The sequence below is a fragment of the Scyliorhinus torazame genome, chromosome 25 (assembly GCF_047496885.1).
Source record: "Scyliorhinus torazame isolate Kashiwa2021f chromosome 25, sScyTor2.1, whole genome shotgun sequence".
Classification (NCBI taxonomy): domain Eukaryota; kingdom Metazoa; phylum Chordata; class Chondrichthyes; order Carcharhiniformes; family Scyliorhinidae; genus Scyliorhinus; species Scyliorhinus torazame.
This window is the reverse complement of record NC_092731.1, coordinates 39744104-39882435: the sequence shown is the minus strand read 5'-3', so window position 1 is coordinate 39882435 and position 138332 is coordinate 39744104. Positions and strand designations below refer to the sequence as shown.

Sequence of the window (138332 nt, the reverse complement as noted above, 5' to 3'; positions counted from 1 at the left end):
GGTGTGGTGAGCGGGCCCTGGGTGTGGTAAGCGGGCCCTGGGTGTGCTAAGCGGGCCCTGGGTGTGGTGAGTGGGCCCTGGGTGTGGCGAGCGTGCCCTGGGTGTGGTGAGCGGGCCCGGGGTGTGGTCAGCGGGCCCTGGGTGTGGTCAGCGGGCCCTGGGTGTGGTCAGCGGGCCCTGGCTGTAGTGAGTGGCCCCTGGGTGTGGTCAGCAGGCCTCGGGTGTGGTGAGTGGGCCCTGGGTGAGGTCAGCAGGCCGTTGTGTGGCCAGCGGGCCCTGGGTGTGGCGAGAGAGCCCTGGGTGTTGTCAGATGGCCCTGGCTGTGGTGAGTGGGCCCTGGGTGTGTAGAGCGGGCCCTGAGTGTGGCAAGAAGGCCCTGGGTGTGGTTAGAGGGGCCCGAGGAAAGGGCAGTTACCGGAGCGGACATCGGCATTGGGTTAGTAAGTGAGATCCCGCTGAGTTGAGGTTTCAGTTACGCGTGATTCCCCCCCGCCCCAACACTCCCCATCACCTTGACCCCACACACACCACCCCGCACCCCACACCACCCTCACCCCCATACCACCTTCACCCTCACACCACCCTCACACCACCCTCCCCCTCCCCCCCTCACCCTTACACCACCCTCACCCCCCTCACCCTCACACCACCCTCACCCTCACACCACCCTCACCCTCACACCCACCCTCCCCCTCCCCCCTCACCCGAACACCACCCCTCACCCCCCTCACCCTCACACCACCCTCACCCCCTCACCACTCTCACCCCCGCACCACCCTCACTCTCACCCCCACCCTCACCCCCCTCACCCTCACCCCCCACCCTCACCCCACACCACCCTCACCCCCTCACCCACACCCCACACCACCCTCACCCCCTCACCCTCACCCCACACCACCCTCACCCCCCCACCCTCACACCACCCCTCACCCCCACACCCCCCTCACCACCCTCACCCCCCACACCACCCTCACCCCCACACCCCCTCACCCACCCTCACCCCCACACCACCCTCACCCCCACACCACCCTCACCCCCTCACCACCCTCACCCCCTCACCACCCTCACCCCCACACCACCCTCACCCCCACACCCCCCTCACCACCCTCACCCCCACACCACCCTCACCCCCCCACCACCCTCACCCTCACACCCACACCACAGGGTGCTGACTAGCCCCAAACCTCCGAACACAGGGTGCTGACTAGCACTAAACCTCCAAACACAGGGTGCTGACTAGCACTAAACCTCCGAACACAGGGTGCTGACTATCACCAAACCTCCGGACACAGAGTGCTGACTAGCACCAAACCTCCGAACACAGGGTGCTGACTAGCACTAAACCTCCAAACACAGGGTGCTGACTAGCACTAAACCTCCGAACACAGGGTGCTGACTAGCACCAAACCTCCGAACACAAGGTGCTGACTAGCACCAAACCTCCGAACAGAGGGTGTTGACTAGCACCAAACCTCTGAACACAGGGTGCTGACTAGCACTAAACCTCCAAACACAGGGTGCTGACTAGCACCAAACCTCCGATCACGGGGTGCAGACTAGCACCAAACCTCCGAACACAGAGTGCTGACTAGCACCAAACCTCCGAACACAGGTGCTGACTAGCACTAAACCTCCAAACACAGGGCGCTGAACTAGCACTAAACCTCCAAACACAGGGTGCTGACTAGCACCAAACCTCCGATCACGGGGTGCTGACTAGCACCAAACCTCCGAACCACAGAGTGCTGACAAGCACCAAACCTCCGAACACAAGGTGCTGACTAGCACCAAACCTCCGAACAGAGGGTGTTTGACTAGCACCAAACCTCTGAACACAGGGTGCTGACTAGCACTAAACCTCCGAACACAAAGTGCTGACTAGCACTAAAACCTCCGAACACAGAGTGCTGACTAGCACCAAACCTCCGTACACAGGGTGCTGACTAGCACCAAACCTCCGAACACAGGGTGCTGACTATCACCAAACCTCCGGACACAGAATGCTGACTAGCACCAAACCTCCGAACACAGGGTGCTGACTAGCACCAAACCTCCGAACAGAGGGTGTTGACTAGCACTAAACCTCCGAACACAGGGTGCTGACTAGCACCAAACCTCCGAAACACAGAGCGCTGACTAGCACTAAACCTCTGAACACAGGGTGCTGACTAGCACTAACCTCCGAACACAGGGCGTTGACTAGCACTAAACCTCCGAACACAGAGCGCTGACTAGCACTAAAACCTCTGAACACAGGGTGCTGACTAGCACCAAACCTCTGAACACAAGGTGCTGACTAGCACTAAACCTCCGAACACAGGGTGCTAACTAGCACCAAACCTCCGAACGCAGGGTGCTGACTAGCACCAAACCGCCGAACACAGGGCGCTGACTCGCACCAAACCTCCGAACACAGGGTGCTGACTAGCACCAAACCGCCGAACACAGGGCGCTGACTAGCACCAAACCGCCGAACACAGGGTGCTGACTAGCACCAAACCTCCGAACGCTGGGTGCTGACTAGCGCCAAACCTCCGAACACAGGGTGCTGACTAGCACCAAACCTCCGATCACGGGGTGCTGACTAGCACCAAACCTCCGATCACGGGGTGCTGACTAGCACCAAACCTCCGAACACAGAGTGCTGACTAGCACCAAACCTCCGAACACAAGGTGCTGACTAGCACCAAACCTCCGAACAGAGGGTGTTGACTAGCACCAAACCTCCGAACAGAGGGTGTTGACTAGCACCAAACCTCCGAACAGAGGGTGTTGACTAGCACCAAACCTCTGAACACAGGGTGCTGACTAGCACTAAACCTCCGAACACAGAGTGCTGACTAGCACCAAACCTCCGAACACAGAGTGCTGACTAGCACCAAACCTCCGTACACAGGGTGCTGACTATCACCAAACCTCCGGACCCAGAATGCTGACTAGCACCAAACCTCCGAACAGAGGGTGTTGACTAGCACCAAACCTCCGAACACAGGGTGCTGACTAGCACCAAACCTCCGAACACAGAGCGCTGACTAGCACTAAACCTCTGAACACAGGGTGCTGACTAGCACCAAACCTCTGAACACAAGGTGCTGACTAGCACTAAACCTCCGAACACAGGGTGCTGACTAGCACAAAACCTCCGAACACAGGGCGTTGACTAGCACTAAACCTCCGAACACAGGGTGCTAACTAGCACCAAACCTCCGAACGCAGGGTGCTGACTAGCACTAAACCTCCGAACACAGGGTGCCAACTAGCACCAAACCGCCGAACACAGGGTGCTGACTAGCACTAAACTTCCGAATACAGGGCGCTGACTAGCACCAAACCTCCGAACACAGGGTGCTGACTAGCACCAAACCTCCGAACACAGGGTGCTGACTAGCACCAAACCTCCGAACACAGGGCGCTGACTAGCACCAAACCTCCGAACACAGGGCGCTGACTAGCACCAAACCTCCGAACACAGCGTGCTGACTAGCACCAAACCTCCGAACACAGCGTGCTGACTAGCACTAAACCTCCGGACACAGAATGCTGACTAGCACCAAACCTCCGAACAGAGGGTGTTGACTAGCACCAAACCTCCGAACACAGGGTGCTGACTAGCACCAAACCTCCGAACACAGAGCGCTGACTAGCACTAAACCTCTGTACACAGGGTGCTGACTAGCACCAAACCTCTGAACACAAGGTGCTGACTAGCACTAAACCTCCGAACACAGGGTGCTGACTAGCACAAAACCTCCGAACACAGGGCGTTGACTAGCACTAAACCTCCGAACACAGGGTGCTAACTAGCACCAAACCTCCGAACGCAGGGTGCTGACTAGCACTAAACCTCCGAACACAGGGTGCTGACTAGCACTAAACCTCCGAATACAGGGCGCTGACTAGCACCAAACCGCCGAACACAGGGTGCTGACTAGCACCAAACTACCGAACACAGGGTGCTGACTAGCACCAAACCTCCGATCACAGGGCGCTGACTAGCACCAAACCTCCGAACACAGGGCGCTGACTAGCACTAAACCTCCGAACACAGGGCGTTGACTAGCACCAAACCTCCGAACACAGGGCGCTGACTAGCACCAAACATCTGAACACAGGGTGCTGACTAGCACCAAACCTCTGAACACAGGGCGCTGACTAGCACCAAACATCTGAACACAGGGTGCTGACTAGCGCCAAACCTCCGAACACAGTGTGCTGACTAGCGCCAAACCTCCGAACACAGGGTGCTGACTAGCACCAAACCTCTGAACACAGGGTGCTGACTAGCACCAAACCTCTGAACACAGGGTGCTGACTAGCGCCAAACCTCCGAACACAGTGTGCTGACTAGCACCAAACCGCCGAACACAGGGTGCTGACTAGCACTAAACCTCCGAACACAGAGTGCTGACTAGCACCAAACCTCCGAACACAGGGTGCTGACTAGCACTAAACCTCCGAACACAGGGTACTGACTAGCGCCAAACCTCCGAACACAGAGTGCTGACTAGCACCAAACCTCCGAACGCTGGGTGCTGACTAGCACCAAACATCCGAACACAGGGTGCTGACTAGCACCAAACCTCTGAACACAGGGCGTTGACTAGCGCCAAACCGCCGAACACAGGGTGCTGACTAGCACTAAACCTCCGAACAAAGGGTGCTGACTAGCACCAAACATCCGAACACAGGGTGCTGACTAGCACCAAACCTCCGAACACAGGGTGCTGACTAGCACCAAACCTCCGAACGCTGGGTGCTGACTAGCACTAAACCTCCGAATGCTGGGTGCTGACTAGCACCAAACCTCTGAACACAGGGCGTTGACTAGCACCAAAACTCCGAACACAGGGTGCTGACTAGCACTAAACCTCCGAACACAGGGTGCTGACTAGCACTAAACCTCCGAATGCTGGGTGCTGACTAGCACCAAACCTCTGAACACAGGGCGTTGACTAGCACCAAACCTCTGAACACAGTGTGCTGACTAGCGCCAAACCGCCGAACACAGGGTGCTGACTAGCACTAAACCTCCGAACAAAGGGTGCTGACTAGCACCAAACCTCCGAACACAGGGTGCTGACTAGCACTAAACATCCGAACACAGGTTGCTGACTAGCACTAAACCTCCAAACACAGGGTGCTGACTAGCACCAAACCTCCGAACACAGGGTGCTGACTAGCACCAAACCTCCGAACACAGGGTGCTGACTAGCACTAAACATCCGAACACAGGGTGCTGACTAGCACCAAACCACCGAACACAGGGTGCTGACTAGAACTAAACCTCCGAATGCAGGGTGCTGACTAGCGCCAAACCTCCGAACACAGGGTGCTGACTAGCACTAAACCTCTGAACACAGGGCGTTGACTAGCACAAAACCTCCGAACACAGGGCGCTGACTAGCACTAAACCTCCGAACACAGGGTGCTGACTAGCACTAAACCTCCAAACACAGGGTGCTGACTAGCACCAAACCTCCAAACACAGGGTGCTGACTAGCACCAAACCTCTGAACACAAGGTGCTGACTAGCGCCAAACCTCCGAACACAGGGTGCTGACTAGCACTAAACCTGCGAACACAGGGTGCTGACTAGCGCCAAACCTCCGAACACAGTGTGCTGACTAGCGCCAAACCTCCGAACACAGGGTGCTGACTAGCACTAAACCTCCGAACACAGGGTGCTGACTAGCACCAAACCTCCGAACGCTGGGTGCTGACTAGCACCAAACATCCGAACACAGGGTGCTGACTAGCACTAAACCTCCGAACACAGGGTGCTGACTAGCACCAAACCTCTGAACACAGGGCATTGACTAGCGCCAAACCGCCGAACACAGGGTGCTGACTAGCACTAAACCTCCGAACACAGGGTGCTGACTAGCACTAAACATCCGAACACAGGGTGCTGACTAGCGCCAAACCGCCGAACACAGGGTGCTGACTAGCACTAAACCTCCGAACGCTGGGTGCTGACTAGCACTAAACCTCCGAATGCTGGGTGCTGACTGGCACCAAACCTCTGAACACAGGGCGTTGACTAGCACCAAAACTCCGAACACAGGGTGCTGACTAGCACTAAACCTCCGAACACAGGGTGCTGACTAGCACTAAACCTCCGAATGCTGGGTGCTGACTAGCACCAAACCTCTGAACACAGGGCGTTGACTAGCACCAAACCTCTGAACACAGGGTGCTGACTAGCGCCAAACCGCCGAACACAGGGTGCTGACTAGCACTAAACTTCCGAACAAAGGGTGCTGACTAGCACCAAACCTCCGAACACAGGGTGCTGACTAGCACTAAACATCCGAACACAGGTTGCTGACTAGCACTAAACCTCCAAACACAGGGTGCTGACTAGCACCAAACCTCCGAACACAGGGTGCTGACTAGCACCAAACCTCCGAACACAGGGTGCTGACTAGCACTAAACATCCGAACACAGGGTGCTGACTAGCACCAAACCACCGAACACAGGGTGCTGACTAGCACTAAACCTCCGAACGCAGGGTGCTGACTAGCGCCAAACCTCCGAACACAGGGTGCTGACTAGCACTAAACCTCTGAACACAGGGCGTTGACTAGCACAAAACCTCCGAACACAGGGCGCTGACTAGCACTAAACCTCCGAACACAGGGTGCTGACTAGCACTAAACCTCCAAACACAGGGTGCTGACTAGCACCAAACCTCCAAACACAGGGTGCTGACTAGCACCAAACCTCTGAACACAAGGTGCTGACTAGCGCCAATCCTCCGAACACAGGGTGCTGACTAGCACTAAACCTGCGAACACAGGGTGCTGACTAGCGCCAAACCTCCGAACACAGTGTGCTGACTAGCGCCAAACCTCCGAACACAGGGTGCTGACTAACACTAAACCTCCGAACACAGGGTGCTGACTAGCACCAAACCTCCGAACGCTGGGTGCTGACTAGCACCAAACATCCGAACACAGGGTGCTGACTAGCACTAAACCTCCGAACACAGGGTGCTGACTAGCACCAAACCTCTGAACACAGGGCATTGACTAGCGCCAAACCGCCGAACACAGGGTGCTGACTAGCACTAAACCTCCGAACACAGGGTGCTGACTAGCACTAAACATCCGAACACAGGGTGCTGACTAGCACTAAACCTCCGAACACAGGGCGCTGACTAGCACCAAACCTCCGAACACAGGGTGCTGACTAGCACCAAACCTCCGAACACAGGGTGCTGACTAGCACTAAACCTCCGAACACAGTGTGCCGACTAGCACCAAACATCCGAACACAGGGTGCTGACTAGCACCAATCCTCCGAACACAGGGTGCTGACTTGCGCCAAACCTCCGAACACAGGGCGCTGACTAGCACCAAACCTCCGAACACAGGGTGCTGACTAGCACCAAACATCTGAACACAGGGTGCTGACTCGCAGCAAACCTCCGAACACAGCGTGCTGACTAGCACCAAACCTCTGAACACAAGGTGCTGACTAGCACTAAACCTGCGAACACAGGGTGCTGACTAGCGCCAAACCTCCGAACACAGTGTGCTGACTAGCGCCAAACCTCCGAACACAGGGTGCTGACTAGCACCAAACCTCCGATCACGGGGTGCTGACTAGCACCAAACCTCCGAACACAGAGTGCTGACTAGCACCAAACCTCCGAACACAAGGTGCTGACTAGCACCAAACCTCCGAACAGAGGGTGTTGACTAGCACCAAACCTCCGAACAGAGGGTGTTGACTAGCACCAAACCTCCGAACAGAGGGTGTTGACTAGCACCAAACCTCTGAACACAGGGTGCTGACTAGCACTAAACCTCCGAACACAGAGTGCTGACTAGCACCAAACCTCCGAACACAGAGTGCTGACTAGCACCAAACCTCCGTACACAGGGTGCTGACTATCACCAAACCTCCGGACACAGAATGCTGACTAGCACCAAACCTCCGAACAGAGGGTGTTGACTAGCACCAAACCTCCGAACACAGGGTGCTGACTAGCACCAAACCTCCGAACACAGAGCGCTGACTAGCACTAAACCTCTGAACACAGGGTGCTGACTAGCACCAAACCTCTGAACACAAGGTGCTGACTAGCACTAAACCTCCGAACACAGGGTGCTGACTAGCACAAAACCTCCGAACACAGGGCGTTGACTAGCACTAAACCTCCGAACACAGGGTGCTAACTAGCACCAAACCTCCAAACGCAGGGTGCTGACTAGCACTAAACCTCCGAACACAGGGTGCTAACTAGCACCAAACCGCCGAACACAGGGTGCTGACTAGCACTAAACCTCCGAATACAGGGCGCTGACTAGCACCAAACCTCCGAACACAGGGTGCTGACTAGCACCAAACCTCTGAACACAGGGTGCTGACTAGCACCAAACCTCCGAACACAGGGCGCTGACTAGCACCAAACCTCCGAACACAGGGCGCTGACTAGCACCAAACCTCCGAACACAGCGTGCTGACTAGCACCAAACCTCCGAACACAGCGTGCTGACTAGCACTAAACCTCCTGACACAGAATGCTGACTAGCACCAAACCTCCGAACAGAGGGTGTTGACTAGCACCAAACCTCCGAACACAGGGTGCTGACTAGCACCAAACCTCCGAACACAGAGCGCTGACTAGCACTAAACCTCTGTACACAGGGTGCTGACTAGCACCAAACCTCTGATCACAAGGTGCTGACTAGCACTAAACCTCCGAACACAGGGTGCTGACTAGCACAAAACCTCCGAACACAGGGCGTTGACTAGCACTAAACCTCCGAACACAGGGTGCTAACTAGCACCAAACCTCCGAACGCAGGGTGCTGACTAGCACTCAACCTCCGAACACAGGGTGCTGACTAGCACTAAACCTCCGAATACAGGGCGCTGACTAGCACCAAACCGCCGAACACAGGGTGCTGACTAGCACCAAACTTCCGAACACAGGGTGCTGACTAGCACCAAACCTCCGAACACAGGGCGCTGACTAGCACCAAACCTCCGAACACAGGGCGCTGACTAGCACTAAACCTCCGAACACAGGGCGTTGACTAGCACCAAACCTCCGAACACAGGGCGCTGACTAGCACCAAACATCTGAACACAGGGTGCTGACTAGCACCAAACCTCTGAACACAGGGCGTTGACTAGCACCAAACATCTGAACACAGGGTGCTGACTAGCGCCAAACCTCCGAACACAGTGTGCTGACTAGCGCCAAACCTCCGAACACAGGGTGCTGACTAGCACAAAACCTCTGAACACAGGGTGCTGACTAGCACCAAACCTCTGAACACAGGGTGCTGACTAGCGCCAAACCTCCGAACACAGTGTGCTGACTAGCGCCAAACCTCCGAACACAGGGTGCTGACTAGCACTAAACCTCCGAACACAGAGTGCTGACTAGCACCAAACCTCCGAACACAGGGTGCTGACTAGCACTAAACCTCCGAACACAGGGTACTGACTAGCGCCAAACCTCCGAACACAGAGTGCTGACTAGCACCAAACCTCCGAACGCTGGGTGCTGACTAGCACCAAACATCCGAACACAGGGTGCTGACTAGCACCAAACCTCTGAACACAGGGCGTTGACTAGCGCCAAACCGCCGAACACAGGGTGCTGACTAGCACTAAACCTCCGAACAAAGGGTGCTGACCTGACTAGCACCAAACCTCCGAACACAGGGTGCTGACTAGCACCAAACCTCCGAACGCTGGGTGCTGACTAGCACTAAACCTCCGAATGCTGGGTGCTGACTAGCACCAAACCTCTGAACACAGGGCGTTGACTAGCACCAAAACTCCGAACACAGGGTGCTGACTAGCACTAAACCTCCGAACACAGGGTGCTGACTAGCACTAAACCTCCGAATGCTGGGTGCTGACTAGCACCAAACCTCTGAACACAGGGCGTTGACTAGCACCAAACCTCTGAACACAGGGTGCTGACTAGCGCCAAACCGCCGAACACAGGGTGCTGACTAGCACTAAACCTCCGAACAAAGGGTGCTGACTAGCACCAAACCTCCGAACACAGGGTGCTGACTAGCACTAAACATCCGAACACAGGTTGCTGACTAGCACTAAACCTCCAAACACAGGGTGCTGACTTGCACCAAACCTCCGAACACAGGGTGCTGACTAGCACCAAACCTCCGAACACAGGGTGCTGACTAGCACTAAACATCCGAACACAGGGTGCTGACTAGCACCAAACCACCGAACACAGGGTGCTGATTAGCACTAAACCTCCGAATGCAGGGTGCTGACTAGCGCCAAACCTCCGAACAAAGGGTGCTGACTAGCACTAAACCTCTGAACACAGGGCGTTGACTAGCACAAAACCTCCGAACACAGGGCGCTGACTAGCACTAAACCTCCGAACACAGGGTGCTGACTAGCACTAAACCTCCAAACACAGGGTGCTGACTAGCACCAAACCTCCAAACACAGGGTGCTGACTAGCACCAAACCTCTGAACACAAGGTGCTGACTAGCGCCAAACCTCCGAACACAGGGTGCTGACTAGCACTAAACCTGCGAACACAGGGTGCTGACTAGCGCCAAACCTCCGAACACAGTGTGCTGACTAGCGCCAAACCTCCGAACACAGGGTGCTGACTAGCACTAAACCTCCGAACACAGGGTGCTGACTAGCACCAAACCTCCGAACGCTGGGTGCTGACTAGCACCAAACATCCGAACACAGGGTGCTGACTAGCACTAAACCTCCGAACACAGGGTGCTGACTAGCACCAAACCTCTGAACACAGGGCATTGACTAGCGCCAAACCGCCGAACACAGGGTGCTGACTAGCACTAAACCTCCGAACACAGGGTGCTGACTAGCACTAAACATCCGAACACAGGGTGCTGACTAGCGCCAAACCGCCGAACACAGGGTGCTGACTAGCACTAAACCTCCGAACGCTGGGTGCTGACTAGCACTAAACCTCCGAATGCTGGGTGCTGACTAGCACCAAACCTCTGAACACAGGGCGTTGACTAGCACCAAAACTCCGAACACAGGGTGCTGACTAGCACTAAACCTCCGAACATAGGGTGCTGACTAGCACTAAACCTCCGAATGCTGGGTGCTGACTAGCACCAAACCTCTGAACACAGGGCGTTGACTAGCACCAAACCTCTGAACACAGGGTGCTGACTAGCGCCAAACCGCCGAACACAGGGTGCTGACTAGCACTAAACCTCCGAACAAAGGGTGCTGACTAGCACCAAACCTCCGAACACAGGGTGCTGACTAGCACTAAACATCCGAACACAGGTTGCTGACTAGCACTAAACCTCCAAACACAGGGTGCTGACTAGCACCAAACCTCCGAACACAGGGTGCTGACTAGCACCAAACCTCCGAACACAGGGTGCTGACTAGCACTAAACATCCGAACACAGGGTGCTGACTAGCACCAAACCACCGAACACAGGGTGCTGACTAGCACTAAACCTCCGAACGCAGGGTGCTGACTAGCGCCAAACCTCCGAACACAGGGTGCTGACTAGCACTAAACCTCTGAACACAGGGCGTTGACTAGCACAAAACCTCCGAACACAGGGCGCTGACTAGCACTAAACCTCCGAACACAGGGTGCTGACTAGCACTAAACCTCCAAACACAGGGTGCTGACTAGCACCAAACCTCCAAACACAGGGTGCTGACTAGCACCAAACCTCTGAACACAAGGTGCTGACTAGCGCCAATCCTCCGAACACAGGGTGCTGACTAGCACTAAACCTGCGAACACAGGGTGCTGACTAGCGCCAAACCTCCGAACACAGTGTGCTGACTAGCGCCAAACCTCCGAACACAGGGTGCTGACTAGCACTAAACCTCCGAACACAGGGTGCTGACTAGCACCAAACCTCCGAACGCTGGGTGCTGACTAGCACCAAACATCCGAACACAGGGTGCTGACTAGCACTAAACCTCCGAACACAGGGTGCTGACTAGCACCAAACCTCTGAACACAGGGCATTGACTAGCGCCAAACCGCCGAACACAGGGTGCTGACTAGCACTAAACCTCCGAACACAGGGTGCTGACTAGCACTAAACATCCGAACACAGGGTGCTGACTAGCACTAAACCTCCGAACACAGGGCGCTGACTAGCACCAAACCTCCGAACACAGGGTGCTGACTAGCACCAAACCTCCGAACACAGGGTGCTGACTAGCACTAAACCTCCGAACACAGTGTGCCGACTAGCACCAAACATCCGAACACAGGGTGCTGACTAGCACCAATCCTCCGAACACAGGGTGCTGACTTGCGCCAAACCTCCGAACACAGGGCGCTGACTAGCACCAAACCTCCGAACACAGGGTGCTGACTAGCACCAAACATCTGAACACAGGGTGCTGACTCGCAGCAAACCTCCGAACACAGCGTGCTGACTAGCACCAAACCTCTGAACACAAGGTGCTGACTAGCGCCAAACCTCCGAACACAGGGTGCTGACTAGCACTAAACCTGCGAACACAGGGTGCTGACTAGCGCCAAACCTCCGAACACAGTGTGCTGACTAGCACCAAACATCCGAACACAGGGTGCTGACTAGCACTAAACCTCCGAACACAGGGTGCTGACTAGCACCAAACCTCTGAACACAGGGCATTGACTAGCGCCAAACCGCCGAACACAGGGTGCTGACTAGCACTAAACCTCCGAACACAGGGTGCTGACTAGCACTAAACATCCGAACACAGGGTGCTGACTAGCGCCAAACCGCCGAACACAGGGTGCTGACTAGCACTAAACCTCCGAACAAAGGGTGCTGACTAGCACCAAACATCCGAACACAGGGTGCTGACTAGCACCAAACCTCCGAACACAGGGTGCTGACTAGCACCAAACCTCCGAACGCTGGGTGCTGACTAGCACTAAACCTCCGAATGCTGGGTGCTGACTAGCACCAAACCTCTGAACACAGGGCGTTGACTAGCACCAAAACTCCGAACACAGGGTGCTGACTAGCACTAAACCTCCGAACACAGGGTGCTGACTAGCACTAAACCTCCGAATGCTGGGTGCTGACTAGCACCAAACCTCTGAACACAGGGCGTTGACTAGCACCAAACCTCTGAACACAGGGTGCTGACTAGCGCCAAACCGCCGAACACAGGGTGCTGACTAGCACTAAACCTCCGAACAAAGGGTGCTGACTAGCACCAAACCTCCGAACACAGGGTGCTGACTAGCACTAAACATCCGAACACAGGTTGCTGACTAGCACTAAACCTCCAAACACAGGGTGCTGACTAGCACCAAACCTCCGAACACAGGGTGCTGACTAGCACCAAACCTCCGAACACAGGGTGCTGACTAGCACTAAACATCCGAACACAGGGTGCTGACTAGCACCAAACCACCGAACACAGGGTGCTGACTAGCACTAAACCTCCGAACGCAGGGTGCTGACTAGCGCCAAACCTCCGAACACAGGGTGCTGACTAGCACTAAACCTCTGAACACAGGGCGTTGACTAGCACAAAACCTCCGAACACAGGGCGCTGACTAGCACTAAACCTCCGAACACAGGGTGCTGACTAGCACTAAACATCCGAACACAGGGTGCTGACTAGCACTAAACCTCCGAACACAGGGCGCTGACTAGCACCAAACCTCCGAACACAGGGTGATGACTAGCACCAAACCTCCGAACACAGGGTGCTGACTAGCACTAAACATCCGAACACAGGGTGCTGACTAGCACTAAACCTCCGAACACAGTGTGCCGACTAGCACCAAACATCCGAACACAGGGTGCTGACTAGCACCAATCCTCCGAACACAGGGTGCTGACTTGCGCCAAACCTCCGAACACAGGGCGCTGACTAGCACCAAACCTCCGAACACAGGGTGCTGACTAGCACCAAACATCTGAACACAGGGTGCTGACTCGCAGCAAACCTCCGAACACAGCGTGCTGACTAGCACCAAACCTCCGAACACAGGGTGCTGACTAGCACCAAACATCTGAACACAGCGTGCTGACCAACACTAAACCAGAGGCTGCCAAACCTCATCTCAAACACACTTTATATACCCATTGGCAGCACAAGAAGAGGAATGAGGAGAAGTCTGGGAGAGCTAACTCATCCCACCACCAAACCAGAGACTAAAGAAACAGCGAGAAGCAGGGGGGGGCGGGGTCACAAGAAGGGAAAACGTTTGCGGGTGACACTAAAAGAGATGGTATTGTAGACAGTGAGGAAGGTTATCAAAAATTGCACAGGATCTTGATCAGCTGGGGAAGTGGGCCGAGAAGTGGCGAATGGAGTGCAATGCAGATAAGGGTGAGGTGTTGCATTCTGGAAAGTCAAATCAAGGTAGGACTTTCATGGTGAATGGTAGGACCGTAGGGAGTATCGTGGAACGGAGGGCCTTAGTTAGGCCTCATCTCATTTGGAATATTGTGGACAATTCTGGTCGCCACACTACCAGAAGGATGTGGATGCTGTGGAGAGGGTACAGAAGCGGTTTAGTAGGATGTTGCCTGAGATAAACTCGGCCTGTTCTCACTGCAAAGACGGAGGTTGTGAGGCCACCTGATAGAGGTCGACAAGATTGAGTGGCATGGACAGAGTGGACAGTCAGACGCTCTTTCCTCGGGTAGGAGACTCAATGGGGACATAGGTTTGAAGCGCGTGGGGGAAAGTTTAGAACAGATGTGTGAGGCAAGTTTTTTACACAGAGGGTGATAGAGGGAACGTGCTGCCTGGGGAGGGGGTGGGAGCAGGTACGAGAGCGGCATTTAAGGGACAACTAGACAATACATGAATAGGGTGGGGATGGAAGGATACGGACTCCATCAGTGCGTACGGTTTTAGTTTAGGCAGGTACCATGGTCAGCGTAGGCATGGAGGACTGAAGGGCCTGTTCCTGTGCTGCATTGTTCTTTGTTCTTCATGCATAGTTCTCTGAAGGTGGAGTCACAGGTCGATGGGGCAGTGAAGAAGGCTTTTGGCCTGCTGGCCTTCATCAGTCAGGGCATTGAGTCTCGAAGTTGGAAAGTTATGTTGCAGTTGTACAGGATGTGGGTGAGGTCGCACCGGAGTATCGTGTTCAGTTTTGGTCGCTTTGCTGTCGGAAAGATGTTATTAAACTGGAGAGAGGGCAGAAGAGATTCACAAGAATTTTGCCAGGACTCAAAGGACTGAGTTACAGGGAGAGATTGGACAGGCTGTAGGAGAATGAGGGCTGATCTTATAGAGGTGGGTAAGATCATGCAAGGCATGGAGAGGGTGGATGCACTCAGCTTTTTTCCCAGGGTTGGGAAATCGAGAACTAGAGGGCAGAGGTTTAAGTTAAGAGGGGAAAGAATTAATGGGAGCCTGAGCACAACGTTTTTACACAGGGGATGGTACGTATGCAGAATGAGCTGCCGGAGGAGGTGGTTGAGGCAGGGACACTGACAACATTAATAAGGCAGCTGGACAGATACATGGATAGGAATGTACTCGGGGACATAGGTTTAAAGTGTGTGGGGAAAAGTTTGGAACAGATGTGCGAGGCAAGTTTTTTACACAGAGGGTGATAGAGGGAACTGCTGCCTGGGGAGGGGGTGGGAGCCGGTACGAGAGCGGCATTTAAGGGACAACTAGACACTATATGAATCGGGTGGGAATGGAAGGATACGGACTCCATATACAGAGGGATATGGGCCAAATGCAGGTAAATGGGGTTGGCTTCGATGGAATGGATCAGTATGGAGCCAAGGGTCTATCTCCGTGCCTGTCTCCATTACTGCCTAAAAGGAAGGAGCTGATGAAGAAGCTCTGAGATACGGACAGGTCCCCACTCGGCCCCCGGAAGGACCCCGTAGCGTAGATGGTCAGTGAAACCGTCACCTTGCCGTCCACCAGAAGCAGGTATCCTCCCCCATATCCCCAAGGTGCCAGGTTTCCCTTCATCTGGCAGATATGCCGTACGGTCCGGTCCCGCTGCTCCGCCGGAGTCTCCAGTGGCACGCCCAGTCCGGCAGGGCCTTGAATGACAGGCGCTGCCGGTACACACAAGCCCTCATGCGGCTCCTCCTTTGCACCTTCTCCTCCTCCACCTCGTCCTCAGCCTGTTGGGCGGCCGACTCTCCATCCTCACTGGCTGCCTGCTCTTTCTCTGGGGCAGGATCCGCTGCTGCAGGCTCCTCCTCCACGAGCAGCTCCAGCTCGTACCACGGGGCACCCGCCACTGCTCGGAGGAAGGCCACCATTGCTGGTTAATTCCATATCCATTGTCTGCAGGGGGTGAAAGGCCGACATGTCAGCACGGTGTGAACCCCCTTGCTCAACCAGGTCCAACAGGCGAGACAATGCCCCGGTTGGCACTGTGGACTCTGCCTCTGCAATGTGCCCCCCCCCCCCCCCCCGGGGCCCCGTTGGAGCCAGTCCCTGCTGCCAGGCATACAGTCACCTGGATCTACCTTTGCCAACGGTGCACTCCACAGCGCATATCCAACGCCCATTGTGGGGCCGCTGTGGGTGTTGCCCTTGGGTGGGCTGTGTTGCTCTGCAAGTGTGTGCCAGCCAGTTCGGTGTTTGATATGGTGGTGGGTGGGGGTTGGGGTGCTGGGGTGGTGGGTGGGGGATGGGGTGCTGGGTAGGGGCACAAACATAGTCGGTGTCACTCTGAAAAGTCAGGGCCCAAGGTGGGTGGTCAGTGGGGTGCGTAGCAAGGTGGCTGCGTTACAGCCGTGGCAATGGCGGTCCGTGATTGGGCACCGCCCCTGTGCCATGGGGGTCAGCCCGGCCCCACGGCCTGTCACCTCCCCGGCCCTTGCATGGCCCCCCCTACCCCAGCCAGCCCGGCCAGTGTGGGTACCGCCAGGCCGCAGTCGCACCTCTCCGTGTCCGACCTCCTCGCTCTCCCTCAGCAGTCACAGCGCCTGTTTCCCGTGTGGAGTGGACCACATTCACGCCACTGTCAAGGTGGCAGAGAATTGCGATTTGGCGTGAACCCAGCGCCCACAACGATTCTCCGGCCAATCATGTTTCCCGACCCCGGTGTTGGCTAACGGAAAATCCCACCAATAATTTCCGATCTTGGCAGCGTGATTGGCAGCAACAGACACCCCAAGATCATTGAACAGATTGACCCCCAAATACTGCCGAATGTTGGAGACACGGCCAGATGTTGGCAAGTTCATTCATCTCACATCACTTTTGAAGAGGAAGTGTTTCTTTCTCTGATTCCTCTAATGTTTACTTTAATTGTGTCTTACCAATTAAAGCTTGAAGGTTAGAGCTGGGGGGGGGGGGGGGGGGGGGGGGGGTGAATTTTCCCGCTGTTCCCATCGGTGGGATTTCTGGTCCCACTGACAGTGGCCTCCCCACCGTGGGGGGGTGGGAGGGTGTGAACAAGGGGAAACCCCATTGGCTGCGATTGGACTGGGAGATCCTGCCTCTGGCCAATGGCCTTTGCCGCCACAAAACAGGCTGCAGGGTGGTGAGGAACGTCCTGCCCCGTGTTTGTCAGCTCGTCACAGTTACACAGATCACCGTGCGGACCGACAAGACCTTTATCAGGACTGAGTTATCCCCCAATCCACATCAACTCATAAACAACAACAGCTGGCAATTGGAAACTGGTCTCCATCAGCTTTCGATTTGTGGTTGCCATCTGCTCGGTCGGGCTGATTAAACCGGGTGTGAATATTGTTGTGAAACTGGGAATCTCCACGCTGTCAGAAACCGGGATTGGGAGTGACTGAGATTAGATCGAATTACACAATGCAGAACACACCATACAGGGGGCACCATCACGTCTGCACCATCTGCCTCACTGTTGGGTGAACTTTGTCCGGGTCCAATCCATTTGCCTTATAAACAGACAGAGGCTGTCACGGACTGTTCAACACTGAGGAACAAGCAATCTGAGTGAACCTGCTCCAGCTCACACGGCAACACCTCCTGAGGCTCCGGTAAGCAATCAGGTATGAATTAGATGCTGAGAAGGTTGTCACTGTTTTTAAACATTTGCACAGGTTTTTGTAACTCCGGTCCAGAGCTCATTAAGAGCTGTGCCTGTGAGGAGACTGGAGATGGATCTGGAGGATTTACTCAGCAAGTCACAAACCAAACATGGTTTAATCATTGGTGTGGGGGAGGGAAGGAGCGGGCTTGTGGATTGAACCAAGAAACATGAACATGTTGGGGTCAAAGGATAATAAGAACTAGGAGCAGGAGTAGGCCATCTGGCCCCTCGAGCCTGCTCCGCCATTCAATGAGATCATGGCTGATCTTTTGTGGACTCAGCTCCACTTTCCTGCCCGAACACCAGGACCCTTAATCCCTTTTTTCTTCAAAAAACTATCTATTGTTATCTTAAAACATTTAATGAAGGAGCCCCTACTGCTTCACTGGGCAAGGAATTCCATAGATTCATAAGCCTTTGGGTGAAGAAGTTCCTCCTAAACTCAGTCCTAAATCTACACAATGCAGAACATACCATACAGGGGGCACCATCACGTCTGCACCATCTGCCTCACTGTTGGGTGAACTTTGTCCGGGTCCAATCCATTTGCCTTATAAACAGACAGAGGCTGTCACGGACTGTTCAACACTGAGGAACAAGTATGTGGATGAAGGTAAAGCAGTGGATGTAGTGTACATGGATTTTAGTAAGGCATTTGATAAAGTTCCCCATGGTAGGCTTCTGCACAAAGTAAGGAGGCATGGGATAGTGGGAAATTTGGCCAGTTGGATAACGAACTGGCTAACCGATAGAAGTCAGAGAGTGGTGGTGGATGGCAAACATTCAGCCTGGATCCCAGTTACCAGTGGTGTACCGCAGGGATCAGTTCTGGGTCCTCTGCTGTTTGTGATTTTCATTAATGACTTGGATGAGGGGGTTGAAGGGTGGGTCAGTAAATTTGCAGACGATAAGAAGATTGGTGGAGTTGTGGATAGTAAGGAGGGCTGTTGTCGGCTGCAAAGAGACATAGATAGGATGCAGAGCTGGGCTGAGAAGTGGCAGATGGAGTTTAACCCTGAAAAGTGTGAGGTTGTCCATTTTGGAAGGACAAATATGAATGCGGAATACAGGGTTAACGGTAGAGTTCTTGGCATTGTGGAGGAGCAGAGAGACCTTGGGGTCTATGTTCATACATCTTTGAAAGTTGCCACTCAAGTGGATAGAGCTGTGAAGAAGGCCTATGGTGTGCTCGCGTTCATTAACAGAGGGATTGAATTTAAGAGCCGTGAGGTGATGATGCAGCTGTACAAAACTTTGGTAAGGCCACATTTGGAGTACTGTGTACAGTTCTGGTCGCCTCATTTTAGGAAGGATGTGGAAGCTCTGGAAAAGGTGCAAAGAAGATTTACCAGGATGTTGCCTGGAATGGAGAGTAGGTCTTACGAGGAAAGGTTGAGAGTGCTAGGCCTTTTCTCATTAGAGCGGAGAAGGATGAGGGGCGACTTGATAGGGGTTTATAAGATGATCAGGGGAATAGATAGAGTAGACAGTCAGAGACTTTTTCCCCAGGTGGAACACACCATTACAAGGGGACATAAATTTAAGGTGAAAGGTGGAAGATATAGGAGGGATATCAGAGGTAGGTTCTTTACCCAGAGAGTAGTGTGGGCATGGAATGCACTGCCTGTGGAAGTAGTTGAGTCGGAAACATTAGGGACCTTCAAGCAGCTGTTGGATAGGTACATGGATTATGGGAAAATGATATAGTGTAGATTTATTTGTTCTTAAGGGCAGCACGGTAGCATTGTGGATAGCACAATTGCTTCACAGATCCATGGTCCCAGGTTCGATTCCGGCTTGGGTCATTGTCTGTGCGGAGTCTGCACGTCCTCCCCGTGTCTACGTGGGTTTCCTCCGGGTGCTCCGGTTTCCTCCCACAGTCCAAAGATGTGCGGGTTAGGTGAATTGGCTAATGATAAATTGCCCTTAATGTCCAAATTGCCCTTGGTGTTGGGTGGAGGTGTTGAGTTTGGGTAGGGTGCTCTTTCCAAGAGCTGGTGCAGACTCAAAGGGCCGAATGGCCTCCTTCTGCACTGTAAATTCAATGATAATCTATGATTAATCTAGGACAAAGGTTCGGCACAACATCGTGGGCCGAAGGGCCTGTTCTGTGCTGTATTTTCTATGTTCTATGTTCTATGTACTTCCCCGTATTTGGAGGCTATGCCCCCTAGTTTTGCTTTCACCCGCCAGTGGAAACAACCTGCCCACATCTATCCTATCTATTCCCTTCATAATTTTATATGTTTCTATACGATCCCCCCTCATCCTTCTAAATTCCAATGAGTACAGTCCCAGTCTACTCAGCCTCTCCTCGTAATCCAACCCCTTCAGCTCTGGGATTAACCTAGTGAATCTCCTCTGCACACCCTCCAGTGCCAGTACGTCCTTTCTCAAGTAAGGAGACCAAAACTGAACACAATACTCCAGGTGTGGCCTCATTAACACCTTTTCCAATTGGAGCATAACCTCCCTAGTCTGAAACTCCATCCCTCTAACAATGAAGGACAAAATTCCATTCGCCTTCTTAATCACCTGTTGCACCTGTAAAACAACTTTTTGCGACTCATGCACTAGTACACCCAGGTCTCTCTGCACAGCAGCATGTTCTAATATTTTATCATTTAAATAATAATCCCTTTTGCTGTTATTGCTACAAAAATGGATAACCTCACATTGGTCAACATTGTATTCCATCTGCCAGACCCTAGCCCATTCACTTAACCTATCCAAATCCCTCTGCAGACTTCCGGTATCCTCTGCACTTTTTGCTTTACCACTTATCTTAGTGTCATCTGCAAACTTGGACACATTGCCCTTGGTCCCCAACTCCAAATCATTTATGGAAATTGTGAACAATTGTGGGCCCAACACTGATCCCTGAGGGACACCACTAGCTACTGATTGCCAACCAGAGAAACACCCATTAATCTCCCCTCTTTGCTTTCTATTCATTAACCAATCCTCTATCCATGCTACTACTTTCCCCTTAATGCCATGCATCTTTATCTTATGCAGCAATCTTTTATGTGGCACCTTGTCAAAGGTTTTCTGGAAATCCAGATATACCACATCCATTGGGTCGCCGTTATAGAACATAGAACAGTACAGCACAGAACAGGCCCTTCGGCCCTCGATGTTGTGCCGAGCATTGTCCGAATCCAAGATCAAGCTATCCCACTCCCTGTCATTCTGGTGTGCTCCATGTGCCTACCCAATAACCGCTTGAAAGTTCCTAAAGTTCCTACTTCACGGCTCTATCCACTTGAGTGGCAACCTTCAGAGATCTGTGGACATGAACCCCAAGATCTCTCTGTTCCTCCACATTGCTCAGAACCCTGCCATTGACCCTGTAATCCGCATTCAAATGTTTTCTACTTTGAATGAATCACCTCGCACTTATCAGGGTTAAATGCGATCTGCCATTTTCGGCCCAGATCTGCATCCTATCAATATCTCTTTGCAGCCTACAACAGCCCTCCACCTCATCCACTACTCCACAAATTTTGGTGTCATCAGCAAATTTACTGACCCACCCTTCAGCTCCCTCCTCCAAGTCATTGATAAAAATCACAAATGGTGAGGACCCAGCACTGATCCCCGTGGTACACCGCTGGTAACTGGTCTCCAGTCTGAAAATTTTCCATCCACCATCACCCTCTGTCTTCTATGTGATAGCCAGTTACTTATCCAATTGGCCAAATTTCCCTCTATCCCACACCTCCTTACTTTCTTCATGAGCCGACCATGGGGAACCTTATCAAACACCTTACTAAAATCCATGTATACAACATCAACTGCTCTACCTTCATCTATGTACTTAGTTACCTCCTCAAAGAATTCATCGACCGCACTGGTCATGTCCTCAAAAAATTCCACTAAATTCGCTAGGTACGACCTGCCCTTTATGAACCCATGCTGCGTCTGCCCAATGGGACAATTTCCATCCAGCTGTCTCGCTATTCCCGTGCCCGTTTCACGCCGTCGGGTTTCACAAGGCGTGAACACTTTGTCTCCATTTTGGAGAACAGCCCCAAATGTCTACTTTCCCACTCCCAGAGAGAGACCTCACTCACTATAGATAGATAAACTCAATGTTTAGTATCCCACTCCCAGAGAGAGACTTCACTCACTATAGATAGATAAACTCAATGTTTACTATCCCACTCCCAGAGAGAGACTTCACTCACTATACACAGATAAACTCAATGTTTAGTATCCCACTCCCAGAGAGAGACTTCACTCACTATAGATAGATAAACTCAATGTCTACTATCCCACTCCCAGAGAGAGATTTCACTGACTATAGATAGATAAACTCAATGTTTAGTATCCCACTCCCAGAGAGAGAGACTTCACTCACTATAGAGAGATAAACTCAATGTCTACTATCCCACTCCCAGAGAGAGACTTCACTCACTATAGATAGATAAACTCAATGTCTACTGACTATGATTTAGTGGCCATTACTGAAATATGGTTGAATGATGGTCACGACTGGGTGTTAAATATCCGAGGGTATCAAACCTTTTGGAAGGACAGAGTGGATGGTGAGGTAGCTCTGTTATTTAAGGATGACATCCGGGCAACAGTAAGGGATGACATCGGTGCTATGGAGGATAAGGTTGAATCCATTTGGGTGGAAATCAGGAATAGTAAGGCGAAAAAGTCACTGATAGAAGTAAACTATAGGCCACCAAATAGTAACATTATGGTGGGGCAGGCAATAAACAAAGAAATAACTGATGCATGTAGAAATGGTACAGCAGTTATCAGGGGGGATTTTAATCTACATGTTGATTGGTTTAACCAGGTCGGTCAAGGCAGCCTTGAGGAGGAGTTTATAGAATGTATCCGCGATAGTTTCCTAGAACAGTATGTAATGGAACATACGAGGAAACAAGCGGTCCTAGATCTGGTCCTGTGTAATGAGACAGGATTGATTCAGGATCTCATAGTTAGGGATCCTCTCGGAAGGAGCGATCACAATATGGTGGAATTTAAAATACAGATGGAGGATGAGAAGGTAAAATCAAGCACTAGTGTTTTGTGCTGAAACAAAGGAGATTACAATGGGATGAGAGAAGAACTAGCTAAGGTAGACTGGGAGCAAAGACTTTATGGTGAAACAGTTGAGGAACAGTGGAGAACATTCCAAGTGATTTTTCACAGTGCTCAGCAAAGGTTTATACCAACAAAAAGGAAGGACGGTAAAAAGAGGGAAAATCGACCGTGGATATCTAAGGAAATAAGGGAGAGTATCAAATTGAAGGAAAAAAACATACACAGTAGCAAAGATTAGTGGGACGCTAGAGGACTGGGAAATCTATAGGGGCAACAGAAAGCTACTAAAAAAGCTATAAAGAAGAGTAAGATAGATTATGAGAGTAAACTTGCTCAGAATATAAAAACAGATAGTAAATGTTTCTACAAATACATAAAACAAAAAAGAGCGGCTAAGGTAAATATTGGTCCTTTAGAGGATGAGAGGGGAGATTTAATAATGGGAGATGAGGAAATGGCTGAGGAACTGAACAGGCTTTTTGGGTCGGTCTTCACAGTGGAAGACACAAATAACATGCCAGTGACTGATGGAAATGAGGCTATGACAGGTGAGGACCTTGAGAGGATTGTTATCACCAAGGAGGTAGTGATGGGCAAACTAATGGGGCTAAAGGTCGACAAGTCTCCTGGACCTGATGGAGTGTATCCCAGAGTGCTAAAAGAGATGGCTAGGGAAATTGCAAATGCACGAGTGATAATTTACCAAAATTCACTCGACTCTGGGGTGGTCCCGGCAGATTGGAAAATAGCAAACGTGACACCACTGTTTAAAAAAGGAGGAAGACAGAAAGCGGGTAATAATAGGCCAGTGAGCTTAACTTCAGTAGTAGGGAAGATGCTGGAATCTATCATCAAGGAAGAAATAGCGAGGCATCTGGATGGAAATTGTCCCATTGGACAGACGCAGCATGGGTTCATAAAGGGCAGGTCGTGCCTAACTAATTTAGTGGAATTTTTTGAGGACATTAACAGTGCGGTAGATAATGGGGAGCCAATGGATGTGGTATATCTGGATTTCCAGAAAGCCTTTGACAAGGTGCCACACAAAAGGTTGTTGCATAAGATAAAGATGCATGGCATTAAGGGGAAAGTAGGAGCATGGATAGAGGAATGGTTAATTAATAGAAAGCAAAGAGTGGGGATTAATGGGTGTTTCTCTGGTTGGCAATCAGTAGCTAGTGGTGTCCCTCGGGGATCAGTGTTGGGCCCACAACTGTTCACAATTTACATCGATGATTTGGAGTTGGGGACCAAGGGCAATGTGTCCAAGTTTGCAGACGACACTAAGATGAGTGGGAAAGCAAAACGTGCAGAGGATACTGGAAGTCTGCAGAGGGATTTGGATAGGCTAAGTGAATGGGCTAGGGTCTGGCAGATGAAATACAATGTTGACAAATGTGAGGTTATCCATTTTGTTAGGAATAACAGCAAAAGGGATTATTATTTAAATGATAAAATATTAAAACATGCTGCTGTGCAGAGAGACCTGGGTGTGCTAGTGCATGAGTCGCAAAAAGTTGCTTTTCAGGTGCAACAGGTGATTAAGAAGGCAAATGGAATTTTGTCCTTCATTGCTAGAGGGATGGAGTTTAAGACTAGGGAGGTTCTGCTGAAATTGTATAAGGTGTTAGTGAGGCCACACCTGGGGTATTGTGTTCAGTTTTGGTCTCCTTACGTGAGAAAGGACGTACTGGCACTGGAGGGTGTGCAGACGAAATTCACTAGGTTAATCCCAGAGCTAAAGGGGTTGGATTACGAGGAGAAGTTGAGTAGACTGGGACTGTATTCGTTGGAATTTAGAAGGATGAGGGGGGATCTTATAGAAACATATAAGATTATGAAGGGAATAGATAGGATAGATGCGGGCAGGTTGTTCCCACTGGCGGGTGAAAGCAGAACTAGGGGGCATAGCCTCAAAATAAGGGGAAGTAGACTTAGGACTGAGTTTAGGAGGAACTTCTTCACCCAAAGGGTTGTGAATCTATGGAATTCCTTGCCCAGTGAAGCAGTAGAGGCTCCTTCATTAAATGTTTTTAAGATAAAGATAGATAGTTTTTTGAAGAATAAAGGGATTAAGGGTTATGGTGTTCGGGCCGGAAAGTGGAGCTGAGTCCACAACAGATCAGCCATGATCTCATTGAATGGTGGAGCAGGCTCGAGGGGCCAGATGGCCTACTCCTGCTCCTAGTTCTTATATTCTTTTGTCTTATCCCACTCCCAGAGAGAAACTTCACTCACTATAGAGAGATAAACTCAATGTCTACTATCCCACTCCCAGAGAGAGACTTCACTCACTATAGATAGATAAACTCAATGTTGACTATCCCACTCCCAGAGAGAGACTTCACTGACTATAGATAGATAAACTCAATGTCTACTATCCCATTCCCAGAGAGAGACATCACTCACTATAGATAATAAACTTAATGTCTACTATCCCACTCCCAGAGAGAGACCTCACTCACTATAGATAGATAAACTCAATGTCTACTATCCCACTCCCAGAGCAAGAGACTTCATTCACTCTAGATAGATAAACTCAATGTCTACTATCCCACTCCCAGAGAGAGACCTCACTCACTATAGATAGATAAACTCAATGTCTACTATCCCACTCCCAGAGAGACTTCACTCACTATAGATAGATAAACTCAATGTCTACTATCCCACTCCCAGTGAGAGAGACTTCACTCACTATAGACAGATAAACTCAATGTTTCCTATCCCACTCCCAGAGAGAGACTTCACTCACTATAGATAGATAAACTCAATGTCTACTATCCCACTCCCAGAGAGAGACTTCACTCACTATAGATAGATAAACTCAATGTCTACTATCCCACTCCCAGAGAGAGACTTCACTCACTATAGATAGATAAACTCAATGTCTACTATCCCACTCCCAGTGAGAGAGACTTCACTCACTATAGACAGATAAACTCAATGTTTCCTATCCCACTCCCAGAGAGAGACTTCACTCACTATAGATAGATAAACTCAATGTCTACTATCCCACTCCCAGAGAGAGACTTCACTCACTATAGATAGATAAACTCAATGTCTACTATCCCACTCCCAGAGAGAGACTTCACTGACTATAGATAGATAAACTCAATGTCTACTATCCCACTCCCAGTGAGAGAGACTTCACTCATTATAGACAGATAAACTCAATGTTTCCTATCCCACTCCCAGAGAGAGACTTCACTCACTATAGATAGATAAACTCAATGTCTACTATCCCACTCCCAGAGAGAGACTTCACTCTCTATCGGTAAACAAACTCAATGTCTACTATCCCACTCCCAGAGAGAGACTTCACTCTCTATCGGTAAACAAACTCAATGTCTACTATCCCACTCCCAGAGAGAGACTTCACTCTCTATCGGTAAACAAACTCAATGTCCACTATCTCACTCACATTCTCTATCATTTTCCCATCTCCGGAATTTTCTCTAATGTGGATTGTCCATTTTCAATTACAGAATATCACTGAGAGAGATGAAGACGTTATTGTTGATTCTGGGCTATCTGAGTAAGTAACCTTCATTCAGGACACCGAATACAATTGTGATCATTCAGCATCATCCCCGGAAAATAGATGGAGTAGAGAGGAAGAGACTTTTCCCCTTGGTGGAGGGATCAATGACCATGGGGCAGAGAATTCAGGTGAGGGGCAGGAGGTTCAGAGGGGATGAGAGTGAAACCTTTTCACCCAGAGTGCGGTGGGAGTTTGGACCCCGCTGCCTGAAAGGGAGGTGGAGGCAGAGACCCTCATAACATTTAAGAAGTGTTTTGATGTGCGCTTGTGATCCCCGGGCAGACACGGCTAGGGGCCAAGTGCCGGGAAATGGGATTAGAATAGTCAGCTGGTTGTTTTTGACCGGCCCAGACCTGATGGGCTGAAGGGCCCTTTCTGTGCAATGTGAATCTCTCACTCCAACAGCTCCTGATATTCGGATCAAAGATCTGATCAAAGAACTGCAGTTTTATCCGAGAAAGAGTTTTTTGGAGAGGTTTTATTGAAGGGTGTGTATTTAGGAAGGAGTTCGGGAACGAGAGGAAGATGAAGTTACTGAGAGCTTTCAGGAAGACATTCCCCAGCTTCGAATGTTGGGATGAGGTTGTGGCCTCCACTGATTGGGTGGAGGGAATGGGTGTTGTGATGGGGGCGGAGGGATGGAGTTTGAGGATGAGGGACATTAATTGTGGGTGGAGGGATGGAGTTTGAGGATGAGGGACACGGATTGTGGGCGGAGGGATGGAGTTTGAGGATCAGTGACATGGATTGTGGGCGGAGGGATGGAGTTTGAGGATGAGGGACATGGATTGTGGGCGGAGGGACAGAGTTTGAGGATCAGGAACATGGATTGGGGGCGGAGGGAAGGTGTTTGAGGATCGGGCACATGGATTGTGGGCGGAGGGATGGAGTTTGAGGATGAGGGACATGGATTGGGGGCGGGGGGGATGGAGTTTGAGGATGAGGGACATGGCTTGTGGGCAGAGGGATGGAGTTTGAGGATCAGGGACATGGATTGTGGGCGGAGGGATGGAGTTTGAGGATGAGGGACATGGATTGTGGGTGGAGGGATGGAGTTTGAGAATGAGGGACATGGATTGTGGGCGGAAGGATGGAGTTTGAGGATGAGGGACATGGATTGTGGGCAGAGGGATGGAGTTTGAGGATGAGGGACATGGATTGTGGGTGGAGGGATGGAGTTTGAGGATGAGGGACATGGATTGTGGGCGGAAGGATGGAGTTTGAGGATCAGGGACATGGATTGTGGGTGGAGGGATGGAGTTTGAGGATGAGGGACATGGATTGTGGGCGCAGGGATGGAGTTTGAGGATGAGGGACATGGATTGGGGACGGGGGGATGGAGTTTGAGGATGAGGGACATGGATTGTGGGTGGAGGGATGGAGTTTGAGGATGAGGGACATGGATTGTGGGTGGAGGGATGGAGTTTGAGGATCAGGGACATGGATTGTGGGCGGAGGGATGGAGTTTGAGGATCAGGGTCATGGATTGGGGACGGAGGGATGGAGTTTGAGGAACAGGGACATCGATTGTGGGCGGACGGATGGAGTTTGAGGATGAGGGACATGGACTATGGGCGGAGGGATGGAGTTTGAGGAAGAGGGACATGGATTGTGGGCGGAGGGATGGAGTTTGAGGATGAGGGACATGGATTGGGGCGGAGGGATGGAGTTTGTGGAAGAGGGACATGGATTGTGGGCTGAGGGATGGAGTTTAAGGATGAGGGACATGGATTGTGGGTGGAGGGATGGAGTTTGTGGATGAGGGACATGGATTGTGGGTGGAGGGATGGAGTTTGAGGATGAGGGACATGGATTGTGGGTGGAGGGATGGAGTGTGAGGATGAGGGACATGGATTGTGGGCGGAGGGATGGAGTTTGAGGATGAGGGACATGGATTGTGGGCGGGTGGATGGAGTTTGAGGATCAGGGACATGGATTGAGGCGGTGGGATGGACTTTGAAGATCAGGGACATGGATTGTGGGCGGAGGGATGGAGTTTGAGGATGAGGGACATGGATTGTGGACGGAGGGATGGAGTTTGAGGATCAGGGACATGGATTGTGGACGGAGGGATGGAATTTGAGGATCAGGGACATGGATTGTGGGCGGTGGGATGGAATTTGAGGATCAGGGACATGGATTGTGGGTGGAGGGATGGAGTTTGAGGATGAGGGACATGGATTGGGAGTGGAGGGATGGAGATTGAGGAGCAGGGACATGGATTGTAGGGCCAGTGGAGATTGGGATATAACGGGTGGTCTGAGAGGATTTGAGTTTGAGGATGGCCGGGGGAGTTTACACAATGACCTCAGTCGGAGAGTTTGCCGGGGGGGAGCTGACAGCTTTGTTTACCTGAGGGACAACGTTGAAAAAACTGCTGCTCTTTATTCGTCTCTCTTCAGGCTATCTTCTTCTGCGGGGACAAAGAGAGGGAATTATGATCTGCTCACCTGATTGGTCGGGGGGGGGGGGGGGGGGGGAGGGGCGTGGCTGGTCTTTAACTGGTGGCATTTGTGGGCAACACTGTGAGACATAAAGGGGTTGTGCTGCTCGGTGCCAGGGGGTTCTGAGGAACATGCTTGAAGGTGCGATGTGGGGATTTGGGGAGGGTCTGAGGTGTCAGCCAGTGGATTGGGGAGGAGGGGTTTCAGAACTGGTGCCAGGAGAGAGGTGGTCACTTACCCTTGCAGCTCGTTAGAGGCTGTTCATCTTCATTCGACATTGGATGGTGGTCCTCCTGCTCATGTGCCCACACTGACAGCCTCTGCCACCGCCTCTCAGGCTGACCCTGCTGCTGGTCCTCCCACCCCCTCTGGGGACCAGCGTGCCCTCCTCTCCTCCGCAGCGAGAGAACCCTTGTCAGGTCAGCATCGCCAGAGCGAGGAGTAGGTCTGTGCGCTGCCCTGCTTGTGTGTTGACTGGGAGTGAGTGGTGAGGGAGCGTCTAAAAATAGCGTCCCCTTGTTGGCAGCGAGACACTGCGGCGCGGGGCGGGGGAATCAGACGGCGAGACAGCCAGTGATGTTGAGATTCTCACCGTGATCTCACCAACCTGGCCGCCACGAAACGCACACCAAACTCACCCAAAAGCGGAATTTAACTTTTGTCCTCTGAATGGGCCGCCAAACTCTGGTTCTCTCCCCACAGATGCTGCCAGACCCGCTGAGTTTTCCCAGCATTCTCTGTTTTTAATTCAAAATTCTCCCTAACTTTGAGTAAATGCAATGAGCCAATTTCAGCACTTCCTGCGGAAATAATCTCACAGACTAACCACACTGTGAGAAAAACAATGTCTCCTCCTCCCCATCTTCAAATGAACATGGCTCAGTTTCAAATTGTGCTCCTTGTTCGAGTCTCCCTCACCAGTGGAAACATCCTCCTGGTGCTCACCCAATCCAACCCCCTCAGAATCTGATTGGTTTCAATGAGATCCGCTCTGACTGAGGAGAATCCGAGTGGATTTCTCAATGATGTGTTCAATCCGGAACATTAGTCAGAACAATGGGGCAGGGATTGAATACAGGGAAAGGGAGGATGTGGACTTTACTGAGTATAACATGGGGAATATCGGGAGAATCCCAGGAGAATGGAGGTCAGGATCCTGGAAAGGATTGGAGAACCTTGGGTGAGATATTCAGTGGAACAAGGATTGTGTTGTTGCAATTTTCAGGCTGACAGAATGAGTGTTTAAAAATACAAAGTGCGACGTGTCAAAGAACCCAACTCACCTCAATCTTTAGCACGGAGATCGGGAACGCCAAGTCTCACCAAACCTTGAAATATCCGCAAGGACACAGGATGTGAGCAGTTCATTCTCCGGTTTGAGGAGAAGACCAATGGTGTAAAATGTCATCAGGTGACAAACTACTGGGCGCCACAGACAGCAAGTGACCCAGGGAGAGATCAAGGAAGGGGGGCAGGGAGAAGTCCGAAGAAGAGGAACAGAAATTCAAGCTCCAAGTTGGAGAAAGGATACGGGGAAGAGACTTAAATACAATATGTTTCCGTGAGACTGATTTACTGTCAGTGTGACTAATGTCTAAGTGGGTTGTTGAGAAATCCGTGGAATCTGCTTTGGTCACACCAGTCATTTATTGAGTATGAAGGCTTGTCTGATAACATTTGCATGAATATTGATTCACAGGTACCTCTTACTTAGCATGAATGCTCGAGTGTGAGAAATATTTGGAAATTGTTTTAACTTTCTGACTTTCTATAATGGTATTGTTCCCTCTCTGGATTCAACCAGCAGTGTGGGCTATTGCCAATGATTGCAAAATACCTTAGTAGCATTTGCATTACTTGACTCTTGTACAGTAAAACTTTGGTTTTCAATGTGATTCTTTTAGTGAATTACTGGGAGTTCCAATTTATCTTTAAAAGCTAACAGCTTCCCTTTTGATGCTAACATTCTGTTGGTGGGAAACTTTGCCCTCTGTGTGATGAATGTAGAAATTGTTATATATTATATGTTATATCCTGTTTCAGTAATGTTATTAAAAACTCTGCAAATATACATACAGGCAACATGTCTATTAAGTCTGTAATTAAAGCGACGTAAAAGGTGAGGTATTCATTAATTCCAATCACTTACTTGGATACAGTTGAAGGGCTAATGGAATAATATTGTGATTCATGGAGATTCCCTGGATTGTAGATAATTTATGAGGGAGTGCATTTTTTCTTGGCTAAGCAGGTCATGGAACTGAGTGGGATAGAAGTGATGGAATGAATAGGAGGAGCCAGGTATGCCTGTAGTTTTGTAGTCTGTTGTAGGATTTTAAGTTGAACTGCAGTTTTGCCAAATGCTGTTAGGTTGAGCAGACGTTTACTGGATCTGTCCTTGAAAGCATCTCTCTCAATGTCTCCACACAGATAAGCAAGTAAACCTGTTTCATTAACTTAATTCATAAGTGGCATTTGATCTGTATTGGGTTGTTGAATTGGAGTTAGTAGCAGGTATAGATAGTAAGTTAAAGTTTTTTCTTTTGTTTAAGAACAGTTTAACTGATGGATGTAAAGTTATATCTTTGATGTTAATGTGGTAAATTCTGTGTTTTAATTAAACTTTTTTTAACATAAAAGATACCTATTGACTTAATTGAGGCATACAAGATGATCAGAGGATTGGATCGGGTGGACAGTGAGAGCCTTTTTCCTCGGATGGTGATGTCTAGCACGAGGGGACATAGCTTTAAATTGAGGGGAGATAGATATAAGACAGATGTCAGAGGTAGGTTCTTTACTCAGAGAGTAGTAAGGGTGTGGAATGCCCTGCCTGCAACAGTAGTGGACTCGCCAACACTAAGTACATTCAAATGGTCATTGGATAGACATATGGACGATAAGGGAATAGTGTAGATGGGCTTTAGAGTGGTTTCACAGGTCGGCGCAACATCGAGGTCCGAAGGGCCTGTACTGCGCTGTAATGTTCTATGTTCTATGTATTGGTCAGAGTGACCACTCCTGGGGTGAAGTGTCCTTTCCTCACAGTTTTACACATTGAAAATTGTTTGGGTGTCTTGTCTGGTATCTCAACACCTGCGATGTCCACAGTTTGTGTTGAGCTGCAGATACAGTGTTGGGTTCTACATGCTCCATCCCCAGGGTCACAGATCCCCAGAGACGGAGCTGGGAGATGAGGAGTAAACTGGTTTGGAGAAGGAGCAGAGATTCCAGCTTCCAGTTCAGGGATTGATAGCAGACAGTGGTTGAAACTAAGGTTGTTGCAATGCAGATGAGCCAGTGTGTAATATTTCCTCATCTTTATTTTAACAATAAACATCTTACTGTCATTCAGCTGCCGTCTCCATATCTGTTGACCCGTGCGTGAATCATGAACTTCTGGACCAGCCATGGAGGAGCGTAAAGTGTCTGAATCAAAACTGTTCCGCTGATTGGCAATGTGATAACGGTCTTGTCGCTGGATGGTACAGATTCAATGGGTAAGATCCAGGGGAAAACAAGATTAAACTCATCAGAGGAACTGCAGAGAAAGTGGGACCGTTATTCAGAGCAATGGGGAAGGGAGGGAATACTGGGAAAGGGAAGATGTGGCTTCTACAGAGTGAAACATGGGGAATAATGGGAGATTCCCAGGGAAACAGAACAGAGATAGAGGGCGGATCTTTCCCAGATGCAGTGGAGTTGTAGCGTGAGGGCCTGTACCCACTCCCAGGGAGCAGACCATCGAGTTGGGGCACTGACCCACCAGAGGAAGCGGTGACAGCTCTGCTCAGTGCCAATAGCCTGCAGAGGAGGACAGGCACCTAGTGTCGGAAAAGGGTGAGTGACCATTTGCGTTCTGCCAGTATACGTCACTCCTCCCATCACTCGCACACTCACAGGGAGCTCACTCACTGCCAGCACCACTCCCTCTCCCACACACATCTGCATCTCAAAGAACAATACAGCACAGGAACAGGCCCTTCTGCCTTCCAAGCCTGCCTCGACTATGGTACCTGGCAAAAATTAAACCATATGCACTTACGGAGTCCGTATCCTTCCATTACCACCCTCTTTATATAATTGTGTAGATGCTCCTTAAATGCCGCTATCGTACCTGCTCCCACCACCTCCCCAGGCCGCGCGTTTCATATAATTACCACCCTCCATGTGAAAAACTTACCTCGCACATCTGTTCTAAACTTTTCCCCATAACTTTAAACCCATGTCCCCTAGTATTTGACTCACCTACCCTGGGAAAGAGCATCTGACTATCCACTCATAATCTTGTAGACCTCTATCAGGTCGCCTCTCAACCTCCATTGTTCCAGTAAAGAAAAACTAAGTTTATCTAACCTCTCCTCAGAGCTAATGCCCTCCACACCAGGCAACATCCTAGCAAACCACTTCTGCACCCTCTCCAAAGCATCCACATCCTTCTGGTAGTGTGGCGACCAGAATTGTACACAATATCCCAAATGAGGCCTTACTAAGGTCCTGCACAGTTGGAACATGACTTGCTAATTTTCATATTAGCAGAGCTAGCTGGAAGAAGACAAAGGGTGGTGGTTGATGGGAAATGTTCAGTCTGGAGTCCAGTTACTCGAGGCGTACCACAAGGATCTGTTTTGGGGCCACTGCTGTTTGTCATTTTTATAAATGACCTGGAGGAGGGCGTAGAAGGATGGGTGAGTAAATTTGCAGATGACACTAAAGTCGGTGGAGTTGTGGACAGTGCGGAAGGATGTTACAAGTTACATAGGGACATAGATAAGCTGCAGAGCTGGGCTGAGAGGTGGAAAATGGAGTTTAATGCAGAAAAGTGTAAGGTGATTCATTTTGGAAGGAATAACAGGAAGACAGAGGCTAATGGTAAGATTCTTGGTTGTGTGGATGAGCAGAGAGATCTCGGTGTCCATGCACATAGATTCCTGAAAGTTGCCACCCAGGTTGAGAGGGTTGTAAAGAAGGCGTACGGTGTGTTAGCTTTTATTGGTAGGGCGATTGAGTTTTGAAGCCATGAGGTCATGTTGCAGCTGTACATAACTCTGGTGTGGCCGCATTTGGAGTATTGCGTGCAATTCTGGTCGCCGCATTATAGGAAGGATGTGGAAGCATTGGAAAGGGTGCAGAGGAGATTTACCAGAATGTTGCCTGGTATGGAGGGAAGATCTTATGAGGGAAGGCTGAGGGACTTGAGACTGTTTTCGTTAGAGAGAAGAAGGTTAAGAGATGACTTAACTGAGGCATACAAGATGATCAGAGGATTGGATAGGATGGACAGTGAGAGCCTTTTTCCTCGGATGGTGATGGCTAGCACGAGGGGACATAGCTTTAAATTGAGGGGAGATAGATATAGGACAGATGTCAGAGGTAGGTTCTTTACTCAGAGAGTAGTAAGGGTGTGGAATGCCCTGCCTGCAACAGGAGTGGACTCGCCAACACTAAGGACATTCAAATGGTCATTGGATAGACATGTGGACGATACGGGAATAGTGTAGATGGGCTTTAGAGTGGGTTCACAGCTCGGCGCAACATCGAGGGCCGAAGGGCCTGTACTGCGCTGTAATGTTCTATGTTCTATATTCAATGTCCGGACCGATGATGGCCAGCATGCCGTAAGCCTTCTTGACCACCCTAACCACATGTGTTGCCACTTTCAGTGATCGGTGGACATGGGCGCCCAGATCTCTCTGCCTGTCAATACAGGAGCACACACTCCGTGGTGAGGGACGCACACTCCGTGGTGAGGGACACACACTCCGTGGTGAGGGACACACACTCCGTGGTGAAGGACACATACTCCGTGGTGAAGGACACTCACTCCGTGGTGAGGGACACAAACTCCGTGGTGAGGGACACTCACTCCGTGGTGAGGGACACACACTTGGTGTTGAAGGACACACACTCCGTGGTGAGGGACACACTCTCCGTGGTGAGGGACACTCACTCCGTGGTGAGGGACGCACACACTGTGGTGAAGGACGAACATTCGGTGGCGAAGGACGCACACTCGGTGGCGAAGGACACACACTCCGTGGTGAGGGAAACACACTCCGTGGTGAAGGACACACACTCCGTGGTGAGGGACACACTCTCCGTGGTGAGGGACACACACTCCGTGGTGAGGGACACTCACTCCGTGGTGAGGGACACACACTCCGTGGTGAAAGACACACACTCCGTGGTGAGGGACGCACACTCCGTGGTGAGTGACACACACTCCGTGGTGAGGGACGCACACTCCGTGGTGAGGGACACACACACCGTGGTGAAGGACACACACACCGTGGTGAGGGACACACACTCCGTGTTGAGGGACACACACTCCGTGGTGAGGGACGCACACTCCGTGGTGAGGGACACACATTCCGTGGTGAAGGTCACACACTCCGTGGTGAAGGACACACACACATTGGTGAGGGACACACACTCCGTGGTGAAGGACACACACACAGTGGTGTGGGACACACTCTCCGTGGTGAGGGACACACACACCGTGGTGAGGGACACAAACTCCATGGTGAGGGACACACACTCCGTGGTGAAGGACACACACTCCGTGTTGAGGGACACACACTCCATGGTGAAGGACACTCACTCCGTGGTGAGGGACACTCACTCCGTGGTGAAGGACGCACACTCCGTGGTGAGGGACACAAATTCCGTGGTGAGGGACACACACTCCATGGTGAGGGACGCACACTCCATGGTGAGGGACACACACTCCATGGTGAAGGACACACACTCCGTGGTAAGGGACACACTCTCCGTGGTGAGGGACACACACTCCGTGGTGAGGGACACACACTCCGTGGTGAAGGACACACACACCGTGGTGAGGGACACACACTCCGTGGTGAGGGACACACACTCCGTGGTGAAGGACACAAACACCGTGGTGAGGGACACACACACCGTGATGAAGGACACACACTCCGTGGTGCAGGACACACACTCCGTGGTGAAGGGCACACACACCGCGGTGAGGGACACACACTCCGTGGTGAAGGACGCACACTCCGTGGTGAGGGACACACACTCCGTGGTGAGGGACACACACACCGTGGTGAGGGACACACACACCGTGGTGAGGGACACACACTCCGTGGTGAAGGACGCACAATCCGTGGTGAGGGACGCACACTCTGTGGTGAGTGACACACACTCCGTGTTGAGGGACACACACTCCGTGGTGAGTGACACACACTCCGTGTTGAGGGACACACACTCCGTGGTGAAGGACACACACTCCGTGTTGAGGGACACACACTCCGTGGTGAGTGACACACACTCCGTGTTGAGGGACACACACTCCGTGGTGAAGGACACACACTCCGTGGTGAGGGACACACACTCCGTGGTGAGGGACACACTCTCCGTGGTGAAGGACGCACACTCTGTGGTGAAGGACACGCACATTGTAGTGAAGGACACACACTCCGTGTTGAGGGACACACCCTCCGTGGTGAGTGACACACAATCCGTGTTGAGGGACACACACACCGTGGTGAAGGACACACACTCCGTGGTGAGGGACACACACTCCGTGGTGAGGGACACACACTCCGTGGTGAAGGACGCACTCTCCGTGGTGAGGGACACACACTCCGTGGTGAGGGACACTCACCCCGTGGTGAAGGACGCACACTCCGTGGTGAAGGACGCACACTCCGTGGTGAGGGACACACACTCCGTGGTGAAGGACGCACACTCCATGGTGAGGGACACACACTCCGTGGTGAGGTACACACACTCCGTGGTGAGGGACACACACTCCGTGGTGAGGTACACACACTCCGTGGTGAGGGACACACACTGCGTGGTGAGGGACACACACTCCGTGGTGAAGGACACACACTCCGTGGTGAGGGACACACTCTCCGTGGTGAGGGACACACACTCCGTGGTGAGGGACACACACTCCATGGTGAGGGACACACACTCCGTGGTGAGTGACACACACTCGGGGTGAGTGACACACATTCCATGGTGAGGGACACTCACTCTGTGGTGAGGGACACACACTCCGTGGTGAAAGACACACACTCCGTGGTGAAGGACGCACACTCCGTGGTGAAGGACGCACACTCCATGGTGAGGGACACACACTCCGTGGTGAGGGACACACACTCCGTGGTGAGGGACACACACTCCGTGGTGAAGGACACACACTCCGTGGTGAGGGACACACTCTCCGTGGTGAGGGACACACACTCCGTGGTGAGGGACACACACTCCATGGTGAGGGACACACACTCCGTGGTGAGGGACACACACTCCATGGTGAGGGACACACTCTCCGTGGTGAGGGACACACACTCCGTGGTGAGGGACACACACTCCGTTGTGAGGGACACACACTCCATGGTGAAGGACGCACACTCCGTGGTGAGGGACACACTCTCAGTGGTGAGGGACACACACTCCGTGGTGAGGGACACGCATTCTGTGGTGAGGGACACGCAGTCCGTGTTGAGGAACACACTCCGTGGTGAGGGACACACATTCCGTGGTGAGGGATACATACTCCATGGTGAGGGACACACACTCTGGGGTGAAGGACACACACTCTGTGGTGAGGGACACACACTCCGTGGTGAGGGACACATACTCCGTGGTGAGGGACACACACTCCGTGGTGAGGGACACACACACCGTGGTGAGGGACACACACACCGTGGTGAAGGACGCACACTCCGTGGTGAGGGACACACTCTCAGTGGTGAGGGACACACACTCCGTGGTGAGGGACACACACTCCGTGGTGAGGGACACACACTCCGTGGTGAGGGACACACACTCCGTGGTGAGGGACACACACTCTGTGGTGAAGGACACACACTCTGTGGTGAGGGACACACACTCCGTGGTGAGGGACACACACTCCGTGGTGAAGGACACACACTCCGTGGTGAGGGACACACACTTGGTGGTGAAGGACACACTCTCCGTGGTGAGGGACACACACTCTGTGGTGAAGGACACACACTCCGTGGTGAGGGACACACACTCCGTGTTGAGGAACACACTCCGTGGAGAGGGACACACACTCGGTGGTGAAGGACACACTCTCCGTGGTGAGGGACACACACTCCGTGGTGAGGGACACACACTCTGTGGTGAAGGACACACACTCTGTGGTGAGGGACACACACTCCGTGGTGAGGGACACACACTCCGTGGTGAGGGACACACACTCCGTAGTGAGGGACACACACTCCGTGGTGCGGGACACACACTCCGTGGTGAGGAACACACACTCTGTAGTGAGGGACACACACTCCGTGGTGAGGGACACACACTCCGTGGTGAGGGACACACACTCTGTGGTGAGGGACACACACTCCGTGGTGAGGGACACACACACCGTGGTGAGGGACACAAACTCCATGGTGAGGGACACACACTCCGTGGTGAAGGACACACACTCCGTGGTGAAGGACACACACTCCGTGGTGAGGGACACACACTCCGTGGTGAGGGACACTCACTCCGTGGTGAAGGACACACACTCCGTGGTGAGGGACACTAATTCCGTGGTGAGGGACACACACTCCATGGTGAGGGACGCACACTCCATGGTGAGGGACACACACTCCATGGTGAAGGACACACACTCCGTGGTGAGGGACACACACTCCGTGTTGAGGTACACACACTCCGTGGTGAAGGATACACTCTCCGTGGTGAGGGACACACACACCGTGGTGAGGGACACACACTCCGTGGTGAAGGACACACACAACGTGGTGAGGGACACACACTCCGTGGTGAGGGACACACACTCCGTGGTGAAGGACACACACACCGTGGTGAGGGACACACACACCGTGATGAAGGACACACACACCGTGGTGAGGGACACACACTCCGTGGTGAAGGACACACACAACGTGGTGAGGGACACACACTCCGTGGTGCAGGAGACACACTCCGTGGTGAAGGACGCACACTCCGTGGTGAGGGACACACACTCCGTGGTGAGGGACACACACACCGTGGTGAGGGACACAGACTCCGTGGTGAGGGACACACACTCCGTGGTGAAGGACACACACCGTGGTGAGGGACACACACTCCGTGGTGAAGGACGCACACTCCGTGGTGAGGGACGCACACTCTGTGGTGAAGGACACGCACATTGTAGTGAAGGACACACACTCCGTGTTGAGGGACACACACTCCGTGTTGAGGGACACACACTCCGTGGTGAGTGACACACACTCCGTGTTGAGGGACACACACTCCGTGGTGAAGGACACACACTCCGTGGTGAGGGACACACACTCCGTGGTGAGGGACATACACTCGGGGTGAGTGACACACATTCCTTGGTGAGGGACACTCACTCTGTGGTGAGGGACACACACTCCGTGGTGAAGGACACACACTCCGTGTTGAGGGACACACACTCCTTGGTGAAGGACGCACACTCCGTGGTGAAGGACGCACACTCCGTCGTGAGGGACACACACTCCGTGGTGAAGGACGCACACTCCATGGTGAGGGACACGCACTCCGTGGTGAGGGACACACACTCCGTGGTGAGGGACACACACTCCGTGGTGAGGGACACACACTCCGTGGTGAAGGACACACACTCCGTGGTGAGGGACACACTCTCCGTGGTGAGGGACACACACTCCGTGGTGAGGGACACACACTCCATGGTGAGGGACACACACTCCGTGGTGAGGGACACACACTCCATGGTGAGGGACACACTCTCCGTGGTGAGGGACACACACTCCGTGGTGAGGGACACACACTCCGTGGTGAGGGACACACTCTCCGTGGTGAGGGACACACACTCCGTGGTGAGGGACACACACTCCGTGGTGAGGGACACACTCTCCGTGGTGAGGGACACACACTCCGTGGTGAGGGACACACACTCCGTGGTGAAGGACGCACACTCCGTGGTGAGGGACACACTCTCAGTGGTGAGGGACACACACTCCGTGGTGAGGGACACGCATTCCGTGGTGAGGGACACACAGTCCATGTTGAGGAACACACTCCGTGGTGAGGGACACACATTCCGTGGTGAGGGACACACACTCCGTGGTGAGGGACACACACTCTGGGGTGAAGGACACACACTCTGTGGTGAGGGACACACACTCCGTGGTGAGGGACACACACTCCGTGGTGAGGGACACACACTCCGTGGTGAAGGACACACACTCCGTGGTGAGGGACACACACACCGTGGTGAGGGACACACACCGTGGTGAAGGACGCACACTCCGTGGTGAGGGACACACTCTCAGTGGTGAGGGACACACACTCCGTGGTGAGGGACACACACTCCGTGGTGAGGGACACACACTCCGTGTTGAGGAACACACTCCGTGGTGAGGGACACACATTTCGTGGTGAGGGACACACACTCCGTGGTGAGGGACACACACTCTGTGGTGAAGGACACACACTCTGTGGTGAGGGACACACACTCCGTGGTGAGGGACACACACTCCGTGGTGAAGGACACACACTCCGTGGTGAGGGACACACACTTGGTGGTGAAGGACACACTCTCCGTGGTGAGGGACACACACTCTGTGGTGAAGGACACACACTCCGTGGTGAGGGACACACAGTCCGTGTTGAGGAACACACTCCGTGGTGAGGGACACAGACTCGGTGTTGAAGGACACACTCTCCGTGGTGAGGGACACACACTCCGTGGTGAGGGACACACACTCTGTGGTGAAGGACACACACTCTGTGGTGAGGGACACACACTCCGTGGTGAGGGACACACACTCTGTAGTGAGGGACACACACTCCGTGGTGCGGGACACATACTCCGTGGTGAGGAACACACACTCTGTAGTGAGGGACACACACTCCGTGGTGAGGGACACACACTCCGTGGTGAGGGACACACACTCTGTGGTGAGGGACACACGCTCCGTGGTGAGGGACACACACACCGTGGTGAGGGACACAAACTCCATGGTGAGGGACACACACTCCGTGGTGAAGGACACACACTCCGTGGTGAGGGACACACACTCCGTGGTGAGGGACACTCACTCCGTGGTGAAGGACGCACACTCCGTGGTGAGGGACACAAATTCCGTGGTGAGGGACACACACTCCATGGTGAGGGACGCACACTCCATGGTGAGGGACACACACTCCATGGTGAAGGACACACACTCCGTGGTGAGGGACACACACCCCGTGTTGAGGGACACACACTCCGTGGTGAAGGATACACTCTCCGTGGTGAGGGACACACACACCGTGGTGAGGGACACACACTCCGCGGTGAAGGACACACACTCCGTGGTGAGGGACACACACTCCGTGGTGAAGGACACACACACCGTGGTGAGGGACACACACTCTGTGGTGAGGGACACACACTCCGTGGTGCGGGACACACACTCCGTGGTGAGGAACACAAACTCTGTAGTGAGGGACACACACTCCATGGTGAGGGACACACACTCCGTGGTGAGGGACACACACTCCATGGTGAGGGACACACTCTCCGTGGTGAGGGACACACACTCCGTGGTGAGGGACACACAATCCGTGGTGAAGGACACACTCTCCGTGGTGAGGGACACACACTCCGTGGTGAGGGACACACACTCCGTGGTGAGGGACACACTCTCCGTGGTGAGGGACACACACTCCGTGGTGAGGGACACACACTCCGTGGTGAAGGACGCACACTCTGTGGTGAGGGACACACTCTCAGTGGTGAGGGACACACACTCCGTGGTGAGGGACACGCATTCTGTGGTGAGGGACACACAGTCCGTGTTGAGGAACACACTCCGTGGTGAGGGACACACATTCCGTGGTGAGGGACACACACTCCGTGGTGAGGGACACACACTCTGGGGTGAAGGACACACACTCCGTGGTGAGGGACACACACTCCGTGGTGAGGGACACACACTCCGTGGTGAAGGACACACACTCCGTGGTGAGGGACACACACACCGTGGTGAGGGACACACACACCGTGGTGAAGGACGCACACTCCGTGGTGAGGGACACACTCTCAGTGGTGAGGGACACACACTCCGTGGTGAGGGACACACACTCCGTGGTGAGGGACACACACTCCGTTTTGAGGAACGCATTCCGTGGTGAGGGACACACATTTCGTGGTGAGGGACACACACTCCGTGGTGAGGGACACACACTCTGTGGTAAAGGACACACACTCTGTGGTGAGGGACACACACTCCGTGGTGAGGGACACACACTCCGTGGTGAAGGACACACACTCCGTGGTGAGGGACACACACTTGGTGGTGAAGGACACACTCTCCGTGGTGAGGGACACACACTCTGTGGTGAAGGACACACACTCCGTGGTGAGGGACACACACTCCGTGTTGAGGAACACACTCCGTGGTGAGGGACACACACTCGGTGGTGAAGGACACACTCTCCGAGGTGAGGGACACACACTCCGTGGTGAGGGACACACACTCTGTGGTGAAGGACACACACTCTGTGGTGAGGGACACACACTCCATGGTGAGGGACACACACTCTGTAGTGAGGGACACACACTCCGTGGTGCGGGACACACACTCCGTGGTGAGGAACACACACTCTGTAGTGAGGGACACACACTCCGTGGTGAGGGACACACACTCCGTGGTGAGGGACACACACTCTGTGGTGAGGGACACACACTCCGTGGTGAGGGACACACACACCGTGGTGAGGGACACAAACTCCATGGTGAGGGACACACACTCCGTGGTGAAGGACACACACTCCGTGGTGAGGGACACTCACTCCGTGGTGAAGGACGCACACTCCGTGGTGAGGGACACAAATTCCGTGGTGAGGGACACACACTCCATGGTGAGGGACGCACACTCCGTGGTGAGGGACACACACTCCGTGGTGAGGGACACACACTCTGTGGTGAGGGACACACACTCCGTGGTGAGGGACACACACACCGTGGTGAGGGACACAAACTCCATGGTGAGGGACACACACTCCGTGGTGAAGGACACACACTCCGTGGTGAGGGACACACACTCCGTGGTGAGGGACACTCACTCCGTGGTGAAGGACGCACACTCCGTGGTGAGGGACACAAATTCCGTGGTGAGGGACACACACTCCATGGTGAGGGACGCACACTCCATGGTGAGGGACACACACTCCGTGGTGAAGGACGCACACTCCGTGGTGAGGGACACAAATTCCGTGGTGAGGGACACACACTCCATGGTGAGGGACGCACACTCCATGGTGAGGGACACACACTCCATGGTGAAGGACACACACTCCGTGGTGAGGGACACACACTCCGTGTTGAGGGACACACACACCGTGGTGAGGGACACACACTCCGTGGTGAGGGACACACACTCCGTGTTGAGGGACACACACACCGTGGTGAGGGAAACACACTCCGCGGTGAAGGACACACACACCGTGGTGAGGGACACACACTCCGTGGTGAAGGACACACACACCGTGGTGAGGGACACACACTCTGTGGTGAGGGACACACACTCCGTGGTGCGGGACACACACTCCGTGGTGAGGAACACACATTCTGTAGTGAGGGACTAACACTCCGTGATGAAGGGCAGCAAGGTAGCATTGCGGATAGCACAATTGCTTCACAGCTCCAGGGTCCCAGGTTCGATTCTGGCTTGGGTCACTGTCTGTGCGGAGTCTGCACGTTCTCCTCGTGGGTGCGTGGGTTTCCTCCGGGTGCTGCGGGTTCCTCCCACAGTCCAAAGATGTGCAGGTTAGGTGGATTGGCCATGATAAATTGCCCTTACTGTCCAACATGTCCTTAGTGTTGGGTGGGGTTGCTGGGTTATGGGGATAGGGTGTTGACCTTGGGTAGGGTGCTCTTTCCAAGAGCCGGTGCAGACTCGATGGGCCGAATGGCCTCCTTCTGCACTGTAAATTCTATGATAATCTATGACACACACTCCATGGTGAGGGACACACACTCCATGGTGCAGGACACACACTCCATGGTGAGGGACACACACTCCGTGGTGAGGGACACAAACTCCGTGGTGAAGGACGCACACTCCGTGGTGAGGGACACACACTCCGTGGTGAGGGACACACACACCGTGGTGAGGGACACAGACTCCGTGGTGAGGGACACACACTCCGTGGTGAAGGACACACACCGTGGTGAGGGACACACACTCCGTGGTGAAGGACGCACACTCCGTGGTGAGGGACGCACACTCTGTGGTGAAGGACACGCACATTGTAGTGAAGGACACACACTCCGTGTTCAGGGACACACACTCCGTGTTGAGGGACACACACTCCGTGGTGAGTGACACACACTCCGTGTTGAGGGACACACACTCCGTGGTGAAGGACACACACTCCGTGGTGAGGGACACACACTCCGTGGTGAGGGACACACACTCCGTCGTGAGGGACACACACTCCGTGGTGAAGGACGCACACTCCATGGTGAGGGACACGCACTCCGTGGTGAGGGACACGCACTCCGTGGTGAGGGACACACACTCCATGGTGAGGGACACACACTCCGTGGTGAGGGACACACACTCCGTGGTGAGGGACACACTCTCCGTGGTGAGGGACACACTCTCCGTGGTGAGGGACACACTCTCCGTGGTGAGGGACACACACTCCGTGGTGAAGGACGCACACTCCGTGGTGAGGGACACACTCTCAGTGGTGAGGGACACACACTCCGTGGTGAGGGACACGCATTCCGTGGTGAGGGACACACAGTCCGTGTTGAGGAACACACTCCGTGGTGAGGGACACACATTCCGTGGTGAGGGACACACACTCCGTGGTGAGGGACACACACTCTGGGGTGAAGGACACACACTCTGTGGTGAGGGACACACACTCCGTGGTGAGGGACACACACTCCGTGGTGAGGGACACACACTCCGTGGTGAAGGACACACACACCGTGGTGAGGGACACACACACCGTGGTGAGGGACACACACACCGTGGTGAAGGACGCACACTCCGTGGTGAGGGACACACTCTCAGTGGTGAGGGACACACACTCCGTGGTGAGGGACACACACTCCGTGGTGAGGGACACACACTCCGTGTTGAGGAACGCACTCCGTGGTGAGGGACACACATTTCGTGGTGAGGGACACACACTCCGTGGTGAGGGACACACACTCTGTGGTGACGGACACACACTCTGTGGTGAGGGACACACACTCCGTGGTGAGGGACACACACTCCGTGGTGAAGGACACACACTCCGTGGTGAGGGACACACACTTGGTGGTGAAGGACACACTCTCCGTGGTGAGGGACACACAATCTGTGGTGAAGGACACACACTCCGTGGTGAGGGACACACACTCCGTGTTGAGGAACACACTCCGTGGTGAGGGACACACACTCGGTGGTGAAGGACACACTCTCCGTGGTGAGGGACACACACTCCGTGGTGAGGGACTCACACTCTGTGGTGAAGGACACACACTCTGTGGTGAGGGACACACACTCCGTGGTGAGGGACACACACTCCGTGGTGAGGGACACACACTCCGTGGTGAGGGACGCACACTCTGTAGTGAGGGACACACACTCCGTGGTGCGGGACACACACTCCGTGGTGAGGAACACACACTCTGTAGTGAGGGACACACACTCCGTGGTGAGGGACACACACTCCGTGATGAGGGACACACACTCCGTGGTGAGGGACACACACTCCGTGGTGAGGGACACACACACCGTGGTGAGGGACACAAACTCCATGGTGAGGGACACACACTCCGTGGTAAAGGACACACGCTCCGTGGTGAGGGACACACACTCCGTGGTGAGGGACACTCACTCCGTGGTGAAGGACGCACACTCCGTGGTGAGGGACACAAATTCCGTGGTGAGGGACACACACTCCATGGTGAGGGACGCACACTCCATGGTGAGGGACACACACTCCGTGGTGAGGGACACACACTCCGTGTTGAGGGACACACACTCCGTGGTGAAGGATACACTCTCCGTGGTGAGGGACACACACACCGTGGTGAGGGACACACACTCCGTGGTGAGGGACACACACTCCGTGGTGAAGGACACACACACCGTGGTGAGGGACACCCACTCTGTGGTGAGGGACACACACTCTGTAGTGAGGGACACACACTCCGTGGTGCGGGACACACACTCCGTGGTGAGGAACACACATTCTGTAGTGAGGGACTAACACTCCGTGATGAAGGGCAGCAAGGTAGCATTGCGGATAGCACAATTGCTTCACAGATCCATGGTCCCAGGTTCGATTCCGGCTTGGGTCACTGTCTGTGCGGAGTCTGCACATCCTCCCCGTGTGTGCGTGGGTTTCCTCCGGGTGCTGCGGTTTCCTCCCACAGTCCAAAGATGTGCAGGTTATGTGGATTGGCCATGATAAATTGCCCTTAGTGTCCAAAATTGCCCTTAGTGTTGGGTGGGGTTGCTGGGTTATGGGGATAGGGTGTTGACCTTGGGTAGGGTGCTCTTTCCAAGAGCCGGTGCAGACTCGATGGGCCGAATGGCCTCCTTCTGCACTGTAAATTCTATGATAATCTATGACACACACTCCATGGTGAGGGACACACACTCCATGGTGCAGGACACACACTCCATGGTGAGGGACACACACTCCGTGGTGAGGGACACACACTCCGTGGTGAGGGACACACACACCGTGGTGAGGGACACAGACTCCGTGGTGAGGGACACACACTCCATGGTGAAGGACACACACCGTGGTGAGGGACACACACTCCGTGGTGAAGGACGCACACTCCGTGGTGAGGGACGCACACTCTGTGGTGAGGGACGCACACTCTGTGGTGAAGGACACGCACATTGTAGTGAAGGACACACACTCCGTGTTGAGGGACACACACTCCGTGTTGAGGGACACACACTCCGTGGTGAGTGACACACACTCCGTGTTGAGGGACACACACTCCGTGGTGAAGGACACACACTCCGTGGTGAGGGACACGCACTCCGTGGTGAGGGACACACACTCCGTGGTGAAGGACACACACTCCGTGGTGGGGGACACACTCTCCGTGGTGAGGGACACACACTCCGTGGTGAGGGACACACACTCCATGGTGAGGGACACACACTCCGTGGTGAGGGACCCACTCTCCGTGGTGAGGGACACACACTCCGTGGTGAGGGACACACACTCCGTGGTGAGGGACACACACTCCATGGTGAGGGACACACTCTCCGTGGTGAGGGACACACACTCCGTGGTGAGGGACACACACTCCGTGGTGAAGGACGCACACTCCGTGGTGAGGGACACACTCTCAGTGGTGAGGGACACACACTCCGTGGTGAGGGACACGCATTCCGTGGTGAGGGACACACAGTCCGTGTTGAGGAACACACTCCGTGGTGAGGGACACACATTCCGTGGTGAGGGACACACACTCCATGGTGAGGGACAGACACTCTGGGGTGAAGGACACACACTCTGTGGTGAGGGACACACACTCCGTGGTGAGGGACACACACTCCGTGGTGAGAGACACACACTCCGTGGTGAGGGACACACACACCGTGGTGAGGGACACACACACCGTGGTGAAGGACGCACACTCCGTGGTGAGGGACACACTCTCAGTGGTGAGGGACACACACACCGTGGTGAGGGACACACACTCCGTGGTGAGGGACACACATTCCGTGGTGAGGGACACACACTCCGTGGTGAGGGACACACACTCTGGGGTGAAGGACACACACTCCGTGGTGAGGGACACACACTCCGTGGTGAGGGACACACACTCCGTGGTGAAGGACACACACTCCGTGGTGAGGGACACACACACCGTGGTGAGGGACACACACACCGTGGTGAGGGACACACACACCGTGGTGAAGGACGCACACTCCGTGGTGAGGGACACACTCTCAGTGGTGAGGGACACACACTCCGTGGTGAGGGACACACACTCCGTGGTGAGGGACACACACTCCGTGTTGAGGAACGCACTCCGTGGTGAGGGACACACATTTCGTGGTGAGGGACACACACTCCGTGGTGAGGGACACACACTCTGTGGTGACGGACACACACTCTGTGGTGAGGGACACACACTCCGTGGTGAGGGACACACACTCTGTGGTGAAGGACACACACTCCGTGGTGAGGGACACACACTTGGTGGTGAAGGACACACTCTCCGTGGTGAGGGACACACACTCTGTGGTGAAGGACACACACTCCGTGGTGAGGGACACACACTCCGTGTTGAGGAACACACTCCGTGGTGAGGGACACACACTCGGTGGTGAAGGACACACTCTCCGTGGTGAGGGACACACACTCCGTGGTGAGGGACTCACACTCTGTGGTGAAGGACACACACTCTGTGGTGAGGGACACACACTCCGTGGTGAGGGACACACACTCCGTGGTGAGGGACACACACTCCGTGGTGAGGGACACACACTCTGTAGTGAGGGACACACACTCCGTGGTGCGGGACACACACTCCGTGGTGAGGAACACACACCCTGTAGTGAGGGACACACACTCCGTGGTGAGGGACACACACTCCGTGGTGAGGGACACACACTCCGTGGTGAGGGACACACACACCGTGGTGAGGGACACAAACTCCATGGTGAGGGACACACACTCCGTGGTGAAGGACACACACTCCGTGGTGAGGGACACACACTCCGTGGTGAGGGACACTCACTCCGTGGTGAAGGACGCACACTCCGTGGTGAGGGACACAAATTCCGTGGTGAGGGACACACACTCCATGGTGAGGGACGCACACTCCATGGTGAGGGACACACACTCCATGGTGAAGGACACACACACTCCGTGGTGAGGGACACACACTCCGTGTTGAGGGACACACACTCCGTGGTGAAGGATACACTCTCCGTGGTGAGGGACACACACACCGTGGTGAGGGACACACACTCCGTGGTGAGGGACACACACTCCGCGGTGAAGGACACACACGCCGTGGTGAGGGACACACACTCCGTGGTGAGGGACACACACTCCGTGGTGAAGGACACACACACCGTGGTGAGGGACACACACTCTGTGGTGAGGGACACACACTCCGTGGTGCGGGACACACACTCCGTGGTGAGGAACACACACTCTGTAGTGAGGGACACACACTCCGTGGTGAGGAACACACATTCTGTAGTGAGGGACTAACACTCCGTGATGAAGGGCAGCAAGGTAGCATTGCGGATAGCACAATTGCTTCACAGCTCCAGGGTCCCAGGTTCGATTCTGGCTTGGGTCACTGTCTGTGCGGAGTCTGCACGTTCTCCTCGTGGGTGCGTGGGTTTCCTCCGGGTGCTGCGGTTTCCTCCCACAGTCCAAAGATGTGCAGGTTAGGTGGATTGGCCAAGATAAATTGCCCTTACTGTCCAACATGTCCTTAGTGTTGGGTGGGGTTGCTGGGTTATGGGGATAGGGTGTTGAACTTGGGTAGGGTGCTCTTTCCAAGAGCCGGTGCAGACTCGATGGGCCGAATGGCCTCCTTCTGCACTGTAAATTCTATGATAATCTATGACACACACTCCATGGTGAGGGACACACACTCCATGGTGCAGGACACACACTCCATGGTGAGGGACACACACTCCGTGGTGAGGGACACACACTCCATGGTGAAGGACACACACTCCGTGGTGAAGGACACACACTCCGTGGTGAGGGACACACACTCCGTGGTGAGGGACACACACTCCGTGGTGAGGGACACACACTCCGTGGTGAGGGACACACACTCCGTGGTGAGGGACACACACTCCGTGGTGAAGGACACACACACCGTGGTGAGGGACACCCACTCTGTGGTGAGGGACACACACTCTGTAGTGAGGGACACACACTCCGTGGTGCGGGACACACACTCCGTGGTGAGGAACACACATTCTGTAGTGAGGGACTAACACTCCGTGATGAAGGGCAGCAAGGTAGCATTGCGGATAGCACAATTGCTTCACAGATCCATGGTCCCAGGTTCGATTCCGGCTTGGGTCACTGTCTGTGCGGAGTCTGCACATCCTCCCCGTGTGTGCGTGGGTTTCCTCCGGGTGCTGCGGTTTCCTCCCACAGTCCAAAGATGTGCAGGTTATGTGGATTGGCCATGATAAATTGCCCTTAGTGTCCAAAATTGCCCTTAGTGTTGGGTGGGGTTGCTGGGTTATGGGGATAGGGTGTTGACCTTGGGTAGGGTGCTCTTTCCAAGAGCCGGTGCAGACTCGATGGGCCGAATGGCCTCCTTCTGCACTGTAAATTCTATGATAATCTATGACACACACTCCATGGTGAGGGACACACACTCCATGGTGCAGGACACACACTCCATGGTGAGGGACACACACTCCGTGGTGAGGGACACACACTCCGTGGTGAGGGACACACACACCGTGGTGAGGGACACAGACTCCGTGGTGAGGGACACACACTCCATGGTGAAGGACACACACCGTGGTGAGGGACACACACTCCGTGGTGAAGGACGCACACTCCGTGGTGAGGGACGCACACTCTGTGGTGAGGGACGCACACTCTGTGGTGAAGGACACGCACATTGTAGTGAAGGACACACACTCCGTGTTGAGGGACACACACTCCGTGTTGAGGGACACACACTCCGTGGTGAGTGACACACACTCCGTGTTGAGGGACACACACTCCGTGGTGAAGGACACACACTCCGTGGTGAGGGACACGCACTCCGTGGTGAGGGACACACACTCCGTGGTGAAGGACACACACTCCGTGGTGGGGGACACACTCTCCGTGGTGAGGGACACACACTCCGTGGTGAGGGACACACACTCCATGGTGAGGGACACACTCTCCGTGGTGAGGGACACACACTCCGTGGTGAGGGACACACACTCCGTGGTGAGGGACACACACTCCGTGGTGAGGGACACACACTCCGTGGTGAAGGACGCACACTCCGTGGTGAGGGACACACTCTCAGTGGTGAGGGACACACACTCCGTGGTGAGGGACACGCATTCCGTGGTGAGGGACACACAGTCCGTGTTGAGGAACACACTCCGTGGTGAGGGACACACATTCCGTGGTGAGGGACACACACTCCATGGTGAGGGACAGACACTCTGGGGTGAAGGACACACACTCTGTGGTGAGGGACACACACTCCGTGGTGAGGGACACACTCTCCGTGGTGAGGGACACACAATCCGTGGTGAGGGACACACTCTCAGTGGTGAGGGACACACACTCCGTGGTGAGGGACACGCATTCCGTGGTGAGGGACACACAGTCCGTGTTGAGGAACACACTCCGTGGTGAGGGACACACATTCCGTGGTGAGGGACACACACTCCATGGTGAGGGACAGACACTCTGGGGTGAAGGACACACACTCTGTGGTGAGGGACACACACTCCGTGGTGAGGGACACACTCTCCGTGGTGAGGGACACACACTCCGTGGTGAGGGACACACACTCCGTGGTGAGGGACACACACTCCGTGGTGAGGGACACACACTCCATGGTGAGGGACACACTCTCCGTGGTGAGGGACACACACTCCGTGGTGAGGGACACACACTCCGTGGTGAAGGACGCACACTCCGTGGTGAGGGACACACTCTCAGTGGTGAGGGACACACACTCCGTGGTGAGGGACACGCATTCCGTGGTGAGGGACACACAGTCCGTGTTGAGGAACACACTCCGTGGTGAGGGACACACATTCCGTGGTGAGGGACACACACTCCATGGTGAGGGACAGACACTCTGGGGTGAAGGACACACACTCTGTGGTGAGGGACACACACTCCGTGGTGAGGGACACACACTCCGTGGTGAGGGACACACACACCGTGGTGAGGGACACACACACCGTGGTGAGGGACACACACACCGTGGTGAAGGACGCACACTCCGTGGTGAGGGACACACTCTCAGTGGTGAGGGACACACACACCGTGGTGAGGGACACACACTCCGTGGTGAGGGACACACATTCCGTGGTGAGGGACACACACTCCGTGGTGAGGGACACACACTCTGGGGTGAAGGACACACACTCCGTGGTGAGGGACACACAGTCCGTGGTGAGGAACACACACTCCGTGGTGAAGGACACACACTCCGTGGTGAGGGACACACACACCGTGGTGAGGGACACACACACCGTGGTGAGGGACACACACACCGTGGTGAAGGACGCACACTCCGTGGTGAGGGACACACTCTCAGTGGTGAGGGACACACACTCCGTGGTGAGGGACACACACTCCGTGGTGAGGGACACACACTCCGTGTTGAGGAACGCACTCCGTGGTGAGGGACACACATTTCGTGGTGAGGGACACACACTCCGTGGTGAGGGACACACACTCTGTGGTGACGGACACACACTCTGTGGTGAGGGACACACACTCCGTGGTGAGGGATACACACTCTGTGGTGAAGGACACACACTCCGTGGTGAGGGACACACACTTGGTGGTGTAGGACACACTCTCCGTGGTGAGGGACACACACTCTGTGGTGAAGGACACACACTCCGTGGTGAGGGACACACACTCCGTGTTGAGGAACACACTCCGTGGTGAGGGACACACACTCGGTGGTGAAGGACACACTCTCCGTGGTGAGGGACACACACTCCGTGGTGAGGGACTCACACTCTGTGGTGAAGGACACACACTCTGTGGTGAGGGACACACACTCCGTGGTGAGGGACACACACTCCGTGGTGAGGGACACACACTCTGTAGTGAGGGACACACACTCTGTGGTGCGGGACACACACTCCGTGGTGAGGAACACACACTCTGTAGTGAGGGACACACACTCCGTGGTGAGGGACACACACTCCGTGGTGAGGGACACACACTCCGTGGTGAGGGACACAAACTCCGTGGTGAAGGACGCACACTCCGTGGTGAGGGACACACTCTCAGTGGTGAGGGACACACACTCCGTGGTGAGGGACACGCATTCCGTGGTGAGGGACACACAGTCCGTGTTGAGGAACACACTCCGTGGTGAGGGACACACATTCCGTGGTGAGGGACACACACTCCATGGTGAGGGACAGACACTCTGGGGTGAAGGACACACACTCTGTGGTGAGGGACACACACTCCGTGGTGAGGGACACACACTCCGTGGTGAGGGACACACACACCGTGGTGAGGGACACACACACCGTGGTGAGGGACACACACACCGTGGTGAAGGACGCACACTCCGTGGTGAGGGACACACTCTCAGTGGTGAGGGACACACACACCGTGGTGAGGGACACACACTCCGTGGTGAGGGACACACATTCCGTGGTGAGGGACACACACTCCGTGGTGAGGGACACACACTCTGGGGTGAAGGACACACACTCCGTGGTGAGGGACACACACTCCGTGGTGAGGGACACACACTCCGTGGTGAAGGACACACACTCCGTGGTGAGGGACACACACACCGTGGTGAGGGACACACACACCGTGGTGAGGGACACACACACCGTGCTGAAGGACGCACACTCCGTGGTGAGGGACACACTCTCAGTGGTGAGGGACACACACTCCGTGGTGAGGGACACACACTCCGTGGTGAGGGACACACACTCCGTGTTGAGGAACGCACTCCGTGGTGAGGGACACACATTTCGTGGTGAGGGACACACACTCCGTGGTGAGGGACACACACTCTGTGGTGACGGACACACACTCTGTGGTGAGGGACACACACTCCGTGGTGAGGGATACACACTCTGTGGTGAAGGACACACACTCCGTGGTGAGGGACACACACTTGGTGGTGTAGGACACACTCTCCGTGGTGAGGGACACACACTCTGTGGTGAAGGACACACACTCCGTGGTGAGGGACACACACTCCGTGTTGAGGAACACACTCCGTGGTGAGGGACACACACTCGGTGGTGAAGGACACACTCTCCGTGGTGAGGGACACACACTCCGTGGTGAGGGACTCACACTCTGTGGTGAAGGACACACACTCTGTGGTGAGGGACACACACTCCGTGGTGAGGGACACACACTCCGTGGTGAGGGACACACACTCTGTAGTGAGGGACACACACTCCGTGGTGCGGGACACACACTCCGTGGTGAGGAACACACACTCTGTAGTGAGGGACACACACTCCGTGGTGAGGGACACACACTCCGTGGTGAGGGACACACACTCCGTGGTGAGGGACACAAACTCCATGGTGAGGGACACACACTCCGTGGTGAAGGACACACACTCCGTGGTGAGGGACACACACTCCGTGGTGAGGGACACTCACTCCGTGGTGAAGGACGCACACTCCGTGGTGAGGGACACAAATTCCGTGGTGAGGGACACACACTCCATGGTGAGGGACGCACACTCCATGGTGAGGGACACACACTCCATGGTGAAGGACACACACACTCCGTGGTGAGGGACACACACTCCGTGTTGAGGGACACACACTCCGTGGTGAAGGATACACTCTCCGTGGTGAGGGACACACACACCGTGGTGAGGGACACACACTCCGTGGTGAGGGACACACACTCCGCGGTGAAGGACACACACGCCGTGGTGAGGGACACACACTCCGTGGTGAGGGACACACACTCCGTGGTGAAGGACACACACACCGTGGTGAGGGACACACACTCTGTGGTGAGGGACACACACTCCGTGGTGCGGGACACACACTCCGTGGTGAGGAACACACACTCTGTAGTGAGGGACACACACTCCGTGGTGAGGAACACACATTCTGTAGTGAGGGACTAACACTCCGTGATGAAGGGCAGCAAGGTAGCATTGCGGATAGCACAATTGCTTCACAGCTCCAGGGTCCCAGGTTCGATTCTGGCTTGGGTCACTGTCTGTGCGGAGTCTGCACGTTCTCCTCGTGGGTGCGTGGGTTTCCTCCGGGTGCTGCGGTTTCCTCCCACAGTCCAAAGATGTGCAGGTTAGGTGGATTGGCCAAGATAAATTGCCCTTACTGTCCAACATGTCCTTAGTGTTGGGTGGGGTTGCTGGGTTATGGGGATAGGGTGTTGACCTTGGGTAGGGTGCTCTTTCCAAGAGCCGGTGCAGACTCGATGGGCCGAATGGCCTCCTTCTGCACTGTAAATTCTATGATAATCTATGACACACACTCCATGGTGAGGGACACACACTCCATGGTGCAGGACACACACTCCATGGTGAGGGACACACACTCCGTGGTGAGGGACACACACTCCGTGGTGAAGGACACACACTCCGTGGTGAAGGACACACACTCCGTGGTGAGGGACACACACTCCGTGGTGAGGGACACACACTCCGTGGTGAGGGACACACACTCCATGGTGAGGGACACACACTCCGTGGTGAGGGACACACACTCCGTGGTGAGGGACACACACTCCGTGGTGAAGGACACACACACCGTGGTGAGGGACACCCACTCTGTGGTGAGGGACACACACTCTGTAGTGAGGGACACACACTCCGTGGTGCGGGACACACACTCCGTGGTGAGGAACACACATTCTGTAGTGAGGGACTAACACTCCGTGATGAAGGGCAGCAAGGTAGCATTGCGGATAGCACAATTGCTTCACAGATCCATGGTCCCAGGTTCGATTCCGGCTTGGGTCACTGTCTGTGCGGAGTCTGCACATCCTCCCCGTGTGTGCGTGGGTTTCCTCCGGGTGCTGCGGTTTCCTCCCACAGTCCAAAGATGTGCAGGTTATGTGGATTGGCCATGATAAATTGCCCTTAGTGTCCAAAATTGCCCTTAGTGTTGGGTGGGGTTGCTGGGTTATGGGGATAGGGTGTTGACCTTGGGTAGGGTGCTCTTTCCAAGAGCCGGTGCAGACTCGATGGGCCGAATGGCCTCCTTCTGCACTGTAAATTCTATGATAATCTATGACACACACTCCATGGTGAGGGACACACACTCCATGGTGCAGGACACACACTCCATGGTGAGGGACACACACTCCGTGGTGAGGGACACACACTCCGTGGTGAGGGACACACACACCGTGGTGAGGGACACAGACTCCGTGGTGAGGGACACACACTCCATGGTGAAGGACACACACCGTGGTGAGGGACACACACTCCGTGGTGAAGGACGCACACTCCGTGGTGAGGGACGCACACTCTGTGGTGAGGGACGCACACTCTGTGGTGAAGGACACGCACATTGTAGTGAAGGACACACACTCCGTGTTGAGGGACACACACTCCGTGTTGAGGGACACACACTCCGTGGTGAGTGACACACACTCCGTGTTGAGGGACACACACTCCGTGGTGAAGGACACACACTCCGTGGTGAGGGACACGCACTCCGTGGTGAGGGACACACACTCCGTGGTGAAGGACACACACTCCGTGGTGGGGGACACACTCTCCGTGGTGAGGGACACACACTCCGTGGTGAGGGACACACACTCCATGGTGAGGGACACACACTCCGTGGTGAGGGACACACTCTCCGTGGTGAGGGACACACACTCCGTGGTGAGGGACACACACTCCGTGGTGAGGGACACACACTCCATGGTGAGGGACACACTCTCCGTGGTGAGGGACACACACTCCGTGGTGAGGGACACACACTCCGTGGTGAAGGACGCACACTCCGTGGTGAGGGACACACTCTCAGTGGTGAGGGACACACACTCCGTGGTGAGGGACACGCATTCCGTGGTGAGGGACACACAGTCCGTGTTGAGGAACACACTCCGTGGTGAGGGACACACATTCCGTGGTGAGGGACACACACTCCATGGTGAGGGACAGACACTCTGGGGTGAAGGACACACACTCCGTGGTGAGGGACACACACTCCGTGGTGAGGGACACACACTCCGTGGTGAGGGACACACACACCGTGGTGAGGGACACACACACCGTGGTGAGGGACACACACACCGTGGTGAAGGACGCACACTCCGTGGTGAGGGACACACTCTCAGTGGTGAGGGACACACACACCGTGGTGAGGGACACACACTCCGTGGTGAGGGACACACTCTCCGTGGTGAGGGACACACTCTCCGTGGTGAGGGACACACACTCCGTGGTGAGGGACACACACTCCGTGGTGAAGGACACACACTCCGTGGTGAGGGACACACACACCGTGGTGAGGGACACACACACCGTGGTGAGGGACACACACACCGTGGTGAAGGACGCACACTCCGTGGTGAGGGACACACTCTCAGTGGTGAGGGACACACACTCCGTGGTGAGGGACACACACTCCGTGGTGAGGGACACACACTCCGTGTTGAGGAACGCACTCCGTGGTGAGGGACACACATTTCGTGGTGAGGGACACACACTCCGTGGTGAGGGACACACACTCTGTGGTGACGGACACACACTCTGTGGTGAGGGACACACACTCCGTGGTGAGGGACACACACTCTGTGGTGAAGGACACACACTCCGTGGTGAGGGACACACACTTGGTGGTGAAGGACACACTCTCCGTGGTGAGGGACACACACTCTGTGGTGAAGGACACACACTCCGTGGTGAGGGACACACACTCCGTGTTGAGGAACACACTCCGTGGTGAGGGACACACACTCGGTGGTGAAGGACACACTCTCCGTGGTGAGGGACACACACTCCGTGGTGAGGGACTCACACTCTGTGGTGAAGGACACACACTCTGTGGTGAGGGACACACACTCCGTGGTGAGGGACACACACTCCGTGGTGAGGGACACACACTCCGTGGTGAGGGACACACACTCTGTAGTGAGGGACACACACTCCGTGGTGCGGGACACACACTCCGTGGTGAGGAACACACACTCTGTAGTGAGGGACACACACTCCGTGGTGAGGGACACACACTCCGTGGTGAGGGACACACACTCCGTGGTGAGGGACACACACACCGTGGTGAGGGACACAAACTCCATGGTGAGGGACACACACTCCGTGGTGAAGGACACACACTCCGTGGTGAGGGACACACACTCCGTGGTGAGGGACACTCACTCCGTGGTGAAGGACGCACACTCCGTGGTGAGGGACACAAATTCCGTGGTGAGGGACACACACTCCATGGTGAGGGACGCACACTCCATGGTGAGGGACACACACTCCATGGTGAAGGACACACACACTCCGTGGTGAGGGACACACACTCCGTGTTGAGGGACACACACTCCGTGGTGAAGGATACACTCTCCGTGGTGAGGGACACACACACCGTGGTGAGGGACACACACTCCGTGGTGAGGGACACACACTCCGCGGTGAAGGACACACACGCCGTGGTGAGGGACACACACTCCGTGGTGAGGGACACACACTCCGTGGTGAAGGACACACACACCGTGGTGAGGGACACACACTCTGTGGTGAGGGACACACACTCCGTGGTGCGGGACACACACTCCGTGGTGAGGAACACACACTCTGTAGTGAGGGACACACACTCCGTGGTGAGGAACACACATTCTGTAGTGAGGGACTAACACTCCGTGATGAAGGGCAGCAAGGTAGCATTGCGGATAGCACAATTGCTTCACAGCTCCAGGGTCCCAGGTTCGATTCTGGCTTGGGTCACTGTCTGTGCGGAGTCTGCACGTTCTCCTCGTGGGTGCGTGGGTTTCCTCCGGGTGCTGCGGTTTCCTCCCACAGTCCAAAGATGTGCAGGTTAGGTGGATTGGCCAAGATAAATTGCCCTTACTGTCCAACATGTCCTTAGTGTTGGGTGGGGTTGCTGGGTTATGGGGATAGGGTGTTGACCTTGGGTAGGGTGCTCTTTCCAAGAGCCGGTGCAGACTCGATGGGCCGAATGGCCTCCTTCTGCACTGTAAATTCTATGATAATCTATGACACACACTCCATGGTGAGGGACACACACTCCATGGTGCAGGACACACACTCCATGGTGAGGGACACACACTCCGTGGTGAGGGACACACACTCCATGGTGAAGGACACACACTCCGTGGTGAAGGACACACACTCCGTGGTGAGGGACACACACTCCGTGGTGAGGGACACACACTCCGTGGTGAGGGACACACACTCCGTGGTGAGGGACACACACTCCATGGTGAGGGACACACACTCCGTGGTGAGGGACACACACTCCGTGGTGAAGCATCCCGTTGTGCAGGAATGTTTTGGGATCCACGAGTGTCGATGCTAGAGGACAGCGCGGATCATTGAGTTCATTCCAACTGCTCCCCTGTCACAAGGAGGTAGCCATGGGCTGTCGGGTCCCCACAAGGTGGAGGATCAACTTGTGCACAGCCCAGGCCCTTCCACCCAGGTGACTCTGGGAGTGTCCCGCCCATCCGAATTCCCTCTTGCTGTGATCCCCTTCAGCTCCAGATCCAGAGGCCGATGAGGATGGCATTGTCACACAGCAGGACTGCAAAAACAGGCTGGAGGCTCCATGTCCCGGCCCTCTCGTGGAGGTCCCTCAAGCTCAACACAGACATCCTGGTTTTATCAATGTTATTAGTCCTCCAGATCTCCGGATCCACACCTATAGCCACGGTCGATGGGTGAAGCTGCTTTGAGTCTTTGTTACATCTTCCCTTGTTCTCCTCAGCAGCCTCGGGTACATTTTGTCTCTTTCAGGGATATGTCCACTTGCCAGGGTGCTAAACATGGTAATAGTTCCTCCCTGACTGAGTTTATCTCATTGCACATTTCACACACGTCCTCCTGAATACAATGTGAAATGGAAACAGAACATGCGGAATATTTGGCTAATGGTAAAGTTCTTGGAAGTGTGGATGAGCAGAGGGATCTAGGTGTCCATGTACATAGATACCTGATAGTTGCCACCCAGGTTGATAGGGTTGTGAAGAAGGCCTATGGAGTGTTGGCCTTTATTGGTAGAGGGATTGAGTTCCGGAGTCAGGAGGTCATGTTGCAGCTGTACAGAACTCTGGTACGGCCGCATTTGGAGTATTGCGTACAGTTCTGGTCACCGCATTATAGGAAGGACGTGGAGGCTTTGGAGCGGGTGCAGAGGAGATTTACCAGGATGTTGCCTGGTATGGAGGGAAAATCTTATGAGGAAAGGCTGATGGACTTGAGGTAGTTTTCGTTGGAGAGAAGAAGGTTAAGAGGAGACTTAATAGAGGCATACAAAATGATCAGGGGGTTGGATAGGGTGGACAGTGAGAGCCTTCTCCCGCGGATGGAAATGGCTGGCACGAGGGGACATAGCTTTAAACTGAGGGGTAATAGATATAGGACAGAGGTCAGAGGTAGGTTCTTTACGCAAAGAGTAGTGAGGCCGTGGAATGCCCTACCTGCTACAGTAGTGAACTCGCCAACATTGAGGGCATTTAAAAGTTTATTGGATAAACATATGGATGATAATGGCATAGTGTAGGTTAGATGGCTTTTGTTTCGGTGCAACATCGTGGGCCGAAGGGCCTGTACTGCGCTGTATCGTTCTATGTTCTATGTTCTATGCTGGAAATACTCAGCAGCTCAGTCAGCTTCTGTGGAGAGAATCAGAGTTAATGTTTGGTGTTATGATAACTCCCCTGTCCTGACGAAGGGTCATCACAAACAGAAATGTTAATTCTGTTTCTCTCCACACAGGCTGCCTGACCAGCTGAGTAATTCCAGCTTCATTGTATTTTGCTTTCCCCAGTACAGCGACTGACTGTGTGATTGTTCTTTCAGTCCTGGTGGATCGATCATTCCTGAGACTGTTGTCCCAATCAATCACTGCTCCACACACGCCTCAGGCTGGTTAAACGGTAATTTCAGACTCTATTGTATCAGATTTACATTGACTGTCCAACTATATTCACACTGGATACACTTTTCACTCTGTCCCTCATTTCAGGTTCCCATCCCACTCCGGGTGATGGGGAGGTGACGAGGAGAGTTTGTTTTCACTGGAGTGGAAATACCTGTCACTGGACTCAGGAAATAAAGATCAAACGCTGCAGCGATTACTTTGTTTATTACTTGTCGATGGCACCCGCCTGTAACCTCGCTTACTGCACAGGTACATTGGGGTTTTAAATGGAGTAAACGGGTAATTCTGGGATGTCCCAGGTCAGCAGCAGCAATGACAAAGTTACATCAGACCTTCCTGCTGTAAGGGACTGAAACCCAAAGTGTAATTTCCAGCGACGGGAACTGAATCAGACACTGTTACAGCTCCTTTGTAACCCTTTCCCAACTCAGTCACCTTGCTGCAGTCGGAGGGGAAACGCTCGAATCAATTCCAAAGGATGTGAGAAATGGACACTTGGAGAATGAGGATCTGACTGGACACAGTCGACATGGGTTAATGTGGGGGAAGATGTTTGATGAACATATTGGACGTTTTTTGGGACGTTACTGACAGAATTGAGAAAGGGCATGAAGAGTTTATGTATTTTCAGAAAGTTTTGGATAAAGTTACCAACAGGAGTTTGGTCAACAAACTAAACAAGATGTTGGCAAAGATTAAGAATTAGTTCACAAGCAGAAACCAGAGAGTGGGAATAAAGGGGTGACTCTCACATTGACAGCCTCTGACGAGTGGGGTCCACAAGGCTCAGCTCTCTGGACCGCCCCAGCTGTTATTGATCAATGATTTGGACGTTGGGAACCAATTGTAATCTTTCCAAGATTGTGACAGGTGCAACGTGAGTGGGAATGTGAGCTGTGAGGAAGATACAAAGAGTCTTCACGGGGATTTGGACAGATTTAGTGAATGGACAAGAACATGGGAGATGGAAGAGAACATCGAAAATGTGAGGTCATCACTTTGGTGGGAGGGACAGATGTGCAGATTATTTCTCAAATGGTGAGAGATTAGAAAGTGTAAACGTACAAAGGGAGCTGGGAGTCCTCATCAATAAGTCACTGAGACCCAGCATGCATTTACAACAAGCAGTTAGGAAGTGAGTGGTAAAGGGGGGAGACCGGGGGGAGGAGAGAGGCGGGGGGGGGGGGGGGGGGAGAGAGACGGGGGGGGGGGGGGCGGGGGGGGGGGAGAGAGACTGGGGGGGGGGGGACACACAGGGAGGGAGAGACCGGGGAGGGGCGACACAGGGAAGGAGGGACAAACAAGGCTAGAAAAGGAATCGGGCTACAAAGTGCCACAACCAAGGGCTCGAAACAAGGAATCGCTGCAAGCACCCACCCAGTACGGTCTCTGGGCAAAGGGAGACCCCAGAGTGCAGGGGACTACCCGTGTGGCGGACGCACAGTGGGCAGCCATGTCAGGTGCCCCCGGGGCAAAGGGAAACCCTGGAGCGCAGGGACTCGACCGCATGGAGAGAGCAGTGACAACGGCCATCCTGGATGGCCCCCTAACAAAGGGAAACCCCGGAGGGCAGGGGCGCAACCACCAGGTAAGTATGGTTAATCCCACAGGAGTGAGGGGGCAGAAGCCCCCCAGCAGGATAGTCACCTGGAACGTAAGATGACTCAACGGCCCAGTGAAGAGATCCAGAGTCCTCACCCATCTAAGAAATATGAGGGCCGACATAGTCTTCCTCCAAGAGACACACCTGAGAGAGCAGGACCGACTGCGGGTAAGAAAGGGCGACAGACCTACCATTCCTGCTATGGAACAAGGGCCAGGGGGGTAGCGATATTGATCAGCAAGTGGACGATGTTTAGGGCGACAAAGACAGTTACGGACCAGGGGGACGGTATGCCATGGTCAGCGGGGCCCTGGATGGGGCACCGGTAGTACTAGTTAACGTGTACGCACCCAACTGGGACGACACGAGCTTCATCAAGAAGACCATGGCAGAAATCCCTGACATAGCGACGCATCGACTAATCATGGGGGGGACTTCAACTGTGTACAGGACCCAAAGAGAGACAGATCAAACCCCAAAACGGGGAAACCCTCAAGCATGGCAAGGGAACTCAGTCACTTTATGGAGCAGTTGGGAGCGGTGGACCCCTGGAGGTTCGCCCACCCGGGGGAGAAGGAATTCTCCTTCTCCCCAATACACAATGTATACACCAGAATTGACTTCTTTGTGGTAGGGAAAACGGTGCTTCCGGGGATAGACAAGGTGGGATACTCCGCAATTGTGATATCAGACCACGCTCCACACTAAATGGACGTGAGGCTGGAGACGGGCAGGGCCCAACGCCCCACATGGAGGTTGGACTTAGCCCGACTTGCGGACAAGGCCTTCAATGAAAGGTTATCACGGGCCATTGCAGAGTACACAGAGAACAACCAGGACGGGGAGGTCTCACCCTCCACGTTCTGGGAAGCACCAATGGCCGTACTAAGAGGGGAAATCATCGCTTTCAAAGCGCAAAGAGATAGGGAGGAACGGATGGCGAAGCAGCAGCTGGTGGACTCCATACTGGAGGTAGACTGTAAATACTCCGAGGCCCCGACCGTAGAGCTCCTGGCGGAGAGGAAAGAGCTACAAAGGAACTTTGACCCGCTCTCCACCAGGAAAGCAGTGCACCAACTCCGCCAGGCACGTGGGACCCTATACGAACACGGAGACAAAGCCAGCTGCCTGTTGGCACACCAGCTGAGAAAGCAGGCAGCCACCAGAGAAATTGCACAAATCAAGGATACCAGAGGCATGCTAGAAACAGAACCAGAAAAGATCAACAAAACCTTCAAGACCTTCTACCAAGGGCTGTACACCTCAGAGCCCCCAATGGGGGAGTCCGGGATGAACCGGTTCCTTGATGGACTGGACATTTCTGTCGTGGGGGAGGGAAAAAACAGGGCTTCGAAGCACCACTAGCACTGGGAGAGATCATGGACAGCATTAGCTCCATGCAGGCAGGGAAGGCCGGGACCCGACGGGTTACCGGTGGACTTCTACAAACAATTTGCGACAGCACTGGCCCCGCACCTGCGGGAGATGTTCACAGACTTGCTAGCGAGGGGCACGCTGCCGCCCACGCTAGCACAGGCCTCAATCTCGCTGATACCTAAGAAAGACAAAGACCCAACAGAATGTGAGTCATACAGACCCATCTCACTGCTGAATGCAGACGCCAAAATACTGGCCAAAATCCGAGCCAAAAGGTTAGAAGACTGAGTACCTGAGGTGGTCGCAGAGGACCAGACGGGCTTTGTCAAAGGTAGACAGCTTACCTCGAACATCAGGCGCCTGCTGAATGTGATAATGACCCCCTCCGGGGAGAGAACACCAGAGGTGATCGTCTGCCTAGATGCAGAAAAGGCCTTCGACAGAGTCGAATGGAAATACCTCATAGAGGTACTGGAGCGGTTCGGGCTTGGAACAGGGTTCACCTCCTGGGTAAAGCTCCTATACAACGCTCCCATGGTGAGCGTACGGACCAACAAACCAACTCCCGATACTTCCAGCTGCACAGGGCCACCAGACAAGGATGCCCACTGTCCCCGCTGCTGTTCGCTCTCGCGATCGAGCCACTAGCAATCGCGCTCAGAGCAGCAAAAAGCTGGAGGGGGTTCTGAAGGGGCGGCAGAGAGCATAGTCTCACTCTATGCAGATGACCTGCTCCTCTACATTTCGGATCCGCAGAGCAGCAGGGACAGAATCATCGCGCTCCTGAAAGAGCTTGGCGCCTTCTCGGGCTACAAACTCAACATGAGTAAAAGCGAGATCTTCCCAGTACTCCCACAAGTAGGTGAGGCAGCCCTAACGGGACTGCCGTTTAAACAAGCCCGACTCAAATTCCTACCTGGGGATCCAAATAGCCCATGACTGGAAAGGGATCCACAAATGGAACCTCACCAGTCTGACAGAGGAAGTAAAAAAGGACCTGCAAAGATGGAACAGACTCCCACTCTCCCTCGCGGGGAGAGTCCAGATGATCAACATGAACGTGCTGCCCAGGTACCTCTTCCCATTCAGATCCATCCCGATCTACATCCCCAAGGCCTTTTTCAAAGCACTAGACAAACTAATCATGGCGTTCGTATGGGGGGGGGAAGAATGCTGGGATCCCAAAGAAGGTCTTACAAAAAACAAAATCCAGGGGGGGGGCTTGCCCTCCCAAACCTACAACTTTACCACTGGGCGGCGACGGCCGAGCGAATAAGGGGATGGATCAAGGAGCCAGAAGCCGAATGGGGACGCGCGGAAGAGGCCTCCTGCAGGGGGACCTCCCTCCGGGCCCTCGCCATGGTGGCGCTCCCATCCCCACCCAAAAACACTCTAGCAGCCCGGTGGTAATAGACACCCTCCAGTCCTGGAACAACTACAGCAACAATTTGGCCTGACCAGAATGTCGAGTAAAGCTCCCATCTGCAACAACCATAGGTTCCCGCCAGCACTGACTGACGCCACCTTCAAAAGGTGGGGACAGGACAGAAGGACACTGACAGTCAGGGACCTATACACGGACGGCAGGATCGCAACACTGGGCGAACTGACAGAGAAATTCCAGCTGGCCAGGGGGAACGAGCTAAAAAACTAAAAAACTTCCTACGAAAGGAGACAGGGACATACCCACAACCCCACGACAGACACTACTGGAAGAGTTACTGAACGCAAGCATACTAGATAAAGGAAACTGTGGTGACATGTATGTCCGACTGGTAGAAGGGGCTGACACCGTACTGGACGCAACAAGAATGAAGTGGGAGGAGGACCTGGGGATCGAGATAGGGCGGGGACTCTGGAGCGAAGCACTGCATAGGGTCAACTCCACCTCCACATGCACAAGGCTTAGCCTGACGCAACTAAAAGTGGTACATAGAGCCCACTTAACAAGAACCCGTATGAGTAGGTTCTTCCCAGAGGTGGAGGACAGATGTGAGCGGTGCCAAGGAGGCCCAGCCAACCTCGCCCACGTGTTCTGGTCCTGCCCCAGACTTGCGGGGTACTGGGCAGCCTTCTTCGAGGCAATGTCCAAGGTGGTGGGGGTGAGGGTGGAGCCATGCCCGAAAGTGGCGGTCTTCGGGGTTTCAGACCAGCCAGATCTATTCCTGGGGAGGAGGGCGGATGCCCTTGCCTTTGCCCCCCCGATCGCCCGCCGTGGAATCGTGTTCGGCTGGCGGTCAGCAGCACCCCCCAAAGCTGCGGACTGGCTGGCGGTCAGCAGCACCCCCCAAAGCTGCAGACTGGCTGGCGGTCAGCAGCACCCAAAGCTGCGGACTGGCTGGCGGTCAGCAGCACCACCCAAAGCTGCAGACTGGCTGGCGGTCAGCAGCACCACCCAAAGCTGCAGACTGGCTGGCGGTCAGCACCACCCAAAGCTGCAGACTGGCTGGCGGTCAGCAGCACCACCCAAAGCTGCAGACTGGCTGGCGGTCAGCACCACCCAAAGCTGCGGACTGGCTGGCGGTCAGCAGCACCGCCCAAAGCTGCAGACTGGCTGGCGGTCAGCACCACCCAAAGCTGCAGACTGGCTGGCGGTCAGCAACACCCAAAGCTGCGGACTGGCTGGCGGTCAGCACCACCCAAAGCTGCAGACTGGCTGGCGGTCAGCACCACCCAAAGCTGCAGACTGGCTGGCGGTCAGCACCACCCAAAGCTGCAGACTGGCTGGCGGTCAGCACCACCCAAAGCTGCGGACTGGCTGGCGGTCAGCAGCACCACCCAAAGCTGCAGACTGGCTGGCGGTCAGCACCACCCAAAGCTGCAGACTGGCTGGCGGTCAGCACCACCCAAAGCTGCAGACTGGCTGGCGGTCAGCACCACCCAAAGCTGCAGACTGGCTGGCGGTCAGCACCACCCAAAGCTGCGGACTGGCTGGCGGTCAGCAGCACCCAAAGCTGCAGACTGGCTGGCGGTCAGCACCACCCAAAGCTGCGGACTGGCTGGCGGTCAGCAGCACCGCCCAAAGCTGCAGACTGGCTGGCGGTCAGCACCACCCAAAGCTGCAGACTGGCTGGCGGTCAGCAGCACCCCCCAAAGCTGCAGACTGGCTGGCGGTCAGCAGCACCGCCCAAAGCTGCAGACTAGCTGGCGGTCAGCACCACCCAAAGCTGCAGACTGGCTGGCGGTCAGCAGCACTCCCCAAAGCTGCGGACTGGCTGGTGGTCAGCAGCACCGCCCAAAGCTGCAGACTGGCTGGCGGTCAGCACCACCCAAAGCTGCGGACTGGCTGGCGGTCAGCAGCACCCAAAGCTGCGGACTGGCTGGCGGTCAGCACCACCCAAAGCTGCAGACTGGCTGGCGGTCAGCACCACCACCCAAAGCTGCGGACTGGCTGGCGGTCAGCAGCACCACCCAAAGCTGCAGACTGGCTGGCGGTCAGCACCACCCAATGCTGCGGACTGGCTGGCGGTCAGCAGCACCACCCAAAGCTGCAGACTGGCTGGCGGTCAGCACGACCCAAAGCTGCAGACTGGCTGGCGGTCAGCACCACCCAAAGCTGCGGACTGGCTGGTGGTCAGCAGCACCCAAAGCTGCGGACTGGCTGGCGGTCAGCAGCATCCAAAGCTGCAGACTGGCTGGCGGTCAGCAGCACCCAAAGCTGCAGACTGGCTGGCGGTCAGCAGCACCACCCAAAGCTGCAGACTGGCTGGCGGTCAGCAGCACCACCCAAAGCTGCGGACTGGCTGGTGGTCAGCAGCACCACCCAAAGCTGCGGACTGGCTGGCGGTCAGCACCACCCAAAGCTGCGGACTGGCTGGTGGTCAGCAGCACCGCCCAAAGCTGCGGACTGGCTGGCGGTCAGCACCACCCAAAGCTGCAGACTGGCTGGCGGTCAGCAGCACCCAAAGCTGCGGACTGGCTGGCGGTCAGCAGCACCACCCAAAGCTGCAGACTGGCTGGCGGTCAGCAGCACCCAATGCTGCAGACTGGCTGGCGGTCAGCACCACCCAAAGCTGCAGACTGGCTGGCGGTCAGCACCACCCAAAGCTGCGGACTGGCTGGCGGTCAGCAGCAGCACCCAAAGCTGCAGACTGGCTGGCGGTCAGCAGCACCACCCAAAGCTGCAGACTGGCTGGCGGTCAGCACCACCCAAAGCTGCAGACTGGCTGGCGGTCAGCAGCACCACCCAAAGCTGCGGACTGGCTGGCGGTCAGCACCACCCAAAGCTGCGGACTGGCTGGCGGTCAGCAGCACCCAAAGCTGCAGACTGGCTGGCGGTCAGCACCACCCAAAGCTGCAGACTGGCTGGCGGTCAGCAGCACCGCCCAAAGCTGCAGACTGGCTGGCGGTCAGCACCACCCAAAGCTGCAGACTGGCTGGCGGTCAGCAGCACCCAAAGCTGCGGACTGGCTGGCGGTCAGCACCACCCAAAGCTGCGGACTGGCTGGCGGTCAGCAGCACCGCCCAAAGCTGCAGACTGGCTGGCGGTCAGCACCACCCAAAGCTGCAGACTGGCTGGCGGTCAGCACCACCCAAAGCTGCAGACTGGCTGGCGGTCAGCACCACCCAAAGCTGCAGACTGGCTGGCGGTCAGCACCACCCAAAGCTGCAGACTAGCTGGCGGTCAGCACCACCCAAAGCTGCAGACTGGCTGGCGGTCAGCAGCACCACCCAAAGCTGCGGACTGGCTGGCGGTCAGCAGCACCCAAAGCTGCAGACTGGCTGGCGGTCAGCACCACCCAAAGCTGCAGACTGGCTGGCGGTCAGCAGCACCACCCAAAGCTGCGGACTGGCTGGCGGTCAGCAGCACCACCCAAAGCTGCAGACTGGCTGGCGGTCAGCAGCACCACCCAAAGCTGCGGACTGGCTGGCGGTCAGCAGCACCACCCAAAGCTGCAGACTGGCTGGCGGTCAGCAGCACCACCCAAAGCTGCGGACTGGCTGGCGGTCAGCAGCACCACCCAAAGCTGCAGACTGGCTGGCGGTCAGCACCACCCAAAGCTGCGGACTGGCTGGCGGTCAGCAGCACCGCCCAAAGCTGCAGACTGGCTGGCGGTCAGCACCACCCAAAGCTGCGGACTGGCTGGCGGTCAGCAGCACCACCCAAAGCTGCAGACTGGCTGGCGGTCAGCAGCACCACCCAAAGCTGCAGACTGGCTGGCGGTCAGCACCACCCAAAGCTGCGGACTGGCTGGCGGTCAGCACCACCCAAAGCTGCGGACTGGCTGGCGGTCAGCAGCACCCAAAGCTGCGGACTGGCTGGCGGTCAGCAGCACCACCCAAAGCTGCAGACTGGCTGGCGGTCAGCAGCACCGCCCAAAGCTGCAGACTCGCTGGCGGTCAGCACCGCCCAAAGCTGCAGACTGGCTGTCCGACCTCTCGGAATCTCCCCAAATGGAGAAAATCAAATTCGCCGTCCGAAGGTCAGACGACGGCTTCCACAGAACGTGGGAGCCATTCACCCAATTGTTCCGAGACCTGTTTGTGGCCAATAAACAAGCAGAAAAATAGCCAGGTAGCCAAGAAACAGGGGAGAGTAGCCAAAGCATGAGAGGGAGAGATAGACCGGGGGGGGCACGAGCGGGGAGAGGGAGAGATAGACCGGGAGAGGGGTGGGGATAGACCGGGGACAGGGAGAGATAGACCGGGAGAGGGGGGGGGGGGGGGAGGGAAGAGACAGGGAACAATAGAGGAGAGCCAGAGAGGGGGGAGGCAAGGAGACATTAACAAATTTAACGTCCAAAGGAACAGAGAAAACAGGGAAGACGGGAGGGCCGCAGAAGCGGAACGAGATGACAACGGCAGCGAACTCCGTCTGGGAGAAGCAAGGGACGACAACACTATGAACAGATGCCTACTTATGTGTGTAAATAATTTTGCCAAGTGTACAGAGCTGCTGCTGTTGAGCGGGGGCATAATACCGTCCAGTGGCTTCTCAGGGAAAATTAAAACGTCAGCAGCAGCGACCCAGAGGGGAGTGGGGGTGAGGGCTCCGTTGGGAGGGTGTGGGAAGACTGAGGCGCGTGGGGTCACGTCTAGTCAATTGCTGTTGTATATTCTCTGAAAGCACTATGTTAATGTTCACTCTATTTTGCTGTGTTAGGATTATTACTATTTATTATGAAAAACATTGCAAAACTTTAATTAAAAATATTTGTTTTTAAAAGGAAGTGAATAGTATGTTAGGCTTTGTCAGCAGAGAATTGGAGTCCAGGAGCAGCAAAATCTTGCTGCAAATTTATAGAACTCTGATTAGACCAAACCCCGAGTGGTTTATGTCGATGTGGTTCCTTATAGAATCACAGAATCACCGAGTGCAGAAGAGGCCCTTCGGCCCATCGAGTCTGCACCGATGCATGAAAAGCACCTGACCTGCCCACCTCATCCCATTGGCCAGCACTTGTCCCACAGCCTCGAATGTTACAATGTGCCAAGAACTCAGCCAGGTACTTTTTACAGGATGTGAGGCAACCGCCTCCACCACCCTCCCAGCCAGTGTGTTCCAGACCGTCACCACCCTCCCAGCCAGTGTGTTCCAGACCGTCACCACCCTCCCAGCCAGTGTGTTCCAGACCGTCGCCACCCTCCCAGCCAGTGTGTTCCAGACCGTCACCACCCTCCCAGCCAGTGTGTTCCAGACCGTCACCACCCTCCCAGCCAGTGTGTTCCAGACCGTCACCACCACCCTCTGGGTAAAACCGATTTCCTCAAATCCCCTTCTTACCCGAGGAAGGATATTATTCCCATTGCTGGAGTTTACCGAAGGTTCACCAGACTTGTTCGTGGGGTGTCTGGTCTGTCTTACAAAGAGAGTTTGAAGAACCCAGACATGTATTCTCTCAGGATGATATAGACGGGCTGGTTAGAGGGCCAGAACAGCGGCAAGTGGAATTTACCCTGAAACGTGTGAGGTGATGCATTTTGGGAGGAGGAACAAGACAAGGAAATGTACAGTGAACGGCAGGAAACGAGGAAGCACAGAGGGCCCGCGGGATCTTCGAGTTCATGTCCACAGATCCCTGAAGGCAGCGGGACAGGTAGATAAGGTGGTTAAGAAGCATATGGGATACGTGCCATGGCATAGAATATAAAAGCAGAGAGGTAATGATGGAGCTGTATAAAACACTGCTTAGACCCTGGCTGGGAAACTGTGTACGGTTCTGGGTCACCACACTATAGGTAGGATGTGATTGCATTGGAGAGGGTGCAGAGGAGATTCACCAGGATGTTCCTGGGTTGGAGCGTTCCAGCTCTAATAATAATAATCTTCATTGTCACAAGTAGGCTGAGATTAACACTGCAATGACGTTACTGTGAAAATCCCCTGGTCGCCACATTCCGGCGCCTGTTCGGGGACACAGAGGGAGAATTCAGAATGTCCAAATTACTAACAGCACATCTTTCAGGACTTGTGGGAGGAACCCGGAGCACCCGGAGGAAACCCACACAGCCATGGGGAGAATGTGCAGACTCTGCACAGACAGTGACCCAGCCGGGAATCGAACCTGGGACCCTGGAGCTGTGAAACAACAGTGCTAACCACTGTGCTACCACGCTCCCCTGGTTAGGCTGCGGTTTTCCATGGAGCAGAGAAGGCCGAGGAGGACCGGAGTGAGGTGTACACAATTTGAGGGACATGTAAAGGGTGGACAGGAAGAAACCTCTCTCCTCAGTTGAGGGGCCAATAATCAGGGGGCACAGATTTCAGACCAGCGGCAGGAGACATGGAGGGGATTTGCGGAAAAGCTTTTTCACCCAGAGGGAGGTGGGAATCTGGAACTCGCTGCCTGAAAGGGGGGTGGAGGAGGGACCCTCACAACATTTAAGTAGCGTTTAGCACTTGAAATGCCAAAGCAAACAAGACAACAGACCAAGTGCTGGGAAATGGGATTGGAATAGACGGGTGTTTGACGGCCAGCATTGACCCGATGGGCTGAAGGGCCTCTTTCTGTGTTGTGAAACTCTCTGACCCGATGAACTCTCACTGAAACCTAAAACATACTTAATGCAGAGACAGGCTCGATGTGACTCAGGGTGGGTGTGGCTCAGGGTGGGCGTGGCTCAGGGTGGATGTGGCTCAGGGTGGGTGTGGCTCAGGGTGGGTGTGGCTCAGGGTGGGTGTGACTCAGGGTGGGCGTGGCTCAGGGTGGGCGTGGCTCAGGGTGGGCGTGGCTCGGGTGGGCGTGGCTCAGGGTGGGCGTGGCTCAGGGTGGGTGTGGCTCAGGGTGGGCGTGGCTCAGGGTGGGTGTGGCTCAGGGTGGGTGTGGCTCAGGGTGGGTGTGGCTCAGGGTGGGTGTGGCTGAGCTGTTTTCCCGGGTTTGGGAGTCTGGAACCATGAGGCACAAATTCAAAATACGGGGAAGCCAATTGGGCCGAGAGGGAGGGAAACTTTAAAAAATGATAAACTGACAGAGTTGTGACTGTTTGGGATTCTCTACCGTTTTGGATGCTGTTGGGGGGGATGACCTACCGGGGGAAGGCCCTGGCGGCCAGGTCTCTGGCACTGAGTCTAGCTCTGGGGCTCAGAAGGGAAGGGGAGAGAATAGAAAAGCAATAGTTGTAGGAGATTCAATGGTTAGGGGAATAGATAGGAGATTCTGTGGTCGCGAGCGAGACTCCCGGAAGGTATGGTGCCTCCCGGGTGCCAGGGCCAGGGATGTCTCGGGTCGTGTCTTCAGGATCCTTAAGGGGGAGGGGGAGCAGCCAGAAGTCGTGGTGCACATTGGTACCAACGACGTAGGTAGGAAAAGGGGTGTGGAGGTAATAAACGAATTTAGGGAGTTAGGCTGGAAGTTAAAAGCCAGGACAGACAGAGTTGTCATCACTGGTTTGTTGCCAGTGCCACGTGATAGCGAGGCTAGGAATAGGGAGAGAGTGCAGTTGAACACGTGGCTGCAGGAATGGTGTAGGAGGGAGGGCTTCAGGTATTTGGATAATTGGAGCGCATTCTGGGGAAGGTGGGACCTGTACAAGCAGGGCGGGTTGCATCTGAACCAGAGGGGCACCAATATCCTGGGAGGGAGGTTTTCTAGTATTCTTCGGGAGGGTATAAACTAATTTGGCAGGGGAATGGGAACCGGATTTGTAGTCCAGCAACTAAGGTAGCCGATATTCAGGACGCCAAAGCGTGTAGTGAGGCAGTGGGGAAGGGAACTCTGACAAAGGAGAGTACTTGCAGGCACGGAGATGGGTTGAAGTGTGTATACTTCAACGCAAGAAGCATCAGGAATAAGGTGGGTGAACTTAAGGCATGGATCGGTACTTGGGACTACGATGTGGTGGCCATCATGGAAACTTGGATAGAAGAGGGGCAGAAATGGTTGTTGGAGGTCCCTGCTTATAGATGTTTCAATAAGATTAGGGAGGGTGGTAAAAGAGGTGGGGGGGGGGGGGTGGCATTGTTAATTAAAGATAGTATAACAGCTGCAGAAAGGCAGTTCGAGGAGTATCACCCTATTGAGGTAGTATGGGTTGAAGTCAGAAATAGGAAAGGAGCAGTCACCTTGTTAGGAGTTTTCTATAGGCCCCCCAATAGTAGCAGAGATGTGGAGGAACAGATTGGGAAACAGATTTTGGAAAGGTGCAGAAGTCACAGTGTAGAAGTCATGGGTGACTTTAACTTCCCAAACATTGAGTGGAAACTCTTGAGATCAAATAGTTTGGATGGGGTGGTGTTTGCGCAGTGTGTCCAGGAAGCTTTTCTAACACAGTATGTAGATTGTCCGACCAGAGGAGGGGCAATATTGGATTTAGTACTTGGTAATGAACCAGGGCAAGTGATAGATTTGTTAGTGGGGGAGCATTTTGGAGAGAGTGACCACAATTCTGTGACTTTCACTCTAGTAATGGAGAGGGATAGGTACGTGCAACAGGGCAAGGTTTACAATTGGGGGAAGGATAAATACGATGTTGTCAGGCAAGAATTGAAGTGCATAAGTTGGGAACATAGGCTGTCAGGGAAGGACGCAAGTGAAATGTGGAACTTGTTCAGGGAACAGGTACTACGTGTCCTTGATATGTCTGTCCCTGTAAGGCAGGGAAGAGATGGTCGAGTGAGGGAACCATGGTTGACAAGAGAGGTTGAATGCCTTGTTAAGAGGAAAAACGAGACTTCTGTAAGGCTGAGGAAACAAGGTTCAGACAGGGCATTGGAGGGATACAAGATAGCCAGGAGGGAACTGAAGAAAGGGATTGGGAGAGCGAAGAGAGGGCATGAACAATGTTTGGCGGGTAGGATCAAGGAAAACCCCAAGGCCTTTTACACATATGTGAGAAATATGAGAATGACTAGAGCGAGGGTAGGTCCGATCAAGGACAGTAGCGGGAGATTGTATATTGAGTCTGAAGAGATAGGAGAGGTCTTGAATGAGTACTTTTCTTCTGTATTTACAAATAAGAGGGGCCGTATTGTTGGCGAGGACAGTGTGAAACAGACTGGTAAGCTCGAGGAAATACTTGTTCGGAAGGAAGATGTGTTGGGCATTTTGAAAAGCTTGAGGATAGACAAGTCCCCCGGGCCTGACGGGATATATCCAAGGATTCTATGGGAAGCAAGAGATGAGATTGCAGAGCCGTTGGCAATGATCTTTTCGTCCTCACTGTCAACAGTGGTGGTACCAGGGGATTGGAGAGTGGCGAATGTCGTGCCCCTGTTCAAAAAAGGGACGAGGGATAACCCTGGGAATTACAGGCCAGTTAGTCTTACTTCGGTGGTAGGCAAAGTCATGGAAAGGGTACTGAAGGATAGGATTTCTGTGCATCTGGAAAGACACTGCTTGATTCGGGATAGTCAGCACGGATTTGTGAGGAGCAGGTCTTGCCTTACAAGTCTTATTGAATTCTTTGAGGAGGTGACCAAGCATGTGGATGAAGGTAAAGCAGTGTACATGGATTTTAGTAAGGCATTTGATAAGGTTCCCCATGGTAGGCTTATGCAGAAAGTAAGGAGGCATGGGATAGTGGGAAATTTGGCCAGATGGATAATGAACTGGCTAACCGATAGAAGTCAGAGAGTGGTGGTGGATGGCAAATAGTCAGCCTGGATCCCAGTTACCAGTGGCGTACCGCAGGGATCAGTTCTGGGTCCTCTGCTGTTTGTGATTTTCATTAATGACTTAGATGAGGGAGTTGAAGCGTGGGTCAGTAAATTTGCAGACGATACGAAGATTGGTGGAGTTGTGGATAGTGAGGAGGGCTGTTGTCGGCTGCAAAGAGACATAGATAGGATGCAGAGCTGGGCTGAGAAGTGGCAGATGGAGTTTAACCCTGAAAAGTGTGAGGTTGTCCATTTTGGAAGGACAAATATGAATGCGGAATACAGGGTTAACGGTAGAGTTCTTGGCAATGTGGAGGAGCAGAGAGATCTTGGGGTCTATGTTCATACATCTTTGAAAGTTGCCACTCAAGTGGATAGAGCTGTGAAGAAGGCCTATGGTGTGCTCGTGTTCATTAACAGAGGGATTGAATTTAAGAGCCGTGAGGTGATGATGCAGCTGTACAAAACTTTGGTAAGGCCACATTTGGAGTACTGTGTACAGTTCTGGTCGACTCATTTTAGGAAGGATGTGGAAGCTTTGGAAAAGGTGCAAAGGAGATTTACCATGATGTTGCCTGGAATGGAGAGTAGGTCTTACGAGGAAAGGTTGACGGTGCTAGGCCTTTTCTCATGAGAACGGAGAAGGATGAGGGGCGACTTGATAGGGGTTTATAAGATGATCAGGGGAATAGATAGAGTAGACAGTCAGAGACTTTTTCCCCGGGTGGAACAAACCATGACAAGGGGGCATAAATTTAAGGTGAAAGGTGGAAGATATAGGAGGGATATCAGAGGTAGGTTCTTTACCCAGAGAGTAGTGGGGGCATGGAATGCACTGCCTGTGGAAGTAGTTGAGTCGGAAACATTAGGAACCTTCAAGCAGCTATTGGATAGGTACATGGATTACGGTAAAATGACATAGTGTAGATTTATTTGTTCTTAAGGGCAGCACGGTAGCATTGTGGATAGCACAATTGCTTTGCAGCTCCAGGGTCCCAGGTTCGATTCCGGCTTGCGTCACTGTCTGTGCGGAGTCTGCACGTCCTCCCCGTGTCTGCGTGGGTTTCTTCCGGGTGCTCCGGTTTCCTCCCACAGTCCAAAGATGTGCAGGTTAGGTGGATTGGTCATGCTAAATTGCCCTTAGTGTCCAAAATTGCCCTTGGTGTTGGGTGGAGGTGTTGACTTTGGGTAGGGTGCTCTTTCCAAGAGCCTGTGCAGACTCGATGGGCCGAAGGGCCTGTTCTGTGCTGTATTTTCTATGTTCTACCCCAGAGGCCAGCTGATACGGGTTGAGGTTTGGTGTGTGGGGTAGGGGGGATTGGTGGTGGGGCGGGTGGGGGTTGGAGAGAGGGGTGTTGGGTCAGTGAATGAAATGAAAAAATGAAAATCGCTTATTGTCACAAGTAGGCTTCAATGAAGTTACTGTGAACAGCCCCTAGTCGCCACATTCCGGCGCCTGTTCGGGGAGGCTGGTACGGGAATTGAACCGTGCTGCTGGCCTGCCTTGGTCTGCTTTAAAAGCCAGCTATTTAGCCCAGTGAGCTAAACCAGCCCCTGAGGGACTGTGGAAGGGGAAGAGAATCTCGTGTGGGTGGGGGTCGGATTTGGGGGATACCATGGGGGTTGCTTACTGGTGGGTGGAGGGGTTTGTTATGGGGTCAGGAGTATGTGGACTGTCCGTGTGGGGACCAGTCTGGGTAGGAGTCACATTTGTATGATTGTGGAGGCTGTTCCGCCTCCTCTCTCTCATTTGCTGAATTATTGCTTTGATGTTGTGATTTTGTCCTCACTCAGTCTCCCTCTCTTTGTGTCCCTTATTTCCAGCTGATGCTGTAGTTCCAACTCCGCCACCCAGGCCACAGACCACTCCGCCACCCAGGCCACAGACCACTCTGCCGCTCAGACCACAGACCACTCTGCCGCCCAGGCCACAGACCACTCTGCCGCCCAGACCACAGACCACTCGGTCACACATTGCATCTTCAAATGCTGCATCATCATCATCAGGTACCAGCATTTGAACTGAAACTTCACCCGGAAAACTCCCGCAGCAATCATCAAATCCCCAACTGAGGGAGTGGCTTTTATTCCTTTGCAAGGAGTGAGTGAGGGGAGTGGGATGGAGCGAGTGAGGGGAGGTGGAGATGGAGGCAAAGGCCCCCCGAGAGGCCAGACTGATCTGATCCGATCCGTTCCGCTTCACTTCCTGAAATGCTTCCAGGTTGGGGTTATATTCTGTGGGGAGTTCCTCCAATTAGGATGGAGCTCTGCCTCCTAGTCACCTGAGCATTTCACACTGGTGAATCTCAGGCCTGTCACATGCAGGCTGTTTATCTCTGAGCTGCTGCTGTTTCTGGCTGTAACTTGTTACCTATACTTGTTACTGGCTGCCTTTTGGCTTACTGTCTGGGAGTGGAGCACGGGGCGGTTTTGATTGGCCCACTGTCAGGCTGAAAGTGGAGGAGAACGGACTCACTTTTGGAGTGGATGGTGTCTGGAGAATGGATGCTGGAACTGTGAGAGCAGCAGTGCGGTGGCCCAATTGAATATCAGCATTCTGTACGAATGTTGGTTTTGTTTTATCGTTGGGGGATTACTTGGTTATTATTGTATTTTTATTCTGTATTGTTACTTTGGGCTTAGCGGCTGGGTGCTCGCCAGTTGCGGCACTCCGGCTTCTGTGCACCTGGGATGGAGGGGTCCTTCCTGGTGTGAGTCAGGGGAGGCGTGTTCTCTCTCTCTCCTCACTGTGCTCTGCCTGTCCTTTCCCGGTGGACTGTGCTGCGTGCGGACTCCTCTCCACCAATGTGGGGCTGTTGCTGGAGTCAGGGGGGGCGGGGCGGTTGTGCGTGCACTGGCTTGAGTTGTGGCAGCTTTGCCTTGTACCAAATTGTTTGTTAGGTTTCTCATGGTATTTTGTCTTGTTTTTGTACAGGAAGTTCTCTCTCCCTGTCTCTATCTCTCTCTCTAGGTGTACAGGTCCACAGGTCACTGAAAGGGGCAACACAGGTGGACAAGGTAGTCAAGAAGGCATACGGCATGCTTGCCTTCATTGGCCGGGGCATTGAGTATAAAAATTGGCAAGTCATGTTGCAGCTGTACAGAACTTTAGTTAGGCCACACTTGGAGTATAGTGTTCAATTCTGGTCGCCACACTACCAGAAGGATGTGGAGGCTTTAGAGAGGGTGCAGAAGAGATTTACCAGAATGTTGCCTCGTATGGAGGGCATTAGCTATGAGGAGAGGTTGAATAAACTCGGTTTGTTCTCACTGGAACGACGGAGGTTGAGGGGTGACCTGATAGAGGTCTACAAAATTATGAGGGGTACAGACAGAGTGGATAGTCAGAGTCGTTTCCTCAGGGAGAGGGGTTAATTACTAGGGGGCATAGGTTTAAGGTGAGAGGGGCAAGGTTTAGAGTAGATGTACGAGGCAAGTTTTTTACACAGAGGGTAGTGGGTGCCTGGAACTCGCTACCGGAGGAGGTGGTGGAAGCAGGGACGATAGTGACATTTAAGGGGCATCTTGACAAATACATGAATAGGATGGGAATAGAGGGATACGGACCCCGGAAGTGTAGAAGATTTCAGTTTAGACGGGCAGCATGATCGGCACGGGCTTGGAGGGCCGAAGGGCCTGTTCCTGTGCTGTACATTTCTTTGTTCTTTGTTCTTTGGTTGTTCTTTGTTCTCTCTATCTTGCTGTCTCTCTCTCTCACACATTCTCTCTATCTTGCTGTCTCTCTCTCACACACATTCTCTCTATCTTGCTGTCTCTCTCTCACACACACATTCTCTCTATCTTGCTGTCTCTCTCTCACACACATTCTCTCTATCTTGCTGTCTCTCTCACACACACATTCTCTCTATCTTGCTGTCTCTCTCACACACACATTCTCTCTATCTTGCTCTCTCACACACACACGCATTCTCTCTATCTTGCTGTCTCTCTCTCACACATTCTCTCTATCTTGCTGTCTCTCTCTCACACACATTCTCTCTATCTTGCTGTCTCTCTCTCACACACACATTCTCTCTATCTTGCTGTCTCTCTCTCACACACATTCTCTCTATCTTGCTGTCTCTCTCTCACACATTCTCTCTATCTTGCTGTCTCTCTCACACACACACACATTCTCTCTATGTTGCTGTCTCTCTCTCTCACACATTCTCTCTATCTTGCTGTCTCTCTCACACACACATTCTCTCTATCTTGCTCTCTCTCTCACACACACACGCATTCTCTCTATCTTGCTGTCTCTCACACACACAAATTCTCTCTATCTTGCTGTCTCTCTCTCACACACAATCTCTCTATCTTGCTGTCTCTCTCTCTCTCACACACATTCTCTCTATCTTGCTGTCTCTCTCTCTCACACACATTCTCTCCATCTTGCTGCCTCTCTCTAACACACATTATCTCTAACTTGCTGTCTCTCTCACACACACACATTCTCTCTATCTCTCTATCTCTCTCTCACACACATTCTCTCTATCTTGCTGTCTCTCTCTCACACATTCTCTCTATCTCTCTAACTCTCTCTCACACACACATTCTCTCTATCTTGCTGTCTCTCTCACACACACACATTCTCTCTATCTTGCGGTATCTCTCTGTCTCACACACATTCTCTCTATCTTGCTGTCTCTCTCTCTCACACACATTCTCTCTATCTTGCTATCTCTCTCTCTCACACACTTTCTCTCTATCTTGCTGTCTCTCACACACACATTCTCTCTATCTTGCTGTCTCTCTCTCACACACACACATTCTCTCTATCTTGCTGTCTCTCTCTGACACACACACATTCTCTCTATCTTGCTGTCTCTCTCTCACACTCACATTCTCCCGATCTTGCTGTCTCTCTCTCTCACACACATTCTCTCGATCTTGCTGTCTCTCTCTCACACACATTCTCTCTATCTTGCTGTCTCTCTCTCACACACACTTTCTCTCTATCTTGCTGTCTCTCTCTCACACATTCTCTCTATCTTGCTGTCTCTCTCTCTCACACACTGTGGTAGTATGCATTAGGGGTCATGTGGGACTGTGAAGCCGTGATGCTATTAGCTGACAGATCCCGGGTCCTGGTTGGCTGTTGATCCCTTGCTCCGCCCTGAAGGCGGAGTATAAGAACCTGGGCTTCTCCCCGCAGCTCCAGTCTGTTGCTGAACTGCGGGGAACAAGTCACGCTTAATAAAGCCTCATCGACTTCATCTCTATTCGTCTCTCTCGTAAGTCATTGTGCGCTACAATTTATTAAGTGTGCTTAAAGGACTATGGAGCTCAGGATCGCCCCGGAATGCCTGCTGATCAGCCCCCACGCAGTGAACGCGGCAGCAGTTTTTAAACACTGGCAGGCTTGTTTCGAAAGCTACCTCCGAACGGCCCCCGGCCGGATCACTGAAGACCAGAAACTACAGGTCCTGCACTCAAGGGTAAGCCCGGAAAGTTACCCTCTCATAGAAGACGCAGAGGATTTCCTGACGGCGCTCGCAGCTCTAAAGAGCGTCTACGTTCGCCCAGTGAACCAGGTCTACGCACGCTACCAACTCGCAACGAGACGGCAAAGTCCCGGAGAATCGCTAGAGGAGGTCTACGCCGCGCTGCTAATTTTGGAACGGGGCTGCGGCTGCCTGCCGGTAAACGCGACTGAACACACGGACATGTTAATTCGCGATGCGTTTGTGGCAGGTATGAACTCTCCCCAAATCCGCCAAAGACTTTTAGAAAAAGAGTCGCAAGGACTCTCAGAGGCACGGGCCATTGCAGCTTCCCTAGATGTGGCCTAGCAAAACGCCCTGGCCTACGGCCCCGACCGCGCGGCAGCCCCTTGGGCTCCGTGGACCCCCGTCGCGACAAACCCCCTCCCCCCCCTCCCTCACAGGCTTGCGCGGTTAAGACGCCAGATCATCCCGGGGGGGCCCGCTGCTATTTCTGCGGGCAGGCGAAACACCCCCGGCAGCGCTGCCCGGCCCGCGCAGCCACTTGCAAGAGATGCGGGAAAAAGGGCCATTTCGCGGCTGTGTGCCGGTCCCGGGGGGTCGCCGCTGTCCCCGGAGAAGAAAGAGTCCAGCGCATCCCATACGCTCCCCAACCCCCCCCCCAGCGCCCCATGTGCGACCCGCGGGCGCCGCCATTTTGGGTCCCGGCCACCACGAGGGGAGGATGGGCGCCGCCATCTTGTGACCCCCAGCCATGTGCGATGCATGGGGGCGGCCATTTTGTCCACCCCCGACCACGTGCGATCCATGGGGGCGGCCATTTTGTCCACCTCCGGCCGCGTGCGATTCATGGACGCCGCCATCTTGGTTGACAACAATGGACCCCAGCATCGACGGCTCCACGGGGTCCGAAGAAGACGCCGAGACACTACGACCACATCTGGCCTCGGTGACGCTGGATCAAGCACGGCCCCGGACACTCCAGACGACGACAACAACGGTGCTGAGCAACGGACACGAGACACCATGCCTGGTCGACTCCGGGAGCACCGAAAGCTTCATCCACCCCGACACGGTAAGACGCTGTTTTTTGACCATCCGCCCCAGTACGCAAAAGATTTCCCTAGCTGCAGGATCCCACTCCGTAGAGATCAAAGGGTTCTGCATAGTGACCCTAACGGTGCAAGAAAGGGATTTTAAAAACTACAGGCTCTACGTCCTTCCCCAACTCTGCGCCCACATTACTGGGATTAGATTTCCAGTGCAACCTGCAGAGCCTAACGTTTCAATTCGGCGGCCCTATACCCCCACTCACTATCTGCGGCCTCGCAACCCTCAAAGTTGAACCGCCATCCTTGTTTGCAAACCTCACCCCGGATTGCAAACCCGTCACCACTAGGAGCAGACGGTACAGCGCCCAGGACCGGACATTTATCCAGTCCGAAGTCCAGCGGTTGCTGAAGGAAGGCATAATCCAGGCCAGCAATAGTCCCTGGAGAGCACAGGTGGTAGTAGTAAAGACCGGGGAGAAGCAAAGGATGGTCATAGACTATAGCCAGGCCATCAACAGGTACACACAGCTAGATGCGTACCCTCTCCCCCGCATATCCGACATGGTAAATCGGATTGCCCAATATAAGGTCTTCTCCACCGTGGACCTCAAGTCCGCCTATCACCAGCTCCCCATCCGCCCAAGTGACCGCAAGTACACAGCCTTCGAGGCAGATGGGCGACTATACCACTTCCTAAGGGTCCCATTTGGCGTCACAAACGGGGTCTCGGTCTTCCAACGGGAGATGGACCGAATGGTTGATCAATACGGGTTACAGGCCACGTTCCCGTATCTAGACAACGTAACCATCTGCGGCCACGGTCAGCAGGACCACGACGCCAACCTCCAAAAATTCCTCCAGACCGCAAACGCCTTGAACCTCACATACAACGAGGACAAGTGTGTGTTTAGCACAAACCGGCTGGCCATCCTGGGATACGTAGTGCGCAATGGGATAATAGGCCCAGACCCCGAACGCATGCGCCCCCTTATGGAATTTCCCCTTCCCCACTGCTCCAAAGCCCTGAAACGATGCCTGGGGTTTTTTTCATATTACGCCCAGTGGGTCCCCCAGTATGCAGACAAGGCCCGCCCCCTAATACAGACTACGACCTTCCCTCTGTCGACAGAGGCTTGCCAGGCCTTCAGCCGCATCAAAGTGGATATCGCAAAGGCCACGATGCGCGCCATCGACGAGTCCCTCCCCTTCCAGGTCGAGAGAGACGCCTCCGATGTAGCTCTAGCGGCCACCCTTAACCAAGCGGGCAGACCCGTGGCCTTCTTCTCCCGAACCCTCCACGCCTCAGAAATTCGCCACTCCTCAGTGGAAAAGGAAGCCCAAGCCATAGTGGAAGCTGTGCGACATTGGAGGCATTACCTGGCCGGCAGGAGATTCACTCTCCTCACTGACCAACGGTCGGTAGCCTTCATGTTCGATAATGCACAGCGGGGCAAAATTAAAAACGACAAGATCTTAAGGTGGAGGATTGAGCTCTCCACCTTCAACTACGAGATCCTGTACCATCCCGGAAAGCTGAACGAGCCGTCCGATGCCCTATCCCGCGGTACATGTGCCAACGCACAAATAGACCGTCTCCAAACCCTCCACGAGGACCTCTGCCACCCGGGGGTCACTCGGTTCTACCATTTTATAAAGTCCCGCAACCTCCCCTACTCCGTGGAGTAGGTCCGTACTGTCACCAGGAACTGCCACATCTGCGCAGAGTGCAAACCGCACTTTTTCAGGCCAGATAGAGCGCACCTGATCAAGGCTTCCCGCCCCTTTGAACGCCTCAGTCTGGATTTCAAAGGGCCCCTCCCCTCCACCAACCGAAACACACACTTCCTGAACGTGGTGGATGAGTACTCCCGTTTCCCTTTCGCCATCCCCTGCCCCGACATGACAGCGGCCACAGTTATTAAAGCCCTTAGCACCATCTTCACACTGTTCGGTTGCCCCGCATATATCCATAGCGACAGGGGGTCCTCCTTCATGAGTGACGAGCTGCGCCAGTTCCTGCTCAGCAAGGGCATAGCCTCGAGCAGGACGACCAGCTACAACCCCCGGGGGAACGGGCAAGTAGAGAGGGAGAACGGCACGGTCTGGAAGACCGTCCTACTGGCCCTACGGTCCAGGGATCTCCCAGTTTCACGGTGGCAGGAGGTCCTCCCGGACGCTCTCCACTCCATCCGGTCGCTACTGTGTACGACCACTAACCAAACGCCTCATGAGCGCCTCCTTGTCTTCCCCAGGAAGTCCTCCTCCGGAACGTCGCTGCCGACCTGGCTGGCGGCCCCAGGACCCATCTTGCTCTGGAAACATGTGCGGGCGCACAAGTCGGACCCGTTGGTCGAGAGGGTTCATCTCCTCCAAGCGAACCCGCAGTACGCTTACGTGGCGTACCCCGACGGCCGACAGAACACGGTCTCCCTGCGAGACCTGGCGCCCGCCGGCAACACACACACCCCCCCGACAACGATCACCCCCTCCCTGCCACCGGCGCACCCCGCGACCGCCCCCATCCCGGGAGGATCGGTCCTCCTCCCATGTCCGACCAGGAGTGAAACAGAAGCAGACACCGAAAAGCTCCCGGAGACGACAACGCGGGAACAAGCACCTGCACCACCACCGGGGCCGAGGCGATCGAAAAGGAAGACAAGACCGCCCGCTCGACTCGTGGCATCGGTGTAACACAAGAATGTTGTGGACTTTAACGAGAATGTTCTTTTTCCTCTTACGAATATTGTAAATAGTTCACAAACCCTGTACATAGCCCAATGTAGGGCAAAGTGTAGAGCATTGAAAGGACATGCCAAAAATGATCTCCACCCAGGACCAGCCTTGTAAACCCCTACCACCATGCGAAGCACCACCCCGCCGGGTTCATTTTTAACAAGGGGTGAATGCGGTAGTATGCATTAGGGGTCATGTGGGACTGTGAAGCCGTGATGCTATTGGCTGACAGATCCCGGGTTCTGGTTGGCTGTTGATCCCTTGCTCCGCCCTGAAGGCGGAGTATAAGAACCTGGGCTTCTCCCCGCAGCTCCAGTCTGTTGCTGAACTGCGGGGAACAAGTCACGCTTAATAAAGCCTCATCGACTTCATCTCTATTCGTCTCTCTCGTAAGTCATTGTGCGCTACACACACATTCTCTCTATCTTGCTGTCTCTCTCTCACACACACACATCCTCTCTATCTTGCTGTCTCTCACTGACACACACACATTCTCTCTATCTTGCTGTCTCTCTCTCTCACACACATTCTCTCTATCTTGCTGTCTCTCTCTCACACACATTCTCTCTATCTTGCTGTCTCTCTCTCACACACATTCTCTCTATCTTGCTGTCTCTCACACACACATTCTCTCTATCTTGCTCTCTCTCTCACACACACACACATTCTCTCTATCTTGCTGTCTCTCTTATACGCACTCTCTCTATCTTGCTGACTCTCTCTCACACACATTCTCTCTATCTTGCTGTCTCTCTCTCTCACACACATTCTCTCTATCTTGCTGTCTCTCTCACACGCATTCTCTCTATCTTGCTGTCTCTCACACACGCATTCTCTCTATCTTGCTGTCTCTCACACACACATTCTCTCTATCTTGCTGTCTCTCTTATACGCACTCTCTCTATCTTGCTGACTCTCTCTCACACACATTCTCTCTATCTTGCTGTCTCTCTCTCTCACACACATTCTCTCTATCTTGCTGTCTCTCTCACACACATTCTCTCTATCTTGCTGTCTCTCTCACACACACACATACTCTCTATATTGCTCTCTCTCTCACACACACACACATTCTCTCTATCTTGCTGTCTCTCTCTCTCACATACATTCCATCTTGCTGTCTCTCTCTCACAAACATTCTCTCTATCTTGCTGTCTCTCACACACACACATTCTCTCTATCTTGCTCTCCCTCTCACACACACACATTCTCTCTATCTTGCTGTCTCTCTCACACGCATTTGCTCTATCTTGCTCTCGCTCTCTCACACACATTCTCTCTATCTTGCTGTCTCTCTCACACACACACATTCTCTCTATCTTGCTGTCTCTCTCTCACACTCACATTCTCTCTATCTTGCTGTCTCTCTCTCTCACACACATTCTCTCTATCTGGCTGTCTCTCTCTGTCTCACACACATTCTGTCTATCTTGCTGTCTCTCTCTCTCACACACATTGTCTCTATCTTGCTGTCTCTCTCTCTCACACACATTCTCTCTATCTTGCTGTCTCTCTCTCTCACACACATTCTCTCTATCTTGCTGTCTCTATCTCTCACACATTCTCTCTATCTTGCTGTCTCCCTCTCTCACATGCATTCTCTCTAACTTGCTGTCTCTCTCTCTCACACACATTCTCTCTATCTTGCTCTCCCTCACACTCACACTCTCTCTATCTTGCTGTCTCTCTCTCACACACACACATTCTCTCTATCTTGCTGTCTCTATCTCTCACACATTCTCTCTATCTTGCTGTCTCTCTCTCACACACATTCTCTCTATCTTGCTGTCTCTCTCTCTCACACACATTCTCTCTATCTTGCTGTCTCTATCTCTCACACATTCTCTCTATCTTGCTGTCTCTCTCTCACACACATTCTCTCTATCTTGCTGTCTCCCTCTCTCACATGCATTCTCTCTAACTTGCTGTCTCTCTCTCTCACACACATTCTCTCTATCTTGCTGTCTCTCTCTCTCACACACACATTCTCTCTATCTTGCTGTCTCTCTCTCTCAGACACATTCTCTCTATCTTGCTGTCTCTCTCTGACACACACACATTCTCTCTATCTTGCTGTCTCTCTCTCACACACATTCTCTCTATCTTGCTGTCTCTCTCTGACACACACACATTCTCTCTATCTTGCTGTCTCTCTCTCACACACATTCTCTCTATCTTGCTGTCTCTCTCACACGCACACATTCTCTCTATCTTGCTGTCTCTCTCTCTCACACACATTCTCTCTATCTTGCTGTCTCTCTCTCTCACACGCATTCGCTATATCTTGCTGTCTCTCTCACACACACACATTCTCTCTATCTTGCTGTCTCTCTCTGACACACACACATTCTCTCTATCTTGCTGTCTCTCTCTCACACACATTCTCTCTATCTTGCTGTCTCTCTCTCTCACACGCATTCGCTCTATCTTGCTGTCTCTCTCACACGCACACATTCTCTCTATCTTGCTGTCTCTCTCTCTCACACACATTCTCTCTATCTTGATGTCTCTCTCACACACACATTCTCTCTATCTTGCTGTCTCTCTCACACACACACATTCTCTCTATCTTGCTGTCTCTCTCACACACACATTCTCTCTATCTTGCTGTCTCTCTCACACACACACACATTCTCTCTATCTTGCGGTCTCTCTCTCTCAGACACATTCTCTCTATCTTGCGGTCTCTCTCTCTCACACACATTCTCTCTATCTTGCTGTCTCTCTCTCTCAGACACATTCTCTCTATCTTGCTGTCTCTCTCTCACACACAAATTCTCTCTTTCTTACTGTCTCTCTCTCTCACACATTCTCTCTATCTTGCTCTCTCTCACACACACATTCTCTCTATCTTGCTGTCTCTCTCTCTCTCACACATTCTCTCTATCTTGCTGTCTCTCTCTCACACACAAATTCTCTCTTTCTTACTGTCTCTCTCTCTCACACATTCTCTCTATCTTGCTGTCTCTCTCTCACACACACACACATTCTCTCTATCTTGCTGTCTCTCTCTCACACACACACTCTCTCTATCTTGCTGTCTCTCTCTCACACACACATTCTCTCTATCTTGCTGTCTCTCTCTCACACATTTTATCTCTATCTTGCTGTCTCTCTCACACTCACATTTTCTCTATCTTACTGTCTCTCTCTCACACACACACACGTTCTCTCTATCTTGCTGTCTTTCACTCTAACACACATTCTCTCTATCTTGCTGTCTCTCACTCTCACACACATTCTCTCTATCTTGCTGTCTCTCTCTCTCACACATTCTCTCTATCTTGCTGTCTCTCTCACACACACACATTCTCTCTATCTTGCTGTCCCTCTCTCACACACACATTCTCTCTATCTTGCTGTCTCTCTCTCACACACACATTCTCTCTATCTTGCTGTCTCTCTCTCTCACACACATTGTCTCTATCTTGCTGTCTCTCTCTCTCACACACATTCTCTCTATCTTGCTGTCTCTCTCTCTCACACACATTCTCTCTATCTTGCTGTCTCTATCTCTCACACATTCTCTCTATCTTGCTGTCTCTCTCTCTCACACGCATTCTCTCTAACTTGCTGTCTCTCTCACACACATTCTCTCTATCTTGCTCTCCCTCACACTCACACTCTCTCTATCTTGCTGTCTCTCTCTCACACACACACATTCTCTCTATCTTGCTGTCTCTCTCTCTCACACACATTCTCTATATCTTGCTGTCTCTCTCTCTCAGACACATTCTCTCTATCTTGCGGTCTCTCTCTCTCACACACATTCTCTCTATCTTGCTGTCTCTCTCACACACAAATTCTCTCTTTCTTACTGTCTCTCTCTCTCACACATTCTCTCTATCTTGCTGTCTCTCACACAAACATTCTTCCTATCTTGCTGTCTCTCTCTCACACACACACATTCTCTCTATCTTGCTGTCTCTCTCTGACACACACACATTCTCTCTATCTTGCTGTCTCTCTCTCTCACACACATTCTCTCTATCTTGCTGTCTGTCTCTCACACAAACATTCTTCCTATCTTGCTGTCTCTCTCTCACACACACACATTCTCTCTATCTTGCTGTCTCTCTCTGACACACACACATTCTCTCTATCTTGCTGTCTCTCTCTCTCACACACATTCTCTCTATCTTGCAGTCTGTCTCTCACACAAACATTCTTCCTATTTTGCTGTCTCTCTCTCACACACACACATTCTCTCTATCTTGCTGTCTCTCTCTGACACACACACATTCTCTCTATCTTGCTGTCTCTCTCTCTCACACACACACTCTCTATCTTGCTGTCTCTCTCTCTCACACACACACACATTCTCTCTAGCTTGCTGTCTCTCTCTCACACACACGCATTCTCTCTATCTTGCTGTCTCTCTCACACGCACACATTCTCTCTATCTTGCTGTCTCTCACACACACACTCTCTATCTTGCTCTCTCTCTCACACACACACACACATTCTCTCTATCTTGCTGTCTCTCTCACACGCACACATTCTCTCTATCTCGCTGTCTCTCTCTCACACACATTCTCTCTATCTTGCTGTCTCTCTCACACGCACACATTCTCTCTATCTTGCTGTCTCTCTCACACACACACACATTTTCTCTATCTTGCTGTCTCTCTCTGACACACACACATTCTCTCTATCTTGCTGTCTCTCTCTCTCACACACATTCTCTCTATCTTGCTGTCTCTCTCTCACACACACATTCTCTCTATCTTGCTGTCTCTCTCTGACACACACACATTCTCTCTATTTTGCTCTCTCTCTCACACACACACGCATTCTCTCTATCTTGCTGTTTCTCTCTCACACACACACATTCTCTCTATATTTCTGTCTCTCTCTCACACACATTCTCTCTATCTTGCTGTCTCTCTCACACGCACACATTCTCTCTATCTTGCTGTCTCTCTCTCACACACACACACATTCTCTCTATCTTGCTCTCTCTCTCTCACACACACACGCATTCTCTCTATCTTGCGGTCTCTCTCTATCACACACACACACATTCTCTCTATCTTGCTGTCTCTCTCACACACACATTCTCTCTATCTTGCTCTCTCTCTCTCACACACACACGCATTCTCTCTATCTTGCTGTCTCTCTCTCATACACACACACATTCTCTCTATCTTGCTCTCTCTCTCTCAGACATATTCTCTCTATCTTGCGGTCTCTCTCTCTCACACACATTCTCTCTATCTTGCTGTCTCTCTCTCTCAGACACATTCTCTCTATCTTGCGGTCTCTCTCTCTCACACACATTCTCTCTATCTTGCTGTCTCTCTCTCACATACACACACATTCTCTCTATCTTGCTGTCTCTCTCTCACACACACACTCTCTCTATCTTGCTGTCTCTCTCTCACACACACATTCTCTCTATCTTGCTGTCTCTCTCTCACACATTTTATCTCTATCTTGCTGTCTCTCTCTCACACACTCACATTCTCTCTATCTTGCTGTCTCTCTCTCTCACACACATTCTCTCTATCTTGCTGTCTCTCTCTCTCAGACACATTCTCTCTATCTTGCGGTCTCTCTCTCACACACAAATTCTCTCTTTCTTACTGTCTCTCTCTCACACATTCTCTCTATCTTGCTGTCTCTCTCACACACACATTCTCTCTATCTTGCTGTCTCTCTCTCTCTCACACACATTCTCTCTATCTTGCTGTCTCTCTCTCACACACATTCTCTCTATCTTGCTGTCTCTCTCTCACACACAAATTCTCTCTTTCTTACTGTCTCTCTCTCTCACACATTCTCTCTATCTTGCTCTCCCTCACACTCACACTCTCTCTATCTTGCTGTCTCTCTCTCACACACACACATTCTCTCTATCTTGCTGTCTCTCTGACACACACACATTCTCTCTATCTTGCTGTCTCTCTCTCTCACACACATTCTCTCTATCTTGCTGTCTCTCTCTCACACACATTCTCTCTATCTTGCTGTCTCTCACACACACACTCTCTATCTTGCTCTCTCTCTCACACACACACACATTCTCTCTATCTTGCTGTCTCTCTCACACGCACACATTCTCTCTATCTTGCTGTTTCTCTCTCACACACATTCTCTCTATCTTGCTGTCTCTCACACACACACTCTCTATCTTGCTCTCTCTCTCACACACACACACATTCTCTCTATCTTGCTGTCTCTCTCACACGCACACATTCTCTCTATCTTGCTGTTTCTCTCTTACACACATTCTCTCTATCTTGCTGTCTCTCTCTCACACGCATTCTCTCTATCTTGCTGTCTCTCACACACACACACGCATTCTCTCTATCTTGCTGTCTCTCTCTCTCTCACACACATTCTCTCTATCTTGCTGTCTCTCTCACACACACATTCTCTCTATCTTGCTGTCTCTCTCTCTCACACACACACACACTCTCTCTATCTTGCTGTCTCTCTCACACACACACACATTCTCTCTATCTTGCTGTCTCTCTCACACACACATTCTCTCTATCTTGCTGTCTCTCTCTCTCACACACACACACATTCTCTCGATCTTGCTGTCTCTCTCTCACACACACACTCTCTCTATCTTGCTGTCTCTCTCTCTCACACATATTCTCTCTATCTTGCTGTCTCTCTCTCACACATTTTATCTCTATCTTGCTGTCTCTCTCTCACACACACATTCTCTCTATCTTGCTGTCTCTCTCTCTCACACATATTCTCTCTATCTTGCTGTCTCTCTCTCACACATTTTATCTCTATCTTGCTGTCTCTCTCACACTCACATTTTCTCTATCTTACTGTCTCTCTCTCACACACACACACGTTCTCTCTATCTTGCTGTCTTTCACTCTCACACACATTCTCTCTATCTTGCTGTCTCTCTCTCTGACACATTCTCTCTATATTGCTGTCTCTCTCACACACACACATTCTCTCTATCTGGCTGTCTCTCTCTGTCTCACACACATTCTCTCTATCTTGCTGTCTCTCTCTCACACACACATTCTCTCTATCTTGCTGTCTCTCTGTCTCACACTCATTCTCTCTATCTTGCTGTCTCTCTCTCACACACACATTCTCTCTATCTTGCTGTCTCTCTCTCTCACACACATTCTCTCTATCTTGCTGTCTCTCTCTCTCACACACATTCTCTCTATCTTGCTGTCTCTATCTCTCACACATTCTCTCTATCTTGCTGTCTCTCTCTCTCACACGCATTCTCTATAACTTGCTGTCTCCCTCTCTCACACACATTCTCTCTATCTTGCTCTCCCTCACACTCACACTCTCTCTATCTTGCTGTCTCTCTCTCACACACACACATTCTCTCTATCTTGCTGTCTCTCTCTCTCACACACATTCTCTCTATCTTGCTGTCTCTCTCTCTCAGACACATTCTCTCTATCTTGCGGTCTCTCTCTCTCACACACATTCTCTCTATCTTGCTGTCTCTCTCTCACACACAAATTCTCTCTTTCTTACTGTCTCTCTCTCTCACACATTCTCTCTATCTTGCTCTCTCTCTCACACACACATTCTCTCTATCTTGCTGTCTCTCTCTCACACACACACATTCTCTCTATCTTGCTGTTTCTCTCTCACACACATTCTCTCTATCTTGCTGTCTCTCTCACACGCACACATTCTCTCTATCTTGCTGTTTCTCTCTCACACACATTCTCTCTATGTTGCTGTCTCTCTCTCACACGCATTCTCTCTATCTTGCTGTCTCTCTCACACACACACACATTCTCTCTATCTTGCTGTCTCTCTCTCACACACACACACATTCTCTCTATCTTGCTGTCTCTCTCACACACACACATTCTCTCTATCTTGCTGCCTCGCTCTCACACACATTCTCTCTATCTTGCTGTCTCTCTCACACGCATTCTCTCTATCTTGCTGTCTCTCTCACACACACATTCTCTCTATCTTGCTGTCTCTCTCACACACACACACATTCTCTCTATCTTGCTGTCTCTCTCTCACACACACATTCTCTCTATCTTGCTGTCTCTCTCTCACACACATTCTCTCTATCTTGCTGTCTCTCTCACACACACACACATTCTCTCTATCTTGCTGTCTCTCTCTCACACACACATTCTCTCTATCTTGCTGTCTCTCTCTCACACACATTCTCTCTATCTTGCTGTCTCTCTCTCACACATTCTCTCTATCTTGCTGTCTCTCTCTCTCAGACACATTCTCTCTATCTTGCGGTCTCTCTCACACACTCATTCTCTCTATCTTGCTCTCTCTCTCACACACACATTCTCTCTATCTTGCTGTCTCTCTCTCACACACAAATTCTCTCTTTCTTACTGTCTCTCTCTCTCACACATTCTCTCTATCTTGCTGTCTCTCTCTCTCTCACACATTCTCTCTATCTTGCTATCTCTCTCTCTCACACACATTCTCTCTATCTTGCTGTCTCTCTCTCACACACAAATTCTCTCTTTCTTACTGTCTCTCTCACACATTCTCTCTATCTTGCTCTCTCTCTCACACACACATTCTCTCTATCTTGCTGTCTCTCTCTCTCACACACATTCTCTCTATCTTGCTGTCTGTCTCTCACACATACATTCTTCCTATCTTGCTGTCTCTCTCTCACACACACACATTCTCTCTATCTTGCTGTCTCTCTCTGACACACACACATTCTCTCTATCTTGCTGTCTCTCTCTCACACACATTCTCTCTATCTTGCTGTCTCTCTCTCACACACATTCTCTCTATCTTGCTGTCTCTCTCTCACACACACATTCTCTCTATCTTGCTCTCTCTCTCACACTCACATTCTCTCTATCTTGCTGTCTCTCTCTCTCACACACATTCTCTCTATCTTGCTGTCTGTCTCTCACACATACATTCTTCCTATCTTGCTGTCTCTCTCTCACACACACACATTCTCTCTATCTTGCTGTCTCTCTCACACACACACACATTCTCTCTATCTTGCTGTCTCTCTCACACGCACACATTCTCTCTATCTTGCTGTCTCTCTCACACACACACATTCTCTCTATCTTGCTGTCTCTCTCACACACACACACATTCTCTCTATCTTGCTGTCTCTCTCTCACACACACATTCTCTCTATGTTGCTGTCTCTCTCTCTCACACACATTCTCTCTATCTTGCTGTCTGTCTCTCACACACACATTCTTCCTATCTTGCTGTCTCTCTCTCACACACACACATTCTCTCTATCTTGCTGTCTCTCTCTGACACACACACATTCTCTCTATCTTGTTGTCTCTCTCACACGCACACATTCTCTCTATCTTGCTGTCTCTCTCACACACACACTCTCTATCTTGCTCTCTCTCTCACACACACACGCATTCTCTCTATCTTGCTGTCTCTCTCTCACATACATTCTCTCTATCTTGCTGTCTCTCTCACACGCACACATTCTCTCTATCTTGCTGTTTCTCTCTCACACACATTCTCTCTATATTGCTGTCTCTCTCTCACACACATTCTCTCTATCTTGCTGTCTCTCTCACACGCACACATTTTCTCTATCTTGCTGTTTCTCTCTCACACACATTCTCTCTATCTTGCTGTCTCTCTCTCACACACATTCTCTCTATCTTGCTGTCTCTCTCACACGCACACATTCTCTCTATCTTGCTGTTTCTCTCTCACACACATTCTCTCTATATTGCTGTCTCTCTCTCACACACATTCTCTCTATCTTGCTGTCTCTCTCACACGCACACATTCTCTCTATCTCGCTGTCTCTCTCACACACACATTCTCTCTATCTTGCTGTCTCTCTCTCACACACACACATTCTCTCTATCTTGCTGTTTCTCTCTCACACACATTCTCTCTATATTGCTGTCTCTCTCTCACACACATTCTATCTATCTTGCTGTCTCTCTCACACGAACACATTCTCTCTATCTTGCTGTTTCTCTCTCACACACATTCTCTCTATCTTGCTGTCTCTCTCACACGCACACATTCTCTCTATCTTGCTGTTTCTCTCTCACACACATTCTCTCTATCTTGCTGTCTCTCTCACACGCACACATTCTCTCTATCTCGCTGTCTCTCTCACACACACATTCTCTCTATCTTGCTGTCTCTCTCTCACACACACACATTCTCTCTATCTTGCTGTTTCTCTCTCACACACATTCTCTCTATATTGCTGTCTCTCTCTCACACACATTCTCTCTATCTTGCTGTCTCTCTCACACGCACACATTCTCTCTATCTTGCTGTTTCTCTCTCACACACATTCTCTCTATATTGCTGTCTCTCTCTCACACACATTCTCTCTATCTTGCTGTCTCTCTCACACGCACACATTCTCTCTATCTTGCTGTTTCTCTCTCACACACATTCTCTCTATCTTGCTGTCTCTCTCACACACACATTCTCTCTATCTTGCTGTCTCTCTCACACACACACACATTCTCTCTATCTTGCTGTCTCTCTCACACACACATTCTCTCTATCTCGCTCTCTCACACACACACATTCTCTCTATCTTGCTGTCTCTCTCACACACACACGCATTCTCTCTATCTTGCTGTCTCTCTCACACACACACGCATTCTCTCTATCTTGCTGTCTCACACACACATTCTCTCTATCTTGCTGTCTCTCTCACACACACACACATTCTCTCTATCTTGCTGTCTCTCTCACACACACATTCTCTCTATCTTGCTGTCTCTCTCTCTCACACACACACATTCTCCCTATCTTGCTGTCTCTCTCTCTCAGACACATTCTCTCTATCTTGCTGTCTCTCTCTCTCACACACATTCTCTCTATCTTGCTGTCTCTCTCTCTCAGACACATTCTCTCTATCTTGCGGTCTCTCTTTCACACACATTCTCCCTATCTTGCGGTCTCTCTCTCTCACACACATTCTCTCTATCTTGCTGTCTCTCTCTCACACACAAATTCTCTCTTTCTTACTGTCTCTCTCTCTCACACATTCTCTCTATCTTGCTCTCTCTCTCACACACATTCTCTCTATCTTGCTGTCTCTCTCTCTCACACACATTCTCTCTATCTTGCTGTCTGTCTCTCACACACACATTCTTCCTATCTTGCTGTCTCTCTCACACACACACACATTCTCTCTATCTTGCTGTCTCTCTCTGACACACACACATTCTCTCTATCTTGCTGTCTCTCTCACACACATTCTCTCTATCTTGCTGTCTCTCTCTCACACACATTCTCTCTATCTTGCTGTCTCTCACACACACACTGTCTATCTTGCTGTCTCTCTCACACACACACATTCTCTCTATCTTGCTGTCTCTATCTCACACACACACACATTCTCTCTATCTTGCTGTCTGTCTCTCACACACACATTCTTTCTACCTTGCTGTCTCTCTCACACGCACACATTCTCTCTATCTTGCTGTTTCTCTCTCACACACATTCTCTCTATATTGCTGTCTCTCTCTCTCACACACACATTCTCTCTATGTTGCTGTCTCTCTCTCACACGCATTCTCTCTATCTTGCTGTCTCTCTCACACACATTCTCTCTATCTTTCTGTCTCTCTCACACACACACACATTCTCTCTATCTTGCTGTCTCTCTCACACACACACATTCTCTCTATCTTGCTGTCTCTCTCTCACACACACACACATTCTCTCTATCTTGCTGTCTCTCTCTCACACATTTTATCTCTATCTTGCTGTCTCTCTCACACTCACATTTTCTCTATCTTACTGTCTCTCTCTCACACACACACACGTTCTCTCTATCTTGCTGTCTTTCACTCTCACACACATTCTCTCTATCTTGCTGTCTCTCTCTCACACACATTCTCTCTATCTTGCTGTCTCTCTCTCTCTCACACATTCTCTCTATCTTGCTGTCTCTCTCTCTTACACACATTCTCTCTATCTTGCTGTCTCTCTCTCTCACACACATTCTCTCTATCTTGCTGTCTCTCTCTCTCACACATTCTCTCTATCTTGCTGTCTCTCTCACACACACACATTCTCTCTATCTTGCTGTCTCTCTCTCACACACACATTCTCTCTATCTTGCTGTCTCTCTCTCACACACATTCTCTCTATCTTGCTGTCTCTCTCTCTCACACACATTCTCTCTATCTTGCTGTCTCTCTCTCTCACACACATTCTCTCTATCTTGCTGTCTCTCTCTCTCACACGCATTCTCTCTAACTTGCTGTCTCTCTCTCTCACACACATTCTCTCTATCTTGCTCTCCCTCACACTCACACTCTCTCTATCTTGCTGTCTCTCTCTCACACACACACATTCTCTCTATCTTGCTGCTTCTCTCTCTCACACACATTCTCTCTATCTTGCTGTCTCTCTCTCTCAGACACATTCTCTCTATCTTGCGGTCTCTCTCTCACACACATTCTCTCTATCTTGCTGTCTCTCTCTCACACACAAATTCTCTCTTTCTTACTGTCTCTCTCTCTCACACATTCTCTCTATCTTGCTCTCTCTCTCACACACACATTCTCTCTATCTTGCTGTCTCTCTCTCTCACACACATTCTCTCTATCTTGCTGTCTGTCTCTCACACACACATTCTTCCTATCTTGCTGTCTCTCTCTCACACACACACATTCTCTCTATCTTGCTGTCTCTCTCTGACACACACACATTCTCTCTATCTTGCTGTCTCTCTCTCTCACACACATTCTCTCTATCTTGCTGTCTCTCACACACACACTCTCTATCTTGCTCTCTCTCTCACACACACACACATTCTCTCTATCTTGCTGTCTCTCTCACACGCACACATTCTCTCTATCTTGCTGTTTCTCTCTCACACACATTCTCTCTATGTTGCTGTCTCTCTCTCACACGCATTCTCTCTATCTTGCTGTCTCTCACACACACACACGCATTCTCTCTATCTTGCTGTCTCTCTCACACACATTCTCTCTATCTTGCTGTCTCTCTCACACACACACACATTCTCTCTATCTTGCTGTCTCTCTCTCACACACACACATTCTCTCTATCTTGCTGTCTCACTCTCACACACACACTCTCTCTATCTTGCTGTCTCTCTCTCTCACACACACACATTCTCTCTATCTTGCTGTCCCTCTCTCACACACACACTCTCTCTATCTTGCTGTCTCTCTCTCACACACACATTCTCTCTATCTTGCTCTCTCTGACACACACACATTCTCTCTATCTTGCTGTCTCTCTCTCTCACTCACATTCTCTCTATCTTGCTGTCATTCTCTCTCACACACATTCTCTCTATCTTGCTGTCTCTCTCTCACACACATTCTCTCTATCTTGCTGTCTCTCTCACACACATTCTCTCTATCTTGTTGTCTCTCTCACACGCACATTCTCTCTATCTTGCTGTCTCTCTCACACACACATTCTCTCTATCTTGCTGTCTCTCTCTCTCACACACATTCTCTCTATCTTGCTGTCTCTCTCACACACACACACATTCTCTCTATCTTGCTGTCTCTTTCTCTCACACACATTCTCTCTATCTTGCTGTCTCTCACACACACATTCTCTCTATCTTGCTGTCTCTCACACACACACACTCATTCTTTCTATCTTGCTGTCTCTCACACACATTCTCTCTATCTTGCTGTCTCTCTCTCTCTCACACACATTCACTTTCTTGCTGTCTCTCTCACACACACACATTCTCTCTATCTTGCTGTCTCTCTCTCTCACACACATTCTCTCTATCTTGCTGTCTCTCACACACACATTCTCTCTATCTTGCTGTCTCTCTCTCACACACACATTCTCTCTATCTCGCTGTCTCTCTCTCTCACACATTCTCTCTATCTTGCTGTCTCTCTCTCTCACACACATTCTCTCTATCTTGCTGTCCCTCTCACACACACATTCTCTCTATCTTGCTGTCTCTCTCTCTCTCTCACACATTCTCTCTATCTTGCTGTCTCTCTCTCACACACTCACATTCTCTCTATCTTGCTGTCTCTCTCTCTCTCACACATTCTCTCTCTCTTGCTGTCTCTCTCTCTCACACATTCTCTCTATCTTGCTGTCTCTCTCTCACACACACACATTCTCTCTATCTTGCTGTCTCTCTCTCACACACATTCTCTCTATCTTGCTGTCTGTCTCACACACACGCATTCTCTCTATCTTGCTGTCTCTCTCTCACACACACACATTCTCTCTATCTTGCTGTCTCTCTCTGACACACACACATTCTCTCTATCTTGCTGTCTCTCTCTCTCACTCACATTCTCTCTATCTTGCTGTCTCTCTCTCTCACACACATTCTCTCTATCTTGCTGTCTCTCTCTCACACACATTCTCTCTATCTTGCTGTCTCTCTCACACACATTCTCTCTATCTTTTTGTCTCTCACACACACATTCTCTCTATCTTGCTGTCTCTCTCACACACACATTCTCTCTATCTTGCTGTCTGTCTCTCACACACATTCTCTCTATCTTGCTGTCTCTCTCACACACACACACATTCTATCTATCTTGCTGTCTCTCTCTCTCACACACACATTCTCTCTATCTTGCTGTCTCTCTCTCTCTCTCACACATTCTCTCTATCTTGTTGTCTCTCTCACACACACACACATTCTCTCTATCTTGCTGTCTCTCTCTCACACACATTCTCTCTATCTTGCTGTCTCTCACACACACATTCTCTCTATCTTGCTGTCTCTCTCTCTCACACACATTCTCTCTATCTTTCTGTCTCTCTCTCTCTCACACACATTCACTTTCTTGCTGTCTCTCTCACACACACACACATTCTCTCTATCTTGCTGTCTCTCTCACACACACACACATTCTCTCTATCTTGCTGTCTCTCTCTCTCACACACATTCTCTCTATCTTGCTGTCTCTCTCACACACACACACATTCTCTCTATCTTGCTGTCTCTCTCTCTCTCACACACATTCTCTCTATCTTGCTGTCTCTCTCTCTCTCTCTCTCACGCATTCTCTCTATCTTGCTGTCTCTCTCACACACACACATTCTCTCTATCTTGCTGTCTCTCACACACACATTCTCTCTATCTCGCTGTCTCTCTCTCTCACACATTCTCTCTATCTTGCTGTCTCACTCTCTCACACACATTCTCTCTATCTTGCTGTCTCTCACACACACATTCTCTCTATGTTGCTGTCTCTCTCTCACACACATTCTCTCTATCTTGCTGTCTCTCTCACACATTCTCTCTATCTTGCTGTCTCTCTCTCACACACACATTCTCTCTATCTTGCTGTCTCTCTCACACATTCTCTCTATCTTGCTGTCTCCCACACACACACATTCTCTCTATCTTGCTGTCTCTCTCTCTCACACACATTCTCTCTGTCTCGCTGTCTCTCTCTCACACATTCTCTCTATCTTGCTGTCTCTCTCTCTCACACACATTCTCTCTATCTCGCTGTCTCTCTCACACACACATTCTCTCTATCTTGCTGTCTCTCTCACACACACATTCTCTCTATCTTGCTGTCTCTCTCACACACATTCTCTCTATCTCGCTGTCTCTCTCTCACACATTCTCTCTATCTTGCTGTCTCTCTCTCTCACACACATTCTCTCTATCTTGCTGTCTCTCTCTCACACACATTCTCTCTATCTTGCTGTCTCTCTCTCACACACACATTCTCTCTATCTTGCTGTCTCTCTCTCTCACACACATTCTCTCTATCTTGCTGTCTCTCTCTCTCAGACACATTCTCTCTATCTTGCTGTCTCTCTCTCTCACACACATTCTCTCTATCTCGCTGTCTCTCTCAAACACACATTCTCCAAACAGACCTGTTGGACTTTAACCTGATGATGTCAGACTTCTTGCTGTGCACACACATTCGGAGCTGTGATTAGTGTGTTTAACATTCTCATGCTGTGATTGTTGTCTTTAGGAGTTAACGGCAAAGAGTTTAAACTGGTGATCAAATTAATGGGAGACTTTGATCTTGCATCGATTCAGAAAATCATTCTGGAGGTGAGAAACTGTTTTGCGATTAAATATTGACACCAACACCTGCCTCTCACTGTCTGAATTCAGAGATCAGGAGTCTCCACGTCACATACAGCTGCTCCACTCCCCCTCTGCTCACCCTCATATTACCCAGGCAGCCCTCCTATCCCCTGGAACAGGTTTGATGGGCTGAGTGGCCTCCCCCTGTTGTTGTGTTGGTGTCAGAGCCTCGACAGTGTAACTAAAGCAGGGGCTTTGTCACAGTCAGTCCCATTGGGCTGATCTCCTCACACAACACGGGGCAGAATGAGGTGTGAAGCAGTCCCACATTGCACTGCTGACCCCGGGGTCACCCCCTCTCTCCCTCTCTCTGTCATTCTCTGTCTCTGCATCTTTCCCTCACTCTCTCACACACTCTGTCTATCCCTGCTGCTGCCTCACTCTCTGTCTGTCCTCTGTCTCTCTCTCTCACACACTCCCTCTCTCACCATCTCTCTCTCTCTCTCTCTCTCAATCTCTTGCTTTGTCTCCATCTGCCCATCTTTTACTTTCTGTTATGTATCAGAGTAACAGCATTGGCTGGTGTAATATAACAACCGAATCCCTCGAATCGCGACAGTGCCGAGGGAGGCCATTCAGCCCATCATGTCTGCACCGAGCCTCGGGATGAGCTCCCTATCTCGGCCCACTCCCCTGCCCTCTCCCCGTAGCCCCATAACCCCATCTAACCTGCACATCTTTGGACTGTGGGAGGACACCGCAGTACCCGGAGGAATCCCAAGCAGACACGGGGAGAACGTGCAAACTCCACACAGTCACCCGAGGCTGGAATTGAACCCGGGTCGCTGGTGCTGTGAGGCGGCAGTGCTAACCACTGTGCCGCCGTGCCACCCACGTGTTAATGTCACGTGTTACGCAATGACATAATCGGAGCGCTCTGTGGGCTTTTGTGAAGTTCACCAGTGTGCCCTGTCTGAGCAGCATTTTGTAAATAAACCCCTTGCACCGTGTGTCACCTCGGATTCTCTCGCTTTGGGGCTACAACAAAGAATATAACACCTTCTCTCTCTCTCTCTCTCTCTGCTCCTGTCTACCCACTCTCTCTCTCCTTCCTTCTTTCCACTCCAGTCTCTCTCTCTCTGCCTGATTCTGTCTCCCACTTTCTCTGTTACTCTCACAGCCTCTCCCACACTGTCTGTCCCTGAATCCATTTCTCCCTCGGATCTTTCCATTCCAAATATTGGCAGCAATTTGCCCCGTTCCTTGCAGCCTGTGCCGTTCCAGCCAGTGATTGGCAGTGAAGGTGGCTTTTTGTCCCCAAACACTACCCCACATTCCCCCCACCCTCACTGCAATATTAACCATTTCTCCTGTCTGTGATGTAGCTGAAGCTGTCGCTCAGGAATCGATTCCCGGATCTGGACCTTCATTTGAGTGTCGGAGACGATTAGCTCTGGGCTGTGGCTGCTCCAGAAGATTGAGGGTGATGAATTGTACCAGTGAGCACCTTGTGACCTGTGTGTTCACAGCTTGGCTCAGTAATAGCTTTCCAATGTTCAGCAGCGAGCAAAGGGTTAATCGCTCGCTGTGTTAATGTTACATCGTGATTGATTCTTCTTCATATTGGGGAATGTGGGAGCTTTTAGTTTTTGCTTTGTGGAATAGGGAATTATAACGTCCATGTGGAACTCCTGACCACTGGGCTGTGGGACAGAGACTGACCCCAAATGACCCTTTTTAACCTTCTGCTGAATGAGAGGATTTTATAAAGATCTGTGTCCAGTTGCTGAATTCAGAGATTTGTCAGCAGCGAGAATGGGTGTCCAGACAACAGTGAATCCCAGCACAATCTCTGGGTAGATATCATCCTTTCCCTCAGGGTTCCTCGACAATGGTGTTGTTGGGACAGAATAAAATCCAGGATTCTTGTTTCCTTCACAGAAACACATTCTGTTGATCAAAGTGAAATATTTGATAACTGATCCCAGGAGCCCAATGAAACAAGGGAGGGGATCAGCTTTTCCGATATGGGTCCAATCAGATCCTCCTTATCTGGAGGAGCGATATTCCTGATGGAGCAGAGAGCAATGTGTTCCCACCGTCACTCATGTCAACCAATAGACCCGGTGGAAATGTCCTGTTGGTCACAACTGTGCAGCGTGAAGCTGGAACCTGCTCGTGTGAGGGAGCCATGATCAGGACTAATATCCGGGAAAACTCCTGCAGACACTGAACTCTCAGCCAGTCAGGCAGCGGCTGTGGAGAAAACCCCAGTTTCCTGTTTGAGCGCAATGCTTTGGCTCCTGACCCTGAAACAGTAACTGGGATTCTCTCCACAGTTACTGCCTGACCGCCTCAGCATTTACAGCTCACTGGTTTGTCTCTTGTTTCTATTACACAATCAGGTCTGTGAGCTTCCCATTAATGGACTTTCACAGCCACAAACCTGTGGTCAGAAAGGTCTCGAATGAAGCAGTCGACTGTCCCGAGGATTGGGATTGTGGGGAGTTTGTTTCACTGAATATTAAGCTGAGAGTGTAAGATGTTCGAATCCCTCACCATCACATGTGGGCTGATCGGTTAAGCGGGTGTTTCAATGTTATTGCATGAAGTGTGTGCTCAATAAATCTATAAATGCTTGACCACAAGGTGTGAAAGGTGTTTCTGTTGGAGAAATGTACAGATGATCTGATTGGGAGTGAAAACCATCCTGGTCCAGATTGAAACTCATTCTGACGCTGAGACTGACATTTGGCTTGTTCCTCCCAGTGGGATCTTTCTGTGCCTCTGTCCTCCAGCTGCTTCATCTTCCTCTCTCTGCTTCAGCCTGGCATTTTCCCAGGGTCTCTGACAATGAAAGCTCGCAATTTTGAAGAACTAAAGGGATAGGAGCAGGAGGAGACCATTCGGCCCGTCAAGACTGTTCAGCCATTCAAAACCATCATGGCCGACCTTGGGCTTCACCTCCACTTTCCCGGGCCACTCCCAACAAAGAAATGTACAGCACAGGAACAGGCCCTTCGGCCCTCCAAGCCTGTGCCGACCATGCTGCCCGACTAAACTAAAATCTTCTACACTTCCTGGGCCCGTATCCCGCTATTCTCATCCTATTCATGTATTTGTCAAGATGCCCCTGAAACGTCCCTATCGTCCCTGCTTCCACCACCTCCTCCGGCAGCGAGTTCCAGGCACCCACTACCCTCTGTGTAGAAACTTCCCGCACACATCCCTTAATTTTGAGACCAACAATCTGTCTCTCCCCAGCCTGAAATGTCTTCAATGCTGGAGCTTCCACCACTCTCTGGAGTGGAGATCTTCAAAGATTCACAACACTTTGACAATAAATTTCTCCTCATCTCAGCCCGAAATGATCTGAGAATCTGTACTGACCCTCTGAACGAGGACCTTACCGATGCGCAATCCCCCATTCTGTCCCTGTAACCCCACTTAACCTGTTGGTCACTATAGCAGAATTTAGGCTGGCTAACCCATCTAACTGCACATCTATGGGCTGTGGGAGGAACCAGAGCACCCGGAGGAAACCCACGCAGACACGGGGAGAACGTGCAGACTCCACACACAAGGTTGGAGTGGATCCCAGGCCCCTGGCACTGTGATGGTGGGGTGGGGGGTACAGATGGTTTGGAGCAGAACGGCTCGGTGATGCTGTATGCTCTGGAATAGTGATCAGGTTTGGTATCTGATCCAATGCTTCATGTGGTCCAGTCTGGTGGAGGGTCACTAACCTTGTCCCTCCCTCGGCATCGCTTACTCTGAGTGAGCTGAGGAAAGTTGCCAGGTGATGACCATCTCCAATAATGTAACCATATATTCGATATACCATTGCTCAAACCTTCACTATCGACATCCAGTGAACTACCATTGACCAGAAACAGGACTGGGCTCGTCAGATAAACACTGTGACAGTAAGATCAAGTCAAAGACTGAGAATTGAGGCAATTAACTCATTTCCTAACTTTCCCAAAAGACAATGTGGTGAAGTACTCTCCACCTGCCTGGAGACACCATCCAGGAGAAAAGTCCTCTTGATCTGCACCTGATCCACCAAATGAAACATCTTTCCCTCCACCACTGACACAATGGCAGCGTATGGTCCATCGACAAGATGCATTGCAGCAAGTCACCAAGATATATTCAACCGAAAGTCAAAAACTGGGATTGAACCCGAATCCCGGGCGCTGTGAGGCAGCAGTGCTAACCACGGTGCCACCGTGCCGCTCCAATATTTTTTCAATCAGGTCCTCCCTCAGCCTTCTGTGCTCCCTCGAAAACAACCCCAGCCTAACCAGCCTCTCGACAGCTGAAACGCTCCAGCCTAGACAACATCCTGGTAAGTCTCCTCTGCTCCCTCTCCAGAGCAATCACTTCCTTTATACAGTGTGGGGGCCAGAACTGCACACACTGCTCCAGCTGGTGTCTGACTATTGTTTTATACGGCTCCATCATATCCTCCCTGTTCTTGTACTCTATACTCGGTTAATAAAGGCACGAGTCCCATCGGCCCTCTGAACCACATTGTCTACTTGTCCTGCTGTCTTCACAGATCTGTGACCCTGCACAGCAAGGTCACTCTGATCCTCTGATCCTGAGACTGTGTCCCGTGGTTTAGATTCCGAGACCAATGGAAACAATTTGTCAAAGCCTCTCGGAATCTTGTATGTTTCATTCTCTGAGCTTGGGAGAATATCGGCAGTTTTACTCTACCTCTAATCTCAGGATCAATCTATCCATCTTCACTGTTCCACCTCCAATACAGGTAAATCCTGGTGTAAATATGGAGACTGAGGCAGGAACGTTTCCAGAATTTGGCTGAGTGCAATGGTGAGATGCAAATGCAGCATTTATCCCACTGACGGTGATGATGGGAAAAGCCGTGTTTATCCCACTGACGGTGATGGTGGGAAAAGCCGTGTTTATCCCACTGACGGTGATGGTGGGAAAAGCCGTGTTTATCCCACTGACGGTGATGGTGGGAAAAGCCGTTTTTATCCCACTCACGGTGATGGTGGGAAAAGCCGTGTTTATCCCACTCACGGTGATGGTGGGAAAAGCCGTGTTTATCCCACTGACGGTGATGGTGGGAAAAGCTGTGTTTATCCCACTGACGGTGATGGTGGGAAAAGCCGTGTTTATCCCACTGACGGTGATGGTGGGAAAAGCCGTGTTTATCCCACTGACGGTGATGGTGGGAAAAGCCGTGTTTATCCCGCTCACGGTGATGGTGGGAAAAGCCGTGTTTATCCCACTGACGGTGATGCTGGGAAAAGCCGTGTTTATCCCACTGACGGTGATGATGGGAAAAACCGTGTTTATCCCACTGACGGTGATGGTGGGAAAAGCCGTGTTTATCCCACTGACGGTGATGGTGGGAAAAGCCGTGTTTCTCCCACTCACGGCGATGGTGGGAAAAGCCGTGTTTATCCCACTGACGGTGATGATGGGAAAAACCGTGTTTATCCCACTGACGGTGATGGTGGGAAAAGCCGTGTTTATCCCACTGACGGTGATGGTGGGAAAAGCCGTGTTTCTCCCACTCACGGCGATGGTGGGAAAAGCCGTGTTTATCCCACTGACGGTGATGGTGTGAAAAGCCGTGTTTATCCCACTCACGGTGATGGTGGGAAAAGCCGTGTTTATCCCACTGACGGTGATGGTGGGAAAAGCCGTGTTTATCCCACTCACGGTGATGGTGGGAAAAGCCGTGTTTATCCCACTGACGGTGATGGTGGGAAAAGCCGTGTTTATCCCACTGACGGTGATGGTGGGAAAAGCTGTGTTTATCCCACTGACGGTGATGGTGGGAAAAGCCGTGTTTATCCCACTGACGGTGATGGTGGGAAAAGCCGTGTTTATCCCACTGACGGTGATGGTGGGAAAAGCCGTGTTTATCCCGCTCACGGTGATGGTGGGAAAAGCCGTGTTTATCCCACTGACGGTGATGCTGGGAAAAGCCGTGTTTATCCCACTGACGGTGATGATGGGAAAAACCGTGTTTATCCCACTGACGGTGATGGTGGGAAAAGCCGTGTTTATCCCACTGACGGTGATGGTGGGAAAAGCCGTGTTTATCCCACTCACGGTGATGGTGGGAAAAGCCGTGTTTCTCCCACTCACGGCGATGGTGGGAAAAGCCGTGTTTATCCCACTGACGGTGATGGTGGGAAAAGCCGTGTTTATCCCACTCACGGTGATGGTGGGAAAAGCCGTGTTTATCCCACTGACGGTGATGGTGGGAAAAGCCGTGTTTATCCCGAGTCGGTGCTTTTTCATTAACTAAGTGTTAAGCTGCCTCTGACGTGAGGGATTTCACTTCTTGTTTTCGGCTCAGCTGACACAAAGACTCATGGAGACAGCACTCCAGTGCAATCACCTCCTTCCTGTCATGTGGCAACCAGAATGGCACACAGTGCTCCCGCTGTAGCCGCACCAAAGTTCGATGCAACTCCAACATGACTTCCATGCTTTTGTAATCTATGCCTCGATTGATAAAGACAAGTGATCCATGTGCCTTTTTCACCACCCTGTTAACCTGCCCCACTGCCTTCAGATATCTCGGGCCCAGGTATTTCAGAATCGCAGCTAATTCATATAAGCTGCCCTGCATGAATGTGTGAAGTCCCATTGGTACATGCATCCTGGGTGCTGTAATAATAAAAACCTGTATAACTCCTCCCCTTATGTCTCTCATTATATTTACAGTGTCCTGACACGCATGGCGACATTAGTAAACATGCGATCATTGATGTCCGTGTCAGCGATGTCCGGCTCCTTTTTTGTCGGCGATGAGGTTGATGTCAGTGGTTGCAACCAGAGATGGAATGGGGCCCCAAAGCGAGCTTGCAATAGAATTCTGCGGTATAAACAGTCTTCCAGCTCCTGGGCATTGGACTGCGGTGTGAGGATTGTGGAGGACTATCTTTCCCATCAATGTAATGGATCCTGACACGTTTATCGCCTGTGAGGCGCACGCTAAGGTCCCCCCACATCGGTGCTGCCTCTTGCAACAGAATCCATTTGGGCCGAGTAATATCCCACTGCCCTGAATCTGTCTCCATGTCGTTGGGCTACTACAGCATCTGGAATCCCATTATCCACAGTGATGTCACCCAGCCTCAGGGCGGGGCTTAGTGAGGTCACCCAGCCCCAGGGCGGGACTCTGTGAGGTCACCCAGCCCCAGGGTGGGGCTTAGTGAGGTCACCCAGCCCCGGGGAGGGGCTTAGTGTGGTCACCCAGCCCCAGGGCGGGGCTTAGTGAGGTCACCCAGCCCCAGGGCGGGGCTTAGTGAGGTCACCCAGCCTCAGGGCGGGGCTTAGTGAGGTCACCCAGCCCCAGGGCGGGACTTAATGAGGTCACCCAGCCTTAGAGTGGGGCTTAGTGATGTCACCCAGCCTCGGGGCGGGGCTTAGTGAGGTCACCCAGCCTCAGGGCGGAACTTAGTGAGGTCACCCAGCCCCAGGGCGGGACTCTGTGAGTTCACCCAGCCCCAGGGTGGGGCTTAGTGAGGTCACCCAGCCTCAGGGCATGGCTTAGTGAGGTCAAGCAGCCCCACGTCGGTACCTGGGAATCGTACATCCTTTCCTTTGCCCCGATTGGACCCGTCTACGGGGATTATGTCAGGTTATAGAAGCTGCCTTTGCATCAATGACAGCTCCCAATTGTTCCAGTAAGTCTATTCCCAGGATGCTCCGTTCCCCTGGTGATTTGGACCTGCTCCGTGTGGTCACCTATTCCTAACGTTGTAGCTGCACTTAGTGCCCCTGTTCCTGTTCCTCCCATTACTCCCTGTAACTGTACGGTATGGTGGTGTCTGTAATGGTTAATCTGTTGTGGATCTGGCTGCCGCAGTTCACATTGTGCAATGCCGACCCCCTGACATTGCTGCCACGTGCACCCAGGGGCCTCTTCTGGGGTTCCGAGGGTCACTGGCTGTCATTTCTGTCCCAATAACCTCGGCACCTCAGTCGTGGTTATATGGATCGCTGGCTGGTGTGGTATCGATGCAGGGCCATTGGGAAGAGGGTCTGGTCGGGTCTTGGCAGCTTTGGGCCCTGTTCCCCCCCACCCTCAGGGGGGGCTGCTTTTGACCAGCAATCCTGTCTTCCATGTGATATGGGCCAGGGATTAGAAACTCCAAAGTGCATTCTGCAGTTCACCTGACCGATAACCGTTATGTTGAATTTGGCTTGGATGAGCACAAAAGCCTTCACTTCAGGTGTGATTCATCAGAGTCCGAGGCACTTCAATCCCAACAACATTAATTCGGAGAATGTAATTAACATATAGATATAAACACAGCAATCATTTTTTATCAATTAAAAACAAAACAACAACACAACAGCTGCAGTAATCTACACAGACAGCACTTAATGAATTCCCCATTAACTGTTCCAATTCAATAACAAAATCCAATAAACCAAAATCCCTTTCAAGTGCGTGGCCCAGCACACTATATTCTCACTTGAAATGGGCAGCACAGTAGCGTTGTGGATAGCACAACTGCTTCACAGCTCCAGGGTCTCAGCTTTGATTCCGGTTTATCTTACAGCAGGCAACGAGCAGCACAGACCTGACCGGAAAAGGAAGGACACATCGAAACGGGGCACGGTGAGAGAGAGACCGCGACACAGAGAGAGAAATAGAGAGAGCGCGAGAACCAGAGAGAGAGAACATCCTCCAGTCCCAAGAGGGGGCACAGTTCCACCCAAAACAGTTCCTGTAAACAAACCACCAGCTGCAAAGTCAGCACACGGCCACCTCATCCCCACACCCCTCCACAATCGTAGCCCCACATCGAACAGGGGGGAGAGGGGGGGGAGAGAGGGGGGGAGAGGGGGGGAGAGGGGGGGAGAGGGGAGGAGAGAGGGGGGAGAGGGGGGGAGAGGGGGGGAGAGGGAGGGGGAGAGGGAGAGAGGGGGGAGAGGGGGTAGTGGGGGGGGGAGAGGGGGGCGAGAGGAGGGCGAGAGGGGGAGGGTGAGGGTGAGGGCGAGGGCGAGGTGGAGGGGGAGGTGGAGGGCAAGGGGGAGATGGAGGGCGAGGGCGAGGGGGAGGGCGAGGGGGAGGGCGAGGGGGAGGGCGAGGGGGAGGGCGAGGGGGAGGGCGAGAGGGAGCTAATGAACGAGGGAAGGAGAGAGAGCGAGGCAGAGAGAGCGAGGCAGAGAGAGCGAGGCAGAGAGAGCGAGGCAGAGAGAGCGAGGCAGAGAGAGTGAGGCAGAGAGAGCGAGGCAGAGAGGGCGAGGCGGAGAGAGCGAGGCAGAGAGAGCGAGGCAGAGAGAGCGAGGCAGAGAGATCGAGGCAGAGAGAGCGAGGCAGAGAGATCGAGGCAGAGACAGCGAGGCAGAGAGAGCGAGGCAGAGAGAGCTAGGCAGAGAGAGCGAGGCAAAGAGAGCGAGGCAGAGAGGGAGAGAGATACATCAGAACATAACATAAGAACATAAGAACTAGGAGCAGCAGTCGGCCATCTGGCCCCTCGAGCCTGCTCCGCCATTCAATGAGATCGTGGCTGATCTTTTGTGGACTCAGCTCCACTTTCCGGCCCGAACACCATAAGAATAATCCCTTTATTCTTCAAAAAACTATCTATCTTTATCTTGAAAATACCTCATCAAGGAGCCTCAACTGTTTCACTGAGCAAGGAATTCCATAGATTCACAACCCTTTGCATGAAGAAGTTTCTCCTAAACTCAGTCCGAAATCTACTTCCCCTTATTTTGAGGCTATGCCCCCTAGTTCTGCTTTCACCCGCCAGTGGAAACAACCTGCCCGCATCTATCCGATCGATTCCCTTCATAATTAGATATGTTTCTATAAGATTCCCCCACATCCTTCTAAATTCTAATGAGTACAGACCCAGTCTACTCAACCTCTCCTCGTAATCCAACCCCTTCAGCTCTGGGATTAACCTAGTGAATCTCCTCTGCACAACATCCACTGCCAGTACGTCCTTTCTCAGGTAAGGAGACCAAAACTGTACACAATACTCCAGGTGTGGCCTCACTAACACCTTATACAGTTGCAGCATAACACCCCTAGTCTTAAACTCCATCCCTCTAGCAATGAAGGACAAAACTCCATTCACCTTCTTAATCACCTGTTGCTCCTGTGAACCAACTTTTTGTGACACATGCACTAGCACACCCAGGTCTCTCTGCACAGCAGCATGTTTTAATATTTTATCATTTAAATAATAATCCCTTTTGCTGTTATACCAAAATGGATAACCTCACATTTGTCAACATTATATTCCACCTGCCAGACTCTAGCCCAGTCACTTAACTATCCAAATCCCTCTGCAGACTTCCAGTATCCTCTGCACTTTTTGCTTTACCACTCATCTTCGTGTCGTTTGCAAACTTGGACACATTGCCCTTGGTCCTCAACTCCAAATCATCTATGTAAATTGTGAACAATTGTGGGCCCATCACTGATCCCTGAGGGACACCACGAGCTACTGATTGCCTACCAGTGAAACACCCATTAATCCCCACTCTTTGCTTTCTATTAATTAACCAATCCTCTATCCATGCTACTACTTTACCCTTAACGACATGCATCTTTATCTTATGCAGCAACCTTTTGTGTGGCACCTTGTCAAAGGCTTTCTGGAAATCCAGATATACCACATCCATTGGCTCCCCGTTATCTACCGCACTGTTAATGTCCTCAAAAAATTGCACTAAATTAGTTAGGCACGACCTGCCCTTTATGAACCCATGCTGCGTCTGTCAATGGGACAATTTCCATCCAGATGCCTCGCTATTTCTTCCTTGATGATAGATTCCAGCATTTTCCCTATGACCGAAGTTAAGCTCACTGGCCTATAATTTCTGGTTTTCTATCTACCTCCTTTTCTAAACAGTCGTGTCACGTTTGCTAATTTCCTATCCGCCGGGACCACCCCAGAGTCTAGTGAATTTTGGTAAATTATCACTAGTGCATTTGCAATTTCCCTAGCCATTTCTTTTAGCACTCTGGGATGCATTCCATCAGGGCCAGGAGACTTGTCTACCTTTAGCCCCATTAGCTTGCCCATCACTACCTCCTTGGCGATAACAATCCTCTCAAGGTCCTCACCTGTCATAGTCTCATTTCCATCAGTCACTGGCATGTTATTTGTGTCTTCCACTGTGAAGACCGACCCAAAAAACCTGTTTAGTTCCTCAGTCATTTCCTCATCTCCCATTATTAAATCTCCCTTCTCATCCTCCAAAGGACCAATATTTACCTTAGCCACTCTTTTTTGTTTCATATATTTGTGGAAACTTTTGCTGTCTGTTTTTATATTCTGGGCAAGTTTACTGTAGAAGGAACTTTAGTTGTCGAATTAGTTGCCTTAATACCCTGTACTCCTTCTTAACTGGCTGCTTGACTATATTTCATGGCAATAGGCATTTGGCAAAGCATGATGGATATATTACCTTTATTTCAGTCAAGAAGTTCTGCATGTAATAGGCAGAAGGTCAGACTATGTAAACAAGTGCACAGCTGCACATTTTGCTGAGAGTAGACGATTATTATTGTCCTTAGGCTGGGAATTCAAGGCCTGTTGTTTAACACTGCTCGCTTGTCTGTGTCTGGTCTTACCAAAGGAATGCCTTGTTTTTCCATAATATTGCTTATTGAACCATATAAAGTACTGCTATACTCTTGTAAGGTGGGGACAATTAGAAGGACGGTGGTCACTCTAACTCCCTCCACGAACTTCGTGTTATAATAAAAGACCTTTGCGAAACCTCAAAGTTTTGGCTATTTTTTTCCGTGACAATTACTCTCATAATCTATCTTGCTCTTCTTTAAATCTTTTTTCGTAGCTTTCTGTTGCCCCCTAAAGATTTCCAAATCCTCTAGTCTCCCACGAAATTTTGCCATTTTGTATGCTTTTTCCTTCAATTTTATACTCTCCCTTATTTCCTTAGATTAGCACAGGGCTAAAATCGCTGGATTTGAAAGCAGACCAAGGCAGGCCAGCAGCACGGTTCGATTCCTGTAACAGCCTCCCCGAACAGGCGCCGGAATGTGGCGACTAGGGGCTTTTCACAGTAACTTCATTGAAGCCTACTTGTGACAATAAGCGATTTTCATTTCATTCATTTTATTTCATATCCACGGTCAATTTTCCCTTTTCTACCTCCATCCTTTTTGTTGGTTTAAACCTTCTGAGCACTGTGAAAAATCACTTGGCAGGTTCTCCACTGTTCCTCAACTGTTTCACCATAAAGTCTTTGCTCCCAGTCTACCTTAGCTAGTTCTTCTCTCATCCCATTGTAATCTCCTTTGTTTAAGCACAAAACACGAGTGTTTGATTTTATCTTCTCACCCTCCATCTGTATTTTTAATTCCCCCATGATAACTCCTGCACCATTTCTACATGCATCAGTTATTTCTTTGTTTATTGCCTGCCCCACCATAATGGTACTATTTGGTGGCCTATAGTTTACTCCTATCAGTGACTTTTTCGCCTTCCTATTCCTGATTTCCACCCACATGGATTCAACCTTATCCTCCATAGTCACCGATGTCATCCCTCACAACTGCCCGGATGTCATCCTTAAAAAACAGAGCTACACAACCTCCCGTACCATCCACTCTCTCCTTCCGAATAGTTTGATACGCTTGGATATTTAACTCCCAGTTGTGACCATCCTTTAACCATGTTTCAGTAATGGCCACTAAATCAGAGTCATTCACGATGATTTGCACCATCAACTCATTTGACTTACTCCGAACCCATCAGTTACTTCTCCTAAGTTATTTTTCCTTTTACCGTTTCTCCTAATTTTCCTTTTCGCTGAATCCATACCTTCCTGTAACAACCTGCTGCTTCGTTTTCCATTTGTCTTTTTACTTCCTGTTTTATTCCTTTGTTTCTGTCACCGTTTTACTTCCCTCCGACTTCCTGCATCGGTTCCCATCGCCCTGCCACATTAGTTTAAACCCTCCCAAACAGCTCTACTTCCACTCCTGCCCAGGTGCAGACCGTCCGATTTATATTGGTCCCACCTCCCCAGGATCGGTTCCAATGCCCCAGGAATTTGAATCCCTCCCTCTTGCACCATCTCTCAAGCCACACATTCATCCTATCTATCCTGACTTTCCTACTCTGACTAGCTTGTGCAATGGTAGCAATCCTGAGATTATTAAGTTTGAGTTCCTACTTTGTGGTTTAACTCCTAACTCCCAGAATTCAACTTGTAGGCCCTCATCCCATTTTTTACATATATCCTTGGTGCCTATGTGCACCACGACAGCTGGCTGTTCACCCCCCCCCCCCCTCAGAATGTCCTGCAGCCGCTCTGAGACATCCCCTGGTACCACCCCTGTTGACAGTGAGGACGAAAAGATCATTGCCAACGGCTCTGCAATTTCATCTCTTGCTTCCCATAGAATCCTTGGAGAGATCCCGTCAGGCCCGGGGGACTTGTCTACCCTCAAAATGCCCAACACATCTTCCTTCCTAACAAGTATTTCCTCGAGCTTACCAGTCTGTTTCACACTGTCCTCTCCAACAATATCGCCCCTCTCATTTGTAAATACAGAAGAAAAGTACTCGTTCAAGCCCTCTCCTATCTCTTCAGACTCAATACACAATCTCCCGCTACTGTCCTTGATCGGACCTACCCTCGCTCTAGTCATTCTCATATTTCTCACATATGTGTAAAAGGCCTTGGGGTTTTCCTTGATCCTACCCGCCAAAGATTGTTCATGCCCTCTCTTAGCTCTCCTAATCCCTTTCTTCAGTTCCCTCCATGCTATCTTGTATCCCTCCCATGCCCTGTCTGAACCTTGTTTCCTCAGCCTTACATAAGTCTCCTTTTTCCTCTTAACAAGACATTCAACCTCTCTTGTCGACCATGGTTCCCTCACTCGACCATCTCTTCCCTGCCTGACAGGGACATATATATCAAGGACACGTAGCACCTGTTCCTTGAACAAGTTCCACATTTCACTTGTGTCCTTCCCTGACAGCCTATGTTCCCAACTTATGCACTTCAATTCTTGTCTGACAACATCGTATTTACCCGTATCTCCAAAATGCTCCCCCACTAACAAATCTATCACTTGCCCTGGTTCATTACCAAGTACTAAATCCAATATTGCCCCTCCTCTGGTCGGACAATCTACATACTGTGTTAGAAAAGCTTCCTGGACACACTGCACAAACACCACCCCATCCAAACTATTTGATCTAAAGAGTTTCCACTCAATATTTGGGAAGTTAAAGTCGCCCATGACTACTACCCTGTGACTTCTGCACCTTTCCAAAATCTGTTTCCCAATCTGTTCCTCCACATCTCTGCTACTATTGGGGGGCCTATAGAAAACTCCTAACAAGGTGACTGCTCCTTTCCTATTTCTGACTTCAACCCATACTACCTCATTAGGGTGATACTCCTCGAACTGCCTTTCTGCAGCTGTTATTCTATCTCTAATTAACAATGCCACCCCCCCACCTCTTTTACCCCCCCCTCCCTAATCTTATTGAAACATCTATAAGCAGGGACCTCCAACAACCATCTCTGCCCCTCTTCTATCCAAGTTTCCGTGATGGCCACCACATCGTAGTCCCAAGTACCGATCCATGCCTTAAGATCACCCACCTGATTCCTGATGCTTCTTGCGTTGAAGTATACACACTTCAACCCATCTCCGTGCCTGCAAATACTCTCCTTCGTCAGTGTTCCCTTCCCCACTGCCTCACTACATGCTTTGGTGTCCTGAATATCGGCTACCTTAGTTGCTGGACTACAAATCCGGTTCCCATTCCCCTGCCAAATTAGTTTAAACCCTCCCGAAGAGTACTAGAAAACCTCCCTCCCAGGATATTGGTGCCCCTCTGGTTCAGATGCAACCCGTCCTGCTTGTACAGGTCTCACCTTCCCCAGAATGCGCTCCAATTATCCAAATACCTGAAGCCCTCCCTCCCACACCATTCCTGCAGCCACGTGTTCAACTGCCCTCTCTCCCTATTCCTAGCCTCGCTATCACGTGGCACCGGCAACAAACCAGAGATGACAACTCTGTCTGTCCTGGCTTTTAACTTCCAGCCTAACTCCCTAAACTTGTTTATTACCTCCACACCCATTTTCCTACCTATGTCGTTGGTACCAATGTGCACCACGACTTCTGGCTGCTCTCCCTCCCCCTTAAGGATCCTGAAGACACGATCCGAGACATCCCTGGCCCTGGCACCCGGGAGGCAACATACCTTCTGGGAGTCTCGCTCGCGACCACAGAATCTCCTATCTATTCCCCTAACCATTGAATCTCCTACTACTATTGCTTTTCTATTCTCCCCCCTTCCCTTCTGAGCCCCAGAGCCAGACTCAGTGCCAGAGACCTGGCCGCCAGGGCCTTCCCCCGGTAGGTCATCCCCCCAACAGCATCCAAAACGGTATACTTGTTTTGAAGGGGAATGGCCACGAGGGATCCCTGCACTGTCTGCCTGTTTGTTATTTTCCCCCTGACTGGAACCCAGCTATTCTTGTCCTGTACCTTGGGTGTGGTTACCTCCTTGTAACTCTTCTCAATCACCCCCTCTGCCTCCCGGATGATCCGAAGTTCATCCAGTTCCAGCTCCAGTTCCCTAACAAGGTCTTTGAGGAGCTGAAGTTGGGTGCACTTCCCGCAGGTATAGTCAGCGGGGACACCGGTGGTATCCCTCACCACCTACATCCTACAGGAGGAGCATGTAACTGGCCTAGCCTCCATCCCCTCTTACCTGACAGAATATAGCTGCCCTGTGGACTAACTAGATCTCCGCGCTCCGACTCTGCTCCCAGTCAGCTACACTTTCTGTAAACTCCTGGCTCTCTTCTCACTCTTTGCGGAAATGTCGGAAACAAAATGAAAGGAGCACCTTACTCCCTCCTCACCTAACTCCCTCGGTCACCAAACTCTCACTATCGCACTCAAAATGCACCAAATTCAGCACACAGTGCAAACAAACGACCCAATTAAGAGAGAGACATTGTGAAGTGGGAGAGAGCATGGGGAATGGGGGAGAGAGAGACAGAAGTGAGTGGGGGAGAGAGAGACAGAGAGGAGTGGGAGAGAGAGAAAGACAGAGAGCGAGCCATAGAGAGAGAGAGATAGACAGAGAGGACTGGGGGGGGGGGGCAGAGAGAGAGAGACTGGGAGAACACTGGGGTGGGAGTGAGAGGGACTGTGTGAGAGGTAGGGAGGGAGATAGACCAGTGGGAGGGGGGTGAGATAGAGGCCAGGGGGGAATGGGAACGAGGGCTTGCAGGAAGTGTGGGACAGAGAGACATTGAGGCTTTTGAGAGTGAGTTTGAGATATACGATGAGTGGGAGAGAGAGAGAGAATGGGAGGAGTGGGGGGAGAGAGAGAGGGAGTGGGAGGTGTGGGGGGGAGAGAGAGAGTGGGAGAGGTTTGGGGGGGGGGAGAGAGAGAGAGAGAGTGAGGGAAGAGAGAGAGTGAGGGGCGGAGAGAGAGACTGGATGAAGTTGGAGAAAGAGAGAGAGAGCACATTCAGTGCAGAAGGAGGTCAGTCGGCCCATCGAGTCTGCACCGACCCAATTAAGCCCTCACTCCCACCCGACCCCCTCACTCAATAACCCCATCAAACCTTTTTGGACATTAAGGACAATTTAGCATGCCCACTCCACCTAACCCGCACGTCTTTGGACTGTGGGAGGAAACCGGAGCGCCCGGAGGAAACCCACGCACACACGGGGAGAACGTGCAGACTCCGCACAGACAGTGACCCAGCGGGGAATCGAACCTGGGACCCTGGAGCTGTGAAGCCACAGTGCTAACCACTGTGCTGCCGTGCAGCTGAGGAGTAGGGGTTTGAAGAGAGAGAGGGAGTGGGGGTGAGTGAAGTGGGGAGAGAGAATGTGGGTGGGGGGGAGCAAGTGGGGATAGGGGAGAGTGTGGAGATGGGGTTAGAGGAGGGGGGTGAGGGAGTGGCGGGGGAGAGAGTGGCAGTGGGGTCGGGAGAGGCGGTGGGGGAGAGAGTGGGGGTGGGGGTGGGGGAGAGAGTGGGGGTGGGGGAGAGAGCGGGGGTGGGAGAGTGATTGGGGGTGGGGGAGAGAGCGGGGGTGGAGGAGAGAGCGGGGGTGGAGGAGAGAGCGGGGGTGGAGGAGAGAGCGGGGGTGGGGGAGAGAGCGGGTGGGGGAGAGAGCGAGGGTGGGGGAGAGAGCAGGGGCGGGGGAGAGAGCGGGGGCGGGGGAGAGAGTGGGGGCGGGGGAGAGAGTGCGGGTGGGGGGGAGAGTGGGGGCGGTTAGAGAGTGGGTGAGGGGGAGAGAGTGGGGGCGGGGAGAGAGTGGGGGTGGGGGAGAGAATGGGGGAGAGAGTGGGGGTAGGGGAGAGAATGGGGGTGGGGGATAGAGTGGGGTGGACGAGAGAGTGGGAGCGGACGAGAGAGTGGGGGCAGACGAGAGAGTGGGTGAGGGGGAGAGTGTGGAGATGGGGTTAGAGGAGGGGGGTGAGGTAGTGGCGGGGCAGAGAGTGGCAGTGGGGTCGGGAGAGGCGGTGGGGGAGAGAGTGGGGGTGGGGGTGGGGGAGAGAGCGGGGGTGGGGGAGAGAGCGGGTGGGGGAGAGAGCGAGGGTGGGGGAGAGAGCAGGGGCGGGGGAGAGAGCGGGGGCGGGGGAGAGAGTGGGGGCGGGGGAGAGAGTGCGGGTGGGGGGGAGAGTGGGGGCGGTTAGAGAGTGGGTGAGGGGGAGAGAGTGGGGGCGGGGAGAGAGTGGGGGTGGGGGAGAGAATGGGGGAGAGAGTGGGGGTAGGGGAGAGAATGGGGGGGGGATAGAGTGGGGTGGACGAGAGAGTGGGGGCGGACGAGAGAGTGGGGGCAGACGAGAGAGTGGGTGAGGGGGAGAGTGTGGAGATGGGGTTAGAGGAGGGGGGTGAGGTAGTGGCGGGGGAGAGAGTGGCAGTGGGGTCGGGAGAGGCGGTGGGGGAGAGAGTGGGGGTGGGGGTGGGGGAGAGAGTGGGGGTGGGGGAGAGAGTGGGGGTGGGAGAGTGATTGGGGGTGGGGGAGAGAGCGGGGGTGGAGGAGAGAGCATGGGCGGGGGAGAGAGTGGGGGCGGGGGAGAGAGTGCGGGTGGCGGGGAGAGTGGGGGCGGTTAGAGAGTGGGTGAGGGGGAGAGAGTGGGGGCGGGGAGAGAGTGGGGGTGGGGGTGAGAATGGGGGAGAGAGTGGGGGTAGGGGAGAGAATGGGGGTTGAGGAGAGAGCGGGGGTGGGGGAGAGAGCGGGTGGGGCAGAGAGCGGGTGGGGCAGAGAGCGGGGGTGGGGGAGAGAGCAGGGGCGGGGGAGAGAGCGGGGGCGGGGGAGAGAGTGGGGGCGGGGGAGAGAGTGCGGGTGGCGGGGAGAGTGGGGGCGGTTAGAGAGTGGGTGAGGGGGAGAGAGTGGGGGCGGGGGAGAGAGTGGGGGTGGGGGAGAGAATGGGGGAGAGAGTGGGGATAGGGGAGAGAATGGGGGTGGACGAGAGAGTGGGGGTGGACGAGAGAGTGGGGGCGGACGAGAGAGTGGGGGCGGACGAGAGAGTGGGGTGGACGAGAGAGTGGGGGCAGACGAGAGAGTGGGGGCGGTCGAGAGAGTGGGGGCGGTCGAGAGAGTGGGGGCGGTCGAGAGAGTGGGGGCGGTCGAGAGAGTGGGGGCGGTCGAGAGAGTGGGGGCGGTCGAGAGAGTGGGGGCGGTCGAGAGAGTGGGGGCAGTCGAGAGAGTGGGGGCGGTCGAGAGAGTGGGGGCGGTCGAGAGAGTGGGGGCGGTCGAGAGAGTGGGGGCGGGGGAGAGAGTGGGGGCGGGGGAGAGAGTGGGGGCGGACGAGAGAGTGGGGGCGGTCGAGAGAGTGGGGGCGGTCGAGAGAGTGGGGGCGGTCGAGAGAGTGGGGGCGGTCGAGAGAGTGGGGGCGGTCGAGAGAGTGGGGGCGGAGGAGAGAGTGGGGGCGGGGGAGAGAGTGGGGGCGGGGAGAGTGTGGGGGCGGGGGAGAGAGTGGGGGCGGGGGAGAGAGTGGGGGCGGGGGAGAGAGTGGGGGCGGGGGAGAGAGTGGGGGCGGGGGAGAGAGTGGGGGCGGGGGAGAGAGTGGGGGCGGGGGAGAGAGTGGGGGCAGACGAGAGAGTGGGTGAGGGGGAGAGTGTGGAGATGGGGTTAGAGGAGGGGGGTGAGGTAGTGGCGGGGGAGAGAGTGGCAGTGGGGTCGGGAGAGGCGATGGGGGAGAGAGTGGGGGTGGGGGTGGGGGAGAGAGTGGGGGTGGGGGAGAGAGTGGGGGTGGGAGAGTGATTGGGGGTGGGGGAGAGAGCGGGGGTGGAGGAGAGAGCAGGGGCGGGGGAGAGAGCGGGGGCGGGGGAGAGAGTGGGGGCGGGGGAGAGAGTGCGGGTGGCGGGGAGAGTGGGGGCGGTTAGAGAGTGGGTGAGGGGGAGAGAGTGGGGGCGGGGGAGAGAGTGGGGGTGGGGGAGAGAGTGGGGGTGGGAGAGTGATTGGGGGTGGGGGAGAGAGCGGGGGTGGAGGAGAGAGCAGGGGCGGGGGAGAGAGCGGGGGCGGGGGAGAGAGTGGGGGCGGGGGAGAGAGTGCGGGTGGCGGGGAGAGTGGGGGCGGTTAGAGAGTGGGTGAGGGGGAGAGAGTGGGGGCGGGGAGAGAGTGGGGGTGGGGGTGAGAATGGGGGAGAGAGTGGGGGTAGGGGAGAGAATGGGGGTTGAGGAGAGAGCGGGGATGGGGGAGAGAGCGGGTGGGGCAGAGAGCGGGTGGGGCAGAGAGCGGGGGTGGGGGAGAGAGCAGGGGCGGGGGAGAGAGTGGGGGCGGGGGAGAGAGCGGGGGCGGGGGAGAGAGTGGGGGCGGGGGAGAGAGTGCGGGTGGCGGGGAGAGTGGGGGCGGTTAGAGAGTGGGTGAGGGGGAGAGAGTGGGGGCGGGGGAGAGAGTGGGGGCGGACGAGAGAGTGTGGGTGGGGGAGAGAATGGGGGTGGGGGAGAAAGTGGGGTGGACAAGAGAGTGGGGGCGGACGAGAGAGTGGGGGCGGGGGAGAGAGTGGGGGCGGGGGAGAGAGTGTGGGCAGACGAGAGAGTGGGGGCGGTCGAGAGAGTGGGGGCGGTCGAGAGAGTGGGGGCGGTCGAGAGAGTGGGGGCGGTCGAGAGAGTGGGGGCGGGGGAGAGAGTGGGGGCGGGGAGAGTGTGGGGGCGGGGGAGAGAGTGGGGGCGGGGGAGAGAGTGGGGGCGGGGGAGAGAGTGGGGGCGGGGGAGAGAGTGGGGGCGGACGAGAGAGTGGGGGCGGACGAGAGAGTGGGGGCAGACGAGAGAGTGGGGGCGGTCGAGAGAGTGGGGGCGGTCGAGAGGGTGGGGGCGGTCGAGAGAGTGGGGGCGGTCGAGAGAGTGGGGGCGGGGGAGAGAGTGGGGGCGGGGAGAGTGTGGGGGCGGGGAGAGTGTGGGGGCGGGGGAGAGAGTGGGGGCGGGGGAGAGAGTGGGGGCGGGGGAGAGAGTGGGGGCGGGGGAGAGAGTGGGGGCGGGGGAGAGAGTGGGGGCGGGGGAGAGAGTGGGGGCGGGGGAGAGAGTGGGGGCGGGGGAGAGAGTGGGGGCGGGGGAGAGAGTGGGGGCGGGGGAGAGAGTGGGGGCGGGGGAGAGAGTGGGGGCGGGGGAGAGAGTGGGGGCGGGGGAGAGAGTGGGGGCGGGGGGAGCGAGTGGCGGCGGGGGAGAGAGTGGGGGCGGGGGAGAGAGTGGGGGCGGGGCAGAGAGTGGGGTGGGGGAGAGAGTGGGGGCGGGGGAGAGAGTGGGTGCGGGGGAGTGAGTGGGGGCGGGGGAGAGAGTGGGGGCGGGGGAGAGAGTGGGGGCGGGGGAGAGAGTGGGGGCGGGGGAGAGAGTGGGGGCAGGGGAGAGAGTGGGGGCAGGGGAGAGAGTGGGGGCGGGAGAGAGTGTGGGTGAGGGGGAGAGAGTGCGGGTGGGGGAGAGAGTGGGGGCGGCGGAGAGAGTGAGGGTGGGGAAGAGAGTGGGTGAGCGGGAGAGAGTGAGGGGCTGGGGAGAAAGTGGGGGTGGGGGAGAGTGTGGGGGCGGGGGTGAGAGTGGGGGCGGGGGAAAGAGTGGGGGTGGGGGAGAGAGTGGGGGCGGGGGAGAGAGTGGGGGCGGGGGAGAGAGTGGGGGCGGGGGAGAGAGTGGGGGCGGGGGAGAGAGTGGGGGCGGGGGAGAGAGTGGGGGCGGGGGAGAGAGAGTGGGGGCGGGGAGAGAGTGGGGGCGGGGGAGAGAGTGGGGGCGGGGGAGAGAGTGGGGGCGGGGGAGAGAGTGGGGGCGGGGGAGAGAGTGGGGGCGGGGGAGAGAGTGGGGGCGGGGGAGAGAGTGGGGGCGGGGGAGAGAGTGGGGGCGGGGGAGAGAGTGGGGGCTGGGGAGAGAGTGGGGGCGGGAGAGAGTGTGGGTGAGGGGGAGAGAGTGCGGGTGGGGGAGAGAGTGGGGGCGGCGGAGAGAGTGAGGGTGGGGGAGAGGGTGGGTGAGCGGGAGAGAGTGAGGGGTGTAGCCACGTAAAATGGCTGTGTTACGATTAATCTGTCCAAAACCCAGTTTGAAATGGCTAATCCGAAAGACTGCTGGGAAAAGCAGCTAAGGAGACACAAGCAGGCAGCTGCAGACAGTATTGCATATTCGGCTCTGGGAAGTTAGCCCAGATCGATACTCAGGGCTATCAACAGCCCATCAACCCAGGTATTTGCAGTTGCATTCAGGACTGTTTGCAGCCCATCTACTCAGACATCCACAGTTAAATCGGCTATCCCCGGGAACAATTGCAACATATTAGCATTGAATACCGGGCCAGACCTGTCGGCGCCTGCAGTGGCCGAAACAAAGACAGGTGAGCGACCACCCCCCGATCGAGGAATCGCCTCACCATTGGACACATCGACCCCAGGGATTGGGGACAGATCCAATCACTTGGGACTCAGGGTCAAGGGCCGCCCCGGGAGGCGGGAAGCCCCTGGGCCCTATAAAAGTGAGGGTCCAAGTTCAGATCTCTCTCTCTCTCCTCTTCGCCTGCTCGAGACCTTCGCAAGAACAGCAACCGGCAACAGTAAGTTTGAATCCAGCGATCGCTATCCGGTAGAGACACCTAGCCACCGACCTGTAGCAGCCTTTTGAATCCCGCGGGCCAGATCTGATTGGACAAGCCATTCGTTTCCCTGACCTGGTGGGCTCTTCCTAAGTTAAGTATTGGCCAGTAGTGATAGGTTTATTATATAAATAGTAATATTAGGGTATTAATAGTGCTTGTTGTATATAATAAATGACCGTTGTTTTAATCCTTACTTAAGCGGTGTGCTGTGTTAGTAATCATAACCTGAACTTGAACCATGTGGCTGTATCATAAAGATACCTGGCGACTCATGAGCAAAGGTGATGTAATCAGAGCAAATAGACTAAGGTTAAAAAGAGCAACATAATTGGTGACATCCAGACGGGACCCAACTTAGAAGTGGAAAACCACTCCGGGAGAACCCCAACATTTGAATTAGAATCCAAAAAAACCCACAAGTGTTCAAGCGGTTCTGGTTAATAATTCCCAATTCGGAAGTGTGTATATGCGTGCGTAACTAACAGGGTTATAAGGCAAAACTGATAGATTTTCTGTTGCGTCAAAACTGTCGGCCGTTGGTATTTCGGAAATTAGCACAAGCCGTACCCGCATCTACCACACCACCTTAGCCCCCTGTTCCAAATTCGAACGTAACGAGCAGATAAGAGAGAGCCATGCAGGCAATGCAAGCGATGCAGCGCCTCATGAACCCCGAAGATTTTGCTGTCGCACCAGTCAGCAGCGTAGGAGCGGGACAGTGTCCCGTTTGGAAAGTGGAAATCCGCAAATTTCTGCAGGGCAAAGGATGACCCATGTGGAAGGATTTCTGCAATAACGACGACTCAGGTCCTGGAAGTATAGGGCATACTTGGTGGGAGAACCTGAGTGAGATCCACAAAAAGAGTTTAGCAAAAGCGCGCAAGCCGATGGCAATTGTGTCCTGTCTGGCACAATTGCGAGGCACAGAGGAGGTCGTCAGGATGCTCCGCAAAGAAATAGAAGGCATACATCGGATGGGTAAAATCGATGTATGCAAAATTGAGAAAGAGAACCTGGAGTTAAAAGGGAAATTAGCAGCAAAGGACGAAGAGGTGGCTGACGCCAAACGGGGTCACCAATCTGGTCTGGCGCACTTGAGTAGTTTCCAGTCACAATATGAAAAGGCTTATCAGGACCTTCAGCGTGCAGTCCTAGTAAAGAAAGAAACAGAAAACCAGTTAGAGACGCTCCAGAAACAATGCAGTGATCTCAAGGCAGCCTTGAGAGCGCTCCACGCCACAACCACGGAACAAAGGCAGAGTACTTTGGACCATGCAAAGTGCCGAAAGCAGATTGCAGACTTGAAAGCATTGCTTTCTGTCCAAAAGGGATTTCAAGAAACCTTTGGGGAAAGTTTAGACCAGGAAGACGGCCCTGATTGGGAAGAATTGCAAGAGACAGGGCAGAGATATGTTCAGGGAGCATGTGCGCAGGGAAAACCCCAAAGGAGGAAAGCACCCCCACCCCCCACACAAAAGATAATACAGGCTCCCATGAACCCTGTAACAACCCACCGCACCGCCACAGCAAACGAGGCGGAGGTCTTATATTCCACCCCCCTCACAGTGACCCAATTACGGGACGTGTGTGCCAAAATCACACCGTTCCTCCCCGCTTCAGACCCACACCATTTCTTTGCCACCGTCAAACACCAGGCGACCATGTACGGCCTGGATGAGAGAGCAGGTAAAGCGGACTTCCGGGTGCGGCTATGCAGAGCTAGGTCGCATATTCGGTAGCTCCCGCTTGGAACGGACTTTTGGGCTCTTTTACAGGTCAGGCTAAGAAAGGGGTGGGTAGGACAGGTATTCCACTCGGGACTGGATGCAAAGAATAGAGGGGTGGCAATATTGGTGGGAAAGCGGGTGTCATTTGAGGCCAAGACTATTGTAGCGGACAATGGAGGGCGATATGTAATGGTGAGCGGTAGGCTGCAAGGGATGTGGGTGGTGTTGGTAAACGTATACGCCCCGAACTGGGATGATGCAGGATTCATGAAGCGCATGTTGGGGCGCATTCCGGACCTGGAGATAGGAGGCCTGATAATGGGAAGGGACTTGAATACAGTGTTGGATCCAGCACTGGACCACTGCAAATCAAGGACTGAAAAGAGGCCGGCGGCGGCCAAGGTACTTAGGGGGTTTATGGATCAGATGGGGGGAGTGGACCCATGGCGGTTCGCAAGGCCGCAGGCCAGGGAATTTTCTTTCTTCTCCCATGTACACAAAGCCTACTCCCGGATAGATTTCTTTGTTCTGGGTAGGGCGCTCATCCCGAGGGTGGAGGGGACGGAGTATTCGGCTATAGCCGTTTCGGACCATGCCCCACACTGGGTGGAACTGGAGCTGGGAGAGGAGAGGGACCAACGCCCTTTGTGGCGGCTAGATATGGCACTGCTGGCGGACGAGGTGGTGTGTGGGAAGGTGAGGGGGTGTATCGAAAGGTACTTGGAGGCCAACGACAACGGGGAGGTGCGGGTGGGGGTGGTATGGGAGGCGTTGAAGGCGGTGATCAGGGGAGAGCTAATTTCCATTTGGGCTCATAGGGAGAAGACAGAGGGTATGGAAAGGGAGAGGTTAGTGGGGGAGATTTTGAGAGTGGACAGGAGATACGCAGAGGCCCCGGAGGAAAGATTACTTGGGGAAAGACGACGGCTCCAGGCGGAGTTTGACCTGTTGACCACAGGGAAGGCGGAGGCACAGTGGAGGAAAGCGCAGGGGGCGACCTACGAGTATGGGGAAAAGGCTAGTCGGATGCTGGCACACCAGCTCCGTAAGAGGATGGCAGCAAGGGAAATAGGGGGAGTCAAAGATGGAAGGGGAGCCACGGTTCGGAGTGCGACGAAAATAAACGAGGTATTCAAGGCCTTTTATGAAGAGCTGTACAGATCCCAGCCCCCAGCGGGGGCAGAGGGGATGAGACGATTCCTAGATCAGCTGAGATTCCCGAGGGTGGAGGAGCAAGAGGTGGCTGGTTTGGGGCCACCAATTGGGTTGGAGGAGCTGACCAAGGGTTTGGGGAGCATGCAGGCGGGGAAGGCCCCGGGACCGGACGGATTCCCGGTCGAGTTCTAAAGGAAGTACGCAGACCTGTTGGCCCCGCTACTGGTGAGGACCTTTAATGAGGCAAGAGAGGAGGAGACCCTGCCCCCGACAATGTCGGAAGCGACAATTCCTTTGATCCTAAAGCGGGACAAGGACCCACTACAATGTGGATCGTACAGGCCGATCTCGCTCCTCAATGTGGATGCAAAGTTGCTGGCAAAAGTGCTGGCCACGAGGATCGAGGACTGTGTCCTGGGGGTAATCCACGAGGACCAGACGGAATTTGTAAAGGGCAGGCAACTAAACACCAATGTGCTGCCTACTGCCTATCACCAACGTGATAATGATGCCATCGGAGGAGGGAGAGGCGGAGATAGTGGCAGCTATGGACGCGGAGAAGATCTTTGACCGAGTAGAGTGGGAGTACCTCTGGGAGGTGCTGCGCAGGTTTGGGTTCGGGGTAGGGTTTATCAATTGGGTTAAGCTCCTTTACAGAGCCCCGATGGCAAGTGTAGTGACGAACCGGCGGAGGTCGGAGTACTTTCGACTGTACCGAGGGACGAGGCAGGGGTGCCCCCTGTCCCCCCTGTTGTTCGCATTGGCGATCGAACCATTGGCCATGTCATTGAGGGAGTCTAATAAATGGAAGGGGGTGGTCCGAGGGGGAGAAGAGCATCGGGTGTCGCTATATGCGGATGACCTGTTGCTGTACGTGGCGGATCCAATGGAGGGGATGGTGGAGGTCATGCAGACTCTAAGGGAGTTTGGGGAGTTTTCGGGCTATAAGCTCAATGTAGGGAAGAGTGACAGGCGGGGGACCAAGAAAGAGGGATAGGGGACCTACCGCTGAGGAGGGCGGAGGGGAGCTTTCGATATCTGGGGATCCAGATAGCCAGGAGTTGGGGGACCCTACATAAACTGAATCTGACGAGGTTGGTGGAGCAAATGGAGGAGGATTTCAAAAGATGGGACATGTTACCGCTCTCGCTGGCGGGTAGAGTGCAGTCGGTCAAAATGGTGGTCCTTCCGAGGTTTCTGTTTGTGTTTCAGTGCCTTCCCATCGTGATCACTAAGGCCTTTTTTAAGAGAGTAGGCAGGAGTATTATGGGGTTTGTGTGGGCGAATAAGACCCCGAGAGTAAGGAGAGGGTTCCTGGAACACAGTAGGGACCGAGGAGGGTTGGCGCTGCCAAACCTGGGGAGCTACTACTGGGCAGCAAATGTGGCGATGATCCGCAAGTGGGTTATGGAGGGAGAGGGGGCGGCATGGAAGAGGATGGAGATGGCGTTCTGTAAAGGAACGAGCCTGGGGGCGTTGGTGACGGCACCGCTGCCGCTCTCGCCGACAAAGTATACCACGAGCCCGGTGGTGGCGGCAACGCTAAGGATCTGGGGCCAGTGGAGACGGCACCGGGGTGCAATGGGAGCATCGGTGTGGTCCCCGATCAGGGGTAACCACCGGTTTGTCCCGGGGAAGATGGACGGGGGGTTCCAGAGCTGGCATCGGGCGGGGATTGGAAGAATGGGGGACCTGTTCATCGACGGGACGTTTGCGAGCCTAGGGTCACTGGAGGAGAAGTTCGAGTTACCCCCGGGAAATGCCTTTAGATATATGCAGGTGAGGGCTTTTGTGAGGCGACAGGTGAGGGAATTCCCGTTGCTCCCGGCACAAGAAGTTCAAGATAGGGTGATCTCGGGTGTATGGGTCGGGGAGGGCAAGGTGTCGGAAATACACCAGGAGTTGAAAGAAGAGGGGGAAGCGCTGGTAGAAGAGTTGAAGGGTAAATGGGAGGAGGAGCTGGGGGAGGAGATCGAGGAAGGTCTGTGGGCTGATGCCCTAGGTAGGGTTAATTCCTCCTCCTCGTGTGCCAGGCTCAGCCTGATACAATTTAAGGTGGTCCACAGAGCGCACCTGACGGGGGCGAGGTTGAGTAGGTTCTTTGGGGTAGAGGACAGATGTGGAAGGTGCTCAGGGAGCCCGGCGAACCATGTCCATATGTTTTGGTCATGCCCGGCACTGGAGGGGTCTGGAGAGGAGTGGCGGGAGCAATATCTCAGGTGGTGAAAGTCCGGGTCAAGCCAAGCTGGGGGCTAGCAATATTTGGAGTAGTGGACGAACCGGGAGTGCAGGAGGCGAAAGAGGCCGGCATTCTGGCCTTTGCGTCCCTAGTAGCCCTGCGAAGGATCTTGCTAATGTGGAAGGAGGTGAAGCCCCCCAGCCTGGAGGCCTGGATAAATGATATGGCTGGGTTCATAAAGTTGGAGAGGATTAAGTTTGCCTTGAGAGGGTCTGCGCAGGGGTTTTACAGGCGGTGGCAACCGTTCCTAGACTATCTCGCGGAGCGTTAGAGGAAGGTCGGTCAGCAGCAGCAGCAACATTGGGGGGGGGGGGCATCCTGGGAGGGGGGGGGAGAGGGGGGACTGCCTGGGAGGGTGGATGAGCAAGAGATAACATGAGGGGTTGGGGAAACTGGCACGTATGGGTGAGGGCCAGTGTACAAAGCTGTGTAAATATATCATTTTGCCATGTATATATCTTGCTCTGCGCGATTTCTCTTTTTTTTTTGTTACGGGGGGGGGGGGTGGGGGGGAGTGGGGGGGGGGGGGGGGCGGGGGGGTATTGTTTGTAAGAGAGAAAAATTGTGTTAAAAAACTTTAATAAATATATATATTTTTTAAAAAGAGCAGGTAAAGCTCACGGTCCTCAGCTTAGACCCATTGGTCGCAGCAGCCCTTCCCGACCCACAGAATGTAGGAGGAGGCACCCTTGCAGAAATGCAGGCCGCCATCCTGGATGCGATCGGGTACAACCGGGGCGACCCCGTAGACGGTCTGAATGAATGCAGACAGAAAAAGTCTGTGGCGCACAAAGACTCCGTGAGACAAACAGAGTGAAGTCGATGAGGCTTTATTAAGCGTGTCTGTTCCCCAGCAGCCCGATAGTAAACTGGCCTGCGGGGGAAGGCACCGGCTTCTTATACTTCGCCTTCAGGGCGGAGTATGAGGTCAACGGCCAACCAGGACCCGGGATCTGTCAGCCAATGACATTAGGGCTTCCAGTCCCACATGACCCCCAATACATACTACCACATTCACCCCTTGTCAAAAATGAACCCGGCAGGGTGATGCTTCGTATGGTGGTAAGGGTTTACAGTACTGGTCCTGGGAGGAGAGAACAGTTACATGGTAGGACCGTATTGGACAGTATCGTCCTGTTACAACTATTTACAGAGGATATAGGAAAACAAAATGTTCATTGGACAGTCCATCTTTGTTTTACATCGACGCCACGAGTCGGTCGGGCGGTCTGGTCGTCCGTGTCGATCGCCTCGGCCCCGGCGGTGGTGGTAGTGCTTGTACCAGCGTTGTCGCCTCCGGGAACCGCACGGTTTTAGCTGTCGGTGCAAAGGGGAGGGGGACTGATCCTCCTGGGAAGGGGGCGGTCGCGGGGTGCGGCGGTGGCAGGAAGGGGGGCGGTTGGGTTGATGGTGCCGGGGGGGTGTGCGTGGTGCCGGCGGGCGCCAGATCCCGCAGGGAGACCGTGTCCTGTCGGCCGTCGGGGTACTCCACGTAGGCGTACTGGGGGTTTGCGTGGAGGAGGTGAACCCTTTCGACCAACGGGTCCGCCTTATGTGCCCGCACGTGCTTTCGGAGCAGGATGGGTCCTGGGGCCGCCAGCCAGGTCGGCAGCGACGTTCCAGAGGAGGACCTCCTAGGGAAGACAAGGAGACGCTCGTGCGGCGTTTGATTAGTGCTCGTACATAATAACGACCGGATGGAATGGAGAGCGTCCGGGAGGACCTCCTGCCACCGTGAAACTGGGAGGTCCCTGGACCGTAGGGCCAGTAGGACGGCCTTCCAGACCGTGCCGTTCTCCCTTTCTACTTGCCCGTTCCCCCGGGGGTTGTAGCTGGTCGTCCTGCTTGAAGCTATACCCTTGCTGAGCAGGAACTGGCGCAGCTCGTCACTCATGAAAGAGGACCCCCTGTCGCTGTGGACGTATGCGGGGTAACCGAACAGTGTGAATATGCTGTTCAGGGCTTTAATGACTGTGGCCGCGGTCATGTCGGAGCAGGGAATGGCAAAAGGGAAGCGGGAGTATTCGTCCACTACATTAAGGAAATACGCGTTGCGGTCGGTGGAGGGGAGGGGCCCTTTGAAATCGAGACTGAGGCGTTCAAAGGGACGGGAAGCCTTAATCAGGTGCGCTCCATCTGGCCTGAAAAAATGCGGTTTGCATTCTGCGCAGATGTGGCAGTCTCTTGTGACTGTACGGACCTCCTCTAAGGAGTAGGGGAGATTGCGGGACTTGATGAAGTGGTAAAACCGAGTGACCCCCGGGTGGCAGAGGTCCTCGTGGAGGGCTTGGAGGCGGTCAATTTGTGCGTTGGCACATGTCCCGCGGGATAGGGCATCAGATGGCTCGTTCAGCTTTCCGGGCCGGTACAAGATCTCATAGTTGAAGGTGGAGAGTTCGATCCTCCACCGCAAGATCTTGTCGTTCTTGATCTTGCCCCGCTGTGCATTATCGAACATGAAGGCAACCGACCGTTGGTCAGTGAGGAGAGTGAATCTCCTGCCGGCCAGGTAATGCCTCCAATGTCGCACAGCCTCCACTATGGCTTGGGCTTCCTTTTCCACTGAGGAGTGGCGGATTTCTGAGGCGTGGAGGGTTCGGGAGAAAAAGGCCACGGGTCTGCCCGCTTGGTTAAGGTTGGCCGCTAGAGCTACGTCAGAGGCGTCGCTCTCGACCTGGAAGGGGAGGGACTCGTCGATGGCGCGCATCGTGGCCTTTGCGATGTCCGCTTTGATGCGGCTGAAAGCCTGGCAAGCCTCTGTCGACAGCGGGAAAGCCGTGGTCTGTATTAGGGGGCGGGCCTTGTCTGCGTACTGGGGGACCCACTGGGCGTAGTATGAAAAGAACCCCAGGCAGCGTTTCAGGGCTTTTGGGCAGTGCGGGAGGGGAAATTCCATGAGTGCGCGCATACGTTCGGGGTCGGGGCCTATTACCCCATTGCGCACTACGTAGCCCAGAATGGCTAGCCGATCGGTGCTAAAAACGCACTTGTCCTCGTTGTACGTGAGGTTCAAGGCTTTGGCAGTCTGGAGGAATTTTTGGAGGTTGGCGTCGTGGTCCTGCTGATCGTGGCCGCAGATGGTTACATTGTCGAGGTACGGGAACGTGGCCCGTAACCCATGTTGATCAACCATTCGGTCCATTTCCCGTTGGAAGACCGAGACGCCGTTTGTGACGCCAAAAGGGACCCTTAGGAAGTGGTATAATCGCCCGTCTGCCTCGAAGGCTGTGTACTTGCGGTCACTTGGGCGGATGGGGAGCTGATGGTAGGCGGACTTGAGGTCCACGGTGGAGAAGACTTTATACTGGGCAATCCGATTGACCATGTCGGATATGCGGGGGAGAGGGTACGCGTCTAGTTGTGTGTACCTGTTGATGGTCTGGCTATAGTCAATGACCATCCTTTGTTTCTCCCCTGTCTTCACTACTACCACCTGCGCTCTCCAGGGACTATTGCTGGCCTGGATTATGCCCTCCTTTAGTAGCCGCTGGACTTCGGAGCGAATGAAGGTCCGGTCCTGGGCGCTGTACCGTCTGCTCCTAGTGGCGACGGGTTTGCAATCCGGGGTGAGGTTCGCAAACAAGGACGGGGGTTGCACCTTGAGGGTGGCGAGGCCGCAGATAGTGAGTGGGGGTATGGGGCCGCCGAATTTAAACGTAAGGCTCTGTAGGTTACATTGAAAATCTAAGCCCAGCAAGGTGGGGGCACAGAGTTGGGGAAGGACGTTAAGTTTGTAGTTTTTGAATTCCCTCCCCTGTACCGTTAGGGTAACTATGCAGAATCCCTGGATCTGTACGGAGTGGGATCCTGCGGCTAGGCAAATCTTTTGTGCGCTGGGGTAGGTAGTTAAGGAACAGCGTCTTACCGTGTCGGGATGTATAAAACTTTCCGTGCTCCCGGAGTCGACTAGGCATGGCGTCTCGTGGCCGTTAATTAGGACCGTTGTCGTCGTCGTCTGGAGAGTCCGGGGCCGAGCCTGATCGAGCGTAACCGAAGCGAGCCGTGGTTGTAGTAGTGGGGTGGGGTCCGTTGTTGCCGTCCAAGAGGACGTCGGGGATGGATAAAATGGCCGCCCCCATACCTCGCCCGTAGATGAGGGGTCACAAGATGGCGTCGGGGGTGGACAAAATGGCCGCCCCCATGCGTCGTACAGGTCGGGGGCGGTCCAAGATGGCGGGGCCCCTCCTCCCCTCGTGGTGGTCGGGACCCAAAATGGCGGCGTCTGCGGGTCGCACATTGAGTGCTGGGGGGTCTGGGGGGCGCTAGGACCGCGCGGAGTTCCCGGGCCGCGGGCGCTAGGACCGCGCGGAGTTCCTTTGGTGCGAGCGCCAGGGCCGCGGGCGCTAGGACCGCGCGGAGCTCCCTCGCTGGGGACCGGCAGGTCAGTAGTGCGAGCGCTGGGACAGTGAGGAGGTCCCTCGCCGGGGACGGAGGTCGGGGTCCAGGTGAGTTGTATTGCCGGCGGGTCAGGCGTGGGGCGCGGGACGGGGGCGAGGGCCCAGGTCGGCGGCTCCGGCGGGTCAGGCGTGGGGCGCGGGACGGGGGCGAGGGCCCAGGTCGGCGGCTCCGGCGGGTCAGGCGTGGGGCGCGGGACGGGGGCGAGGGCCCAGGTCGGCGGCGCTGGCGGGTCAGGAGTGGGGCGCTGGACCCAAAATGGCGGCGCCTGGGGGTCGCACATGGCGTGCTGGGGGGGTTGGGAGGCATAGACTGCCTGTAGGGCTCCCTGTTCTCCCGGGACGGCGGCGACCACGCGGGACCGGCACACCACCGCATAGTGGCCCTTTTTCCCGCAGCTTTTGCAGATGGCTGCGCGGGCCGGACAGCGTTGTCGGGGGTGCTTCGCCTGGCCGCAGAAATAACAGCGGGCGCCCCCGGTGCGACTCGACGTTTGGACTGCGCAAAGCTGTGGGGTGTCCGGGGGGGGGGGTAGGGGGTTTGCCGCGGCGGGTACGTACGGGGCCCAATGGCCTGCCGCGCGGTCGGGGCCGTACATAGATTACATAGATTACATAGAACATACAGTGCAGAAGGAGGCCATTCGGCCCATCGAGTCTGCACCGACCCACATTAATCCCTCACTTCCACCTTATCCCCGCAACCCAATAACCCCTCCCAACCTTTATGGACACTACGGGTAATTTAGCATGGCCAATCCACCTAACCTGCACATCTTTGGACTGTGGGAGGAAACCGGAGCACCCGGAGGAAACCCACGCGGACACGGGGAGAACGTGCAAACTCCGCACAGACAGTGACCCAGCGGGGAATCGAACCTGGGACCCTGGCGCTGTGAAGCCACAGTGATAATCACTTGTGCTACCGTGCTGCCCTTAGGCGCGGGTATTACGCGCGGCTACGTCCAGCGAGGCTGCCAGGGCCCGTGCCTCTGAGAGTCCTAGTGACTCTTTTTCTAGAAGTCTTTGGCGGATTTGGGAGGATTGTATACCTGCAACAAAAGCATCGCGCATTAACATGTCCGTGTGTTCGTTTGCGTTCACCGACGGGCAGCTGCAGGCTCGTCCCAAAATCAGCAGCGCGGCGTAGAACTCGTCCATCGATTCTCCGGGAGCTTGCCGTCTCGTCGCGAGCTGGTAGCGAGCGTAGATTTGGTTAACTGGGCGAACGTAGAGACTTCTCAGTGCTGTGAACGCCGTCTGGAAATCGCGGGTGTCTTCAATGAGGGTGAAAATCTCCGTGCTCACCCTCGAGTGCAGGACCTGCAGTTTTTGTTCGTCTGAGACTCGGCCGGTGGTCGTTCTGAGGTAGGCCTCAAAGCAAGTCTGCCAGTGTTTGAAGGCTGCTGCCGCGTTCACTGCGTGGGGGCTGATCCTCAGGCATTCCGGAATGATCCTGAGCTCCATAGTCCTTTTTAGGCACGCTGAATAAATTGTGGCGCACAAAGACTCCGTGAGACAAACAGAGTGAAGTCGATGAGGCTTTATTAAGCGTGTCTGTTCCCCAGCAGCCCGATAGTAAACTGGCCTGCGGGGGAAGGCACCGCCTTCTTATACTTCGCCTTCAGGGCGGAGTATGAGGTCAACGGCCAACCAGGACCCGGGATCTGTCAGCCAATGACATTAGGGCTTCCAGTCCCACATGACCCCCAATACATACTACCACAAAGTCTGAACACCCCACAGCGTTCGCAGGACGCTTGTGGATTCATTTTGAAGCCGTTTTCGGCAACGTAGATCGTGCCCATTTGTCCCCAGACAATATGGCCAAGTGGACCCGCACCCTTATCTCCCACGCCACGGAAGCAGGACAGAATGCCTGTAGCAATTATGACCCCTCGGAGGAGGCTCATAATGAGAAGTGGGTGGTCAAACGATTGTCCCGCGTTTGGGAACAAGCGGCTCACGGTAAATCAGCAACTAGAACCCCCGAGGAAAACCAAGCCGCCGCAGACGTGCAGGCAGTAAGAACCACTCTCCACAACCCCGCCTGGGTAAACGAGGGAAAGAACAGCCCCCCAGCCAAACCGCAAGAGTGCTACAATTGCGGACAATTGGGACATTTTGCTAGAGAATGCAATGGCCCTAAAAAACCACAAAGAGCCCATCAGACCGGCGCTCCCAATAAGAAAAAGGCCGAGCCCATACATAGCGTTAGCGCCCAATCCGATCAGACAGACGTGACCGGAACGGACTGACCGTGTATAGGCTCCCCCAGCTGGGTCTGCGATACCCTTTGGGATAGGTCAGGACGACCCGTAGTCGCAGCAAAGGTTAGGGGACAGCCGATCGAGCATCTCTGGGACACAGGAGGGTCCCGCACAACCTTAAATTCCTCCACCCTTGGTAAGGACACGTGGCCCACTACAGCCACTATCACCCTCAGCGGCTTCACAGGCCACTCACAACAGGGGCATATCACGACCCCTGTACCCATCCAGATCGGAAATATTAATACAAAGCACCCCGTAGTGTTAGTCGACCTGCCCCCAACAGCAGAGCACATTTTAGGGATCGATTTTATGAACTCTCACCACCTCTCCTTCGATCCAGTCAACCAGTGTGTCTGGAAGATGGCGAAATCCGCTAGAGCCCCTGAAACACTCAATAAAGGGGATTACATGAACAAACTCAGCGCCGTGGGCGAGTTTTGGTTTAACCCCAGCACACTCAGCACGGACCGACAGGTTCGGGCCGTCCTGCAGAAAAACAGGGCAGCATTTGCAACCCATAAACACGACTGTGGACGGATGACCGTCTCCGTACAGATAACCGGACCGGACCCAAGACCCCAAAAACAGTACGGATTTCCCCTAGAAGCGGAGGGAGAAATCCTAAAGGTCATAGAAAGCTTGTTAGAACAGGGCGTCCTAAGACCGGTAGCCTCGACTAACAATGCCCCGATTTGGCCAATAAGGAAACCCGACGGATCACGGCTGTAGCGCACAAAGACTCCATGAGACGAAAAGAGTGAAGTCGATGAGGCTTTATTAAGCGTGTCCGTTCCCCAGCAGCCCGATAGTAAACTGGCCTGCGGGGGAAGGCACCGGCTTCTTATACTTCGCCTTCAGGGCGGAGTATGAGGTCAACGGCCAACCAGGACCCGGGATCTGTCAGCCAATGACATCAGGGCTTCCAGTCCCACATGACCCCCAATACATACTACCACAACGGCGTTTGACCATTGATTATCGGGAACTCAATAAAGTCACTCCCGCAGCAGCCCCCACCGTTGCAACAAGTCCCGAGACCATGCTCAAACAGGGACTCCATGCCCGATATTTCACGGTTTTGGACGTCAGTAATGGATTCTGGTCCATTCCATTGGCAAAGGCGTGCCAGTACAAATTTGCCTTCACTTTCCGAGCTCAGCAGTACACGTGGACATGCCTGCCACAAGGCTTCCACAACTCCTCCTCCATTTTCCACCGACAGCTGGCAAATGGACTAGCAAAATCTTCTCGCCCCGAATGTCTGGTACAGTATGTAGATGATCTACTACTGCAGACAGACACAAAGGAAGAGCACATTGAGCTTCTGTCCGAACTCCTGGAGTTACTACACTCCATTGGCTGTAAAGTAAACCCCAAAAAGGCCCAAATATTGGAAGAAAAGGTGATATATTTGGGTACTATCATCACACACGGCAAACGTGAGATCGAGCACAAAAGAATTGACTCGATCGCTAAATTGCCCCTTCCCCAACACGTGTCAGCCCTCCGGTCGTTTTTAGGATTGGTTGGCTACTGCCAAAACCACATTGACGGTTTCGCCAGCAAGGCAGCGCCCCTCTCAGACCTCCTAAAGAAAGGAGCCCCCTGGGAATGGCTTCCGCAGCATACGGATGCTGTGGAATCACTAAAACAGGCACTCAGAGCCGCCCCCGCACGACAAGTTCCAGACCCGCTTTCCCCTTTCGCCATAGAGGTAGCGACCACAGACCGCACCCTTTCAGCCGTGCTCCTGCAGGAACGGCACGACCAGCTAAGACCCGGAGCTTATGCTTCCCGAATTTTAGATGCTGTGGAGCAGGGATTTTCAGCCTGTGAGAGGCACCTGCTCGCAGTTTTCTGGGCAGTACTTTTCATACATTACCGGACTGAACCCAATCACCATGTTGACCGAACACACCCCCACACAACTCTTACTGGACGGACGACTTAAAGACGGTACCGTCAGCCAAATCCGCGCTGCTAGGTGGACCCTTCTCTTACAAGGACGGGACATCACAGTCAAACGGACAAAGACTCACACATACTTAGCGTCCGCTATCATGTAGTTATTGTAGATTGTCCAATCTACAATACCCCGGAACCCCCCACGGGTGTGAAATCATCTCACCCCACCATAATACAGGCCCCTTTATAGCCAGAACACCCCCCAGAAAACTAGCCACTCCATCTCAGAACCCCCCTCACCCGGACACGTGTGACCCCATCAGGGTTTATGTGGATTATCATAGATTATCATAGAATTTACAGAGCAGAAGGAGGCCATTTGGCCCATCGAGTCTGCACCGGCTCTTGGAAAGAGCACCCTACCCAAGGTCAACACCGCCACCCTCATCTGCGCTCAGAACAACCCAGATAGGTATGCCAAAAAGGCACATCTCAGCCACACCCGACCCGTTAACGGCCCCTGGACTAACCTCCAGATCGATTTTATAGATCCATTGCCCCCTTGCAGGAATGGCTATAAATATGTTCTGGTGGTCATTGACACTTTTACAAAGTGGGTGGAAGCATTTCCAGCCCGCACCAACACCGCGAAAACCACCGCCAAAATCCTAACCCACCACATCTTCACAAGATGGGGACTCCCCCGCAGTATTGAATCGGACCAAGGTTCTCACTTTACGGGACTGGTCATGCAGAACGTCCTCACGATATTTGGCATAACCCAAAAATTTCACATTGCGTACCACCCTCAGTCGAGTGGTATAGTGGAGCGCATGAATCGGACCCTAAAAACCACCCTCCGAAAAATGGTCCAGCAGAACAACACCACTTGGGATTCAGGCCTCCCCTTTGCACTGATGTTTTTGCGTAACAGTTTCCACCTCCACAGGTTTCACCCCACACACCCTCATGGCCGGACGCCCCATGAAAGGGACAGAATACTTGCTGGGTTTAGACCTAACCAGCCCCGAAGTCACGGCCCTCACCCACGAGAAGGCCGTGGAACAACTACTTGCAAATATAAAAACGGCTCAGCTAGCAGCCGCTGTTAAACTGGGCACTAAAAGAAAACAGAGCAAGGCCTGTTTTGCTAAGGCAGTACATGCGACGGAGTACAACATAGGACAGCAAGTAATGTTGTCCGTGTACAACCCCAGCACGTTTCTGTCTCCAAAATACTCGGGTCCTTATTCAATTACGGACAAAATAAGCCCGTCGGTATATAAAATTAAATACCAAAATGGTAAGACTGCATGGTTTCACATAAACCAGCTCAAGGTTTATGGAGCACAGTCAAACCACTCCCACCACGTCATGCTTGACGCAGCCGACCAAACCCCGCCCACATCCAACGTAACCACTCCCACCCCTTCCACATCCAGCCCAGACACGGACTCACCCCCGACTCCACCCACGAACTTTACGCTCCGCCCCGGAACGCCCACAGACTGCAGCAGCACAGACAGCGACTGTGACTCTGACGACAGCCACAGCACGCCTCCCTACCATCCTGGTCCCACACCCAGCAACTCCGAACTCGACTCCAGTGACCCCTTCCTCATCACCTACTTAAATAAACCCCACCACCGACCACCGAACTACACGGACGACTCCGACTTTGTCCCCACCCAACTCGACCCTACTCATTGGCACCACGACAACTCCTGCAGACTCGTCCGCAACGACGAGGACGATCCCAACTCACACCACGCAGCCCTTTCCGCCCTGATCCACTCCAGAGTTTGGCACCCGGGAGACGGTGATGACCTTGGGCCTGACTCCGCCAATCCTTTTGCGACCCTGTTCGCAACCAAGGACTGAGGTGTCCACATGATGATTTAAAGGAGACACTTGGTGAAAAGTGTTGTCCTTCCTGATGGAACCTGCAGAATGTTTTATGTTGTCTGTCTGTTTGTTAAATGTTGTTCGTCCTACAGGAGAATTTTCTCACCGCCCCACACCCATTCACCTGAACTTTTTAACTTTTCCCACTGACACCCACCGCGGGCACACGCCCATTCTGCCGAAACCTCGGAGGACTTGCCTCAGAGGCCCCCCCGAGACCAGACGCCCATTCAGAGGAACTAGCTTTTCAGCTGATACGTGGTCACCAGACCAGACGCCCGATCGTAGCTACTCTTCTGATTGGATGGTAGAATCAGATTAGTAACCCCACCATGATGACTACATTTTTGTCCGTTCTTTGGTCGCTCAGGCAGTGGAGAAACGGCGTGAGACCCGCCCTGCCTGGGGACCCCCCCGTTGGTCAAAAACGCTCGGGTAGGGAAGATACGGTATTGGTAGCCGTCCTACCCGGGGACTCCACCCAAATCTTACCCGTCGCAGCCCACACGCACCTCATTCGACCTTTTCTTTCAAAAACAGTTTTATTTTATTTAGGCAACCTTTGGGTTGCTGCCACATGCTATTTACATCCTGGAACATTTGGATAATAAACCTAGCACTGGTCCACCAATGGGAAGTGTGCCGTGTCCAAACATTTGTTTTGAAAAA

General features: G+C 53.2%; 1 protein-coding gene across 1 annotated transcript; it reads left to right on the top strand.

The window, feature by feature from the left end:
- Window positions 1-17878: 17878 nt before the first annotated feature.
- On the top strand, window positions 17879-102650 carry LOC140402552 (uromodulin-like). Its single transcript, XM_072490403.1, has 7 exons — window positions 17879-17950; window positions 26541-26590; window positions 32396-32540; window positions 60725-60801; window positions 60891-61055; window positions 99944-100026; window positions 101388-102650. The coding sequence occupies exons 2-7, from the start codon at window positions 26557-26559 to the stop codon at window positions 101451-101453; spliced, it is 570 nt and encodes a 189-aa protein (XP_072346504.1). The 5' UTR covers window positions 17879-17950; window positions 26541-26556; the 3' UTR covers window positions 101454-102650.
- The last annotated feature ends 35682 nt before the right edge of the window (window positions 102651-138332 follow it).

What these genes read in the sequence shown, in the direction of transcription:
- LOC140402552 (XM_072490403.1), top strand. Translation starts at nt 26,557, where the DNA reads ATGAAGACGTTATTGTTGATTCTGGGCTATCTGA. An exon ending in TAACCTCGCTTACTGCACAG is followed by an intron (nt 61,056 to 99,943) that starts GTACATTGGGGT and finishes TGTTGTCTTTAG; the next exon opens with GAGTTAACGGCAAAGAGTTT. An exon ending in TTCAGAAAATCATTCTGGAG is followed by an intron (nt 100,027 to 101,387) that starts GTGAGAAACTGT and finishes TCTGTGATGTAG; the next exon opens with CTGAAGCTGTCGCTCAGGAA.